The sequence below is a fragment of the Hypanus sabinus genome, chromosome 3 (genome assembly GCF_030144855.1).
Source record: "Hypanus sabinus isolate sHypSab1 chromosome 3, sHypSab1.hap1, whole genome shotgun sequence".
Classification (NCBI taxonomy): domain Eukaryota; kingdom Metazoa; phylum Chordata; class Chondrichthyes; order Myliobatiformes; family Dasyatidae; genus Hypanus; species Hypanus sabinus.
In genome coordinates this window covers 87,390,428-87,534,606 of record NC_082708.1, presented here as the reverse complement: position 1 = coordinate 87,534,606, position 144,179 = coordinate 87,390,428, and positions in this window count along the sequence as shown.

Sequence of the window (144,179 nt, the reverse complement as noted above, 5' to 3'; positions counted from 1 at the left end):
ATGAAATAAAGTCAAGAAAAATAAATACTAATTAAAGCAGCATCATTCCACATCTTGATTTTCTGCTCACATTACACCGAAGTTACACCTCAGTTCCATCTGTTTTACAAGAGAGGTATTTGGTTAAATTAATGAACTGAAACTCATTGATCCAACATCAGTGGCTGTACTAATGTATTTGTCGTGATGGAGTTTAAGCATTATATTTTTAGAAACTTACATCAACTTGACTTAAATACCTCTACTTACTTGTCCCATGTTGTCTTGTAAAATTTGAGATTAATTGTTTCATTAACATTGAAAGAACGCCATTAAAATGGCATTAACTATTATAGTTTGCTATTATTATTTGACATTTTTTCTTCTCAAAATAGAGTACATTGTTAAAAAATCACATCCTTAGAGATTCAGTTACTTCACATGCTTTTACACAGATATGTGACTGAGTGGGAGTGTAAAGTTGAAACTTGACCAACATTGTCATGCATACAATGTGAACAAAAATATTCTGGAAAAACTCAGCAGGCTATCGGTGTCCATAGAGTGAAAATATATCAGTGGACATTTTTAGTTGAGATCCTGCATTAGGACTGAAGAAGAAAGATTGCCAGTACAAAGCAGTGCAAGAGCAGGTGGTAGCTGATACGTGAAGCCTGATGAGGAGGAATGATGGATAGATGGATCTAAATGAAGGGAGGAGATGGAAAAAGTGACCAAAGACTGAAGGAAACCGGATAGACAATTGACTGCGTTTGAGGAGAACATCAGGGTTACCTTAGACTGGAAAGTTCAGTGTTCATTCCATTGGGCTGTAATTCCAAATGGATGATGCAACATTCTTCTTCCAAATGGCATTTTGCATTCATAGATCCATGCGGAAGTCAGTCATTCTGTGGGAGGGAAGGAAAGATAAGATGACATTCAACCAGAAACCTGAGATGCTATTATGATCAGAGCACAGGCGCTCCACAGAATGGTCATTTAGTTCATGTTGATGGTGAGGGAGAAGGTGAAGGAATAGCTGTTACATTGTACACAGAAAGCAATGGGTGGGAAGGGTAAGTTGACCAAGAAGACCATAAAAATGTATCTCCTCTGAGTAAAAGACAGTGACAGAGAAAGATTGCCCTGGTCATATGATCATACTGTAGCTGGTGGAATTAGTGGACAATTATGTACTTTATGTCGAGGGTGGGGTGGTAGATGAGGACTATAGAAACTCTCCAGTGGTTCTGACTGGGGAATGGAAGGAATTGGGGACTGAGAGAGCAGTTGTGCAAAAATAGAAGAAATGTACACTAAGGTTTCATCAACTGTGATACATAGAAAGTCTTATTTGCAAAACCAAGTGTATTTCAGAAGTCCTAGAGCAGAAGGGCTTGTCTTGATACCAGATGCAATAAAGAAGAAATTGAGGAAAAACGGTGGCACCCTTACAAGAGTCAGGGTGGGAGGAAGTGTTTTCAAGGTAGTTGTGGGAATTGTGGAATTTAATTAAGAAAGTCAGTAGCAAATCTATCTGCTGAGTGGAATCTCAGATCCAGAAAAGGAAAGGAAAAGTTCTTAGAGATAGAGCAGGAGAGCAAAATGGAAGGTGATGGTAAAAGAGTTGAAATGGATGAGCTTTACATGCAGCATCATCAATGACGAAGAGAAAGGTGAGGTGGGTGGTGGAAGGGCAGTGATAAAAGCATTAGAATAGCCTTGGAACTGGTTTCAGGGTTGTCAAGCTGAGGAGTGTTAGTGTGGACAAGCTCCCACTACCTAAAAGTGCTCCTCATGACATGTGCCTCTAATAGCCCCTGATAGCCAAGTCCAACTCTTGGCCTTCTCGCATGGCTTAGCCTCTAAGCCCGGTGGAAACGTTTCTACTGACTGGAGAAAGGGTAAAAGCGGGTCCTGGTACCTTAAAACCAGTGCTTCGGGTAGATGGAGTTCATCAGCCTGGGAAGACAGTCCATCTAAGAGAGGGAAAACTCAAACCTCCACTGCCTTGCGGCTATACCTACTCATGGGAAAGGTTTTGGAAGTAAATCCTGAGGACAAATCCGGAGCTGGAGTCCCTAAGGTAGTCGGACGTTGCTTTCAACCTCATTCTGGCAACTCCTGCAACGTCACTGGTGCCAAACTGTATCAGATCTTGCCCTTCCCTTGGACAACATCGGTGGCGTGGAGAGGGGAGACTTGCTGTTTGGGCAACTGCTGGTCTTCCATATAACCTTGCCAGGCCTGTGCCCTGGAGATAGAACTCACAAGACTTTCCAGGCACAGATCCATGGTCTTGGGAGACTAACGGATGCCATCCAGGCTTGGAATAAGGATTGTTCCACATTGTCAGCAAAAAGGCAAGCATAGCCAGGGCCATGACATCCTCCTTTGCTCTGCAAGAAGTGGGAGTGATTAATAAAGTTTCTGAGGATTAGGATCAGCACTTCTATTATTCAAAATAGGGCTGCAGGTTCTAAATTTTTGGAAGATAGTAAGCAGATTGTTTTTAGTAACATTAGAAGGAGAAAGAATGGGTAGAAAGAGAGGAATATTTCTGATCAGGTGAGACGAAGGTGGCAGCTAAAAGTCCATTATGCTTTTTGACTGTGTTATACAATGCTGATGGCAGTGCTATGGGACATGAATGCCACGATGGATTATACTAATAAAAAGAGATCCTATTGATGAGAGGTAGAAATGAACCAAATATAAAATAAACCAAACTGTCATATGGTCATCAATCTTTTTTGACACACAGGGAAACTCAAATATATGATAAACACAAAGTACACTGCAGATGCTGTGGTCAAATCAAGACGCACAAAAAAGCTGAATGAACTCAGCAGGTCGGGCAGCATCCGTTGAAAGAAGCATTCAACATTTCAGGTCGAGACCCTTCGTCAGGACTCAAGTCCTGCTTAGTCCTGACGAAGGGTCTCGAACCTAAACGTTGACTGCTTCTTTCAATGGATGCTGCCCAACCTCCTGAGTTCATCCAGCTTGTTTGTATGTTTCAAATATATGATATTTCCTATCCAAATCCTCCATGTGACTGCCAATACACGCAATCTCTATATGTATGCAGGCTAGTAGTTTCAAAAGTATAAGGCCAAACTACTGCCTTCACTATTGAATTTATTTGTGTAAAATTACAATGGCCCAGGGCAATTAATCACCTACTCATTAAATCTGCATCGGACTTTAAGAGAATTCAACCGAGTGGATGCTGAGAGGATGCTCCATTAGTGGTAATATCAAGAAATCAGGAACACAGTTTGAGAATAAAGGATTATTCATTTAAGATAAAGTGAAAGAGAGATTTATTCCAGAAATATTACAATTTTTTAAATTCTTTATACCCAAAGAATTACAGTGGACGGTTCATTGATTATGTTCTAGCAAATTCAAGTTGCCAATTTATTAACACCTGCTAATCTTTCTTATGTTCTAGATTTAAAATATTCAATACAAACTTAAGATAACTAAGGCAAACTTAATTTGTTTTTTCATGAGTCTAGACCATCTCAGTCATTCCTTTCCATGGAACTGAATTGTCACTTTTGTGCTGGACATATCCTAATATAGGTTGGATGGAGAAGTTCCCCAATGTGGGTACAAACAAATTGCAGGAAGGGTCCTGACGAAGGATCTCGGCCCGAAACATCGACAGTGCTTCTCCTTATAGATGCTACCTGGCCTGCTGTGTTCCACCAGCATTTTGTGTGTATTGTTTAAATTACAGGAAGTTTGAATTTGCTGCTGTACATCATAGGAAGCTCGGTTTCACTGCTGGACACTGTAGGAATTTCAGTTTCACTGCTGGACACTGTACGAATTTCAGATTCACTGCTGGACACTGTAGGAATTTTGGATTCACTGTTGGACACTGTAGGAATTTCAGATTCACTGCTGGACACTGTAGGAATTTTGGATTCACTGCTGGATACTGTAGGAATTTCAGATTCACTGCTGGACACTGTAGGAATTTTGGATTCACTGCTGGATACTGTAGGAATTTCAGATTCACTGCTGGACACTGTAGGAATTTTGGATTCACTGCTGGATACTGTACGAATTTCAGATTCACTGCTGGACACTGTAGGAATTTTGGATTCACTGCTGGACACTGTAGGAATTTCAGATTCACTGCTGGACACTGTAGGAATTTTGGATTCACTGCTGGACACTGTAGGAATTTTGGATTCACTGCTGGACACTGTAGGAATTTTGGATTCACTGCTGGACACTGTAGGAATTTTGGTTTCACTGTTTCCCATGAGGCGGTGTGGCACGGCAGCAGCGGCCTTTCAGACCTAGTGTTACTTTAATTTAATTTTCTATTTTAAGTTTGATACACAATTTTTGATTAGGGCACTGTGGTGAACTATATATAACTGTCTGGACACGCCCCCCCCCCCCCCCCCGCTGACTGCTCCTGTGGCTCCTCCCACTGACAGTGGCCCCTCCCACGGTCCCTGGTATAAAGGCGATTGGAGACACCGCCCCGGTCTCAGTCTCCAGGATGTTGTGTGGTGGTCAATTGTTGCTTGTTCTTTCTTCCAGCCAATATAAGCCTATATCTCACCTCACATCTCCGAGAGTTATTGATGGTGCATCAGGCACATGGATAACAGAGCGGCTATTTACCATCGCCAGATACTACTACAATACAGAGATGGCCCAAAAACAAACCTCCACAAAGATCTGCTGGCTGAATGGGCAGGGTTTCCGTGCCAGACTCAAAGCAAACCCTAGCCGGCCGGCTCTCCCGTCCATTCTGCTCTCCAATGTCCGCTCCCTGGACAATAAAATGGACTACATCCGACTCCAACGTAATACTCGGTGGGAGTACAGAGTTTGCTCCGCGTATGGCTTCACAGAGACATGGCTCACTGATGGGATTTCGGACGCTGCCATCCAGCCAGACGGGCTAGCTTTATTTCATTCGGACAGAGATGCAGCTGTCTCCGGTAAGGCTCGCGGTGGCGGTGTCTGTGTTTACATCGACACGGAATGGTGTAAGAACTCTGTGCTGGTTTCCAGACTCTGCTCATCCTTAGTGGAGTTTGTGGCAGTTCGATGCAGACCATTTTACTTGCCACAGGAATTCACCTCTGTCCTTATATTCGGTGTTTACATTCCTCCCAGCGCTAATGCTAAGGAGGCGCTCTGTGAACTGTACGGGGCTATTAGCGAACTGCAGAATGCACATCCTGATGGTCTGTTTATTGTCACCGGTGATTTTAACCACACGAACCTTCAGTCAGTGCTCCCCAAATTCCATCAGTATGTGGACTTTGTAACGAAGGGGGAGAACGCATTGGACCTGGTTTACACAAACATTCCCGACGCGTACCGGGCAGAGCCCCGCCCCCACCTCGGATACTCAGACCACATCTCTGTTATGCTAATCCCAGCATACAGACCGCTGGTCAGGCGCTCCAGACCAGTTCAGAAGCAGGTGAATACCTGGCCAGCAGGAACCATCTCTGCTCTTCAAGACTGCTTTGACCACACTGACTGACATATGTTCAGGGAGGCTGCAACCGATGGTGACTCTACCAACTTAGAGGAGTACACAGCATCAGTGACCAGATACATCAGCAGGTGCATTGATGATGTTACTCTGTCCAAGACCATCACTGTACATGCCAACCAGAAGTCATGGATGACCGCAGAGGTGCATGCACTGCTGTGGTCCTGCGACTCCACCTTCAGAGCAGGCGACAAGGCAGCTTTAACAACAGCAAGGGCCAAACTGTCCCGAGCCATCAGAGGGGCAAAGCGTGCACATGCCCAGCTAATCCACAGTTACTTCCAAGACAGCAGCGACACACGGCACATGTGGAAGGGCATCCAGGACATCACCAATTACAGGACAACATCACCTGACTGTGCAGGTGATGCCTCCCTCCCAAATGTGCTGAATAACTTCTATGCCCGGTTTGAGGCGGAAAATGACGTGCTCAGTCCACTGCTGTTCACTCTGCTGACCCACGACTGTGCTGCAACACACAGCTTGAACCATATCATCAAGTTCGCCGATGACACCACTGTGGTGGGTCTCATCAGCAAGAACAACGAGTCAGCTTACAGAGAGGAGGAGCAGTGGCTAATGGTCTGGTGCAGAGCCAACAACCTGTCTCTGAATGTGAGCAAAACAAAAGAGTTGGTTGTTGACTTCAGGAGGGCACGGAGTGACCACTCCCCGCTGAACATTGACGGCTCCTCGGTAAAGGTCGTAAACAGCACCAAATTTCTTGGTGTTCACCTGACGGAGAATCTCACCTGGCCCCTCAACGCCAGCTCCATAGCAAAGAAAGCCCAGCAGCGTCTCTACTTTTTGCGAAGGCTGAGCAGAGTCCATCTCCCACACCACAACCTCATCACGTTCTACAGGGGTTGTATTGAGAGCATCCTGAGCAACTGCATCACTGCCTGGTTCGGAAATTATACCATCTCGGATCGCAAGACCCTGCAGCAGATAGTGAGATCACCTGAGAAGATCATCGGGGTCTCTCTTCCCGCCATCACGGACATTTACACTACACACTGCATCCGCAAAGGAAACAGCATTATGAAGGACCTCATGCACCCGTCATACAATCTCTTCTCCCTCCTGCCATCTGGGAAAAGGCTCCGAAGCATTCGGGCTCTTACGACCAGACTATATAACAGTTTCTTCCCCCAAGCTATCAGACTCCTCAATACCCGAAGCCTGGACTGACACCTTGCCCTACTGTCCTGTTTATTATTTATTGTAATGTCTGCACTGTTTTTGTACACTTTATGTAGTCCAGTGTAGGTCTATCACCCGGTATAGCTTTCTCTGTGTTTTTTTTTAATTACGTAGTTCAGTGTAGTTTTTGTACTGTGTCATGTAAACCATGGTCCTGAAAAACTTTGTCTCATTTTTACTATGCAATGTACCAGCAGTTATGGTCAAAATGACAATAAAAGTTGACTTGACTTGACTTGACTTGACTTGGACACTGTAGGAATTTTGGTTTCATGGCTGGACACTGTAGGAAGTTTGGATTCACTGCTGGACACTGTAGAAATTTCAGATTCACTGCAGGACACTGTAGGAAGTTCAGATTCACTGCTGGACACTGCAGGAATTTTGGATTCACTGCTGGACACTGTAGGACGTTTGGATTCACCGCTGGACACTGTAGGAAGTTTGGATTCACTGCTGGACACTGTAGGAAGTTTGGATTCACTGCTGGACACTCCAGGATGTTTGAATTCACTGCTGGACACTCCAGGATGTTTGAAATCACTGCTGGACACTCCAGGATGTTTGAATTCACTGCTGAATACTGCAGGAAGTTCAGATTCACTGCTGGACACTCCAGGATGTTTGAATTCACTGCTGAATACTGCAGGAAGTTCAGATTCACTGCTGGACACTCCAGGATGTTTGAGTTCACTGCTGGACACTCCAGGATGTTTGAAATCATGGCTGGATATAGTAGGAATTTTGGATTCACTGCTGGACACTGTAGGAAGTTTGGATTCACTGCTAGATACTGTAGGAATTTTGCATTCACTGCTGGATACTGTAGGATGTTTGAATTCACTGCTGGATACTGTAAGAAGTTTGGATTCACTGCTGGACACTGCAGGAAGTTCAGATTCAATGCTGGACACTCCAGGATCTTTGAATTCACTGCTGGACATTCCAGGATGTTTGAAATCACTGCTGGATACAATAGGAATTTCGGATTCACTGCTGGACACTGTAGGAAGTTTGGATTCACTGCTGGATACTGTGGGAATTTTGCATTCCCTGCTGGACACTGTAGGAAGTTTGGATTCACTGCTGGATACTGTAGGAATTTTGCATTCACTGCTGGATACTGTAGGATGTTTGAATTCACTGCTGGATACTGTAAGAAGTTTGGATTCACTGCTGGACACTGCAGGAAGTTCAGATTCACTGCTGGATACTGTAGGAAGTTCAGATTCACTGCTGGACACTGTAGGAATTTTGGATTCACTGCTGGACACTCCAGGAAGTTTGGATTCACTGCTGGACACTCCAGGATGTTTGAATTCACTGATGGACACTGTAGGAATTTTGCATTTTGGACTCACTGCTGGACTCTGTAGGAAGTTTGGATTCACTGATGGACACTGTAGGAATTTTGCATTCACTGCTGGACACTGTGGGAATTTTGGATTCACTGCTGGATACTGTAGGAAGTTCAGATTCACTGCTGGACACTCCAGGAAGTTTAGATTCACTGCTGGACACTCCAGGATGTTTGAATTCACTGCTGGGCACTCCAGGATGTTTGAATTCACGTCTGGATACTGTAGGAATTTTGGAGTCACTGCTGGACACTCCAGGATGTTTGAGTTCACTGCTGGATACTGTAGGAAGTTCAGATTCACTGCTGGACACTGTAGGAATTTTGGATTCACTGCTGGATACTGTAGGAATTTTGGATTCACTGCTGGACACTGTAGTAAGTTTGGATTCACTGCTGGACACTCCAGGATGTTTGAATTCACTGCTGGATACTGTAGGAAGTTCAGATTCACTGCTGGACACTCCAGGATGTTTGAATTCACTGCTGGATACTGTAGGAATTTTGGATTCACTGCTGGATACTGTAGGAATTTTGGATTCACTGCTGGACACTGTAGTAAGTTTGGATTCACTGCTGGACACTCCAGGATGTTTGAATTCACTGCTGGATACTGTAGGAAGTTCAGATTCACTGCTGGACACTCCAGGAAGTTTGAATTCACTGCTGGATACTGTAGGAAGTTCAGATTCACTGCTGGACATTCCAGAAAGTTTGAATTCACTGCTGGACACTCCAGGAAGTTTGGATTCACTGCTGGGCACTCCAGGATGTTTGAATTCACTGCTGGATACTGTAGGAATTTTGGAGTCACTGCTGGACACTCCAGGAAGTTTAGATTCACTGCTGGACACTCCAGGATGTTTGAATTCACTGCTGGGCACTCCAGGATGTTTGAATTCACGTCTGGATACTGTAGGAATTTTGGAGTCACTGCTGGACACTCCAGGATGTTTGAGTTCACTGCTGGATACTGTAGGAAGTTCAGATTCACTGCTGGACACTGTAGGAATTTTGGATTCACTGCTGGATACTGTAGGAATTTTGGATTCACTGCTGGACACTGTAGTAAGTTTGGATTCACTGCTGGACACTCCAGGATGTTTGAATTCACTGCTGGATACTGTAGGAAGTTCAGATTCACTGCTGGACACTCCAGGATGTTTGAATTCACTGCTGGATACTGTAGGAATTTTGGATTCACTGCTGGATACTGTAGGAATTTTGGATTCACTGCTGGACACTGTAGTAAGTTTGGATTCACTGCTGGACACTCCAGGATGTTTGAATTCACTGCTGGATACTGTAGGAAGTTCAGATTCACTGCTGGACACTCCAGGAAGTTTGAATTCACTGCTGGATACTGTAGGAAGTTCAGATTCACTGCTGGACATTCCAGAAAGTTTGAATTCACTGCTGGACACTCCAGGAAGTTTGGATTCACTGCTGGGCACTCCAGGATGTTTGAATTCACTGCTGGATACTGTAGGAATTTTGGAGTCACTGCTGGACACTGTAGGAAGTTTGGATTCACTGCTGGACACTCCAGGAAGTTTGGATTCATTGCTGGACACTGTAGGAATAGCACTGTGGATCATGGCTTGGAAGAATAACAGCAACAAAATTTAGCAAGTTTAATTCTACCAGGTGTTGATGGAACTCTTAAATGTCCTGACGGTTACAGGAGAAATTACAGGCCATTAATCTAATCAGTCACTGGTTTGAAAAACATTCTCTTAACCTCAGTTCAGAATAAATCTTTATTTTTGCATCATACATAATTTGTGGCTTCAAAGGATGGAAACCCATGTAGCCTGACTACTCATTAAATTTAATTAGCAACTAACCAGGTGATAATGGTAAAATCTATGGGTTTTAAGAAATCAGCACAAAATTATATTTTAGTAAGTCATTCAGCTATTGAAAACCATTCTATGAATGGAAATTTTGTTACTTTGTAGTGATGGAGCAAGTATAGAGTGATTGTGCTTAAATCTAAAACCATTGTACTTTGTTCATATTGGAGCAAAATCCTCTAGAGGAGATAGCTTGACTTCACTTAACTTTGGAATTAATTTGGGCTTTTCTGACTGTATTTCACTTCACAGGATACATCATTACAAAGATGAATCTGTAGCAAGCTAGATTTCCCATCTCTCTTAGGAACATCTGAAGTAAAATCTGACAGTGAGTGTAAAGGCAATTTCAGAATCTGTGTAGATATTCAGAGAATATAACAAGCTTTAATAAACCTCTAAATGATTGTCATAGAACAATAAAAGCTTTGAGCCAGCTATGATTAGATAAAAATTGACTTGTGAGCACAGATATTTATTGACACGTAGTGATAGATAAAATTGAAAGAATTGCAATCTTGTAGTAGTCGATTAACAAGTAGGAATCAAAGGCATAACACTGTTAAAAATTATCTTGTTTTTAAATATGGTGAAAATGAGCAGCTGTGATAACTAACCAGTCCATTTGTATTTAACCCTGAGCTGCAAAATTCTTTCAATTGCCAAAGTATCCAATTATCACCTCAGTATCATTGTTCACATCCATCATTACTTTGTTGCCATTCCATGGAAATGCTCACCAATGGTGTGTGATCTCTCAGCTTTACCACCTTCTCCCTGATTTCCTTTTGAAACATAACACTATCCTTTCATTCTGACACTAGGGTGATGAAAGCAGGATGAACAAACTCCATTAAAATCAGAGACTTTTGACCAGTTGCTTAAAGTGCAGGAAATTGCTTGATTTGTTGGGTCCTCTAAACATCCAACATAGCAACAGGAAAAGTACTTCAGATATAAGTGATATTCACCAAAGGCTCTCAACAGATAATGAGTTATTCCTACTGGAGTAAGCTTTCACAGTGAGCTTAGCCTTAGCTTTTTTAAACATCAATTTGTCCTTTACCCTTCTCTATTCCCCAACTTCCTTATAACTGTGATACCACCCTTTAAACCAATTTCAGTGAGACCTATTCATTGAATGCTCAATCCATGGAGTGACCCAACTCGTTCTCTCCCCGACAGCCTTATGACCTTTCTCTAACATTCCCACTCATGGCTCAGTTGATCTATCCATACAGCAACCCACTTGACAATCAACACCAAACACTGATCATCCATTTCACCCACCTGACCATCAACACCAAACTCTGATCTCACTACTAATGCATCAACTTCTACCTGAGAAAATCAATTAGTCTGCCATCCAATACTAATGCTACCACTTGACTAACAATGACCCAGCAACAACCAAACCCCACCCAGACAACAAATCCAGACTTATATAGAATTGCCATGGCTCAAATGAGAGGTAAACTCATGGAAATTTATAAAATCATGAGGTATATGGATAGGGTAAACAGTCTTGTTGTTTTCCCCAGGATTGGGGAGTCCAAAACTAGAGGGCACAATTACAAGATGAGAAGGGAAAGATGTAAAAGAGACCTGAGAGGTAATTTCTTTAAACAGAGGGTAATAAGTATGTAGAATGAATGCCAGATGAAATGATTGAGTCAGGTACAGTTGCAAAATTCAGAAGGCATTTACATAGGTACATGGAGGGGAAACAATAGAGAGTTTATGCGCCTAATGTGGGCAACTGGGACTAGCAGTGAATGACATAAACCATTTGGATCAAAGGGCCTGTTTCCAAACTATGTTACTTTATGACTCAAACCAGCTCCTCCCCCACTACCACCACTCATCCTATACCAATGACACCTTCAGTCTCAGCTGTCACTAAATTCCCCAGCATCAGGTCATCAAGCAAATTGTTCAATGATGTGATGTGAAGAAAGTGCTCAGTATGGCTTTAGGGGTAATGATTAATTTCTAGAGAAGTATATTTCTCTTTCCTTTTCCAAAAGTTCAGTCCATTTTTACAATATATTGTAAAAATATATTGTCTCGTGTTTTAATGTTGACCACGGACTGTGGTGTTGATGTTGACCTCAGACTCTATTATCGGCAATGACCTCAGACTCTGGTGTTGGGATTGGCCTCAGCCTCTGGTGTATATTTCACAACTATTTTTATCATTTTACTACTTTTAGTTGGACTTGTCCCTGGGAATTGTTTTCCTGCAATAATAACCTTGAAAAAAAAGTTTTGTTTTCACATGACATAAATACAATTAGTCCACCAGACTGGTTTCAGATGTTGACTTGCCAAATAGAGGAATGTATCATGCTGGTGAATCTCTATTGAAGAGTTTGTTGGAATACAAACGTATCAACTCTCTCCACAAACAGGAAAAAGTCTGCAGATGCTGGAAGTCCAATTAATACACACAAAATGCTGGAGAAACTCAGCAGGGCAGGCAGCATCTATGGAAAATTAGTACAGTCATTGTTTCAGGCTGAGACCCTTTGGCAGGACTGCTGAAGGGTCTTGACCTGAACCATTGACTGTAATTCATGCTTCTGGCTTTGATTGGTCTCTGGAGGTGAAGGCTTTAACTCTTACACTGAGAGAAGCACTCAGTAGTTCAGTGCGTGTTGCTCTCAGCATAAGGGATAAGGCCTTCACCTCCAGAGACCAACCGGAGCTTAAGATATGGCACTATGATTTACACAGAACTATCAAGGTGGTAAAACGGCAACACAGGGACTAAATCCAGACACAACTTGGTGACAATGATACACGCAGCGTATGGCAAGGACTGCACACCATCGCGAACTTCAAGAGGAAACACAGCAGTGCGCCAACATTGCCGCCCCACTCCTGGATGAGCTAGATGTTTTTTTACGCTCGATTTGAGGTTGATTGGACTGGACTCCTAAGGAGAGCCATTGATGAGGCCTGCACTTTGGTCATCTCCGAGGCTGAGTTATGTAGAACATTCCAACATGTCGACAGTTGTAAAGCAGCGGGGCTGGACAGCATCCCAGAGCAGGTCCTCAAAGGGTGTGCAGAACAGCTGGCTGGTGTGTTTACGGACATTTTTAATCTCTCCCTCTCCCAGTGTGTAGTGCCCTCCTGTTTCAAATTGTCCATCATTGTCTCTGTACCTAAGAAAAGCAAGGTAGCATGCCTGAACGGTTGGCACCCTGTTGCACTCATCTCACTTATAAACAAATGTTTTGAGAGACTGGTTAAAGACTACATCTGCAGCATGCTACCACCCACACTGGACACCCTACAATTCACTTACCGACACAATTGATCAACAGATGATAGCATACCCACGGCTCTACACACCATCACCACTCAGCTGGAGAAGAGGCATGAATATGTCAGGATGCTGTTCTGGGCTATAGTTTAGCATTCAACAACATATTTCCCTCCAGACTTGACAGGAAGGTCAAAGACCTCGGCCTGCACCTCGCCTTGTGCAGCTGGATCCTGGACTTGTTATCAGATCACCAATAGGTGGTAAGGATTGGCTCCTTCACCTCTGTCAACACAGATGCCCCCTCAGGGTTGAGTCCTGAGCCCCCTCCTCCACTCCCTTTACACCCAGGGCTGTGCTGCCACTCACAGTTCCAATCTGCTGATCATATTTGCAGATGACATGAGACTGATCGGTCTTATTTCTAGCGGTGATGAGATGGCCTACAGAGGAGAGATTCACACCCTGACACAGTGGTGCCAAGATAACAACCTTTCTCTCAATGTCCAAAAAACAAAGGAGCTGATTGTGGATTACAGGAGGAACAGAAACAGGATCAGCCCAGTCAACATCAATGGGACTGCAGTTGAGAGGGTGAGCAGTTTCAAACTCCTCAGTATACACAGCACTGAAGATCTCACCTGAACTGCACACAAGCTATGTGGGAAAAAATACAGCAGTGTCTTTTCCACCTCAGGGAACTGAAGAAGTTCGGTATAGGCCCCCAAATCCTCAAGACCTTCTACATTGAAAGCCACTCCAGATTGGCCGTATCATCATCTTGATATGGGAATTGCACCAACCTTGATCAGTGGGCACTATAGAGAGTGGTACGGACAGCCCAGCACATCTGAGATTGTGAACTTCACTCCACTGAGTTCATTCATAGCAGCAGGTGTATAAAGAAGGGCTGGGAAACCCGTCACCCCAACCATAAACTGTTTTAGCTGCTTCCATCTGGCAAAGCACAGCGTTAAAGCCAGAACCAACAAGCTAAGAGACAGCTTCTTTCTACAAGTCATTAGATTTATAAATACACACGTTGGTACATTGTGGTAGAGTCATAATGCAAAGATTTTTATTCCCTCTCACTGTGGAATAGATGTAAGTTTTAAGTAATTTCAAAATCAAATTCAAATTGAATTTCTGCTGACAAGTTCCATCATACTCTCACTTTAACTCTTCTCTACCTGCTCGAAATTTCTCTACCTCTATCTTATGGTATTGCATTAATGGAGAAATTCATTATGTCCAGAATCTCCCATTGCCACATTGACTACACATCCTCTGTCTTAGCTTCTTCTGAGAACTGCACCCATTTCTCCCTGTTACTTTCATCATCCCACCCACTTCAGCATTCAACAGATCATCCGCGATCATTTTCATCATCTTCAACCTAATGCCACCATTAGCTATACCTTCCCCTCTGCTCCCCTCTCAGAAGTCTACGTGAACCATTCTCCCGATGGTGATCCATTCCCCTTCTTCGGCCATCTCTATATGCATCTCCTCTGGATGGAGAAGTCATCTCTTAGCTGCCACTGCCACTGCTACTTGTGCTAGTCGTTAACTCTGTGTTGCTATCAATCAGCAATGCCACTTTTGTTCTTCCTGCTACAACTAATCTTAAAGCACGTGAGGCTCAGAATCAAAATTGGGTTTAATATCACTGAATTGAAATATGTTATTTTGTGGCAGCAGTATATTGCAATATTTAATCTAAAAAAGATAAATTACAATAAGAAATATATAAAAATAAATTAAATAAGTAGTGCAAAAAAGAGGTAAAATACTGAGGAAGTGTTCATGGGTTCTTTGTCCATTCAAAAATCTTATGTGGGGAAATAGCTGTTCCTGAAACTTCATGTTCCTGTACTCCCTACTTGATGGTACCAATGAGAAGAGGGCATGTCCTGGGTGGTGGGCATCCTTACAGATATATAGAACACTACAGAACAGTACAGGCCCTTCAGCCCTCCACGTTGTGCTGACTCATATAATCCTTAAAAAAAACTAAACCCACACTGCTCCATAACCCTCCATTTTTCTTTCATCCACGTGCCTGTCCAAGAGGATTTTAAATACCCCTAATGTTTTAGCCTTCTCCACCATCCCTGGCAAGTCATTCCAGGCACTCACAACCCTCTGTATAAAAAACCTACCCCTGATGTCTCCTGTAAACTTCCCTCCCTTAATTTTGTACATATGTCCTCTGGTGTTTGCTATTGGTGCCCTGGGAAACAGGTACTGACTATCCACCCTATCTATGCCTCTCATAATCTTGTAGACCTCTATCAAGTCCCCTCTCATTCTTCTACGCTCCAAAGAGAAAAGTCCCAGCTCTGCTAACTTTGCTTCATATGACTTGTTCTCCAATCCAGGCAACATCCTGGTAAATCTCCTCTGCACCCTCTCCATAACTTCCACATCCTTCCTATAATGAGGTGACCAGAATTGAACACAATACTCTAAGTGCGGTCTCACCAGAGATTTGTAGAGTTGCAACATGACCTCTCTACTCTAGAACTCAATCCCCCTGTTAATGAAACCTAGCATCCCATAGGCCTTCTTAACTACCCTATTAATCTGTGCAGCAACCTTCAGGGATGTATGGTTTTGAACCCCAAGGTCCCTTTGTTCATCCACACTCTTAAGTAACTGACCGTTAATCCTGTACTGTCTTCTGGTTTGTCCTTCCAAAATACATCACCTCACACTTCTCTGGATTGAACTCCATCTGCCATTTTTCTGCCCAACTCTGCAGCCTGTCTATATCCTCTTGTAACCTTCAACCACCAATAGCTCCATCCACAACTCCTCCAATCTTCATGTCATCCGCAAACTTACTCACCCATCCTTCCACCTCTACATACAGGTTATTTATAAAAATCACAAATAGCAGGGGTCCCAGGACAGATCCCTGTGGCACTCCACTAGTCACCAACCTCCAGGCAGAATATTTTCCTTCCACAACTACCCTCTGCTTTCTTCCTTTAAGGCAGTTTTTTATCCAAACAGCCAAGGTTCCATGCCTCATGACTTTCTGGATGAGTCTCTCATGAGGGACCTTGTCAAATGCCTTGCTAAAGTCCATGTAGACCACATCCACTGCCCTACCCTCATCAATTTCTTTTGTTACCTCTTCAAAAAACTCAATCAGGCTCGTGAGGCACGATCTTTCCTTCACAAAGCCCTGTTGACTATCCATGAGTAGACTGTACTTCTCCAGATGCTCATAGATCCCATCCTTAAGAATCCTTTCCAGTAGTTTGCATACCACTGATGTAAGACTCAATGGTCTATAGTTCTCAGGTTTCTCCCTATTACCTTTTTAAAACAAGGGAACTAGATTTGTCATTCACCAGTCCTCCGGCACTTCCCCTGCAGCCAAAGAGGATTCAAAGATTATGGCTAATGCTCCTGTGATCTCTTCTCTCAATTCCCACAACAACCTGGGGTGTATCATATCCGGCCCTGGGGATTTATCAATCTTATTGTTTGTAAGAAGATCCAGCACTTCTTCTTCACTAATCTCCACATTGTCCAGCACACTGGCCCACTCTACTTCGACCTCATCCTGATCAAGATCCTTTTAACTCGTGAATACTGATGCAAAGTATTCATTTAGGACCTCCCCACCCTCTTCTGCCTCCAGGCACATGTTGCCTTCTTTATCCTTTAGCGGTCCCACCTTCATTCTCGTCACCCTCCTATTCTTCACATACACATGGAACACCTTGGAGTTCTCCTTAATCCTACATGCCAAGGCCTTATCATGCCCCCTTCAAGCTCTCCTAAGTTCTTTCTTAAGTTTCCAATTTACTCTCGCTAGTTCCTGTCTCATCCCTTCAAAGTTAGCCCTTCCCTAGTTAAGCACTTTATCATTTCATCTGATTTTATCGCTTTCTATAGCAATGCTGAAGCTAAGGGAGTTGTGGTCACTCTCACCAAAATGCTCCCCCACCAAGAGGTCTGTCACCTGACCAGGTTCATTACCCAGAACTAGATCCAGTATAGCCTCTCCTCTCATCTGCCGGTCCACATATTGTGTCAGGAATCCTTCTTGAACACACCTGACAAAGTCAGCCCCATCTATCTCCCTTGAACTCAGAAGATGCCAGTCAATATGAGTGAAGTTGAAATCACCCATAACTACTACCCTGTATTTCCTGCACCATTCTAAAATCTGCCTGCTTATCTGCTCCTTGTTGTCCAAAGGGCTATTTGGGGGCCTATAGACTATTCCCAGCACGGTGATTGATCCCTTGCTATTTCTGACTTCCACCCAGACTGACTCCGTGGACACTCCTTCTGCAGCATCCTCCTTTTTTATAGCCGTAATACTATCCCTGACCAGCATTGCCACTCCCCCACCTTTTCTACCTTCCATCCTATTCCTTTTAAACCACCTGAACCCCGGGACCTGCATCATCCAATCCTGCCCTTCCTCCATCCAAGTTTCAGTAACGGCCACAGCATCGTAGTTCCATGTACTAATCCATGCTCTACTAATCCTCCTTGTTCCTAATACTCCTAGCATTGAAATAGACACATTTCATCCCCTTTAACTGGCTACAATTATTTTCTGTCCCCTGCCTGTCCTTCTTCATCAATTCAGAACTCTTAGCATCATGCCCTTGTCCTTCTATCTTAATCCCTGCACTCACTTTCTGATTCCCACCCCCCTGCCAAACTAGTTTAAACCCTTCTCAACAGCTCTATCAAACCTGCCCGCCAGGATATTGGTCACCCTGGGATTCAAGTGCAACCTGTCCTTTTTGTACAGGTCACACCTGCCCCAAAAGAGGTCCCAATGACCCAGAAATCTGAATCCCTGTCCTCTGCTCCAATCCCTCAGCCATGCATTTATCCTCCACCTCATTCTATTCCTATACTCAGTGTCACGTGGCACAGGCAGTAATCCTGAGATTACTACTTTTGAGGTCCTGCTTTTCAACTTCCTTTCTAACTCCCTGTAGTCTTCTTTCAGGACCTCTTCCCTTTTCCTACCTATGTCATTGATACCAATATGTACCACAACCTTTGGTTGTTCTCCCTCCCACAGCAGGATATCTTGGACGCAATCTGAAACATCTCTGACCCTGGCACCTTGGAGGCAAACTACCATCTGAGTTTCTTTTCTGCGTCCTCAGAATCGCCTTTCTGAACCCCCGACTATAGATTCCCCTATCACTACTGCCTTCCTTTTCCTTTCCCTACCCCTCTGAGCCACAGGGCCAGACTCGGTGCCGGAGGCACGGTCACTGTCGCTTCCCCAGGTAGGCTGTGCCCTGCAACAGTGCTCAAACAGGAGTACTTATTGTTAAGTGGGACAGCCACAGGGGTACTCTCTAGTACCTCACTCTTCCACTTCCCTCTCTTGACTGTGACCCATTTCTCTGTCCCCCGTGTCCCCGGACTGACCAGCTGCTTGTAACTCCTCTCTATCATCTCCTCTCTCTTCCTGACCAGACGAAGGTCATCAAGCTACAGCTCCAGTTCCCTAACACGGTCCCTTAGGAGTTGCATCTCAATGCACCGGGTGCAGATTTGGCTGTCCGGGACACCGGGAGACTCCAAGACCTCCCACATCTGACAACAACCACAGAAAACTGGCCTCACACACATTCACTTCGTCAGGACAAAGGATCTCGGCCCAAAACGTCAACAACGCTTCTCCCTATAGATGCTGCCTGGCCTGCTGTGTTCTACCAGCATTTTGTGTGTGTTGTTGTTTGAATTTCCAGCATCTGCAGATTTCCTTGTGTTTGCTCTCACACACATACTACCTCCTTTTGTAGTCAACAACTGTCTCACCTCGTCCCGTTACCGCCGAAGCCTGTGGAACCAAACCTCTTTCACTCTGCTGCCCGCTGGATATGGCTGCCTTCTTTTTAAGCTGTTCGTGCTCAACTAGCGGACATTACGCGCTTGCGCAGTCTGGCCTCTCTCTTCCCCCAAGAACTCAAAATGTCTTCCTGCTGGAAATCTCGCTGCTGTCTTGTTCCGAATATATGTGTCTTTTTAAGGCATTGTCTTTTGAAGGTTTCCTGAGTGGTGGAGAGGCTGACGCCTATGTTTGCGCTGGCTGAATTTAAACTTTTATGAAGCTTTTTCTGATCCCATGCAGCGGATCCCCATATCATGTGGTGATGCAACCAGTTAGAATGCTCTCCACGGTACACCTGTAGAAATTTGCGAGAGTCTTTAGTGACATACCAAATCTTCTCAAGCTCTTAATGAAATATAGCTACTCTCAATATGTTTGGTCCAGGGTAGATTTTCAAAGATATCTACACCCAAGAACTTGAAACTGCTCACCCCTTCCATTGCTGATCCCTTGATGAGGACAGGCATGTGTTCCCTCAACTTACCCTTGTTGAAGTCCACAATTAATTCCTTGGTCTTACTGATGTGCAAGTTGTTGCTGTGAAACCACTAACCAGCTGCTCTATTTAGATCATATACGCCTCCTCGTCACCACCTGAAATTCTGCCAACAATAGTTGTGTCATTGGCATATTTATCCATGATATTGGAGCTGTGCCAAGCCTCACAGTCACAGGTGTAGAGAGAGTAAAGCAATGGGCTAAGCACAAATACTTGAGGTGCTCCTGTGTTGATTGTAAGCGAGGTGGAGATGTTATTTCTGATCCACAGAGACTGTGGTCTTCCAGTGAGGAAGCCAAGGATCCTGTTGCGGAGGAAGGTACAGAGGCCAAGGTTTTTGATTAGAACTGAGGGTGTTATTCTGCTTAGTAGTAGGTAAACAGTAGTCCGACATAAGTATTACTATTGTTCATGTGATCCAGGGCCAAGTGGAGAGCCAATGGGACTGCATCAACACACAAAATGCTGGAGGACCTCAGCAGGCCAGGCAACATCAATGGAAAAGAGTACAGTCGACCTTTTGGGCCAGGACACGATAGGCCAATTGCAGCAAGTCCAGGTCCTTGCTTAGTTGATTCTGGCTATGACCAATCTCTAAAAACATTTCATCATGGTAGAGGTGAGTGCCACTGGATGATGGCCTTGAGGCTTCTTGGGTACCGGTATGATTGTTGCCCTTTTGAAGCAGGTGGGAATCTTCGACTGTAGCAGTTAGAGATTGAAGACATTTTTGAACATACTCACCAGTTTGTGGAACTGGTTTTCAGTGCATTACCTGGTACTCCATCAGGGCTTGATGCCTTGTGAGGGTTCACCTTCTTGTAATACGTTCTGACATTGGCCTCCAAGACAGAGATCACAGGGTCACCAGATGCTGCAGGGATTTGCACAGGTATGGTTGAATTCTCCCTTAAAGTGTGCATAAGAGGCTTTGAGCTCATCTGGGAGTGAAGCATCACTGCCATTCATGATGTTAGGTTTTTCTTTGTAGGAAGTAATTGCCCGCAAACTCTGCCAGAGCTGAAGTGTGTACAATTCCATCTCTAACCTGAATTAGAGTTGTTTTCCCACTTTGAAGTTAGCCTTCTGTAGGTTATACCTGGACTTTTAGTATAGTTTTGGATCACCAGACTTGAATGCCACAGATCTAGCCCTCAGCAAACTACAAATCTCTTGGTTCATTTATGGCTTTTGACATGTTTATTTATAACTTTGCCTAGTTCAGCTCAAATGTTATCCACCTGAAATACCAAATAAGTTTCTTTGTCCACAAATGCTGCCTTGCTTGTTGATTACTTCCAGCAAGTTGCCTTCACCTTATCGATTTCCAGCATCTTCAGTTATGCTTTTGCCTTTCAAGATCCCTTGACTGATTTTGTCCCTTCTGCAATTGCAGCACTGTAAAAGAAGTATTCACAAGTAGCATTTGCAAACATGACCCAGACCGCATCAAAGGTCAAAATCAAATTTGGTTTGCTAGAGTTGTGCAATATCACACATAGTGACACTGCAGATGCATTAAGGACTGCTTTGTATCATACAGCAGAACCACACAGTGCTGGTGGCAGCCAGCAAGTGTTGCTATGCTCTGGTGCCAACATAGCCTGCTCACAACTCACTACGTTAGCCCATATGTCATTGGAAAGTGAGAGGAAATAGGGGCGCCTGGAGGTTAACCCATGCGATCAGATGGAAAAGGTACAAACACTTACCGATTGCGGCAGGAATTGAACCCCCACCATCAGTGCTGTAAAGCATTACATTATCTGCTATGCTACTGTACTGCATGGTGGGACTCATCAGCCTTGGACAACAGCCTGCCTAGGAGAAGGAAAACTCTGATTTTAAACCTCCGCTGCCTTACAGCCATACCCACCAATGGGAAAGGCTTCAGGAGTAAACCCCGAGGAAGAAATCCAGAGCCGGGATCCCTAAGGCAGTTTGATGTTGTTTACAACTTCACTCTGGAAACCTCTGCGACGACACTGGTGCCCTGCTGTATCAGCGCTTGCCCTACATCAGTGGCATGGAGAGGGGGAGCCCACTGTATGGGCAACTGCCAGTTCTTCAAATCTTCCCACCCAGATTTGAGCCCTAGAGAGGACACAGTCAGCTAGAGGCACAAACCCATGATCCCCTAGGATCGACGGCTGCCTACAACTACTATTACTGTGCTGCCCGCTGAATAGTAACCACTTGCACCAAAACCGGTCTTCAACAATTCAGTTCACTCCTTACTAATATTTAAAAGTGGGTCAGTCTGTAATGTTCGTTGAAGGCTATGGGTACCAACGTTGTCAATGGTGTCCAACTGAAACTTATGTTCTACAACTAGCCACATTTCTTTGCTATTCCAGTACACCTCCAGAATGAAATGGGAAGTTGTTCAGAATGGATTAGCCGGAAAGAGCAAGACAAGTTTAACTTGATTATTTGCTGCCAGATTGATCTTCAATATGATAGAAATATTGCATACATGTATGCATTAAGCCATCTTCATCTGTTTAGTTATGCACCGTTTGGATTCTCCTGGGCCTTCCCAGCTCCAAATCTTAATATCATTAGGATCTAAACCTAATCATAAAATGTTAGGTTTAGTGATTTGGCAGGAGTGATTAAACTTAACATCAAAACAGCATTTGACCAAGTGCTGCCTCTAAGAGCCCTTGTAAAATTGAAGTCAATGTGAGTAAAGATGAAAACAATCCATTGGCAGGCATCATGCCTGTAAGAAAAGGAAGTGGATGCATTTGTTGGGAGCTAACCTTCTTCGTCACAGGAAATTGATACAAAAGTTCTTTGGACCAGTGTTCAAAATTCAATCATTATTGGCTGACTTGTTAGAAAATCTGTTCTTGATCATTAGATTAGATGTGGGAATGTTCACTAAAGATTGCTTAGTTTTCACTTACAGCTCCAGCATCCTGAGATAATTAATCAATTCATGATAAATACACAAGACACATAGAAATTTCAGACTTTGGTTGATAGCGTCTACACATCACAGTCACCAGGAATATCTATCAAGGCAGCCTAGCAAACTTCCCATGATATTGTATGTTATTACCCCCAGAAACTTTCCAGCATCCTGGATGAGAGAGAGAGAGAGAGAGAGAGAGAGGGGGGGGAGAGAGAGAGGGGGGGGAGAGAGAGAGAGAGAGAGAGAGAGAGAGAGAGAGAGAGAGAGAGAGAGAGAGAGAGAGAGAGGGAGAGAGAGGGGAGAGAGAGAGGGAGAGAGAGGGAGAGAGAGAGGGAGAGAGAGGGAGAGAGAGAGAGAGAGGGAGAGAGAGGGAGAGAGAGAGAGAGAGAGAGAGAGAGAGAGAGAGAGAGAGAGAGAGAGAGAGAGAGAGAGACTGTGTGTGTATATGAAGCATTAACCAACTTAACAGGTCAGATATCTAGGAGCAAGTCATTCCCCATTCTCCATCATCTGTAATGCATAAAAATCACATGGATGAATGCTGCACTAATGCAATCAAGAATATCAAATCTACCCATCACAGAGTACAAAATCTGTCATGTTGAATATTCACTCCTTCAACCATTTCTACACTAGCACAGCAGAGTGTACCGTCTATTGTGAAAGCGTTGGCAGCTTGCCAAGGCTTTGTTCATAACATTGCTCAATTCCATGCCTTTTACCATCCTGCAGATTGTGGATGATTGACACATGAGAGCACCAAGTTACTTGGATTCTTATATCATTGCTGTGTTAAGATAAGGGAACTGACTCCATAAGAGCATTGTGAAATTACCTTCAGCATAAGAACAATTAAGGATGAGCTGTAAATGCTGATCTTGCCAATAATGATAAAATAGAAGGAAAATTAAAATATTTAACTCTATGTTGAACCATTTAATTAAGCTTTTAATTTCAGGCTGGCACCAGTTCAAGAAGGTAAAAGAGCTGTTTATAAAGAGCCATCCGATACAGGAGTAGCCATTTTATAGAACATAGAATAGTACAGCACATTACAGGCCCTTCGCCCCACAATGTTGTGCCAACCCTCAAACCCTGCCTCCCATATAACCCCCCAACTTAAATTCCTCCATATACCTGTCTAGTAGTCTCTTAAATTTCACTAGTGTATCTGCCTCCACCACTGACTCAGGCAGTGCATTCCACACACCAACCACTCTCTGAGTGAAAAACCTTCCTCTAATATCCCCCTTGAACTTCCCTCCCCTTACCTTAAAACCATGTCCTCTTGTACTGAGCAGTGGTGCCCTAGGGAAGAGGCGCTGGCTGTCCACTCTGTCTATTCCTCTTAATATCTTGTACACCTCTATCATGTCTCCTCTCATCCTCCTTCTCTCCAAAGACTAAAGACCTAGCTGCCTTAATCTCTGATCATAATGCATACTCTCTAAACCAGGCAGCATCCTGATAAATCTCCTCTGTACCCTTTCCAATGCTTCCACATTCTTTCTATACTGAGGTGACCGGAACTAGACACAGTACTCCAAGTGTTGCCTAACTGGAGTTTTATAGAGCTGCATCATTACATCGCGTCTCTTAAACTCTATCCCTCGACTTATGAAAGCTAACACCCCATAAGCTTTCTTAACTACCCTATCTACCTGTGAGGCAACTGTCAGGGATCTGTGAACATGTATCCCCAGATCCCTCTGCTCCTCCACACTACCAAGTATCCTGCCATTTACTTTGTACTCTGCCTTGGAGTTTGTCCTTCCAAAGTGTACCACCTCACACTTCTCCGGGTTGAACTCCATCTGCCACTTCTCAGCCCACTTCTGCATCCTATCAATGCCTGTCTGCAATCTTCGACAATCCTCTGCACTATCCACAACACCACCAACCTTTGTGTCGCCTGCAAACTTACCTACCCCCCTTCTACCCCCACATACAGGTCGTTAATAAAAATCACAAAAAGTAGAGGTCCCAGAACAGATCCTTGTGGGACACCACTAGTCACTACCCTCCAATCTTAATGTACTCCCTCCACCACGACCCTCTGCCTTCTGCAGGCAAGCCAATTCTGAATCCACCTGGCCACACTTCCCTGGATCCCATGCCTTCCGACTTTCTGAATAAGCCTACCCTGTGGAACATGATCACATCCACTGCACTACCCTCATCTATATGCCTGGTCACCTCCGCAAAGAACTCTATCAGTCTTGTTAGGCATGATCTGCTCTTCCAAAGCCATGCTGACTGTCCCTGATCAGACCATGATTCTCTAAATGCCCATAGATCCTATCTCTAAGAATCTTTTCCAACAGCTTTCCCACTACAGACATAAGGCTCACTGGTCTATTATTACCTGGACTATCCCTACTACCTTTTTTGAACAAGGGGACAACATTCGCCTTCCTCCAATCCTCCGGTACCATTCCCGTGGACAATGAGGACATAAAGATCCTAGCCAGAGGTTCAGCAATCTCTTCCCTTGCCTCGTGGAGCAGCCTGGGGAATATTCCATCAGGTCCCGGGGACTTATCCGTCCTAATGTATTTTAACAACTCCAACACCTCCTCTCCCTTAATATCAACATGCTCCAGAACATCAACCTCTCTCATATTGTCCTCACAGTCATCAAGTTCCCTCTCAGTAGTGAATACCAAAGAGAAGTATTCATTGAGAACCTCACTCACTTCCACAGCCTCCAGGCACATCTTCCCACTTTTATCTCTAATCGGTCCTACCTTCACTCCTGTCATCCTTTTGTTCTTCACATAATTGAAGAATGCCTTGGGGTTTCCCTTTACCCTACTCACCAAGGCCTTTTCATGCCCCCTTCTTGCTCTTCTCAGCCCCTTCTTAAGCTCCTTTCTAGCTACCCTATATTCCTCAATAGATGCATCCGATCTTTGCTTCCTAAACCTCATATATGCTGCCTTCTTCCACCTGACTAGATTTTCCACTTCACTTGTCACCCATGGTTCTTTCACCCTACCATTCTTTATCATCCTGCAAGAGATCCTTAAACATCGACCACATGTCCATCGTACATTTCCCTGCAAAAACATCATCCTAATTCACACCCGCAAATTCTAGCCTTACAGCCCAGGCATGGGCAAACTACGGCCATATGCGGCCCGTTAAGCTTTTTAATCCGGCCCGCAGAACTTGATGAAATTATATTAATAAACCTTGTTAACGTTTTTTCCCCGCAATTCTGGCGTTTTCCCAATAGATGACACACTCTATATACATTGACCTTTGTTGAGGTGCAGCATATTACTCCACTTTTGTGCTTTACTTTGTGACCTTGTGGCGACCCATTTCCTGGCACATCCGAACCGGCTCACAATTAGCCAGCGTTCTGGCTAAGGGAGATAGCCTGCGGGGATTTGCGAGCACAGAGCTCCGCATATTGGCGCGCTCTCACTGTTCTGTCATTGTGCGGGTCGTTGTTGAGTTTTGGCACAGGGGACAATTGAATAAGAAGGAGCAGGACAAGTAGACCTGCATCTCCTACCGTTTTTGAAATAAAGACAGTCAGGAGGAGAGTGATGATGATAATATCTTGAAGGATAACAGAATTTTCAGTGCTTTAAAATAATAACTGTTACTATTAAAAAAAAGCTGTATTTTATTCATTTAATTTTCAGTGTTTTAAAAGACATTTCAATAAATAGCTAAATACCATGGGACTTCAAAGACAGATATTTTGTTGTAATGCATTTGTTCATTTTCAATCGAAATTAAAGCACATGTTTTTCACATATCCCATGATATTTTATTTTCTCTTATGAGGTGTATTACCAAAACACTCGTCCATCTGCTCCTGGTCCGGCCCCCCTGTCAAATTTTAGAACCCTTTGTGGCCCTCAAGTCAAAAAGTTTGCCCACCCCTGTTATAGCCTCATAATTTGCCCTTCCCCAATTAAAAATTTTCCTGTCCTCTCTGATTCTCTCCTTTTCCATGATAATACTAAAGGTCAGGGAGCAATGATCACTGTCCCCCAGATGCTCACCCACTGACGGATCTGTGACCCGACCTGGTTCGTTACCTAATATTAGATCTAGTATGGCATTCCTCCTAGTCAGCCTGTCAACATACTGTAACAGGAATCCATCCTGGGCACACTTAACAAACTCTGCCCCATCGAAACCCGTAGAACTAATCAAGTGCCAATCAATATTAGGGAAGTTAAAGTCACCCATGATAACAACCCTGTTATTTTTGCACCTTTCCAAAATCTGCCTCCCAATCTGCTCCTCGGTATCTCTGCTGCTACCAGGGGGCCTATAGAATACCCCCAGTAGAGTAACTGCTCCCTTCCTGTTCCTGACTTCCACCCATACTGACTCAGAAGAGTCATTACCCACCCTTTCTGCAGCTGTAATAGTATCCCTGACCAGTAATGCCACACCTTCTCCCCTTTCCTCCCCCCTCTCTATCCCTTTTAAAGCACTGAAATCCAGGAATATTGAGAATCCATTCCTGTCTTAGTGCCAGCCAAGTCTCCGTAATGGCCAGTACATCATAATTCCATGTATGTATCCAAGCTCTCCGTTCATCACCTTTGTTCGTGATGCTTCTTGCATTCAAGTACACACACTTCAGCCTTTCTACCTTACTATCTTTATACCCTTTATTCTGCTGCTCTTTCCTCAAAGCCTCTCTATATGTTAGATCTGGCTTTACTCCATGAACTTCTTTCACTGCTCTATCGCTCCGGGTCCTATCCCCCTTGCAAATTAGTTTAAACCCTCCCGAACCATGCTAGCAAGCCTACCAGCAAGGATATTGCTCCCCCTCGAGTTCAGATGCAACCGATCCAATCTGTACAGGTCCCACCTTCCCCAGAAGAGATCCCAATGGTCCAAAAATCTAAAACCCTGCCCCCTGCACAAACTCCTCAGCCATGCATTCAAATGTCATCTCCTCCAATTCTTACCATCACTGTCACGTAGCACTGGCAGCAATCCTGAGAACGCCACCCTTGAGGTCCTGTTCTTCAGCCTTCTGCCTCGTTCCTGAAACTCACACTTTAGAAAGGTGGTGTTGTGAAAGTGGCTCTTTTGAGATTGAAGTGCTCTATTTGAGGTACAATACTTTATAGAGAAAGAGAGAGACTGAGCTTTAATAAGGAAATATATTTTACATTCCTCATGTTGAATTGATTTAAAGACAACATACAGAGCAGTTGTGGGGGTGGGAGTCAGGGTCCTTCATGACACTACCTGTGGAAATAGTGACTAGCTGGAGCTGGTCCTAACTGACTGCACAGAGTGTCTGGAGCTGCAGTTGGACTCACTGAGAACATCATAGACAAGACTTCAGTGAGGTGGTCACTCCATCAGTATAGACAACAAGCAGATGGGCCACAACTAGGAAAGGTAGATAGGGTATACATAGTGTGTTGGACTGGTCTGTGCCATTCCATACAACTATATATATATAATTTTGTATATTGTTGGGGTGATGGCTTTTTCAGGGGAGAACAGCAACAGCAGACAGGTCTGTAGCTTTGTTGCACAGCAGGGCAGAGTGGAGATGAGAACTATCGCGATTGGAGATTGGAAAGTTATGGCCACAGATAGGTGATTTTCTGGCAGCAAACAAGATTCCAGGATGATGTATTGCCTCTCAAGTGTCAGGGTCAAGGTAATTTCTGAGCAAGTTCAGACATGCTCAAGGGATAGTGTCAGTATCCAGAGGCTGCTTTACATATTGACTCTAACACCATGGGTAGAAATAGAAATGAGGTCCTGCAGGTAGATATACAGTTAGGCAATTGGTTGCAAACTGGATCTTTAGCACTGTAGTCACTGGATTACTCCTGGTGCTATGAGAGTGAGCATAGGAATGGAACAATAAGGCAGATGAATGTGTGGCTGAAGAGCTGATGCAGACAAGAGGGATTCAGTTGCTAAAACTATTGGGATTTCTTTTGGATCAGAGGTGACTTCTACATGAAGAACAGATTGCACCAGATCTGGATGGGGAGCAATAGCCTGGAGATTTCTTGGAGCAACAATGGGTTAAAACAGCTCTGACAGGAGGGTGGGATGCAAGGAGGCATCTTGGCGGTTCAAAGCAAGTATGAAGCAAATCCAACAGGCAGTAGAGTAATAAATTGGGCAGGTAGTGCAACTTCTGTAGCTTTTTTCAGTACTGGGGAGAGTAGTTGCCATACCAAGTGCTGATCCATCTGAATAGAATGCTTTCTATGGTGCATTAACAAAAAATAGTCAAGGGGATATTCTAAATTTATTTAGCCTCTTGAGGAAGAAGAGTTGCTGGTGAGCTTTCTTGGCATTCCATCTACATAGCTGGACCAGATCAGGTTATTGTGAAGTTCACTCCTAGATACTTGAGCTGCCAACTCTCTCAATTTCACATTGTAGGATGTGACTAAGAACACGTACTCTACCTTTTTTCCTGAAGTCAATGACTAGCTCTTTTGTTTGTTAACATTGAGGGAAAGGTTTGTGTCAAGACACCATGCCAATAGTCTCTATACTGTATCTCCTTCCTGTACTCTGACTTATCATTGTTTGAGATATAGCCCACAATGATGGTATCATCTGTAAAGATGTATATGGTGTCGGAAAAGAACCTGGCCATACAGTTGTCAATAGAATAGAATTGAATTGAATTAACTTCATTTCTTACATCCTTCAAATACATGAGGAGTAAAAATCTTTATGTTACATCTCTGTCTAAACGTGCAATGTGCAATTTATAGTAATTTGTAATAAATAGTACAAACAACAGATCAGTCAATCTAGCATAGAAATACAATTATATCAGCATGAATTAACAAGTCTGATGGCCTGGTGTAAGAAGCCGTCCCGGAGCGTGTCGGTCTGGGTTTTTATGCTGTGGTACCGTTTCCCAGATGGTAGCAGCTGGAACAATTTGTGGTTGGGTGACTCAGGTCCCCAATGATCCTTTGGGCCCTTTTTAAGAATCTGTCTCTGTAAATATCCTGAATAGTGGGAAGTTCACATCTACAGATGCGCTGGGCTGTCCACACCACTCTCTGCAGAATCTTGCGACTGAGGGAATTACAGTTTCCATACCAGGCAGTGGTGCAGCCAGTCAGTGGTGCTCTCAATTGTGCCCTGTAGGGTTAAGGATGCAGATTTGTAGTGTAAAGTGAGAAGTGAAAAAGATGGTTTCAGGATACAACAGGATGTCAATCAACTGGGGAAGGGGTCAAAAGAATGGCTGGTTGACTTGATTGGCCGAATAGCCTAATTCTGTTTATGTTTTATAGAAACCAAGTCAAACAAGAGTAAAACAATGCATTTTGGGAAGTTAAACCAGACCAGTGTATACAAAACAAAAGGCAGCGCCCTTGCTATAGAACAAGAAGCCCTGGAAGTACAAAGTTCCACGAAAATAGCGACATAGACAGAGAGAGTGGTAAAGAAGGAACATTGCATGCTTGCTTTTCTGGCTGAGGCACTGAGTATGGTCATGGCATGTTTGTACAAATTATGGGTAAAGCCAGAATGCTCAGTTCTGATGGTCATAGGATGTGCTTAAGCAAGAGAGGGTCCTGAAAATATTAACAAAATTATTGCCAGGAATGTAGGTCTACAAGGAGAGATTGGGTCAGTACACTGAGGGATGGATGACCTTATAGAGGTTTATAACATTGAGGGGCATAGGTGGATAGCTACAGTCTTTTTCTCAGGATAGGAAAACTAAAACCATTAGGTATAGGTTTCATATGAGATGGGAAGATTTAAAAGTGATCTGCGAGGCAAGTTTTCCTCACACAAGATGGTGTATGCCTGAACAAGCGACCAGAGGAGCAACTTACAATAACACATTTAAAAGACTGTTGCACAGGTGTACATAGAGGAAAAGAGCACTACGGTAGTGTAGCAATTAGGGTGATGCTATTACAGCTTGGGGTATTCTGGAGTTTAGGGCTCAATTCCTGTGCTGTCATGTAAGGAGACTGTACATCCTCCCAGTGGAATGTGTGGGTTTCCTATCATTGTCCAAAGACGTACCAGGTAGGCTAATTGGTCGTTGTAAATAGTCCCGTGATTAGGCTAGGATTAGTTGGGTTTGTCAGGGGTTGTGCAGCTGGAAGGGTCTACTCTGTGCTGTAAATAAAATACAATAAAAATAAAAATCTTAGAGTGACATTGCCAAATGTAGTCGAATAGGATTAAAACAGACAGGCATCTGGGCCAGCAAAGATGATTTGGGCTGAAGGACTGCATAGCTCCATGAATTAGTATTTGACATGTGCAATATGATTGTATAGATTACACATTTTTGTTGGGTGCATTTTTACAAATGATCATCTGGAGAATGTCCAGATTTTTAATATTGTGAATCCACAAAAATATTTGTAGATTTGTTATTTTTTGTGGAGAATTCTGAAAAGCTGACATATCTGTAAATGTTCTATGCAAAAGTTCTACTTTAGCAAAAAGCCTGTCCTTAAACGATTTGCTAAAAAACCCCACATTGTGTTCATTATTTTAGAGTGGGAAGATGGATGAAAGGTCAGCTTGTACAAATAGTGCCTGCTTGTCTAGATCTGTAACAAAACCCTCATTGAACAGTATATCAACCATTACTGAATGTCTACCTTCTGGCATTATCTCACATACCATCAGTGAGTGTTTGTTTCCTCACTCAAACACCTATTGCTGCTTATCACCCTTCCGTTGAGCAGAGCTGTGATTCAGTTGTCAGGCAAGAAATAAGCACTTTTATCTGAGGCATGCAGCAACATATGAGGCAATCAAAACAAGAATTCATCAACTTCTCTGTCACTAAAACGAAGTGAAGCAAAGCCATAGCACTTATATTAATGGGTCAGATGATTCAAGCAGCTCCTGTGTCGCTATGGTCACATACCGGGTATTATTGTGTTGGACAGTGCTGCGATTCTTGTTGCGACAAGATGGTAATAAATTCTTGAGGTAATCATGGAGCACGATATTGAATGTAAGCATGGTAAATCAAACTTTTCATTAGAACTGTCAAACGAATACTAATTCTAAATCTCATTAATATTTTTCCTTTATGCCTTTGACATTTTATATTCTAGGTGGATGGTGAAGCCTCAAGATTTCAGAGCTGCGGTCAATTCCACTCAATCGAAATAAATTTAAATCCCAAAAAAATTCAAGTTCATTATTTTACTGAAAGCTTTAAGACACAACATTAGCAGTTTGTTAGCTTATGCTCTATATTGAGAGAATGATAAATTATTTCCAAATTCTTTCTTTTTTGTCATTTTAATGATGGGCTATTGAATAAAACATATTCATTGACAGTTTGCATTGGCCTTTTGGGATGATTTTGTCATGCCCTTCAATTCTGCATGAATGAAAATTCTTTTTGGTACCCCATCTACCTCCGTAAACATTTGCTCAATCTGTCTTTGGCCGCTTCATAAAATGCCCCGTCAGTAAAATACACTGCAGGTATTTCTCTATCAACAGCACCTCCCAAATCCAGGACACATGACAAAATGAAGGACAAAGACAACATGAGGATGCAAATAAAACCTTGCTAGGTTGCTACTCTAAGTTATACACAAACCCAACTTCTCTTCATATTTATTTTTTTATTTATTTTGAAATACAATATAGTAACGGGACCCTTCAGCCAAAGAAGCCTGTGCTACCCAATTACATTCATGTGACCAATTCACCTACTAAGCCCTACATCATGGAATGTGGGAGGAAACTGGAGCAGCCGGAGAAAGCCCAGGCAGCTACGGAAAGAATATACAAGCTTCTTACAGGCAGCAGGGTGAATTGTGCATGGGTCACAAGTGCTGTGATGGAGTTACGCTTACCTCTATGCTACTTTGGCACAGCAAAGTTCTCACCAGTCCTTTATCTTTTGAGGCTTACATCATTTAAGAATATACACATGTTGGTGTGTGTCATTGGTGCCTTGAGAATGTATTCACACAAGATGACAGTTGTCAACTGAGGTGCAACTTATTTCTACCTTTTTAAGAGTAATGCAGTTTGGGCAGCAAATATCAGAAGAGATGAAAGGCCATAGACAAAGGCAAGATGAACTCTTGATTCCTTTTCTAGCAATACTGCCAGGTCTGCTGCATTTTCCACTACATCCTAACTTCTGTGCAGATTTCCAGTATTTCCATCTACAGGTTTATTTCTGTTTTTTTATTCCAGAAGTAGCATTTACTTATCTGACCAGCGCTACAAGGATGGCTGTAAGTGAAAATCCTTGCTTCTGTCTCTGGACTCATACAGTCTTGTCACATTTGGAGGAGATGTCCCCACTGATAACACTTTCTTGCCTCTGCCTCCAGATCCACAACTTTTAGAGGTAATGCCATTATAAGAGAGCTTAAAGCATTACCTTAAAGTAATGAACCTTCAGAAGGGGTATTGTTCCTTGTGCAAAGAGAACACTGCAGAGTCAATCTAAACTATGCTCATGTATCAAACCTGGCTCCTTCAAATTGAAGTGAACAGAGAGTGAGAGTTGATAATGTTAACTGTCAAAGAGCAAGTTGTTCCTCTTGCTCACAAGACAAGTAGTTTTTGTAGAGCTGACTTTCAAGACAAGTTTCTGAAGTTACATTTTGTTTCCAAAATATCTGACCTAAAGTAACTATTTGAGTTTTCCCTAAGCTAAATCAGAAATAAGAAAATGCATCAACTAACTTTGTTTTATCAATGAAGTAAAAAATACCTTGAGCTATTGACCATACTTTAAAAACTATTTTAAAAACATGGTTGTTTCTTTTCACCTAAAGAGGATGCAGTTTAAAAAATTAACTTTACATTGTTTTCAATGGACTAACTAGCCTTGATGGCCAGCACTATAAAAAGTCCTATCCAGGATCGTTAGTCATTAAAAATTCTTATGTATTTGATATTTGAGATGTATTTCAGTTATATTTGAGATGTATATCTCACCAGGACTCATATGCCAATTCAGCTCGCTAGCTGACTCTGCTAGCAATCGTGTGACTCAGCGGTGGAAGGCCACCTTTCAGAAACAATGCACGGCTAGGGTCAGTATGATTCAGGGTTCAACCAAACAGGAATGTCAGGCTCTTCTGATTACAGGAATTTCGATTTGAGTGAATGCTGTGTAAATGATGTCCATAAACAGTTATCTGTAGCCCAGAAATAACAGATCGTACAAGAGCATAATACTATAGTGGAAGTATATTTGCCAGATTTTCAACTGTAACAATTACAGAAAAAGAAAAGAAAAATAAAAGGACCCATTACAGTTAAGCCAGTCCAATGTGCACAAAACATTAGAGCCCATACTGGAGTAGTTGGGTGTGTGTTACTTTACTGTCGCACTGGACCACCTGCCACATTCCAAACTCCTCTCAAAAATCATCTTGAACACACTGGCTCTCCCTCTCGAGTATTGGCCCTTCCTCCTTGGAGCCATTTAACTGCACAAAGCACTTCTTGCAATGGGGACGGTCCTTCCTACATCATTCTGCAGCATGTTCCCTAGTGCCCCCCACCACAGATTCTTCCAAAGAAACCCCAAACCAGACTACTGTCCATCAGAAAACTCTTCCCCACTCATCTGTAGAAACTTCTCTCACATCTCTACAATCCTGATTGGTTGACAAATATTCCTAAATTGGACAACTTGGCTCCTTATCTCAGCTGAAGCCAAAACATTCTTTCCAGCACGGCACACTATTTTTACAGAAATCTGCTTAATATACACTACTTCACAGCATAGCAGTAGAAATCTTAACTAGGGCGTTGCATATATTGTTGATTAAGCATTCTTGTTCTTTTAAATAATGTAATCCATTACAGGTTATAAGTAAAAACACATTAATTACATTCGTCATCATACCACCACATGACACATGCGTACCTTAAATAAAGTAAAGACGAAGACAAAGCTACATTTTGGGCCCCGTGTGTTCCTTTGAATTAGTTTAATGCTTTGAATTACAAAACATAACTTTGGTGATAATGGCTATTGCCAGAAGTAAATGGCAAGTTAATTGAAATGGAATTAGACACTGGTTCAGTTGTTTCAGTCATTGCACAAAATTAGTTTGAGTGGCATTTCAAAGATACAAAACTGAAGCCTGCAGAGCCTACTAAGAACTGTTATTGTAGAAGAGATACCTCCTGTGGGGATAACATTTGTAACAGTGAAATACAACATCCAGTTAAACAGATTGAGATTGTATGTGTTAAAAGCAGAAGGACCAGTGCTATGCAGACATGATTGGCTGAAATAACTGCAATCTCATTGGAGATCCATCTACTATTAGCGTGCCATATTCACTACAATGAAGCCAACAGAAGTGAAATAAGAAAAGTACTGGATAATACCACCACTGTGTCCATGCAGAACATCATGAACCATTGCTCAACAGAGAACAAACATGTGTTGATGCCAGCTTTTGTGCCTCTAGTTGAAAAGCATATTGGACTAAGGAATGACCAGGCTACTCAGAGGAACCATGGAAGTGACAAAAATGAGACTTCACCAGTTTTCATAGACAACATATCTGAGGAAGCTTCTGATATGTTAAACAGGAAGTTATTTGCAAAATGTGACTTGGTTTTAAGTTCGAAGAAATTTCAAGAAGCTTCAGGAAAGTTTCAAGCATTCGCCTTTTGTGAGTGTAAGCAAACAGAATCTACTCTGTGTGCATTAAGGTTATAGTATGAATCTTAAGTGGGAGACAAAAAGCTTCTGTAAAAGTAGATGAAAAGTCTAAAGCCCAGCTGGATGAATGGAAACCCCAAAAAAAGGAGTCAAATTAGAGGACTCATCAGATGATGTTGTAGATGGGGAAACCAAGATGAGAGATCAGATTGTAAAGACAGCCATAAAAGGATTAATAAAAGAATACTCCAGTGAACTAAATGGACCTTCCCACGATCAAGATGTACAAACCAGAAGAAAAATTGAGGGAAGAGATGGAGAAAAATAAAAAGAAAGAGATCAAAGTAGATCCAGAGAAAGAAAAGGAGAAGAAATGTGTGCAGATTTGTCAGAAACAACACCTGCAACCACTACAGAAGAGGCTCTAGAACCTGAGTTTGTTTTCACAGCCACAAGTCTCACTTGCCAAACAGAGTGATTACCCTTGTTAAGAAAGACATTACCCCACAAGAGTAAGAAATCCTCCAGAGCAATTAAATCTTTAGACATGAATGGCACAATCTAAAATTTAATATACTGTGAATCTCAGTATGTAGGAGTTAAATTATAGAATATACTGTGTATGTAGCTGATGCACCATCAATAATTCTCTGAGACATGAGGTGAGATATGGCTTTTATTGACTGGAAGAAAGGACAAGCAGTAATTGACCACCATACTACATCCTGGAGACTGAGGGCAGGGCTCAGGCCATAATTGTCTTTATATAGGGGTCTGTGGGAGGAGCCACGGTCAGTGGGAGGAGACACAGGAGCAGTCAGCAGGGGGGCGTGTCCCGACAGGTATATGTAGTTCACCACAGTAGCTGAGATGCATTCTCAACTAGAGATTGGTCGGTACAACTTTATGGGCTTCACTGAGTTGTGGGTGTGCAAAGGCCATAGTTAGGAGCTTAACTTCAAAGGATATACTTTGTTTCGAAAGGTCAGGCAGGGAGGTATAGGCAGTGGTGTGGCTGTCGGTAAAAGATGGAATACATCTTTAGAAAGAGGTGACCTAGGATCAGAGAATGTTGAATCTTTGTGGGTGGAGTTAAGAAATTTCAAAGGTAAAAAGATACATAGTGGGAATCATATATAGGCCTACAAATAGCAACCAAGATGTGGGGTTGAGATTACAAAAGGAGCTGGAAAAAGCATGTAATAAGAGTAATGACACAATTGTAATGGGGGACTTCAATATGTAAGGGGATTGTGAAGATCAGGTTGATGTCAGATCGCTAAAGAGGGAATTTGTTGAATCCCTACAAGATAGCTTTTTAGAGCAGCTTGTGCTTGAGCTTACTCAGGGAAAGGCTATCTTAGATTGAGTGTTGTATAATAACCTAGCTCTTATTAAGGAGCTTAATGTAAAGGAATCCTTAGGAGTCAGTGATCATAATATGACTGAATTCATACTGCAATTTGAGAGGGAGAAGCACCAGTCACATGTATCTGTATCACGATGGAGTAAAGAGAGTTACAAAGGAATGAGAGAGGAGCTTGCCCAAGTGGATAGGAGGATACTGGTGGGATGATAGTAGAGCAGAGGTGGCTGAAATTTCTGGGAATAGTTCACAAGACACAGGATAGGTATATCCCACAGAGGGGGAAGTTCTCAAATGGCAGGAGTAGGCAAATGTGGCTGGCAACTGAAGTGAAAGTGTACAAGAGCCAAGGAAAGGCATATAAGGTACCAAAGTGAGTGGGAAGTTGGATGTGGGAAGCTTTTAAAATCCAACAAAAGGCAACTAAAAAGCTCTAAGGGAAAATATGAAATATGAAGGCAGATTAGCTAATATTATAAAGCAGGATACCAATTTTTTTTTCAGTTAATCAAAGAATAAAAGGGAGGTGAGAGTTGATATTGGACCACTGGAAAATGATGCTGGTGAAGGAGTAATGGGGACAAAGAAATGGCAGATAAACTTAATGGGTACTTTGCATCTGTTATCACTGTGGAAGACACTAACAATTTGTCAGAGGTCCACGAGTGTCAGGGAGCAGGAGTGAGTGCCATTGCTATTTAAAAGGAAAAAGTGCTAGGCAAACTCAAAGGTCTTAAGGTGGATAAGTCACCTAGGCCCGATGGACCACCTCCCAGAGTCCTGAGAGAGGTTGCTGAGGAGGTAACAGATGCATTGCTCATGATCTTTCAATAATCACTTGATTCTGGCATGCTACTGGAGGACTGGAAGATTGCAAATGTCAATCCACACCTTAAGAAGGAAGGAAGGCAAAAGAAAGGAAATTGTAAGCAAGTTAGCCTAAGCTCATTGGTTGGGAAGTGTTGGAGTCTATTGTTGTCAAAGTCAGCATTGTTTCTGGAAAGGGAAATCTTTCCTGACAAATCTGTTAGAGTTCTTCAAGAAAATAACAAGCAGGGTGGAGAAAGGAAAGACAGTGAATGTCATTTACTTGGATTTTCAGAAGACATCTGATAAGGTTCCACACATGAAGCTGCTTAACAAAATAAAGATCCTAAGGCGTTATAGGAAAGATACTGGCATGGATAAAGAAATGGCTGACAGGCAAGAGGCAGCAAGTGAGCCTTTTCTGATTAACTGCCAGTGACAAGTGGTGTTCCTCAGGGGTCAATTTTGGGACCGCTGCTTTTTACATTGTTTGTCAATGACTTAGATAATGGAATTTATGTCTTTGTGGCAAAGTTTGCGGATGATACGAAGATAGGTGGAGGGGTAGGTAGTGCTGAGGAAGCAATGTGATTGCAGCAGGACTTAGACAGATTGGAAGAATGGGCAAAAAAGTGGCAGATGGTATACAGTGTTCAGAAATGTATAGTGATGCATTTTGGTAAAAGGAATAATAGTATGGACTATTATCTAAATAAGGAGAAGGTTCAAATATCAGAGGTACAGAGAGACTTGAGAGACTTAAAAGTCCTTGTGCAAGACTTCCAGAAGATTAGTTTACAGGTTGAGTCTGTGGTAAAGATGGCAAATGCAATGTTGGCATTTATTTCAGGGGGAATAGAATATAAAAGCAAAGACATAATACCGAGCCTTTATAAGACACTAGTCAAGCTGCAATTGGATTATTGTCAGCAGTTTTGGCCTCCATATCTCAGAAGAGATGTGTTGTCATTGGGGGGAGTCCAGATGAGGTTTACGAGGATGATCCTGGGAATGAAGGGCTTAACATATGAGGAGTGTTTAGCAACTTTGGGCTTGTTGGAATTTAGAAGAATGTAGGGGGATCTCATTGAATCTTACCAAATGTTGAAAAGACTAGATAGGGTGGTTGGGAGAGAATATTTCCTCTGGTGGGGCTATCAAAATTGAGGGATAACCCTTTAGAACAGAGATAAGGAGGAATTTTTTAGCCAGAGATGAATAAGTTTGTGGAAGGCTCTGCCACAGACTGAGGTGAAGATCAAGTCCGTGCATATATTTAGGGATTAAGTTCTTTGTTACCTGATCAGTCAGGGCATCAGGGGATATGGTGAGAAGGCAGGTGTATGGGGTTGAGTGGGATCTGGGATCAGCCATAATGGAGTGGACTTGATGGGCTGAATGGCCTAATACTTCTCCTATGTCTTATGGTCTCATGGTCTTATTCTCCATGGAGTTGGTATTTATAACTCAGTATTTCAGTTATATTTGAGTAATCTTGTATATATGTTGTTAATTAAGCAGTCCTGTTCTTTTAAATAATTAATTGCAGGTAATATGTAACAATAATTGCTACGTCATCATCTCGCTTAAAGTAAAGATAAAATTACATTTATTTGAGACTCTTGTGTTCATTTCAACTATATCAGGCATATCTGTTCAATATCAATCATCTGATATATCAATTCACAGTAAGGAACATTAAAGTAAACCATAACAGCTGCCTGTTCCCATTTCATTTCCTTGCATCTGGTTGCTGTTGGGTGCAGATGACTTGGATCAAACTTTGGGACATGGGTAGAGCTTCAGAGCTGAATAACAGCCAAAGCTAGAACTCAAACCCTGGCCTCCCAGACTCTGGTCTGGTTGAAATAACAGACTTGATAAAAAAAAAACAAAAATTTCCATTACACCTCATTCTTCTTCTCACATGATTATCAGGACCTTCTAACTGGGCTTGATCTATTGAGTAGATGATGTGAATGTCCTTGGCCTTTAAAAGAAAAACATTCCTTCAATGATGCAGAAGGTTATTAGCAAGATTGTCAGAAAGGTCAATTCCTTTCATGTGTAGCCCTTGTCCTTTGGACCTCAAGGGAAATGAAGCTGCAAACTCATGAGCATTTACAGAAATGCCTGTTTTGTGGAAAATATATCACCGGACGAACTAAGAATTTCAGTACAATTAGGACAATTTAGCTTGTACTGCTGAGTCTCTCTAATGAGGATTGAAAATGGGAAAATTAGGCCCCAAACCTTGCACTCCATTAACTGAGTGCAAGAAGCAAATTATTTCAACCAGCAATGGGGACCTATACTTTTCCACCTGAAGAAGGTCAAATACCTCCAAGAGGATGTGGTTGACTCCTGCAGTGTTTGGTTTCAGGTACACTCCGTCTTCATTGCCTATTGATCTATTCTCTGTGGATTCATAATCAGCCCCACACCCCTCCTTAAAACTTCTTGGGAGGTTTGAACTGCTCTTAAAAAGTTTATATGCCACCAAACAATGGAAAAGTACACAGATGCTTTCTTATGTGCACTTCTCCCATGCTGATAGGATGTGAGCATCTGCACCCCCTTGGCCTATCCATTTCCATGTGCCATCTGCATTACACAGTCTTTTGCGGTTTAAATTCAGCATATTTACAGCTCAGTCTGATAATTCCTTGTTACAAGCATTGAAACATAAATCAACAGGTGTTTTTTCCCCCCCCTATTTAGGTAATTAAATCTTTAAATAGGCTTCTTGCATAGGAATGGCTAGAACATAGTAGGGAATAGTTATCTTTAATATGGTATGGTGTATCTTGGGTACGTAGGAGAGGATGTCTGTGGTATCTACTCTTTGAGTTATCTGATGGAAAGCTTACCCAATCCATCATAGATAACAAGGTCCGAGGATACATATACAAATCTTATCTGATCTTTTTGTCCCAGAAGGCACTGAATGCTATCATAAGGGTAGGTTATGAGATTTATTAGATCTTGTTTAAAAAAAAAGAAAGAGAGGAGCTTTTGATACAAAATCCAGTGAGGTAAAAATTCTCTTTCATGGGTGTAATCATGCAATGGAATAAATCAAACAAAAAATAATCTGAATAAATCAAACAAAAAAAAACACAGTGCCATTTGTCATTTAATGATGAACTGAAACTGTTGGTCTAGACCATACAATCTCTTGAGCCCGTTCTACTATCCAGTAAGTTCATAGTAGAACTGATATTCACCCCAATTTCATATTTCTGTCTGTTTGCCATAACCATGTTTGCACTATAGACCAAAAATCTTTGTCTTGCTCTTAAATATATAGGTGATTCCTCCATAGATCTGGAGTACAGAATTCCAAATATTTTTGACTGATTGAAAGAAGAAATTCCTCTTCATCAATGTTGAAAATAAGCAACCCCTTATTCTGAAAATGTACTCAGTGGCCACTATATTAGGTGCACCTGTACTCCTGCTCGATAATGAAAATTCCTAATCAGCTAATCATGTGGCAGCAACTCAATGCATAAAAACATGCAGATGAGGTCAAAAGATTCAGTTTTTGTTCAGATCAAATATCAGAATAGGGAAGAAATGTGATCTAATTGTGTTAAACTGTGGAATGATTGTTATTGCCAGACAGGGTGGTTCCAGTATCTCAGAAACTGCTGATCTCCTCGGATTTTCACACACAACAGTGTCTAGAGTTCACAGAGAATGGTGCAAAAAAACAAAATCATCCCATGAGCAATAGTTTTGTGGGGAAAATGCCATGTAAGTGAGTGAGGTCAGCAGTGAATGGACAGATTGGTTTAGGCTGACAGAAAGGAGGCAGTAACTCAAATAACCATGAGACATAGAGCAGAATTAGGCCACTCAGTCCATTGCATCTGCTCTGACATTTAATCATGGCTGATTTATTTTCCTTCTCAATGCCACTCTCCTGCCTTCCCCTGTAACCTTTGACACCTTTACTAATCAAGAACCTATCAACCTTCATAAGACCATAAGAGATTGGAGCAGAGTTCAACTATTCTGCCCATCAAATCTGCTCCACCCATCAGTCAAGGATGATTTATTATCCCTCTCAACCCTATACTTCTGCCTTATTCCTGAATCCTTTGACACCCTGGCTAATAAAGAACCCATCAACAACCACATTAAATATACCCAATAACTTGGCCTCTATGGCCATCTGTGGCAATGAATTCCATAGAGTCACCACCCTTTAGTTAAAGGAATTCTTCCTCATCTCCCTTCAAAAGGGGCATTCTTGTATTCTGAAGCTGTGCCCTCTGGTATTTGATTCACACACTATTGGAAATGTCCCCTCCACATCCACTCTATCTAGACCGTTCAATAGTTGACAGGTTTCAATAAGATTACCCTCATTCATCTAAACTCCAGTAAGTAAAGGCCTAGAGCTACAAAACATTACATTTACCCTTTTATTCCTGTGATTATTTCCGTAAACTTCCTCTGGACCCTCTCCAGTCCCACCAGCACATGGTTTCTTAGATAAGGGGCTCAAAACTACTTGCAATACTCCACGTGTGATCTGACAAATGCCTGCCCTGTACAATAGTTCTCCATGACTGAAAAGATTAAGGAGGGAGGGGGTGTAGAAAAATAGGAGACTTTTACAAAGTTTGTAGAATGGTGGAGAAGGATCACAAACTACCAATAGTGGATAAGATTTCAGTAAATCTGAATGTGTTTTATAATTATATTAAAAGCAAAGCATATTTGGGAAAGGGGCAATTGCTACTGGGAATGACAGAGACAATTGCGTGTAACCCACAGTTGCAGGTGAGGTACTCACAAAGGAAATGGTCTTTGCAGTTAGAATATTCAGTGAAGGGAAAGATTAAATTTAAGTGCAAGTCTCATAAATAAAAAGGAAGCACTTAGTGCCTTTGTGGGCTTAAAAGCATAACTAGCATAGATAAAGCAGTGGCTGATTGGCAGGAAGCTAGAAGCGGGAATAAAGGGACACTTCTCTGATTGGCTGCTGGTAACTATCGGTGTTCCGCAGGGGTCTGTGTTGGGACTGCCTTTTTTATGTTATATGTCAATGACTTGGATGATAGAACTGATGGCTTTGTGGCCAAGTTTTTGGATGAAATGAGGATAGGCGGAGGGGCAGTTAGTGTTGAGGAAGCAAGGAGTCTGCAGAAGGACTTTGACGGTGTATGAGCAGGCACAAAGGAGTGGCAGATGGAATATATTTTAGGGAAGTGTATGGTCATGCTCTTTGGTAGAAAGAATAAAGGCATCGACTATTTTCAAAATCAGGAACAAATTCAGAAATCAGAGCTGCAGAAGGATTTGGGAGTCCTCATTCAAGATTTCCTAAGGGTTAAATTACAATTTGAGTTTGCCGTAAGAATGGCACCTGGTTTCTTTTGAAAGGACTAGACTGTAAAAGCAAAGATGCAATGCTGAGGCTTTATAAGACATTGGTCAGACTGCTCTTGTGAACAGTTTTGGGTATCTTATCTAATCAAGGATTGCTGTCATTGGAGAGGATCCAGATGAGGTTCACTAGAATGATCCTGAGAATGAAAGGCCTAATATCTAAGGATCATTTGATCACTCTGGGCTTGTACTCACTGGAGTTTAACCCAGACAACCTGTTCACATTTATACCTTCACAGTATGGTCTGGGTCCATTTTGACATGGCCCAAGAATGCCCTCATAACAAGTGTCTTTACCAAATTTTGAACCACAGATCTATTTAGAATGTATAGATAGCCTATCTGACATTAATAAATGGGTGATTAATCCTTAATTAATGTTTCAAAGATCTAAAATCCAGTTCAACAGATACAGGTCAAATTTTACCCAGAACAATCTCAATGTACAAAAACTTGTAGCTCTATACAAAAGTATGAATTTTTAAAATATTTTCATTTTTGCGCATTTTGGGTCACTTCAGGAAAAGTCATCAAATTTTGGCTAAAAAAATGGCATTTAGAGTGTTTTTACTGCTGTCAAAGGTGAAAAAGGGTCAAATTTGACCCAATCAGCATGTAAGGGTTAAAAAAATGCGGGGGGATCTCATTGAAAACTATTGAACATTGAAAAGCTAGATAATGTGGCAAGGTTATTTCCTATAGTGAGAGAGCCTATGACTAGTGGCTACTGCCTCAGAATTGAAAGACGTCCCTTTAGAACAGCAATATGGAGAAGTTTCTTTAGCCAGAGGGTAGAGAATCTGTGAAATTCATTGCAACAGACAGTTGTGGAGGCTAAGTCATTGTGTCTATTTAAAGTGGGGGTTGATAGATCCTGATTAGTAAAAGTGTCAAAGATTACAGTGAGAAGGCAAGAGAATGGGGTTGAGAGAGTTAATATATCTGCTATGGATGGTGGAGCCAAATGACCAAATTCTGCTCCTATCTCTTATGGTCTTATGCTTTTTTAAAAAATATTTACAGGTGTGCACTGCTTAACATTTGGACAACATCTGATGGCATATACGTCCATAGTCCCGATTGGAGAACATGACTTAGCGGACGTAACCAATCTCATGTATCGCACATCTCTTGAGTGTAGTAGTGTTATATCTCTCTTTAATTTTCTTTCAAAAATAATACCATAAAGTGCAAATCTCTTACTATCTTTCTTGTGAGTTAGTCCTGACGAAGGGTCTCGGCCCGAAACGTCGACAGCACTTCTCCCTATAGATGCTGCCTGGCCTGCTGCATTCCACCAACATTTAGTGTGTGTTACCGTTATTGGAGTATTGTAGTATAAAAATATTATGGAGTATAAAACTTGTATCATTTGCTGTGTAACTAGTCAGTCTGCTATGCATGTACCCAATTTAGTAGAATGAAGTCTTAGGAATGTAGAAGACAATAGTATGTTAATGAGAGGTAGCTAAAGAAATGTTATCTGCTATGCATGTACCCAAGATGAAATGCTAGGAATATAGAAGACAATGGTGTGTTAATATATGTTAATGAAAGGTAGCTAAGAGATGTAGTCAGCTTTGAAGTTTGCTGTTTGCTATGCATGTACCCAATTTAGTAGGAGAATGAAATCTTAAGAATGTAGAAGATGGTGTGTTGGTGAGAGACAGCTGGGAGATGTGGATTGGAACATGATTAAGTCAATGGGACGTACCTGTGAAACTGGACCAGGATTTTGCTATAAAAAATGCTGTGTCCAAGGATCGGTGGGCAATCAGCGACTAGCTCACTGACTGTCTTGGCTTTGATTTGAAAATTAAAGTTTAACCCTTCTTGAAGAATCTTCTGCGTCTCCTGGTCATTTGTGAGGCACGAAAAACCACGACACCGTAAAGTGCATCATGGCTTCCAAATGTAGCAAAACCACTCCCAGTGATAGCAGCAGCAAGAGGCAAAGTATATAATATGGTGTTCACACAACATCCAAATCACATAACGTCCGATTTCACAGAATGCATCATGGACATTAAGCAACACTTTACCTATACTTGGAAAGGCAGGTACCAATCTGAGATAGTCAACATGTGCAGATCTGGTCTGACCAATATGATTGATTGATGAAGGCAATGTGGTAGAGGAGGGTTACATTGACTTCAGTAAGGCTTTTGGCGAGTCTAAAAAGTTAAGACCATGGGATCCAGGGCAAGCTGATCATTTGGATTATCAATTGGAGACAAAGGACAAGAGATTGAGGGCATAATTGGATGTTTAGGACCAATGGTCTTCCGGATCAGTTTCTGGGACCCTTGCTGTTTGCAACATGTGTGAATGCATAAATATGGATGTGGGAGAGTGTTGCCAGGAATGTATCAGTTCAGTTATGAGGAGAGACTAGAGAGGCAAGATCTGTTTTCTCAGGAGTTGAAGAGATAGTAGGCAATATGATTGTGGTATATAAAACTATGAGGGATATGGATAGGATAGAATGCAGCAAACTTTTCCTCCAATCATAGAGAGCTAAAACTAGAGGACAGAGATCTAAGTAAGGGGTTAAAAAATTTAGAGGGGATCTAAGGGGAAACTTTCTCACCCAGAGCATGGTGGGTACCTAGAACACACTGCCTGGGAGAGTGGTGGAAGCAGATTTGCTGAAAGCAATTAAGAAATATTTATATAATAATTTGAATTGCCTAGGTATTGAATAGAATGGGCCAAATGCTGGAAGCAGGGTTTATTGCAGATGGGCTTCTACTAGTGATGGGCCAAATGACTCTAATATATATCTATATAGTTCAAAACAAGGATGATGTGATTTAGCAAACTTTCTTATAATCAGTCTATAACTTGACTTAAATCTGGTCTTCTACTTCTCATGGTTACATGCAAGAAATTGATTTGTAACTTTGTTGTTGATACCCACAGTGAAGATTTTATTGCAATTATAAGAACAGTTCCACCTAGCATTCACTTCATCATCATTCTGATATGCTCCTCCTAATAGCAACAATATATATGGAACAGTATTATTGTTATTAACACTGTTAAGTAAACAGAGTCCAAGTGCAAATGATGGAACCAAAATTTTCTGAGTCCACATTATACAACATGAGATAGGTTGAAGAACATTGGTCTGTGTCCTTAGATATTGTTCTTCAGCAGTAACATACATGCCAAGAAACTGTTTCTAATGCTGAATAGCAACGCAATACATCATTGGCAAAAAAGCAGAACTTCTCATCCAATGAGTGAAAATAATTTGAACAGTACTTTGTTTAGAAGTTGATCAATTACTCCTTCAGTTAACTAAATGTTTAGGAATTAGGCATTGTGTGAAAACAGGAAGTTACATTCCCTTCTTCACTCATAGGCCAAGAAAAGCTTGAAGATCTTTTGATGAGCTCCATATCACCTTAGCAAAATGTTCAGTTGAAAGGCACTCCAAACAGGATCACCAGTTGTAGCAAGAATAACAATATAAAGGAATATAATAAACCTCAATAAATTCCAAAACAGTCTTAGAATCAACAAATACTTTGCAATCAAGGTAACAATGTAAAATCCAAGGAAACAATTCATAATCTACTTGAATTATTTTCTGAATTTGTTGAATTTAAACAATGCAGAGGCTGGTTATAGTACTAAATTACGCATGTGATTAATTTCTGTTTTAACAAAATGTTTAGGTGAAAGAGACTTTGAACACAATCTCCAATAACAGCAGGAATGAAAATATAACCATATACTCATAAGAAAGTCACAAATCTGAGGTAGCATTGTTATTACCAGGGGTGATTGATAAGTTTGTGGCCTAAGGTAGAAGGAGTCAATTTTTGAAAACCTAGCACATTTATTTTTCCTATGTTTACAGACTTAGTTTAGTGGTCAAGGAGCATATGGATCCCTTCTTTGTAGAAGTCGGCGTCTTGGATCTCCAGAAGTGGTCCACAGCATAGGGTGATTGATAAGTTTGTGGCCTAAGGTAGACGGAGATGTTATTAACAGACTTTCTGCATTTTCACTCAAAGAGTTGATCTGCACGTGCATGTAACGAGAGCTGTATAACTCATCTCCTTCTACCATAGGCCACAAACTTATCAATCATTCCTGCTGTGGACCACTTCTACAAAGAAGGGATCTATATGCTTATGACTGCTGGACTAAGTGTGTACATGTAGGCGGGGACTATGTTGAAAAAAATGAATTGCTCTTAACAAAGTTTGTGGAAGTTTGCACAGTTTGGTCCTTTCTGTATAAATCCGGCAGTGCAAGGAAAGTGCTTCTTCTTGGCACACAGGTAATGTAAAATCTTATATACCTGTTCATCACAAAATACATAAAGAATACATGCAATATTTTACCCTATTGGAGAAGAAGTAAGCCAAGTTGGTTCACAGTATATCAGAAATTAGTTTAATGTTGCATAAAGTTGACATCAGATTTCTCTTGTTATAGAAAAAGAATCTTTCATCCAAGTAAAGTTTGTTTTTGCTGAAATTTTAATAGAAATCATTGATGTTATTACATACTTGAAGTTTGAATCCCGTATAGAACTTGGACAGCACTGAAATTTATATTATCACTTCAAAGTATTTACTTCATAATTTGTATAGGTATGCCCATATTTTTTTTTATTTTCAATGAATATAATGAGGTGGTGTTCTTGAAATATCCTCACATTATCCAAACAATTTGACTGTTGCATTCAAATATACAGATAGTAATTAATCTTCCTTATCATCAATCATACAAAACATTTTACAAATAAGACTGAGATTGAGGAGGTTTCAGTATTGTTTGACAAAACTCAGAAATGAGAGTTCTAAGTCAAGGACTTGATGAGGTACAACCTTCAACTCATTCTCAATGTCAAATTAATCTGCCAATGCCTATCAAAGAATATACTTGTATATCAAAGTATGTACTTGTACTAATATTTTTGGATATATTTGTGATATGTAATTACCTAATTTTATAATTTCAAGACATCACAGAGGGCAAAAATTCTGGGAAAACTTTAAAAAATATTTGTTGATAATGTTTGATATCTTTTTTTACAATTACCAATTCATAACTTGCAAAACTGTCACAAAAATATTATATTAAAATGTGACATGATTCAAATTGGACCTTTGGCCTTTTATAATATTTAATGTGATTAAAATTATTAAGGATTATTAGTATGTTAATTATCTTCATTCATTTGGTATTTTCTATCAGTATTTTTTTAATGTGGTACAATTGGCAGTCTCATGGGCTTTCATAATGTGCACAGTAAAATGATGTTACGGCAGTGCAGCAAAGTAAATCAGCCTAATCCCATGGGATACTTTGGATAATAACAGAATGAATGCTGAAATTCCACAGAGTAGTTGAGGACAGAATCAATATTCAAAGGTGATTTAGTAATTATGAAGCATCAACTGCTATTCAAGTACTGAAAGTGACTCATCAAACATGTATTGATAATCCCAAACTCAATTTGAACATTGGATTCCTATTTTGCAACTGTTCCAATTGTTAACTGCATTTAAAATAATGAATAACAGCATTTCTTGTCTGACCTTTGTTTAAATACAAAATTAAATGTATAAAATAATCACTCATACAGTCTTGTTTCATTGATTATTATTAATAATGTATAAAATTATACATTATTAAAGAGGTTAAAGTGTGTGTGTCTCTCTCTCTGGAGAGAGAGAGAGAGAGAGAGAGAGAGAGAGAGGCGTAGGAACTTTTTGGATGAGAGTTTTACTGTGACAAGAAATAACTAATGCAAGGTCATTTGTGAGTCGATAATTTACAATGTTCTAAGTTAATATCTCATATTTCTGTTGTTCATCTTTACAACTGAAACTTTCTTTCGTTCCTTTCTTAACTCTTTAGAGAAATATCAAATGGCTAACTTACAGAATAGTGATAGGGTTGTAGAATGCTCAGCACAAAAGCAGACCCCTCAGCCCATCTAGTCCATACCAAACTGTAACTCTACCTAGAGCCATCAACCTGCACTTGGGCCATAGCCCTCCATACCAGTCCCATCCATGTACTTGGATTTTAACATCTCTTAAAATCAAACCTGCATCCATCACTTCAGCGGGCAGCTTGCTACACACAAGCATCATCCTCTAAGTGAAGATGTTGCCCTTAAATATTTCACCTTTCACCATTAATCTATGACCTCTAACTCTAGTCTGACCCCACTCAGTCGAAAAAGCTTCCTTGCATTTATTCTATACCCCTCATAACTTCGTATACATCCATCATATCTCCCTTTATGCTCTTACGTGCCAGGGAATAAAGCCCTATCCTATTCAACAATTCCCTATAACTTAGTTCCTCAAGTCCTGGCAACATCCTTGTAAATTTTCTCAGCACACTTTAAATCTTATTGATATATTTCGAATGAAGATTTGACTAGAACTGCACACAAAATTTCAAATGTAGCTTCAACAATGACTGATTCAACTTCAGAATAACATCCCAACTCTTGTACTCAATACTTTGATTTAAGAAGGCCATTGTGAGTGAACCTCTCTATGATTCAACCTACCTGCAATGCCACTGTCAATGAATTGTTAATCTGTACTCCCAGATCACTCTATTCTACTGGACTCCTCAGTACCTTACTATTCAAACCTACTACTTGGTTTGTCCCTCCAAAGTGTGACCCCTCACAATTGACTGTATCTGCCACTTTCATCCCATTTGTCCATCTGCTCAAAATCCCTCTACAAGCTTTGATAGCCTTCCTCACTGTCCACTATGCCCCCAATCTTACAAGTTTTCTGATCCAGTTTATCATGTTATCACCCAACTCATTAATATAGATGACAACCATCTATATGGTGGGGTGAAGGATAGGGCTGGTGGGCCCTAACAAGTTCAGTCAACCTAAGAGAGAAGGAAGCTTGATTGCAAATCTGCTGAGGCAGAAATTAACCTCAAACATGAGCTATTTGCACTACACAGAGAACCACTTTACCAGAAACAATACCGATAAATCTTTATGCATTTGGCCCTTTTCTCCCATGATCTAGACACATCAGCAACCCATATTTTGCCACATCTAATTACTAAAAAAAAAACAGAGTGACACCAAGCCATACACAGAATGAGCACCTAGTAATTGATTCAAAGTCCTATGGACTAGAAGCCTTATTAATCAAGGAAAGAATCAAACAGAGTGTAGATATAGGATGTGATGGTTACCAAACTTCAATGGAAGAACTAATAAATACCCGAAATGTCTCAGAAAAGTGCCAAAGTTTCAATTAGAATTCTACTTACTGTCAGTGAACTGTGTGGAAGAACACCCAGGAACAGATTAATGCTGTTTTCCCCGAGCAGAGTGCTGACAACTAGGATCACAGTGTTGCCATCACAGCAGACTGCTGCTATGTGAGAGCTGATTTTCGACGTTGCTACAGAATTGGATGTTTTGATACTATACGCATCAATAAGTAACTCAGAGAACAATTTGTATACCTGAATCTCATCAATCACCAACTTTTGAAGTGTTTGCACCTCAATAAATTAAACAAATTTTATCATTAGATTAGGACAAGAACCACTTTACCATGAGGCCCAATGCAAGTTCCATTCTGTGAGGCCACCAGAGAAGTCCAAAAGTTATTCTCAACCAACTTAGTCATAGCTTGACCTTAATGAGGTCACACCCTTCTTTTGTCAGTGCTGTCAATCGCTAATAACCTTATGACCTTGGGAATCTGTCCCCGGACCATTGTAGACTCTTGTAATGTGATCCTTTTCTCAGACTTACTCTGCAAGTCTGCCTCACACTTATAACAGCATAGTCCAGTACAGAGCCTTCCAGAGCCTCTGTCAGTTCAATTGGCTGACTGTACACACAAAATGGCTCTGATGGCTACTAAGGCTTGTTGATAGCCAAAGATGTCACTATAATTGATTGTTTATGAATTTGAAAACATTCTAATCATGGGAGTTTATAACAAAAAGCATTAAAACAGATTTTAAAAATTGAAATGGTAAGAAGTGATTGAGCATATTTCAGCTAACTGAATCAAAGCAGCTTCAGCGGCAGGTTGCTGTCAATGCAATGCTCCTCAGACAGGATGAAGAGATTATTACTCCCCCAACACCATTCGGCTCTACAATTCAACCACCAGGGGCAAGACATGTTAAGTGCCGGGGTTCGGAGTGAGCTTAAGTTACCACTCAATGCACTTTAGTAAACTATTTAAGAACTTTTTAAAAGCTATTTATTAATGCTTTTTGGGAGGGTGATTTTAGATGCATATCAAATTTATACTGAGTTAAATACTGTATGTAATTAGTTTTGCTACAATAAGTGTATGGGACACTGGAAAAATGTTGAATTTCCCGTTGGGGATGAATAAAGTATCTATCTATCTATCTATCTCTATCAAAGTAAAAAATACCCACTTGCCACTTACTCTACAGCCGTTTCCTCCCATTGACTCAGTAAAGGCACTTGCACACCACCGGATAGCTAGCAGCACAGGCTACAGCACAACAGCTTACCAATAGATGCTGCCCAGTTAAAACATTGCCAGAAGTAGATTACAGGACTCCACAAATAAATGCATGTGGATCCATTTGAGGTACTGACCACCAAACGGAATGATGCTATGTGCCTTTGATGCTGCTGCAACAGAGTATTTAATTGTGTGTACTTGCATACTTGTGCACATGACAATAAACTCAATTTTGGCATGACTTTGAAAGTTCTCTTCCCTTATTATTGGCTTTCACCAGATACAATTGGTACTCTCATAACAAATGAGACAATAGAATAGTGCAAGTATGTGTGTTCATCGGAGGTTTCGGTTCAAAAAATACATTTGACAGAATTCAGAACCAAATATAACTTTCACAATTATATAACTTTGAGAAGCACTTCACTGTTGGACTCTAGAATGAACAAAGAACGATACAGCACAATACAGGCCATTCAGCCCACAATGTTGTGCCGAACCTTAGACCCCCCCACCTTAAATTCCTCCATATACCTGTTTAGTAGTCTCTTAAACTTCACTAGTGTATCTGCCTCCACCACTGGAATAAAAATCACGAAAAGTAGAGGTCCCTGAACTGATCCTTGTGGGACACCATAAGTCACAAACTTCCAATCTGAATGTACTCCGTCCACTATGACCCTTTGCTTTCTGCAGGCAAGCCAATTCTGAATGGAACATTAAACAGAATTTCTATTACTTACTTTGATTTATCTAGAAGTATCTAACATTATTCCAGAAGGAAAGGGAATGTAGATCCATTTCCTGGGAGTTTGCTCAAACTCTAACCTTCAATACATCCCAGCAAAGCAGTTTCATCTGGGAAATCATTCTGCTAAGGAGATGACCCATAAATGTTTGGCACAATTAAGTGCTTATTGCACTGATTAGTTTGCATGCTGTGCCATTTGAGAGTGTTTTATTCTTGGGGCCCAGGTCAATGGACACATTTGGAAGAAAAGGGAAGTGGTCCAATATCAACTGCAGACCTTGGTCATGTGCTTCTGTTCAGCTCAAAGGTCAAGGACTGGAATCAGTCAAGCTCATGTTGAAAACCACTCAAGGAACAATTGGTCTTTGAGGACAGAGATGAAGACCAGGAGATGATATCAGGGTCCATGTCAGAAAGGAGATAGGTAAAGAAAAATGCCTGAGGATGAAATTTAGCTCTGGCAAGGATCAGCTCAGGGAACACCACTGTTATAACTTGACCGCTCTGAATAAACACAGAGATGAGCATAACTCACAACAAATGGTTCAACGTTTCAGGAAAGCACTCCAAAATTAGTATTGCCTGCAAAAGGGCATCATTCAACATCCATCTAATAATGTATTGTCAACACAAACACAATTCAGGACTACAAATAGAGAGTTAAATTTTTATATTCATTCAACCTAGAAATCAGCAAAATTGAATGTCCTTCTGGAAATTGTCAAATTCAGTAATGACAGGGCAGTTTACACCAGGCACAATGTATCATCTGGTCATTCTCCTCATCCTTTGTGGCACTTGTTCAAATCATCAAACCAGGATGGTGTGCAAATTGAGGAGATACTGGAGGCAATAATTTCCCAATACATTGACATTTTTGCCTTCCTTATTTGTAAGAATTAATGGAAGAACAGTAATGTTAAAACAACTGCAATGTTTACTGTTGTCACAATGCAGTAGTGGCAGCTAAGGTGGAAAATGAATACAGAAGCAAGCGCACATCTGGAGTTAAATTATATCGAATACAAGCACTATTGTTGAAATGACTGGTGATGAGAGAGAACATCATCATAATCCTGACATGAGCCTTTCAAGTTATGGAAATGCTCTTTGTTGATCAATAGGTGAGGTCCTTATTGACAATGCCTGTCCAATATCATATAGCCATTATGTTAAAATACCTAGACTAGTTATTTCTTGTTCAAAACAGGTATCATTAGTCACCTTTGTATTGTCAATGAGATCTCTCAGTTGTCAACTCAGTAGGGCCTGTTTGACGGGCTTGAGATCATTTTTTTTTTAGGAAGTTCACAAAGCTTAATAAAAAGAAGTCAGCTTTAAATGGAGCTGGCATTGTGGGAGCAGACATTGTATGAGTGGGCAGGGTTAGCATGGGGAACTTGAGGCTTTCGCTCAAGATGTTTTGGCGGGAAGAGGCGGAGACTAAAATAAGCTTCTTCCCTTCTTTCTTGCACAGTTAGAGCAGTGGGGATGACAGTCAAGACAGTGAGGTGCTCCTCTTGCAGAATGTAGGAAGGCAGGGAGACCCCCTGTGTCCTGGTAACTACATCTACAAGAAATACAGCCAGCTGCAGCTTTTTACAAACTGTTTTCAGGAACTGGAGCTTGAAACAGATGAACAACAGATCATTCAGAAAGCTGAAGGATTGTTTGACAGGAGATACAGAGAATAGTTACACTTAAGGTGTAGGATTTATGTAACAGGATGACCATCAGGAGGAGGAATTGGGAAAAGCATTCAGTGCATGGTACTCCTGTAGCTATTCCCCTCAATAACAATAACAGTCTTTTAGATATTGGTGCTGGGGTAAAGGGAACAGCATAGCTAAGGGAAACCATTGTGGTCAAATCTCTGGAAATGAGTGGCTCTATGACTCAGAAAGAAAGGAGAAAGAAGAGGTGTGTAGCAATGATAGTGGATTCATTGATTAAGGGGACAGACAGGAGATTCTGTGGACAAGAATAAGATTCCAGGATGATACGTTGTCTCCAAGGTGCCAGAGTCAGGTTTATCATGGATGGAAACTACTGCATTGTTAAAGAGCGGGGTGAGCAGTCAAAGGTTGCGGTTCATGTCGGTACCAATGACATGGGCAAGAAGGGTGATGAGGTAGTGCAGAGTGAGTTTAGAGAGTTAGGTGCTAAATTAAAGGAAAGGAATTACAGGTTGGTGATCTCAGAGCTTGTACCCAAGCCAGATACTAGAGAGGCCAGAAATAGTAAAATAATGTAGTTTACCATCTGGCTAAGGAGGATTTTGGATCACTGGATATTCTTCCAAGGATGGTGGGACTTATACCAATGGGATAGTTTGCACCCGAACAGAAAAGGGAACAAAACTTTTTTTTTTATTAGATTTTTTATACATTTTACAAATTTAAAAAACCCCAAATCAGAATGAGGAACATTAATACAGTGCAAAATTAAGCATACAATGACAATATGATACAAAGAAAGAGAATTTTTTTAAAAAAAGCAGCTAAATTGAAGACAAGTAAACTGAGTATCCTCCCCCAACCCCACAACACAATAAAAAAAACTCCAGACCAACCACAACACAATATAGAGAATATAAATCAGGACAATCAAACTCCCAGACTGTGAATACACTTAGCAACAGAGGATAATAATGCCTACTAGCAGAAAAAAAAGGAGCTGAAAGCAAGGGACCGAAAAAAAGAAAAAAAACCCTAGTCAAGAGGAAGGTTATGAAAGTACTCGATAAAAGGTCCCCAGACCTTATAGAACTTTAAATCCGAATTAAGAACTGAATAGTGGATCTTTTCGAGGTCCAAGCAGGTCATAATGTCGTTAAGCCATTGAGCATGAGTGGGCGGGGCAACTTCTCTCTATCTAAGGAGGATCAAGCATCTAGCCAGGAGAGAGGCAAAGGATAATATTCGGCATTTGGTCGGACTCAGACGTAAATCTGTCTCGCCCCTGAAACCGAACAAAGCAATTAAGGGGTTTGGTTCTAGGTGCTGATTCAGAATATACGATAACGTAGTGAAGACATCTTTCCAAAATTTCTCCAAGCTAGGACAGAACCAGTACATATGAATAAGAGAGGCCTCGCCCCTTTCGCATTTATCACAAAGCGGACTAATGTTAGGGTAGAATTGAGATAGTTTAGATTTAGACATATGAGCTCTATGAACAATCTTAAACTGTAAAAGGCAATGGCGAGCACAAAGAGAGGTTGAGTTAACCAATTTGAGAATCGAGTCCCAACTCTCATCAGATAAGGAGATATTTAAATCCATGCCATTTTAAGTTTATCCACAGGGGCCCGTCGTAAGGCTGCTAACTTATTTCGAATAGTTGATATTAAACCTTTACCTAGTGGATTAATGGAAAGAAATAAGTTCATAGCATTTTTCGCAGGCATTTCAGTAAAGTTAGGAATTAAAGGAACAATAAAGTGTCTAATTTGGAGATATCTAAAAAAATGAGCGTTGGGCAGATTGAACTTAACAGAGAGCTGCTGAAAAGAAGCGAAGTGATTATCAATGAAAAGATCTTCAAAATGCCTAATGCCCTTCCTATACCAAACCTGGAATGCTGAATCGTACGTAGTAGATAGAAAAAGGTGATTATGTACGACAGGGCTGGAAATGGAAAAACCATGGAAACCATAGCATTTCCTAAACTGAGCCCATATACACAAAGTGTGTCTAACAAGAGGATTAACTATTAATCTGGACAGACTACTAGGGAGTGCAGAGCCAAGAAGTGCAGAGATAGATAATTCTTTAGTGGAGCTCAACTCCATTGCCACACACTTAGGGCACTCGGGTTGGCCATGGAAAAAAAGATCAAAAGGTAGCACAACATATATTAGCTGCCCAATAATATAAATGAAAGTTAGGTAAAGCCATGCCACCCTCTTTTTTAGGTTTTTGGAGATAAGAGACAATAGACAATAGGTGCAGAAGTAGACCATTCGGCCCCTCGAGTCTGCACCGCCATTCTGAGGTCATGGCTGATCATTCACTATCAATACCCAGTCCCTGCCTTGTCCCCATATCCCTTGATTCCCCTATCCATCAGATATCTATCTAGCTCCTTCTTGAAAGCATCCAGAGAATTGGCCTCCACCGTCTTCTGAGGCAGTGCATTCCACACCCCCACAACTCTCTGGGAGAAGAAGCTCTTCCTCAACTCTGTTTTAAATAACTGACCTCTTATTCTCAATCCATGCCCTCTGGTACTGGACTCTCCCAACATCTGGAACATATTTCCTGCCTCAATCCTATTAAAATCCTTTAATTATCTTAAACGTTTCAATCAGATCCCCTCTCAATCTCCTCAATTCCAGTGTGTACAAACCCAATCTCTCCAATCTCTCTGTGTAAGACAGCCCTGCCATCCCAGGAATCAACCTAGTGAATCTACGCTGCACTTCCTCAATTGCCAGAATGTCCTTCCTTAAACCTGGAGACCAAAACTGTACACAATATTCCAGGTATGGTCTCACCAGGGCCCTGTACAAATGCAAAAGGACATCCTTGCTCTTGTACTCAATTCCCCTTGTAACAAAGGCCAACATTCCATTTGCCCTCTTCACTGCCTGTTGCACTTGCTTATTCACCTTCATTGACTGATGAACTAGGACTCCTAGGTCTCTTTGCATTTCTCCCTTACCTAACTCTACACCATTCAGACAATACTCCGCCCTCTTGTTCCTGCTTCCAAAGTGGATAACTTCACATTTATTCACATTGAATGACATCTGCCAAGTATCTGCCCACTCACCCAGCCTATCCAAGTCTCCCTGTATTCTCCTAACGTCCTCTTTGCATGTCACACTGCCACCCAGTTTAGTATCGTCAGCAAACTTGCTGATATAGTTTTCAATGCCCTCATCTAAATCGTCGACATAAATCATAAAGAGCTGTGGTCCCAATACAGAGCCCTGTGGTACCCCACTAGTCACCTCCAGCCAGTCCGAGAAACACCCATTCACTGCTACCCTTTGCTTTCTATCTGCCAACCAGTTTTCTATCCATGTTGAAACCCTGCCCCCAATGCCGTGAGCTCTGATTTTACTCACCAATCTCCTATGTGGCACCTTATCGAATGCCTTCTGAAAATCTAGGTACACTACATCCACTGGCTTACCCTCATCTAACATCCTTGTTACACCCTCAAAAAACTCCAACAGATTAGTCAAGCATGATTTGCCCTTAGTAAATCCATGCTGGCTCGGCCTAATCCTATTACTGCCATCAAGATATGCCACTATTTTGTCCTTAATAATGGACTCAAGCATCTTCCCCACGACTGACATTAGGCTAACAGGGTGATAGTTCTCTGTTTTCTCTTTCCCTCCCTTCTTGAAAAGTGGGATAACATTAGCCACTCTCCAATCTTCAGGAACTGATCCTGAATCTAAGGAACATTGGAAAATGATTACCAATGCATCCGCAATTTCCTGAACCACCTCTTTTAGAACCCTCGGATGCAGACCATCTGGACCCAGGGATTTATTAGCCTTCAGTCCTACCAGTCTACTCATCACAGTTTCTTTCCTAATGTCAATCTGTCTCAATTCCTCTGATATTTTATGACCCTGGCCCATCCATACATCTGGGAGATTGCTTGTGTCCTCCCTGGTGAAGACAGATCTAAAGTATGCATTAAATGCTGTTGCCATTTCCCTGTTTCCCATAACAATTTCTCCCAATTCATTCTTCAAGGGGCCAACATTGTTCTTAACTATCTTCTTTCTCTTCACATAGCTAAAAAAGCTTTTGCTATCCCCTTTTATATTCCTGGCTAGACAGAGCTCATACCTGATTTTTTCTCTCCATATTGCTTTTTTAGTTAAGATCTGCTGTTCCTTAAAACTTCCCCAATCATCTGTATTCCCACTCATCTTAGCCCTGTCATACTTCTTTTTCTTTAATGCTATACAATCTCTGACTTCCTTTGTCAACCACTGTGGCCCCTTCCCCCTCTTTGAATCCTTCCTTCTCATTGGAATGAACTGCTTTTGCATCTTTTGTATTATCCCCAAGAATATCTGCCACTGCTGATCCACTGTCTTTCCTGCCAAGGCATCCGCCCATTTAACTTTGGCCAGCTCTTCCCTCATGGCTCCGTAGTCTCCTTTATTTAATTGCAACACTGACACCTCTGATCTACCCTTATCCCTCTCAAATTGTAGATTAAAACTTATCATGTAATGATCACTACTTCCTAATGGCTCCTTTACTTCAAGATCACTTATCAATTCCTGTTCATTACACATCACCAAGTCCAAAATAGCCTCGTTCCTGGTTGGCTCAAGCACAAGCTGTTCCAAAAATACATCCCTTAGACACTCCACAAACTCCCTATCCTGGGGTCCAGCACCTACCTGATTCTCCCAGTTCACCTGCATGTTGAAATCTCCCATAACGACTGCATTACCTTTAGCACATGCCAATGTTAACTCCTTAATCAACTTGTACCCAATATCCACGCTACTGTTTGGGGGCCTGTACACAACACCCATTAGGGTCTTTTTACCCTTACTGTTCCTCAGCTCAATCCACACAGACTCTACTTCCCCTGTTCCCAAGTCACCTCTTGCTAAGGACTGAATCTCATTCCTCACCAACAGGGCCACCCCACCACTTCTTCTCATGTTTCTGTCTCTAAGATAGCACGTATACCCTGGTACACTCAATTCCCAGGCCTGATCCCCTTGCAGCCATGTCTCCGTTATCCCAACAATATCTTAGTTCCCCATTTTCATCTGAGCTTCAAGCTCATCTGTCTTATTTCTGACACTACGCGCATTCAAGTATAGAATTCTGAGCCCATTCCTCCTCTCTTTGCTTAAAACACTGTCTACTGTACCTAACCCAGCTCCTTGAACTTCCATCGGGCTAATTGCACCCTAAATTTTGATGACCTTCTCAAGATCACCCAAACCTTCTACACATTTAACCCCATGCTCCTTCTGACCAACCCTCTGGATCTGGATCCCTGCCCCCTGCACATCTAGTTTAAACCCCCCTGAGCAGCACTGGCAAACACTCCTGCAAGAATGTTAGTACCCCTCCGGTTCAGATGTAGACCGTCCCTTCGAAACAGATCCCAATGTCCCTGGAACAAAGACCAATTATCCAAAAACCTGAACCCTTCCTACCTGCACCATGCTCTCAGCCTCGTATTGATGTGCATAATCATTCTATTCTTCGCCTCACTCGCACGTGGCACAGGTAACAATCCCGAGATTGTCACCCTGGAGGTCCTGCCTTTCAGTTTCACTCCTAACTCCCTGAACTCTCTAAGCAGGACCCCCTCACTCACCTTACCTACATCGTTGGTCCCTACATGGACCGCTACATCTGGGTTCATGCCCTCGTTCTCAAGAATAGCCTGCACCCGATCTGAGATGTCCCGGACCCTGGCACCAGGGAGGCAACATACCATCCGAGACACCCGATCTGCCCCACAAAATCTCCTATCTGTCCCCCTGACTATAGAATCCCCTAAAACTATCGCTCTCTTCTCTTCCCTCCTCCCCTTTCTAGTTGAGGGTTCAACCTCTGTGTCAGAGGCAGGACCACTACAACTCATTCCTGGTAGGTCATCCCCATCAACAGTGTCCAGTACGGTATACTTATTGTTAATGGGAATGGCCGCAGGGGTGCTCTGCTCTCTCTGCCTGCTCCCTCTGCCTCTCTGGACCGTCACCCATCTGCCTACTTCTTGGTTTTTTGGTTTGACAACCTCCTGATAACTCCTATCTATCTCTGCCTCTGCCTCCCGAATGATCCGTAGTTCATCCAGCTCCCGCTCCAACTCCCTAACTCAGGCTGATAGGAGCTGCAGCTGGACGCACCTCTTGCAGGTGTGGTCATCATGGACAACTGTGTTGACCCTGACTTCCCACATACTGCATAAGGAGCACACCACTGCTCTGACTGTCTCCCCCATACCTGAACTGAATTAGTAGAATAAGTCTAAAAAGCACCTAGCGACCTTACCTTCTTCCCCTCAGCGAGTAATCACACAGGCTTACCGAAGTCCCCTTACGCCGAAGCCCACTTAGCCAAAGCCCAGGACTCTGCTTCCATGGACTCCGCTGCCCGCTCGACGCTGCCTGCTCGACGCGGCCCGCTCTGAAAAGAAGTCTTGCCTTTTAAAGTGCGCGCTCGACGCTGACGTCACTCGCGCCTGCGCAGTTCCCCCTCCTCCACAGGTATTGACCAGGTAGGCTTAAATCCTACCTACACGGTTGAATTCTCTGAGCTTCCAGCTGAATCACAAGCTGGAACTTGCTCCCGATTCAAATGACCACTCTGAAAAGAAGTCCTGCCTTTTAAAGTGTTCATTTGATGGATTTTACTAATTCTAGAGTGCTTATTCTTCCACAGATATGACAAAATAATAGAGTCTAAGGAGTCAAAAAAAGATTTAGGAATAAAAATTGGGATAGATTGAAATAAGTATAAAAATTTGGGGAGAACATACATTTTAACAACATTAATACAACCTACCAAAGACATAGATAGAGCTGCCCATTGTACCAGACTCTGTTTTATAGTATATGAAAGATTGGCAGTTTTCACGAAAGAGATCTTTAAACTTCCTTGTGACTGTAATTCCAAGATAAGTAAATTGATTATGGACTACTTTAAAAGGGAGATCACGAAATGTTAATTCTTGTGCTTCTTTACTAATTGGGAAAAGTTCACTCTTATGTAAATTAAGTTTATAGCCATAGATCTGGCTTAACTGGTCAAGAAGTGAAAACATTGGAGGTAAGGATGTAGATGGATTTGAGAGAAAGAGTAATAAGTCATCAGCATAAAGAGAAACTTTATGCTCAATACCCCCTCTCCAAATCCCGGTCAATTCAGGACAACTTAGAAATGCTATCGCCAAAGGTTCTATAGCCAAATCAAAGAGAAAGGGACTTAAGGGGCATCCCTGACGGGTGCCACGTTTGAGATTAAATACCTGGGATTTTTGAAAATTAGTTAAAACAGAAGCAGTAGGACACAGGTACAGCAATTTGATCCAAGAGATGAAGCTTTGACCGAGGTCAAATTTTTCTAAGACTGCAAAAAGGTAGTTCGATCAAATGCTTTATCCGCATCAAGGGAAATAACACATTCAGGAATCCCAGTTGGGGTGAATATAAAATGTTAAATAAACGCCAAATGTTGAAAAAAGGGAGATGGTTTTTAATGAAACCTGATTGGTCATCAGAGATAATAGAGGGAAAAACGGTTTCTAATCTATAAGCCAAAACTTTAGCTAAGATCTTTACATCAACATTGAGCAAAGAAATCGGCCTATACGAGGAACACTCTGTTGGGTCTTTACCCTTTTTTAATAGGAGAATAATAGATGCCTCATTAAAAGAGGGTGGCAGTTTGCCATAATTAAACGAGTCTGATAATACTGAAAGTAACTGAGGAGAAAGAAGTGAAGAGAATGATTTATAAAATTCTACAGGGAACCCATCAGGTCCAGGAGATTTCCCTGAGGACTGTGCAGAAATTTCAAAAGATATTTCTTCTGATGATATAGGCGCATTAAGTTTGGCTTTAAAATCAGATGAAAGTGAAGGAATATTCAGATTGTTTAAAAATTGATCAACAGAGATATTGTCATTCAAAGATTCAGAGGAATAAAGCCGGGAATAAAAATTTTTAAATGTATCATTAATTTCCAAATGATCCGATGTAAAGTCTCCGTTCTCCTTCTGGATCTTTGTAATATGTTGTTTAGCTTTGGAGCGCCTCAGCTGATTGGCTAGAAATTTACCAGACTTATCACCATGAACGTAAAAGCGACTCTTGCTTTCGAGAAGTTGGCGTTCGACAGGTTGAGTAGACAGAAGATTAAATTTAGTTTGGAGTTCTACACACTTCTTGTATAGTTCAGGGTTCTTAGTTTGAGCATACAGTTTATCCAATTCTTTAATTTGGTTAATGAGGTCTAATCAGTCTGCACAGGATCTTCTGTTGAGATTTGCTGTGTAAGATATTATTTGACCCCTCAGATATGCTTTCATGGCATCCCAGACAATCTGGGATGACATTTCAGGTGATGTATTAGTGTTAAAATAAAAGGTTATCTGATCCTTAATAAATTTTAGAAAATCATCATCCGATAATAAAGTTGAATCAAACCGCCAGTGTTTATTCCTCTGAGGGAGACCAGGAAAGTTTAAAGAGAGAGTAATTGGGGCATGGTCAGAAATCAATATACTCTGTTACTCACAAGAGTAGGCAAATGGAATAAGATGGTTATCGAGTAAGAAATAGTCAATTCTAGTGAAGGTATGGTGAACATGTGAAAAAAAAGAATAATCTCTCTCAGTAGGATGAAGGAAACGCCATATATCAGAGATACCAAAATTAGAGAGAAACGATTGGATAGCTAAGGCAGATTTAGTAGGTGATCTGGTAACAGAGGACGATCGATCCAGATTAGGATCTAACCAACAGTTGAAGTCACCACCCAGTATAAGAGAGTATGAGTTTAAGTCTGGTAATGAGGAAAAAAAAACAGGGAACAAAACTCTTGTGCGAAGGTTTGCCTCTGCTACTGTGAGCGAATTAAACTAGTGTTGCAAGGGGATGGGATCCAAAGTGCCAGCCTAGTGGAGTGCTTGCGGAGAAAGAGATGTAAATCTACATACAATGTCAATTGACAATGAGACGGCCTACAGACAGAATATGGAAGAGCTCGAGGACTGGTGCCAGGCAAATAGCCTCTTCCTCAATGTCAACAAGATAAAGGAGATGGCTATCAGCTTCAGAAAATTTGCTCCACTCACACCCTTCTTTACATCAGTGGAAACTGTGAGCAGATACTAACTTCTGGGAGTGCACACCTCACACAAACTCTGTTGGTCCCAGTGTAGTGTATTTCAGTAATATTCAAGTTATTTTCTAAATATATTGTTTGATTAAGTATTCTTTGTTTGTATACATAATTCATAAGTAAGAAGAATATGAATGGCATACATCATTCTACCACCACATCATATATGAACAACTTACTAAAGAAAAGAAGAAAGTAAAACTATTTAGACAATTATCCTGGACTCTGTATTTTTTTTTCAGCTAGTTTCTGGAATTACAAAACATAACACGACCTTTCTTTTTCAATCCTTTTATTAAATTTTTCAAAGACAAATACATAACGGTCATAATAATACAAAGGGAGTGGGATTACATTGCTGGCAATTAAGACATGAGTAAATACTATAGGTAACACCAATATAATTGACCTCCCAAACCCTTGATATAAACAAGATACAAAAAAAATGGAAAAAAACCCAAATTGAAAAATCAAAAATAAACTAAACTAAACTAAACTGAAACAAAACTAAACAAAGCTGGGCTATTCTATTATATCAAATAAAATCATTAATGTCATCAACTCCACTCTTCTACTCAAATTAATGAATGATATAAGGAATCAGAAAAGTTTAAATTACATTCTATGAAAGTATTGAATGTAAGGCCTTCAAGTTTCTTCAAATTTAACCAAGGGATCAAAGGTCCCACTTCTAATTTTTTTCTAAATTTGAACAGGATATGGTTTGGGAAAATCATTGAGATGTAGTTGAATGATTCATCTCTTTCCAATTCAATAATTAAATAACTAGCCATTAAAGTAGCAAGTGCAATCGGCCAAGCTGCAGAGAGCAGAAAACCATTGGTAAGCCAGAAATTGCAGTAATAGAGTGAGGTTGTAAATTAATGTGCAAAACTGTAGAGAATGTATTAAAAATATCTTTCCAAAAGAGGACAAGACTAAAACATATGTCAGAGAGGCCACCTCAGAGTGACATCTATCACAAATCGGACTTATATGAGAGTAAAAATGAGCTAATTTATCTTTAGACATATGAGCCCTATGTACCACTTTAAATTGAATCAACATATGTTTAGCACAAATAGAAGAAAAATTAACTAATTGAAAAATTTTCTCCCATTTCTCTATAGGTAAAGAAAGTTGAAGTTCCTTCTCCCATTCATTTTTAATTTTATCGGATATATCTGGCTGAATAAGAGACTAAAATTAAGATTAAAGTTAAAATTAAAATTAATTAAGAAACGACTAGATAGGTATATGGAGGAATTTAAGGTGGGGGGTTATATTGGAGGCAGGGTTTGAGGGTCGGCACAATGTGCTGTAATGTGCTGTACTATTTTATGTTCTATGAATATTCATAGTCATATCATAAATGATTGCTATTAAACCCATTTGATAATGTTTTAAGCCAAAACTTTATTTCCATGATATCAGTTGGATATGAAATTGGAAAGGTAGGTAACATCATATTCAAAAATAATCTCTGATCTGTAAGTATCTTAAAAAATGGGATCTGGGCAAATTATATTTATCAGACAACTGTTCAAAAGACATGAAACAGTTATACAAAAATAAATCACGAGAACATATTATACCCTTCATTTTCCAAACCCAAAATGGTTCTCATTTTTGGTTTGTACTGTAGGTATTTTTAGTATTTCCAGATTAACTATTCTGTTCCCTTTTGTGATTCTGCTTTTTTTTTGAAACTATTTAGTAGATGTTTTGGTGGTTTGACTTTTTTGTTGAACGGAGATACATTCACTCTCTTTTTTTACGTTTCAAATTGTCGTTCTGCTTTCTTCTTCCCATAAGACCTTATTTTCTTGCTGCATCATTTTCAATTGTTTATGCGTGGGTTCTCTTTTTTTGGCTTGTACTGTTATGTACCCCATAACTGGGTGTCTTACCAGCAAAGATAGAAGTATCCGTTGGAGTCTGGTACTATTTTCAAAACAGTGTTTATTAGTAAAATATACAAATCAATATTAACAATGCAAATATACAGATAATACACGTTAGCAATACTGAACCTAAAAGTGTGGGTATAATAATAATCAATAATAAACAAGCTCTATCATTGTCTAGGGGATAAGGAATTATCATGGGAAAGTATAAACTTCAGTTCAGTTCATGTAGGCTGAGGTAGTTGTTGGTTCTTTTGTTGTAATTGTTGGAGAGAAAGAGAGAGCGATCAAACAGTGACAGCCAGTCAAACCTTCCTTTACGTTCTTGATCTGTTGATGTATTGTTGTGGCCATTCAGATATGACCTCTCTGTCCTTTGGCTAGACCGTTCTTCTATGGTGGACTCATCACCCAGACAAGGATTGACAGACACACAAGCCCCCACCTGCCTTTCTATAAACACTGTGAGTCAAAATTGACTGATCCTTCTTTTGGTCTCTGATGCCCCACACTTTTCTCGTGGGTTCCAACACTTAAACAGTGCTCACTAGTGTCTCTCTTGGTGTGTCTCCTGGTGTGTCTCCCCAGACTTCACTTTTATCCCTACTCATGGGGTCTCAGGTGTCAATCAGTTTTGAATGGCTTAGTCCATCAAACCAGCCCACTCTGGCTGTCCACTGAGGAATTTTCATGAACAGAATAGTACCAAGTAAACAGTCCTCTCTGGAGCTGTGAGTCTTACAGGAGTCATAACAATGTCTTTCTCCCCTGGTGTTATCTCGCCCTTGTCTGAAGCAAATGTTCCAGTCCCACTATGTTTTGTTCCATCTCTTTCTCTCTCATTAACAGCCTGGCAACAGTAATGGTTTGTGATTCTGCCAGAGGAGGGGGACATGGGCAACCTTGCAGCCTTCTGCCCATCAGAGCTGTTCATCCTTCGTAACATTACTGTAGGTATTTTTAGTATCTCTATATTAACTTTTCTGTTCCCTTTTGGGATTCTGCTTTCTTTAGCTTTTGAAATTATTTAGTCGATGTTTTGGTGTTCGATTTCTTTTTTTTTTGAACGGAGTTACATTCGCTCTTTTTTTTTACGTTCTAAGATGTCGTCCTGCTTTCTTCTTCCCATAAGACCTTATTTTCTTGCTGCGTCATTTTCAACAGTTTAGGCATGAAATAATCAATGACACAAACTGGTGCTTTCTCCTTTTTCTGAACTACTTGTGTCTTAGTACTCTGCTTTATGATTTAAACTTTTTCTTTCAAAAAAATTTGCGGTAGTTTTTTTTCTTGCTACTTTTCGATAATTTTCTTTTTTTTTGGATTATGAGTAGCTTTTTTTAAAAAACTTTTATCTTTTGGGCTGCTATCAGGGGAGATGGCGTTAGAATTAGCTTTAGCTTATCTCTTGGCTTACCTCTGGCTTTTTTCTGGGTCTGGTTTCTGGGTGGAATTTCTTTCTTTTTAGATTGGATGAAAAAATTTGAAACTGGGCTAATTCGAAACTACTAAAATGTCTGATATGTCATAACCACCGGTTCCTCTTTGAACCTTTCATCCTCTTCCAAGTTCATGAGTTTGTATTCTGGTTAACCCTATATGTACCATATTACAGGTTTTACTATGATGGATAAGATTATTAATTTTGTTTCCATGGAATACAAATAGTTTAAACCATTTGATTAAATGGAAAAAAAATTTCAAGGTATTCCACAGAATGAATGCCCATATTATTTTTGCACAAGAAATTCATGTGTGGAAAGAGGATAATCAGGATTTTTTTAGCTTTTGGAAAAGATAACCGTACCATTCAAATTCCTAGGCTGAAGTGCAATAAGTTTCTATTTTTATAGATTCTTCTATTTCACTTGTTCACTATGAAACAATTCCAGATTTGAATGGTAGATTTCTGTTTATCACTGGCCTACTCTGTAATAAAAAAGTGGTTATGTTTAATGTTTATGCTCCGAATATTGACTACCCTGAATTTTTTAAACACTTATTCACATCCCTTCCCAATTTAAGTCACTATATGCTGATAGTGGGAGGAGATTTTAATTGTTGTTTAAATCCTTCAATGGATAGATCTAAGGCTAATCAGGCACATCTGAATAAATTGGCAACCTTTATTAATTCCTTTATGCTTGATTTTGGAATTTCAGTAATTTGGAGGTTTTTACATCCAAAGGAAAAAGAGTTTTCATTCTTTTCCCATGTTTATCATAGTTATTCTAGAACTGACTACTTTTTTATTGACTCTCATTTAATTCCCTCTGTTACTGACTGCAATTATGATTCCATTGTCATCTCTGACAATGCGCCTCTGAAACGCTCTATTAAACTAATGGGTACACCTTCTAGTTTTGGACAATGGTAATTCAATTCTCTATTACTACAAGACTCAGGCTTTGTGAATTTCATAAAGGAACAAATTGATTGTTTCTTTTCAACACATTCTACGGATGAAATTTCCATTGGGGTTTATGGGATCCTTCTAAAGCATATGTCCATGGGCAGATTATCTCATATTCTGCTGGAGTGAAAAAACAAATTAATAAAGAGATTTGTATGTTGGTTGATAAGATTAAAGCAATTGACAAGATGTACTCTATTGCTCCTAGTCAGGAGCTTTATAAAATAAGGGTCGAACTTCAAATGAAACATAGTTTACTTTTAACATCCTCAATTGAAAATCAATTAATTAAGTATAGGATCATTTTTATACTCATGGTGATAAATCTGGTAAACTATTGGCTAGTCAATTGAAACCTGCTTCAGTTAAACGTCAGATTATTAAAATTCGTAAACAACATGGAACTATAACGGTTGATCATGATGAGATAAACAAGTCTTTTCAAGAATTTTATACCTCTTTATATCAATCAGAATCTCCTGATGAGCCCACTATAATGCATGAATTCTTAAGGAAATTGAATGTTCTGAAATTATCACCTAATGAACGTTTAGTATTAGATGCTCCTATTATGGAACAAGAAATAAAAGATGCTATTTCTTCGATGAATTCAGGTAAAGCACCTGGCCCAGATGGTTACCCAGTAGAATTTTTTAAATCCTTCTCTACAATACTTTCTCCCTAGCTATGTAAAATCTTCAAGGATGCATTATTTATAGGTAAATTACCATAATCTTTTTATGGCGCCTCTATTTCCTTAACTCTTAAAAAAAGATAAAGATCTTACTGAATGCACATCATATAGGCCTATGTCCTTATTGAATGTAGATTCTAAGATCTTTTTGAAAATAGTGGCAACCAGATTGGAGAAAGTATTGCCTCAAATTATTTCGGTTGATCAGACTGGATTTATTAAAAACCTCTATTTGTCCTTTAATATTAGGAGATTAAAGAATATTGTTTATATTCCCTCATCTAGAACTCCAGAATGTGTCATCTCATTGGATGCCAAGAAAGCATTCGATAGAGTTAAATGGTCATACTTATTTAGTACGCTTGAGAAATTTAATTTTAGTCCACAATTTATATCGTGGGTTAAATTCAGATATTATGCCCCTACAGCTTTGGTACTTACCAATAATATAAGATGCAGATTCAGATTCAGATTCGGTTTATTGTCATTTAAAAACCACAAACGCAATGCAGTTAAAAAAATGAGACAACGTTCCTCCAGAATGATATCAACAAAGCACATGTCAAAATAGTCTACACCAGAAAATCCACATAATGTTTGGCAATCCCCAATCCAGAGTCCGGAGGGGCTGCTGCGTATTAATATCATGCTACCATCTTAGCGCGTTTCCCAGAAAGGAGCTCCAAATCCACCAGACATAACAAGACCAAAAACTAAAGCTACAAGACCTGCATAAACCCACATAGTTACAACAGTGCAAGCAATACCATAATTTGATAAAAAACAGACCATGTGCATGATAAAAATAGTCCAAAGATGTTAAAAGACTATAAGTTCAAAAGAAACCACCACACAGTTTCAACAAGTCCTCAGGCTCCCGATAGAATTGTCATCTCAAGCCAGCAGCAGAAGGGAATACCCCGGCTATGCACTTCCACAGCCCTGCCCGACTCACCCTTGCAGATGCCGCACACAATGAAAGCTCCTTCAAACCCAGCCTCACAGACACAGCACATACTGAAAGCGACCTGACTGCAGCGGACACTGAATCTGTCAAACCTCCGATCCTCCGACCATCTCCTCTGGCACAGCTTCTCTGAGCACAATTATCTGCTGAGCGTATTAAGATGCCCCCACCAACGACCACTGGCAACGCGACCCCGAGGACTGGGGCATGTTCTTCTCAGCAGAGACCCAGACCTCACAGCAGCAGCAGCAACGTAGATGGCCTTCCTGGAGATTTCCAGATGTTCCTCTGTGCTCCGTGCTCCCACGTCTGTTTTTCATTAGATTAGGATTGCGCACAGAACCCCACTTAACAAATAGCATATCAGCTCTGGAGTGCCGCTGCAAGCTGCGTCGCGCCGCCATGTGAACTTGAGGTTGATCTCCTTTTTTTCAGTTGTTTTGTGGCAAAGGCAAGGTTGTCCTCTTAGCCCATTGTTATTTGATATTGCCCTGGAACCTTTAGCTATTACTATTCGTGACTCACCTTCTATATTTGGCACTTCTTGCAGGAATGTGATACACAAATTATCATTATACACAGATGATTTGTTATTATAAATTTTGAATCCTGAGAAATCCATTCCTGCTGTTATATCCTTACTCACTCAGTTTAGTAACTTTTCTGATTACAAACTGAATCTTAATAAGAGTGAACTTTTTCCTTTAAATATGCAAGTTCCAATTTATAGATGTTTACCATTCAGATTGGTTACAGATTATTTTACTTATCTAGGTGTTAAGATTACTAAAAAAAAATAAGGATTTATTTAGTGTCAATTTTTTTACCTTTAATAGACCAGGTCAAACAATCGCTTATTAAATGGTCCTTACTGTTTATATCGCTGATTGGTCAAATTAATGCTATTAAAATTATTATTTTACCTGAATTTTTATATTTTTTTCAAGCGGTACCAATCTTTATTCCTAAATCCTTTTTTGATACTATTGACTCTAAAATTTTGTTGTATATATGGCAGAATAAAAATCCTAGGCTAAGTAAAAAAATACTTGCAGAAATCCAAAAAGAATGGTGGCTTGGCACTGCCGAATTTAAGATTTTATTATTAGGTAATTAATATTTGATATTTAATATTTTAGACACAAGATGTGGATATTAATGTCAGTCCACAATGGGTTAATCTTGAATGTAATTCTGCATAAGGATTTTCACTGGCTTCCATCTTAGGGACCTCATTTCCCTTGGTTCTTTCTAAATTGAATAAACCAATGGTTAATCCAATAATTAAACATACATTACGAATATGGTTTCAGTTTTGTAATTTTTTTTGGCTTGAATAAATTTATTTTATTAAGTCCTATTATATCCAATTTTTTTCTTTCAACCCTCGTCATGGTCATAACACTACTGATGAGGGAGTTTTAAAATGAAGCTGAGACGACTACCTACCTCTTAAGGCACAATACATTCTTCTTCAAAAGGGAATAGAGGGAGAAGATTGAGTTAAAATAAGAACAGCACATTTATCTCTGGAAAGGGAGAGTGATGTTTAAGTTTAAAAAACACACAGTATATTTTCTTTGGAAGGGGGCGAGACATTCAAGTTAAAAGTAAAAGGCAGAAAATAAACAAAATTAACAAGTACCATTTAAGGCCATGGGTTTATAAACATTGAGGACTAAATGACAAAAATAAATTTTAGAAAACAGAAATACCTGGCTACATCAGAAAGACAGACAAATTTGATTGCTTAACAGATATCTGGATGATGTATACTAAACAAATTGAGCAGTATTTTGAAGAAAATGAAAGAGCCGATGAAAAACGAGTGCCAGTGATGCTGTGTGCATTGGGTGGAAAAGCATAGAGTTGGCTGAGAAGGTTAAGTGCTCCGACCAAACCAGCCAAAATTAGCTTTGCAGGAAAACTTGGAACAAAAACAGGTCATCATACAGATTGTTCTAGTGATTGGCATGTATGATGTTGTAGGCTTCACTGAATCACAGTGGAAAGAAGATTATAGTTGGGAGTTTAATGTTCAAGGATACACATTATATTGAAAAGACAAGCAGGTAGGCAGAGGTGATGGTGTGGCTCTGTTGGTAACAAATGAAATCAAATTGTTAGAGATGATATAGGATTGGATGATATTGAATCAATGTGGGTTCAGCAAAAAGGGAAATGCGAAATATTACTGAATTGGAATGACTTGGAATATTGCACTTCCTGCTGTTTCTAATCACACTGTCTTTATACATGTCTTTGAGACCAGTTATCGACCTGTTATCTTTCCAGCTGTAATACATTGTCAGAAGTATATGGTTATGCACTTTGATCAAAGATATAAAAGTATAGACTACTCTCTAAATGAAGAGGATATTTTAAAAAATCTGAGATGCAAAAGGACTTGGGAGTTCTCATGCAGGATTCCCTAAAGGTTAATTTGTAGGTTGTGTTGGTGGTGAGGATTGTGAGTATTCATTTAAGAGGAATGGAATATTAAAGCAAGGATGTAATGTTGAGGCTTTATAAAGCACTGATTTATATAATACTCACTTGAAGTATAGTCGAAGAAAGGATGTGCTAACATTGGATATAGTTCAAAAGTGGCTTATGAAAATGATTCCGGGATTGGATCGCTTGTCAAATGAGGAATGTTTGATGGCTCTTGGCCTCTACTCAGTGGAATTCAGAAGAATGAGGTTGACCTAATTGAAACCTATTGAATATAGAAAGTGGATGTGGAGAGGATGTTTCCTATGATGGGAAGTCTAAAACCAGAGGACACCACCTCAGAATAGATAAGGAGGAATTTCTTTATCCAGTGAGTGGTAAATCTGTGGAATTAATTGTCACAGGCAGCTGTGGAGGCCAAGTCATTGGGTATATTTAAGGCAGAGGTTGATTGATTTTAGTCAGGGCACGAAGTGATTCAGGGTGAAGGTAGGAGATTGGGACTGAGAGGAAAAATGGATCGGACGTGATGAAATGTGTCAAATGCCCTAATTCTGCTCCTATATCTGATGGACCTATGGGCTAAAACTGATGTTGATGGCAGAACAATTTAGATTTCATAAGCGGAAACAAAAAAAAGGGAAGTCCATTTCAGATATGGCAGAATTGAAGATGTTGTCTGAACATTGTCAGTTCAGTGATGGGCTTACTGATGTACTGACAGATCACCTAGTTTCTGGAACCTTACAAGAAAGCATTTAAAAACAGCACCGAAGTGAAGCAAAACTCAGATTTAAAAGGACAGTTGAAATCACCGTATCAATGGATGCAATTGGCAGAGATGTAATAGAGTTGCAGTTAGGAATGAAAATGAGCAACGACAAAACAGAAACCCGCAAGGCCAAACCAACTGTGTTACCATTGTGGCAGGGGTTCACTTACACCAGACCAATGCACGCTTAAAAACAAAACTTGCAGAATAAGCAACAAGGTAGGACACATACAAAGATCATGTCAGACAGATAAATATAAATGGAATGCACAGGAAAGAGTAAAAGATAAAAAGTCAATTTGCAGTTTCAAAAAGAGTGCTAATCTGCAGACTGTTGAGAAAAATCTGATAATGATGAGAGTGACACAGGACAGGGTAGTCTTGAGATTGGCTGTAAGAAAACTAACAAAAGCAATATGGCTTACATGAGAAGTGAATGGCAAATTAATTAAATAAAATTGGACACTGGCTCATCTGTTTCAATTATTACACAAAATAATTTTGATTGGCAAACTGAACTAAAGCCTGCAGATATCCAACTAAGAACTTACAATGGAAAAAAATAACTCCTGTGGGTATGACATTTCTAACAGTGAAATACAACAACCAACCAGGCACATTGAGCTTTTATGTGGTAAAAACAGGAGGGCTGTGATTGGCTGAGGTAACTATAACTTGTTTGGAAGTCCATCCACCATTTGCATGTCGTATTCCCTGGATGATGCCACAGCAGTAATTCATGGATAGCATTGAAAACACAAACATATCAAGGGTAAAACAGTGTTGAATAAAACATGCCAAACCCAAATTTTATGTTGCCCTTGTGGTTCCTTCTACCATTCTTGATAAATTATCCAGTGAGCTAGATCTCAAGGAGGATGCAGGAATTCTTTCAAAGGTTGAGTGCACGCTATGGGCAATACAGTAGTCCCAGCAGCCAAGACAGATGGGTTTGTCAAGACTTTTGGTGATTTTATTGTCACAATACTGGAAGTAGATCAATACCCTCTGCCTGGGCTAGGGGATATCTTTGCAAACCTTTCTGGGGAGAAACACTTCTGCAAAGTGGAATTAACTGAGGAACACCAACAGATGAAGGTGGAAGAAGAGTCCAAAGTGTTTTCAGCTTAAACACTCTCAAAGTACTTTATTGTTATAATAGGCTTATTTTTGGAGTAGCATCTGCAACTGCACTCTGGCAGAAAGCTATGGATTAGATGTTGCTAGGCTGCCCAGGGGTTCAGTGTTATTTGGATGATATCATTGCTACTGGTGTGATTGAAGATGAATATCTTCAAAATCTCAAGACAGTGTTAAAAATATTTGAAGATTATGGACCCAGAATCTTCTAATATTTTTAACACTGTCCTGAGATTTTGAAGATGTTTCTTGTCTTTTTCCTTTTAAAATGGCTGGAGGTGACTAGTGGGGTACAACAGGGCTCTGTATTGGGACCACAGCTCTTTACGATTTATGTCAATGATTTAGATGAGGGCATTGAAAACTATATCAGCAAGTTTGCTGACGATACTAAACTGGGTGGCAGTGTGACATGCGAAGAGGAGGTTAGGGGAATACAGGGAGATTTGGATAGGCTGGGTGAGTGGGCAGATACTTGGCAGATGTCATTCAATGTGAATAAATGTGAAGTTATCCACTTTGGAAGCTGGAACAAGAGGGCAGAGTATTGTCTGAACGGTGTCGAGTTAGGTAAGGGAGAAATGCAAAGAGACCTAGGAGTCCTAGTTCACCAGTCAATGAAGGTGAATGAGGAAGTGCAACAGGCAGTGAAGAGGGCAAATGGAATGTTGGCCTTTGTTACAAGGGGAATTGAATACAAGAGCAAGGATGTTCTTTTGCATTTGTACAGGGCCCTGGTGAGACCACACCTGGAATATTGTGTACAGTTTTGGTCTCCAGGTTTAAGGAAGGACATTCTGGCAATTGAGGAAGTGCAGCGTAGATTCACTAGATTGATTCCTGGGATGGCAGGGCTGTCTTACGCAGAGAGATTGGAGAGATTGGGCTTGTACACGCTGGAATTGAGGAGATTGAGAGGGGATCTGATTGAAACGTTTAAGATAATTAAAGGATTTGATAGGATTGAGGCAGGAAATATGTTCCAGATGTTGGGAGAGTCCAGTACCAGAGGGCATGGATTGAGAATAAGAGTTCAGTTATTTAAAACAGAGTTGAGGAAGAGCTTCTTCTCCCAGAGAGTTGTGGAGGTGTGGAATGCACTGCCTCGGAAGACGGTGGAGGCCAATTCTCTGGATGCTTTCAAGAAGGAGCTGGATAGATATCTGATGGATAGGGGAATCAAGGGATATGGGGACAAGGCAGGGACTGGGTATTGATAGTGAATGATCAGCCATGATCTCAGAATGGCGGTGCAGACTCGAGGGGCCGAATGGTCTACTTCTGCACCTATTGTCTATTGTCTATTGTCTAAATCTTTTTATTAGTTTTCAAACAAACATAAGAAGAAAAACATCGAGTACAGAGTGCTAGAGAGTACATAATTGATTGGCTAGAATACAAATACAAACAATCAATAATCCACATATAATAGCCTCCCAAACTCATAGTAGATTACAAAAAATTGAAAAATAAGAACCCCTCCCCAAAAAAAAACTAACCTAACCAACATGGGCTATTGTATCATATCAAGTGTACACAGTAGTGTCAATAACTCCACATCTCTAACCAAATAATTAAAGATGATAAGAGAAAGGTTTGGGAAAGGTCAGTTTAACTCACATGAAAATGTTGGATAAGTGGTCTCCAGGTTTCTTCAAATTTGACCAAGGGGTCAAAAATGACACTTCTAATTTTTTTCTAAACTCGAACAAGAAGTAGTTAGGGAGAAGATGTTCCTTGTCAACCTCACCAGTAGCAAAGATGTCATGTAGCAAGTGTGAATTATTTAAACCAAGCACCACTTACTGTGATTACACAATTGATGCACAAGGATTACACGAGTGCACTAAGAAGATTCAAGCAGAGGTGGATGCCCCACAGCCAAAGGTCATGTCACAGTTGTTGTCCTTTTCAGGATTTGTCAATTACTGTAGCAGGTTCCTACCAAACCTGCTTATCATGACCCACCCTTTGAACTCAATACTGCGGTTCAGGAAAAAAGGACAAAGCCATGTGAGGTAGCTTTTGAGAAGACAAAGGAAATGTTGATGTCACACACTACAATCCATATTGTCCACTGAAACTCACGTTATGGTACAGGTGTAGTCATGTCATAAATTATAGGTAATGAAAGTAAATGCCTTTGCAACACATACCCTTACCACTATAGAATAAAAATATACATAGATTGAAAGAGACTCTCCTGTGCCTTTCATCACTTTATGGACAATGTATTCATAGTTTGAGTGCAGCTGTTTTATATGTTAATAGTCTGAGCACAGTTGTAGATCATGGACTCTGACAGGACCTCAGCCACCTTGAAAAGTAGAAAGAAGCATGAAAAGAAAAGGATTAAACTGCTTCACGGAGACTCTGGAAGAAACTACCCTGGTCCGCAAAAACCTCTGCGCTATCTTTAGCTCCCCTCACTCTGTTTAGAAACAGTTATTATCCCTCAACAATCAGGCTTTTGAACCAGACAGGAAAACGTCATTTAATTTCACACTCCCCATCACTTAATTGCCCAACAACCTATGGGTTCACTTTCAAGGACTCTTCATCTTATGCTTTTGATTTTTATTGCAAAGTTATTTATTATTATTATTTATAAAGATACGTTTCTTTTTCTCAGCTGAAGCTTTTAAAACCTGAGGTGCGGACATAGCTAAGCAGGCTCATTTCCCAATTGCTAGGAGCTTTCAGACTACTCTAGTGGGGTTCAATATGTGGCTTTCTGAAGATTTATATAGATTTGGTTGTATCAATGTAGATATTACTATCAGGATAATGTATACCTTGTTCATTTTTCATAGTCTTTCAATTTGCTCTTATAAGTTAACATATTTCTGGTGTTTGTCATGTTAATTTCTGTAAGTTATGTGTGTTTGTAATAGCTAGTAAGTAAGCTGCTCTTGCTTGCTAATATAATATCTGGATGGTTTTTATGGATTGTCCTATCTGTAATAATGGATTGGTCATAATATAATTTGTGATATTCTGACTCCAAATCTGGATCAGGCTGGATTAGAGAGTAAGGTATGATTACTTTTATGAGTTTATAGGAAGATTTTGGTGAATGATGTTTGCCATTTGATTGTGCCTGTGTAAGTAATCGGTTTGTGTTAAGCTGGTACAGGATCCTGTAACATTTTGGACCATTTCTGGTTTTCCTTGGGATTTTCTTCATTTATCATCTCAAATTTGTTGATCTTTTATTTTGTATTTTTAATATTTTTTGTGTTAATCACCTAGTCCTGTATCACCATAAGGAACCCTCCTGTTTCTGGGAAGAAGTTTCCAACTCCGATCCATGTGTTTGATGCTTCCTTGTCAATATCCAGTCTGCTCAGATTGTGAGGATGTCTTTGATAGAGAGTCTTGCTCTTCCAATGGTTAAATTTTTCTTCAAAAGTGATAATGTCTTAATTTTTCTGGGTTGTGCTCTCATTTAAGTTTAGTGGTGTGTACTTCTTACCAAAATTGCATATGTTCACATGGAGTGCTGAATCCTGTTTTTGTTGATGAAAATATTTCCTCAGAAGTTTTATCTAACTGTTGTGTAGATTTTTAATATCTGTTACTTCTTTTCCCCCTTCTGTTCTAGGTAGTGTTAGTCTAAGCACATTTGAGTGTACATAATGTTTTCTGAAATTTGTCATTTCAGTTCTTATTTTTCTTTGTAAATTTTCCAGATCAAATTTGGACCAAGATATATGCCAAAAGAATATGCTAATATAGGTATAATGAAAGTGTTATTAGTCTTTGTTATATTTTTACTTTTGAGCTTTGTTTGGCAGATTTTCTTAAGATTTGAAGCAAATTCTGTCAAAAGTTTCCTTTATTGAAATATGATTTATTTTCTTTGCTTTTTGATGTCCCAGAAACCAATATGTTTCATATTCATTCATTGGTTGTATTGTATCCTGCTTTTCTGTTTTGTATTCTATTAGCGCTATTGCATCTTTCTTTATGTTTAATGATCTGCACTTAGCTAGTCCAAAGTTCATGTTTATATTCTTCAAATATAATTCTACTCTTTAAATTAATTGCTTTTGCTTTACTGATGAAGGAGCATATAATTTCAAATCATCCATGTATAGAAGATCTGTTAAAGTATAGCTCATTTTTTTGTTTCTGCTTTGATATCCAATTTTCATCTGATCCAGTAAATTAGAGAGCAGTTTTAAAGCTAAGCAGTGCCATGGTGGACAGAGATTTGCCTTGAAAAATGCCTCAGGTTATTTTATTAATGGTGGTTGGTCTTTTTCAGTTGTTAATAGAAAAGGTGATTATAGTACACTCGTACTTCATCAGATGTGAAGGAATTTCACAAGTATTGGTATAGTTTATACATATTAAGGATTTCTATTAACCATGAATGTGGGACAGAATCAAATGATTTTAGGCAGTCAATATAGCAACATGAAAAATTTTTGCGTTTCCACGGGGTTTGATTTAGAATTACTGAATTTTTAATTAGTTGCTCTTTACATCCACTCATACCCTTATGGCAACTTTTCTTCTCTTGTGTAAGTATATTGTAGCTATCTAAGTGAGGGGTGATTAGATACGTGATGTTAAAATGTTATATATAGTTTTCAAAAGAATAACATTTTGATATTTTGATTGATCTTTTGTGATTTCCCCTTTGGGCAAAAGATATGTTTTACCTTCTGTCAAATTTCAGACACTTTTTCAGAATTTTTAAGAAAATTGTTGATATGCATTAATAAAGTAAATTGTTTAAGCCAATAATTATGAATATTATCACTTCTAGTACTTTTCCAGTTGTAGGTATATTTTATAACCACTTTCAGCATATCTATTGTAACTGCAGGTATTTGCATTTCTTCAGTCATGTGTGTACATTCTTTTTCCTCCTTAATTGAGCCTGCTTTTTGATTATGTGTCACCCTGTTTGACCAAAAGTTAATTGTCTCTGTGTTGGTTGGTAATTCTGTGCTAGGGTTGGAGACAATTTGGTGCATGGAATTTTGTTTCAATGTCCTGTTTAATCTTTTATCATTGTTCCTGACCTGAGAATTCTTATTTCTTCTTCTGGGGCATTTCATGGATTTGTTTAGTTTGGTTCTGTACGCACCATATTTTTGTTTTAGTGAAACTATAAACTCTACAGATTTTGTTAGGCTGATTGTATCTTGTACGGACCTTATATTTCCTTAGTACTTCCTTGCTTGTGTTATCCATTTTATACTCCATTAGGTGTGTTATTTCTGCTCTTAAGGTTCCAATTTTGTTTTTTAATCTCTTCTGCTATGTTGTTGTTCTCATTTCGTTGCTCAGTTTTGAGTTTCTATTAATGAGTTACACAATTTTGGAGCCGTGCACTAATGTCAATGCTACACAGTATGTTCTTGTGTATCGTTCTTCAAATGTTTCAAGTTTTCCTAAATGTTGTGATAATATATATTATTGAAAGTTGTGACAATTTTTGCAAATTTTGATGACATATTTTGTTTTGGTATATAGGGTCTTCCAATACCCATATATTCTGTTAGTGTGGTGTTAGGTATTCAGATAATTTTATCTGTAAGCTCATCGGTATTCTGCGGAGGTTCTGGATTTGTGTTGCTGCTGTTAATGTCTGATTGTGAAGCAGTTGAAATAATTGTATTTCATCAGTGCTTCAGTGGGTGGCATCTTCATTATTTTCTTACTTAGTATCATCATGGTCTTTAGGTTGGTTTCTTTCCAGCTCTTGTGCAACTTCATGTTTTGTTTGGTTTAACATATCTACAGGGATTAAGATATTTTTTATTATTACCCCTTGTTGATCTGTTCATTGTGCATTTACCTGCATGGAGACATATTGCATTATAAACTACTGATGAAGTTTGTCTCTGTATGCTGCCATGTCAGTCTCAAGTTTCGTTACTTGATTTTATACACACTTTATGAATGTGTTTACTCTTAATGACCATTTCATGCATGTCTTCTCTTAATTGCTTGAGTGGTCTCATTTGTAAGTGGACTGTTCCCCTGAGAAACACCTGCAGCAGTCTCAGCCTGTGGTGTTGGTGGACAAATTTGAATGCTGGTTGTATACTTCTCAGATTTCCCTGTGCCCGCTAACCTAATCAGCAGTGCATCACTAGCAGTTTGCTTATTGTCATGCCCAGCGATAGCTCCGGGCATGAACTGGCCATTCCCAGGCAGCGGCCATATCACTCTATTCCGTACACATCTCTCTATGTTTAAAGTGAAAGGGTATTTCTTTTTATGCTTACAGCTAGGTTTTAGTTTCAGTTACTCCTAACATGGAGAACTGGTGCTAACCAGAGCACCACCCAGTCTGGGTACTGACGAGTCTGGATTTGTTTCTGGACGGGGGGTGGGCATGGATGATTTTACACTGATAGATATCCTCTTCCTGCATCTTATGTCTCTGAATCCCAGACATTCATGCAGATCCTGAAAACGAGTCCCAGTTGCTCACCATACAAGTGTATGTGGCTGAGCGGCACTGTGCGACAAATTCATCAAACTCTGTCTCCTGTTGCTAGAGGCCGGTGCTGTCGTCTCTTCCTGTCTGAGGTGGTGCTGCTAATGGTTCCCCCTGGTTCCGGTGCTGCTACTGGCTATCCTGGTTCCAGTCTCTTTTTTTTCTCTTTGTTTTTGCATTTACACAGCTTGATGCTTTACTTTTTGCACCTTGGTTGTTGTCTGTCCTGAAGGCCAAGACTCTTCTTCAGGTCAGGAAGCAGGACAACAAAATATAGAACGATTATCAATCCATCTCTAAAAATCCTGAGTTTAACTCAAAATCAGGAGGAAATTTAAAAACTGACGTTCACATTTTCCATTGGAATCTGAACGCAGAAGGAGTTGCCTCTTCAAACATGAAGAATAGTTTTAACACCCATATTCAATCAATTCACATGCATTTTAATATTTAAATTAAGATCCAATGCACTCTGTGCCAGAGGGATTTAGGCCTGTTTGAAAAGGTGCACTGAAAAAGTCTCCCTTCTTAATTGTCTTGTCTCCATTTTCACATTTCGTAGCAACAGGACCAAGCCTGCCAGCAAAAAAAAAATCCTTATCTGCATATTTCCCATGTTAATAATTCATTATTGCAGTAAGCCAATCCATGTAAACAATCTGCTGTTCCTTTACTTGGTTAAGCGGAGGTGCATTGAGCAAATGACACAAGGAAACATTTTAATGAGATATAGACGCAAGGGAAAAGGATTGAATTTCATATTCAAATTGACCCATGTTGGAACACTTTGGGATAATCCACCAGGGATATAAAATTTTCTTTTCTGTGAAAAATACAAGGGAAACCTGACTTTCTTTGCTAATAAGTAACGAAACATGGGAATGCACATAATTGGACTGAGTGACTCCTAAGGGAAGCATTGTGCTTGTGGTAATGAACAAATATAAGCCAATCATGACACTTTTTTAATGATCCTCTGACATTTTCCAAGTAGCTAGCCTGCTACTTAAGCAATAAAATTTCTTAAACTCCATTAATTCAAGTGTAGAGTGTACAATTGTGGTAGAGAGTAGCTCAGAGGCAAGTTGGAAAATATAATTTTAGGCTGATAGGACAATAGGCCTGCCTAAGTAAAGAGCAAAGTAAAAATTTTCAATATAAGAAATTATCCTACATGCATAGGATTGGCAATATTTATAGCTATGTCATAAAATTGCCTCTATGTGACAGCTCAGAACATACAGTATGAACAGATAATAATAGTTTTTTGTTATAAATATGGACAACAACTTAATATCAAATAAAATATTAAATGTGATAGTGGCTCCAGAAATCTAAACAAAAAATGCTGGAAATACTCAGCAAGTCAGGCAGCATCCATGGAGAGAGAAACTGAGTTCAACATTTCCTTTCATCAGAATAAGGAGCAGGCAAATATGTTTACTTTTCAGATAAACCTGTTTCTTGATGCAGAGTAGAAAACATCTGGAATGCCCTACCTGAGAGAATGGTTGAATCTTAATTGTAGACAGAATTTACCTGAAGTCTAGATGGACACTTGAATCACTTTGGCTCAGAGGGCTATGCGACCAGGGCTGAGTGATGTTTGCTTGCTGTACATTTCTGTAATTCTATCATTCTACTTATGAAGATGCAGGAAATGGTAAAGGATGGGGGATGGACTAAATGAAGAAAACAAAGGATAGGTCTGTGATAGGGGAGACCAACAAAGATTGAATTATGCAGACAGTGGTTGTGTTGACTGACAGAGTAAGTGATGAAGCCTTATTAATCACAGTTTATTAATCTAGAAGAAATGTGAAAGAAAGATGAATGAATGCAGAGGGAGATAAAATGAAAAGGTAACAGCTACACTGAGCTACAAAACATGGCACTTGCTGGAAATCTAAAATATGGAGAATGCCAGAAATACTCAGCAGGTCAGGGAATCCCTGAATCAAAGGAGAACAGAATCAGGGATTCTGAAAGACATTCCATTTGAACTGGTCAATCATTTATTGGTAGTTTTCATATTTTAAATGCCAGCTATACACATGGAGTAAACACCCAGCATTTCGTCAGATCTACGTGAAGCTATTGGAATAGCAGCAGAAAGCCATTTTAATGGGTTTGAATATTTTTTATATTTCAAATTAACTTATTGGGAGGAAGTTACTTTGAAGAAGTTCTGAGCCAGTGGTTCTCAACAAACAGTTTTTATTAAAATCGAAGTAGCAAACAACAGCTGTCATTTTGTACATTGGTGTTAGGCTGCAGGATTGGAGATTGCCACATTGGTTTAGTAGTTAGTGCAATGCTATTATAACTCCTGGAATTCTGGAATTTGAAGTTCAAATCTGACGCAGTACTGCAGGGAGTCTCTGTATGTCCTCCCTGTGGAATACGTATGTTTTCCTTGCGTGCTCTAGTTTCCTCCCACTCCAAAGATCTACCAGCTGGGTTAATTGGTCATTATAAATTGTCCTGTAATTAGGTTAGGGTTAATTGGTGTTGTGAGGCTCCTGTGGCTCAAAGGGATGGAAGGGCCTGCTCTGGGCTGTATTGCTAAAATAAATAAAAATAATTGGTAGCTAATACTGCGTAAATATATTCATTGCCAGTTAGGTTGCTCTTCACAGCCACTGAATATATTGGGGACGTGGGATTAACCATTTATTAGTAATATAGAAGACTAATCATAGAGCCATAGAAAAGTACAGCTGAGAAACAGACCTTTTGGCCCATCCAAACCATGGTGGACTATTTAAACTACCTAGATCTATCCACCTGCACCTGGACCAGAGCCCTTTGTACCCTCCCGTCCATGTAGCTATCCAAACTTCTCTTGAACATTGAAATCAAAATCGCCTCCAACACTTGCTCTGGCAGCTTGTTCCACACATTCACCACTCTCCGAATGAAGAATTTATCCCTTATGTTCCCCTTAAACATTTCACCTTTCACCATTAACCTATGACCTCAGGTTGTAGCCTCTCTCAACCTCAGTAGAAAAAGTCTACTTGCATTTACTCTATCTATACCCCTCATAATTTTGTATATCTTTATCAAATCTTTCCTAAGTTTTCTACATTCTAGGCAATAAAGTTCTAACCTATTCAATCATTCCTTATAACTTAAGTTCTCCAGTCCCAGCAACATCCTTGTAAATTTTCTATGTAGTCTTTCAATCTTATTTACATATTTCCTGTATGTACGGTAGGTGACCATAACTTCACACATATTCCAAATTAGGCCTGAACAATATCTTATACAGCATCAACATAACATCCCATTTCCTATACTCAATTCTTTGATAATGAAGGCCAAAGTGCCAAAAGCTTGCTTAATGACCCTACCTACCTGTGATGTTGCTTTCAATGAATTATGGACCCGCATTTCTGATCTCTTTGTTCTACCACAGTCCTTGGTATCCTATGCTCACCATATAAGGCCTACCCTAGATGGTCTTCCTGAAGTGCAAACCTCAAACCTCACGAGATTTCCCAAGTCCCGTTGCATCTCAGAACTTTGAATTCTCTCCCCATTTAAATAATAGTCTCCCCATTTATTTCTTCTACCAAAGTGCATGACCATACACTTTCCAACATTGTAATTCATTTGCCACTTCTTTGTCCATTCCCTCAATCTATCCAAGTCTCTCTGCAGTCTCTCTGTTTCCTCAGCACTACTGGTCCCACCACTGATCCTTGTATCATCAGCAAACTTAGCCAGAAAGCCATCTATTCCATAATCCAAATCGTTGATATACAATGTAAAAAGAAGGCCCCAACACGGACTCCTGCGGAAAACCACTGGTAACCGGCAGCCAACCAGAATGGGATCCCTTTATTCCCACTCTCTGTTTCATGCCAATCAATCAACGCACTATCCATGTATGTAACTTTCCTGTAATTCCATGGGCTTGTACCTTGTTTAGCAGCCTCATGTTACGGCATCTTGTCAAAGGCCTTCTGAAAATCCAAATACACAACATCCACTACATCTCCCTTGACTAGCCTACTTGTAATTTCTTCAAAAAGTTGCACTAAGTTTGTCAGGCAGGATTTTCCTTTAAGGAAACCATGCTGAGTTCTGCCTATCCATAACCTCATCCTTGACAATCGACTCCCAACAACTTCCCAAACACCGATGTCAAGCTAAAAGGTCTATAATTTCCTTTTTGCTTCCTTGCCCCCTTCTTAAATAGAGGAGTGACATTTGCAATCTTCCAGTCCTCCGGAACCAGGCCAGAATCTATCGACTTTTGAAAGATCATTGCTCCCTCCGCAATCTCCACAGCTACTTCCTTCAGAACATGAGGGTCCATTCCATCTGGTACAGTAGATTTATCCACACTTAGACTATTCAGCTTCCTGAGTACTTCCTCTGTTGTAATTGTGACTGCGCATTTTTCTCTTCCCTGACACCCTTGGATGTCCAGTATATTGCTGAAGTCTTCCTCAGTGAAGACTGATGCAAAATACTTGTTCAGTTCCTCCGCCATCTCCTTATTTCCTATTACAATTTCTCCAGCATCATTTTCTATCGGTCCTATATCTATTCTCACCTGTCTTTTATATATACTTTATATACTTGAAAAAGCTTTTAGTATCCTCTTTGATATTATTTGCTAGCTTCCTTTCATAGTTCATCTTTTTGCTCTTAATGACCTTCTTAGTTTCCTTTTGTAAGCTTTTAAAAACTTATCAATCCTCTATCTTCCCACTAAGTTTTGCTTCCTTGTATGCCCTCAACTTTGCTTTTACTTTGGCTTTGACTTTTCTTTTCAGCCACAGTTGCATCCTTTTTCCATTTGAAAATTTATTTTTCTTTGGAATATATCTGTCTTGCACCTTCCTCACTTCTCACATAAACTCCAGCCACTGCTGTTCTGCCGTCCTCCCTGATAGTGTCCCTTTCTAGTCAACCTTGGACAGTTCCTCTCTCATGCCACTGTAATTTCCTTTACTCCACTGAAATACCAACACATCGGATTGCAGCTTCTCTTTCTCAAACTTCACAATGAACTCAATCATGTTATGATCACTGCCTCCTAAGGGTTCCTTCACTTCCATCTCTCTAATCACCTCTGGTTCATTACACAATACCCAACCCAGTACAGCTGATCCCCTAGTGGGCTCAACAACAAGCTGTTCTAAAAAGCCACCTTGTAGACATTCTACAAATTCTCTCTCTTGAGATCCAGTGCAAACCTGATTTTCTCAATCCACTCGTGTGTTAAAATCCCCTACAATTATTATAACACTGCCCTTCTGGCAAGCCTTTTCTATTTCCTGTTTGTAGTCCACATCACTGCAGCTATTTGGAGGCCTGTAGATCACTGCCATCAAGGTTCTTTTACCCCTGTGATTTCTTAGCTCAACCCATAAGTCTATGTAGACAACATCCACTACCTTGCCTTCATCAACTTTCCTGGAAACATCCTCAAAAATCTCCATAAGATTGGTTGAATACAACCTACCACACACAAAGCCATATTGATGATCTCTTATCAATCCCTGTCTATCCAAATGCTCATATATCTGTTCCTTAGGCTCACCAGCCTATAATTTCCTGGTTTAGTTTAGATCCTTTCTTAAGCAGCAGAACAACATTAACTACCCTCCAAACCTCCAGTACCTCACCTGTCACTAAGGATGATATAATTACCTCTACTACAGCCCCTGCAATTTCTGCACTTATCTCACACAGGGTCCGAGGGAACACTTTGTCAAGCCCTGGGGACCTGTCCACCCTGATTTGCCTCAAGACAGCAAACACCTCCTGCTCTTGAATCTGTATAGAGTCCAGGATTTTACTGCTGCTTTGCCTTACTTCTATAGACTTTGTGTTCATTTTCCAAGTAAATACAGATGCAAAAATATATATTTAAGATCTTCCCCATCATTTTTGGCTCCATTATTGTTCTGGTCTTGCAGAAAACCTGTCCTGTTCCTTGCCATATCTGCAGAATCCCTTAGGATTCTCCTTCACCCTGTCCACCGGAGCAACTTCGTGCCTTCTTTTAGCCCTCTTAATATCTTTCTTAAGCATTCTCTTGCATTTCATATACTCCTCAAGTATCTCATTTGTTCCTGCCTGTCTGTACCTGCTATGTGCTTCCTTCTTTTTCTTAACCAGGGCTTCAATATCTCTCAAACTCAAGGTTTACTAAACATGTTAACCTTGCCTTTTATTCTAACAGGCTCCGTACTCTTAAAATGTCACTTTTGATGGCTTTCCACTGACCAAGTATAACTTTGCCAGAAAACCAGCCTGACCTAATCCACACTTGCCAGATCCTTTCTGCTACCAATAAAATTGGCCTTTCTCCAATTTAGAATCTCATTCCAAAGATCAGACCCATCCTTTTCCATAATTACATTGAATCTAATAGCATTATGATAGCAATAGATGCGAAATGTTCTCCTTCACAAACTTCTGCCATCTGTCCTGTCTCTTTCCCTGACAGGAGATCTAGTACTGTGCACTCTCTCATTGGGATTTTTACTGTATATACTGATGAAGGAAACTTTCCTGAACATATTTGACAACCTCTATCCCATGTAGTCCTTTTACAGTATGGGAGTCCCGGTCGAAAGTATGTTGTCATCGTCGTTAGGTTGCATTTGGAATTTCCAGTTGGCGGACAATTTCCCTCCATGCTGCTCTGTCCCAAAACTTGCCCACAACATCCCTAGTCTTGTCCAGCTTGGTCCAATCCTTGTTGTTATCCAGCCACGTTGTTCTTTGCCTTCCTCTTCCTTTCTATCTTCCTATCTTCCTGTCAACATTTGTTGATAGCACCACACTTGTAGAAAGTTAAAATCTCCTACTATTCTTGCACTATGGTTCCTACCCCCTTCATAATTTTAAACTCCTTATGTATAAAGCTTGTGTGTGGCTGGAGGAGTATTGATGTACAAAGCAACTTGAAGTGTAAGGCTAATGCTTCTGAAAGTGACAGTATAAATGAATACAAAGGTAAAGAACACATACATACAGCATACTTGCTTTAATTGGTCACAGTGTTGAGTATACAAGTCGGAAGTCATGTTGCTATAACATAAAACTTTGGATAGACAATAGACAATAGACAATAGGTGCAGAAGTAGACCATTCGGCCCCTCGAGTCTGCACCACCATTCTGAGATCATGGCTGATCATTCACTATCAATACCCAGTCCCTGCCTTGTCCCCATATCCCTTGATTCCCCTATCCATCAGATATCTGTCTAGTTCCTTCTTGAAAGCATCCAGAGAATTGGCCTCCACCGTCTTCCGAGGCAGCACATTCCACACCTCCACAACTCTCTGGGAGAAGAAGTTTTTCTTCAACTCTGTTTTAAATAACTGACCTCTTATTCTCAATCCATGCCCTCTGGTACTGGACTCTCCCAACATCTGGAACATATTTCCTGCCTCAATCCTATCAAATCCTTTAATTATCTTTAACGTTTCAATCAGATCCCCTCTCAATCTCCTCAATTCCAGTGTGTACAAGCCCGATCTCTCCAATCTCTCTGCGTAAGACAGCCCTGCCATCCCAGGGATCAACCTAGTGAATCTACGCTGCACTTCCTCAATTGCCAGAATGTCCTTCCTTAAACCTGGAGACCAAAACTGTACACAATATTCCAGGTGTGGTCTCACCAGGGCCCTGTACAAATGCAAAAGGACATCCTTGCTCTTGTATTCAATTCCCCTTGTAACAAAGGCCAACATTCCATTTGCCCTCTTCACTGCCTGTTGCACTTGCTCATTCACCTTCATTGACTGGTGAACTAGGACTCCTAGGTCTCTTTGCATTTCTCCCTTACCTAACTCTACACCGTTCAGACAATACTCTGCCCTCTTGGTCCTGCTTCCAAAGTGGCTAACTTCACATTTATTCACATTGAATGACATCTGCCAAGTATCTGCCCACTCACCCAGCCTATCCAAATCTCCCTGTATTCCCCTAACCTCCTCTTCGCATGTCACACTGCCACCCAGTTTAGTATCGTCAGCAAACTTGCTGATATAGTTTTCAATGCCCTCATCTAAATCGTTGACATAAATCGTAAAGAGCTGTGGTCCCAATACAGAGCCCTGTGGTACCCCACTAGTCACCTCCAGCCAGTCCGAGAAACACCCATTCACTGCTACCCTTTGCTTTCTATCTGCCAACCAGTTTTCTATCCATGTTGAAACCCTGCCCCCAATGCCGTGAGCTCTGATTTTACTCACCAATCTCCTATGTGGCACCTTATCGAATGCCTTCTGAAAATCTAGGTACACTACATCCACTGGCTTACCCTCATCTAACATCCTTGTTACACCCTCAAAAAACTCCAACAGATTAGTCAAGCATGATTTGCCCTTAGTAAATTCATGCTGGCTCGGCCTAATCCTATTACTGCCATCAAGATATGCCACTATTTTGTCCTTAATAATGGACTCAAGCATCTTCCCCACGACTGACATTAGGCTAACAGGGCGATAGCTCTCCGTTTTCTCCTTCCCTCCCTTCTTGAGAAGTGGGATAACATTAGCCACTCTCCAATCTTCAGGATAGCCTGCATTTTGAGTACCATCGCCATATTAGAGGAGGAATGTGCGAGCTAAGGAGAGGTAACAGAAGATGTTCACTAGGAGTAGAGATTATTAGCCATAAGAAAAGAAAAGTTGCAATGCAGCATAGATAAATGCCTTCTGCCCAAACAATCCACGCTGATATGGTTCGACATGTCCAGTGGTTAGAAAAGCTTCGATTGTTTCCTTTGGTGCGTTCAAAGATGAGTGACCTGACAGAAAAATATATTTGGAAGTATAAAGGATATTTATAGGCAAATTATTTACACAGTGTGTTAGGTACCTGGACTGCATTACCAAAGCAGGTGATGGAAGCAGATATGATAGCAATGTTTAATATGAGCCAGAAGGGGATGGAGGGATATAGACTATGTGTTGGAAGATGGCATTAGTTTAAATTAGCATCACAGTTGGCACACACATAAGGATCAAGAGGCCTGATTCTTTCATGAACTGGTCTATGTTTTATGCTCATTTAAGTATTTTGTCTAATGTTTTAAATGGAGTTAATTGCCATTACCACTTCAGTCTGAAATACAAAGATCAGAGAAAAATATCCAGAATTAATGTCCCTAAATGTATTATGGATCAAGAAGTAAACAAAGTAATGTATAGATCTATTTCTTATAGTAATGAATGCTTCCCCAGCACTACATATTGATCTACTGTCTGCATATACACTGTTATCTATGCACGCGCATTGCTGTCTCCCACATCCCTGCTTTTATTTAATATATATATAGTTGTCTACAAACAAAACAAATTGGCAGCAAGTATGAACCTGAATTCCAGAAAATATCACAAACTGCACCGAGAGTTACAGCATGATTATGGGATGAAACAGTGCGAGTTAAGCAGCATGAGAAAGTTGTTATGGACATTAACAGAGCAACGCGTGAGCATCAGTGAATGATGCACTGAATTTAAAGTGGAAATAACGTGATGGCTTCAGTTGGGAAAGTTGATGAATTTGATACTGCTAATAAAGGCTGAGAGTCATGAATCAAGAGAGTTGAACTGTATTGTAAAGCAAACAATATGAAAGAGCAAAAGAAAGTGACTACATTTCTTAGCTTCGCAAGGAAATCCTGACGAAGGGTCTTGGCCCAAAACGTCGACTGTACATTTCTTGACATAATGAGCCCAAGAATACACAGTCTCTTACACAAACTAGTAACCTCTGAAAAGTCACCAAGCAAGACTTTTGACAGAATTTCCACAATTTTACAAAATCACTTGAGTATTAAACCATTGGTAATAGCTGAGAGATTTAGATTTTACTAAAGGAATCAGTCAAAAGGTGAAAGCACTTCTGAATACATTACAGCACTGTGAAAAATTTCCCTGTCTTGTAACTTTAGAGATGGACTTTCTGATGTAATAAGGGATATGCCTGTATGTGGCAAACAATGTCAAAGTACTCAAAAGAGGCTATTATCTAAAAGAGACCTAGCCTTAGAACATGCATTGAGCATTGCAATATCATTAAAGACTGCAGCAAAGAATGCAGCAGAACTACAGAAAATGAGGTTCAAATGTGAAATGCACAAAATGTCCCTAAATGGTGCAAAAAGCCAAAGATGTCATCAATATGACAAATCCTTCCATGATGCAAATGACCGTTGGTTCAAAGAAAAATTCTGTAGAAAGTGTCACAGACAAGGTCTCATAGAGAGACTGTGTAAGGCAGACAAAAAATACAAGCAAATGAAAAGTCTTAAACACAAAACTAAGCAAATGCATAAAGTTACCGAATGTAAAACAGAATCAGACAACACAGAGTCTGACAAAAGTTAATTATCATGCCTAAAACTGCCTAGTGTAACTGAAGCAAATCACAAAGTTATCTGAATCACAATGTATGTGTCTGGTGCAAAACTGGAAATGGAGCTGGATACAGGGTAAGCTTTGTCCATACCAGAAACTGATGACAACAAACTGTTATCTCCTGTCTACCACCACCAACCTCATAGTTCTCACACCCAGCGCCTCCCGTTTCTACCTGCTTCCCAAGATCCACAAACCCACTTGTCCAAATAGAGCCATTGTTCCAGCTTGTTCCTGCCTTCAAACAAAAGGTGTAGCCATGGGCATTAGCATGGGTTGCAGCAATGCATGCCTGTTCATTGGCTATGTGAAGCAATCTATGTTCTAAGACTATACTGGTGACTATCTTGCACTTTTCCTATACTACATGGATGACTGAATTGGTGCTGCTTCCTGTACCCATGCTGAACTCATTGAGTTCATCCATTTTGCCTCCAACTTCCACTCTGCCCTCAAATTCACTTGGTCCATTTCTGATCTCTTCCCACCCTGTTACTTCTAAAACACCATCCATTTCTCTCAATTCCTCCATCTCCACTGCATCTGCTCTAGGATGAGGCTTTTCATTCTAGAATGAAGGAGATGTCCTTTTTCAAAGAAAGAGGCTTCCATTCCTCCACCACAACACTGCCTTCAACCGCATCTCTTCCATTTCATGCATGTCTGCTCTTACCCCATCTTCCCACCACTCTATCAGGGATAGGGTTCCCCTTGTCCACCCCACCAGCCTCCATGCCCAGGATATAATTCTTTGAAAATTCTGCCACTTCCAACAGGAGCCCACCACTAGGCACATTTTTCCCTCTGCCCTACTTTCTGCTTTCTGCAGGGATCGCTCCATATGCAACTCCCTTGTGCATTCATCCTTCCCCACTGATCTCCCTCTTGGCTCTTATCCTTGCAAGTGGAACAAGTGTTATACCTGCCCTTACACCTCCTATTTCACTACCATTCAGGGCCCTAAACAGTCCTTCCAGGTGAGGTGACATTTTGCCTGTGAGTCTGTTGGGGTCATATTCCGTTTCCAGTGCTCCCGGTGTGGCCTCCTGTATATCGATGAGACCCAATGTAGATTGAGAGACTGCTTTGCAGAGCACCTACATTCCATCCACCAGAAAAAGTGGGATTCACTAGTGACCACCCATTTTAATTCTACTTCCCATTCCCATTCCATTATGTCTATCCATGGCCTCCTCCACTAGAGTCAGGTTGGAGAAACAACACCTTATATTCCATTGCAGTAGCCTCCAACTGATGGTATGAACATCAATTTCTCGAACATCCAGTAATGCTCCCACTTCCTAATCTTCTTCACCATTTCTCATCCCCTTTTTCCTCTCTCACCTTATCTCCTTGCCCACCCATCGACTCCCTCTGCTCCTCCTCCCCCCTTTTCTTTCTTTCATGACCTACTGTCTTTTTCACCTATGCTTCCAAGCTCTTTACTTCATCCTCCCTCCTCCAGGTTTCACCTATCAAATGTGTTTCTCTCTCCCGTATCCCCACCTTTTAAATCTGCACCTCATCTTTTTCTCCAGTCCTGCCCAAAACATCAACAGTACTTTTTTCCATAGATGCTGCCTGGCCTGCTGAACTTCTCCGGCATTTTTGTGTGTGTTGCTTGGATTTTCAGCATCTGCAGATTTTCTCTTGTTTCAGACTGTTATCTAAAATACCATTAGAAAGACCTCAGAGATGCTAAAGACTTACACAGACAAAAAAGTGCCTCCCAAAGGTAAACTGAAAGTAAATGTGTTGTTTGGAGGCAAAACAATGTTACCTTGATGACATCATTTTGACTGGCAAGAATGATGACGAGCAACTCCAGAACCTTGGTAAAGTGCTTACTAGTCTGAGTGAGTATGGTCTGCGTGCAAAGAAAGAGAAATGTGAGCTTTTCATGAAGAAAAGCTCATATTGTGGATATGTCACTGATAAGTAGGGCTTACAGAAGTGACAAGAGAAGACTGAATCAATACTGCAGGCACCTAAACCCAAAAATGTGTAGCAACTCAGGTCATACTTGGGCCTTGTAAACTACTACCGTCGGTTTCTCCCAAACATTGCTACAGTGCTGCACCCATTGAATGCAGTGGTGCAGACAGGAGCAAAGTGGGAATGGTCAGAAAGATGTTCAATACATTCAATAAGTACAGTTAATATCAGAGAAATGTATTCAATATACATCCAGATATTATTTTTTTTCACAACCATCCACAAAAACAGAGGAGTGCCCAAAGAATGAATGACAGTTAAATGCTAGAACCTTAAAGTCTCACCCAGCTCCCCCTTCCCATGCACAAGCAATGCAACGACCCACCCCCACCAGCAAAAAAACATTGCCGCCCTCCACCAAGCACTCAAGCATGCAGCAAAGCATCAATAAAGACACAGACTTGCAGTTCCCCAAAGACTACTCATTCACCTGGTAATTCGACATACCACAGGCTCTCTCTCTTCCTAATAGGGGAAAAAGAAATGTTCCCATTTCACAGCAAGAGGGGAGAAATAACAAACAACTCACTGAGTTATGATGTCAAAAATCTGTTGTGTTGCTTTTTCTGAGCTCTGCACACAGAGAGCCGGCTACAGGGCTCAGGTCTCCGGACATACAGCCCACAGCAGCTAACCCACTGCTCCTAATGTTCTGTGTTCTCCCATGACGTTTCAGTCAAGGGCACTGGCCCTGAATCAGTCCATTTCTAGAGCCATGAAAATCTGGCATCGTGAATGCCCGCTACTTTTCTAGGCCGTGTTCTGGGGATATCAAAAATGGCTGGTCATGAGGCCTGAGAGCGGGTCCCATTTTGCAAAGAACCAAGGTCAGCGTGTAACTCCAGGTCTAGGTCTTCAAAAGAACCTTAAAAAAGTACAAAAGATATCAAAGATAGAAATAGAGCTGTTCCCAAAGATGCAAGCAAAGGAGTTGTTGTTTAGCACCATCTTGACTTTGCATTCAAGCAAACAAAGGGACTAATAACAACTGATGAACTTCTCACCCACTATGGCCCATCCCTGCCCATCAGATGAGTGTACGACGCATCTCCTTATGGTGTTGGAGCCATTGTGTCAATTATTATGAAAGATGGACCTGGACGCCGATTACATTTGCTTCAGGATCTCTGACAAGCACAGAACGCAATTATGCACAGATCAGCTGAGGAGCCCTTAGTCTAGTATGGGGAATAAAGAAGTTCCACCATTACCTCTATGGACAAATGATAAGCAATGAATGCAACGATAATCCCAGTGCCAAAGAAAAGCAAGGTGGCATGCCTGAATGAATATCGACCTGTGACTCTGACATCAATTGCTACGAAGTGCTTTGAGTAATTGGTTATAGCACACATCAACCATAATCTATCAGTCAACCTTGACGCTTTGCAATTTGCCTTCCGGAGCAACAGGTCAACAGCAAAGGCCATCTCTCTGGCACTACATTCCTCCTTAGAACACCTGGAGAATAAAGACGCATATGTAAGGCTCCTTTTCATTGACTACAGCTCTCCCTTCATTCCAAATAAACTGATTCCTAAGCTCTGGAACCTGGGTCTTAGCACTCAGATCTGCAGCGGGATCTTCAACTTCCTCACAGACAGGACCCAGTCTATAGAAATAGGGGACAAGCTCTCCTCTACAATCACTCTGAGCACTGGTGCCCCACAAGGCTGTGTACTCAGCCCCCTGCTGTATTCACTGTACACCCATGATTGTGTAGCCAAGTTTCCATTGAACTCAATATATAAGTTTGCTGATGACACCACAATTGTAGGTCGTATCTTGGGTAATGATGAGTTTGAGTACGGAGAGGAAATTAAGAACTTGGTGGCATGGTGCGAAGACAATAACCTATACCTCAACGTCAGCAACGCGAAGGAATTGGTTGTTGACTTCAGAAGGAGTAGCGGACCACACAACCCCATCTACATCGGTGGTGCGCAGGTGGAACAGGTCAAAAGCGTTAAGTTCCTCAGGGTGAATATCACAAATGACTTGACTTGGTCTAACCAAGCAGAGTCCACTGCCAAGAAAGCCCACCAGCACCTTTACTTCCTGAGAAAGCTGAAGAGATTTGGCCTGTCCCCCAAAACCCTCACTAATTTTTATAGGTGCACCGTAGAAAGCATTCTTCTAGGGTGCATCACAACCTGGTATGGAAGTTGTCCTGTCCAAGACCGGAAGAAGCTGCAGAAGATCGTGAACATAGCCCAGCACATCACACAAACCAATCTTCCATCCTTGGACTCATTTTACACCGCACGGTGTCGGAGCAGTGCTGCCAGGATAATCAAGGACATGACCCACCTAGCCAACACACTTTTTGTCCCTCTTCCCTCCAAGAGAAAGTTCAGGAGCTTGAAGATTTGTACAGTCAGATTTGTGAACAGCTTCTTTCCAACTGTGATAAGACTGCTGAATGGATCCTGACCCGGACCTGGGCTTTACTTTCCAAATATCTGGACCTGACTTGCACTACCTTAGTTTCCCTTTTCTATTTTCTAATTACGATTTATAATTTAAATTTTTATTATATTTACTTTGATTTTTACTGCAGAGAGCGCGAAGCACAGAATCAAGTATCACTGTGATGTTTGTACGCTCTAGTATCAATTGCTTGGTGATAATAAAAGCAAAGTAAAGTAAGCTAGTGACAAATCACCAGCCCTGTGTCCCTGTCCAAGGAAGGGAAATCCAGTGATGACTGCTGTCCGGTTAGAATGTTGGTCACTATTCTTAGGAGCCCACTCTTATGACATCAAGTTCAAGGATATCGAACAGCATAGTAATACCAATGATGTGAAACATCTTCCATCCTTGTTAACTGAAGAAGAAAAGTCTCCGTACTGTGACCCAGAGGAAGTATTCCCCACTGTATTGATGGACCAGTTGCCAGTAACAAATTCCGAAATACAAAAGGGAACAAGGTATGATCCTATATTGTCAAAAGTCTATGAAATCACCATGCAAGGATGGCCTGATCATGGTAACCTAATGTTTCCAGGTTTCGCAGTGAGATGACAACTGTCGGTGTGTCAAAAAATGCTGATGTTTGGATCTCGTGCTGTGGTTCTCTCTAAACTGCGCACCAGGGTGTTAGAAAATCTGCATGAAGGACACCTGGGTACAATCGAAATGAAAAGTCTCACCCGGAGCTACATATGGTGGACGGAATAGATTAACGGTTTGAAGATTGGCCAACAGCTGTTCAGGATGCCAAGAAGTTCAAAATGCAGCCACACAGGAAGTGACTGTCATCACCATGGCAAAGAGAGCATCTTGACTTTGCTGGGTCATTCATGGACCCCATGTTCCTGATTGCTGTGGATGCTCATTAGAAATGGCCAGAGGTTATACTAATGAAGTCAGCCACATCAGCAAAGACTGTCACACTCTGAGGACTATTTTCACCAGAAACAGATTACCAGGCAAATTATGAGTGACAACAGACCTCAATACGCATCAGAAGAATTCTGACTGTTCATGAAGAAAAATGGCTTCAGACATTTTAAGTCAGTTCCTCACCACCCAGCAATGAATGGGTTAGCTGAAAGGTTTATCCAAACCTTTAAGAAGTCCATTAACGAGATGGAAAAGGAGGACATTTCTCTACAGAACAAGGTAGACAACTTCCTTTTTGTGTATCGGAACTCTATTCATGCAAATCAAATGTATTAATGGTAAGTCTCTTAGTGGTGTGGAGGATCAGAGGGATCTTGGGGTCCAAGCCAATGGGACACTTAAAGCTGCTACGCAGGTTGACTCTGCGGTTTAATCAAACATGGGATTGAGTTTAGGAGCTGCGAGGTAATGTTGCAGCTGTATAGGACCCTGGTCAGATCCCACTCGAAGTACTGTGCTCTGTTCTGGTCGCCTCACTATAGGAAGCATATAGAAATCATAGAACGGGTGCAGAGTAGGTTTACAGGATGTTTCCTGGATTGAAGAGCATGCCTTATGAGAATAGGTTGAGTGAATTTGGCCTTTTTTCCTTGGAGCAACAGAGGATGAGAGGTGACCTGATAGAGGTGTATAAGATGCTGAGAGGCATTGATCGTGTGGATAGTCAGAAACTTTTTTCCAGGGCTGAAATGGCTAACATGAGAGTGCGCATTTTAAGGTGCTTGGAAGTAGGTACAGAGGAGATGTCAGAGGTAAGTTTTTTTATGCAGAGAGTGGTGAGTGTGTGGAACGGGCTGCCAGTGACAGTGGTGGAGGCAGATACAATAGGGTCTTTTAAGAGACTCCTGAACAGGTACATGGAGCTTAGAAAAATAGAGGGCTATGGGTAACCCTAAGTAATTTCTAAAGTAAGGCATGTTCAGCACAGCTTTGTGGGCTGAAGGGCCTCTATTGTGCTGAAGCTTTTCTATGTTTCTATGTAAACACCTGCAATGTTGTTCATGAGCAGGAATCTGAGATCTCACATAGACCTCCTGAAACCAGACCTCTGGAGAGAAGTACAGAATAAACAGTTGTCAAGTGAAGCAGCAAGGAGATTTGAGATTGGACAGGAAATCCTAGCACATGATTATCAAGAAGACAAGTGGACACTCAATAGGATAGCTACAAGGACTGTACCACTGATGAACACAGTGGATGTAGGATATCAGACATGAAGATGTCATGTGGACCAGATACTGGATGCTCAGCTGAGAACACACCTGAGTCAACTGTGTCCAACAAGACCGACACATTACAGTCACTGGACTCACCTCTCAGTGATGATCACGTCACCATCTGCAACGTGACATGAGTAACCGTGAACGTTGTCACCTACCATACCTGATGCCACTTCATTGGTCCAGAGGTGCTACAAGAATGTTATTGTTAACAAGACACCTGCCAAACCTGATGCCACTCCACAGGTCCATAGGCACTATCTTGAAAGAAACAGAGCGCCACCCAAAGAACTGAAATTTTAGAATTGTGAAGTTAGTTATGGATTGATATTGTGAAAGCATGTTTATTTGGAATATGGGTTTATGAAAGGGAAATTGAATGTTTGGTACATATACAGTTTTATGTTGTATTAATTTAAAGGGGAGGAAGTGTATTGTATGGATCTATTTCTTTTCGAGCAATGCCCCCCCCCCCTTAGCACTACATATTGATCTGTTGTCTGCATGTACATTGCTGTGTCCTGCATCTGTGCTTTTATTTAATATATACTTGGTTGTACACAGATACAACAAAAACAGAAAGTAAAATAGAACCTTGGCGGTTATTAACTCTATTTTTGATCTCTCTCTACCTTTGCAAATTAGAGTACAGTGCTTAGATTATGAACTTACAATTGGTCTATTTCACCAAGAATGCTAATTCTTTCAAAAAGAGTGGAACAATTTATTGGCAATATGTATGACCAATTTATCATGTTTTTACTGTTTAATGCTTACAGTCTGCCATTCGTACCATCAACAGCTTTATAATTGGGACATTATTTGATCTGATTTTCCTGTGCATGAGAGGACAACCATATTGAAAATGTACATGTACAGTTAAGACCTGTGCCATAAGTATCAATATTTCCAGATGAAGAATGATACAAACAGCCAAATAATTAACAATTTAATAAATGAATGAGAGTATAACCTGTATGGTTAATCAATAAAGTTTCTCTCCTAACTTTCAGGCCTATTAATTGATAATTGGCACCATGGTTGGCACCAAAGGGCACCATGGTTCACCAAGGTAGTATAGCAGTTAGCATGACACTATTACAGCTTTGGCCATCAGAATTCAGAGTTCAGTTCAGTGTTCTGTAAGGATTTTCAATGTCCTTCTCGTGGAATGTGTGGATTTCCTCTGGGTGTTCCAGTTTCCCTCCACAGTCCAAAGAATACTGGATAGTAGGTTATTTGGTCATTTAAATTTCCCATGATTAGGCTAGAGTTAAATCGGTGGGTTGTTGGTGTCACTGCTTGAAAGGCCAGAAGGAACTATTATGCACTTTATAGTTAAATAAATACATATAAGCATACCAATTTTACAATTACTTCCTTTATTCTTCGAAATATCTGGCAGATTCAACTCTTCGAGCAGCCAGAGACATCTTGCCAGTTCATCCCCCATCTCTCCCAAGAACCCTGATGTACCAATATGCAAATTCTTGTAAGAAACTCATTTAAATGCTGTTTTTAATTTTTAAGAAAACATTTATTGTAGAGCAAAACAATTATGTTTTTATTGGAGTCTTGATTTATTGCAAAATAGGATTATGGTATTAGTAATGTCTTCATTAAACTCTTGTAATTTATGTCCTGCTGATTCGGAACTGCAAACTGCAAACTAATTCTCTTAGTGGTTCCAATTGGACTGAATCTGCACAGCTATCACTTGATTGACATATAATGGAAGTATTAGGCATTTATCATAAGCACGTTTCAAATATAGGAGCTATTTGCAGAAAAACCAACACTGAATAATTTAGCCAAATAATTTGTCCTTGTCGTACAGTGCTGCGCAGTTAGGCTGACAGAAGGAACAGTACTGACCCCAACTTATCAGTGTTCAAGGTTACAAGGTAGCTCTGCTGCAGAGGTGTCAGATGATGACTTTCACGGAGCTAGCTATTGAAGAAGATGGATGGAGATGTAAATACTATCTGGCTGATGCACTAAGAAGTCTGCAGTCAAAGCAGAGAGCATAGTGAAGTCTAGCAGACTGCCTAGTGCTTTACCTCATCCTTTCTAATGTGGCAGCTCCATCTGTGCACCTCTGGAACCAAAATCAAAATACAACTGGAGATGCAGGCAAACTGAAATAAAAACAGAAATTCTGGAAATGTTTAACAAACCAGTGTATGTGGAATCTGCTTCTACCAGTGTTTCTGAACTACTGAGTATTTCTGTTTTATTTTGTAGAAGCAAGAAAATGCAGATGCTGGAATCTGGAACCACAAACAAGCTACTGGAGGAACCATAATGCATTGTTTCAACCTGTAACAAATAATTACCAAACTTACTCAAACTTTTAATGAAATGTAGCTGCTGTCAAGCCTTTTTCGTAACTGGATCAATATGTTGGACCCAGGATAGACCTTCAGAGATATTGACCCCCAGGAATTTAAAACAGCCCACCTTTTCTACTGCGGACCCCTCAATGAGGATTGGGGTGTGTTCCATTAATTTCTTCTTCCTAAAGTTCACATTCAATTCCTTGGTCTTACTGCCATTGAGTGCAATGCTGTTGTTGTGACACCACACAACCAGCCAATCTATCTCACTCCTGTTAACCTCCTTGTTACCATTTGAGACTCTGCGAACAGCAGTTACGTCATGAGCGTGGGTAGAGAAGAGCAGTATGCTGAAAATGCAACTTTCAGGTGTGTCTGTGTTTATTTTCAGTGAGGAGATGTTATTTCTGTTCCACACTGACTGGTTTTCCAATGAGGAAGTCAAGGATCCAGCTCAGAGGAAATACAGACGCCTAAGTTCTGAAAAAAATTCAAAACATGTAGAAATTAATTAACAACAAGGAGGATTTACCCATGATCTGATCCATTAATTAATTATTGACTTAAATATTTCTGTTGGGGTAACTTTGATGCCATTGAGTCCATGCTTGGGCTTGAATGAAGAGCTTCAAAATAACTAGTACCAAATATGTAAAAATCAAATCTGTCCTACATCTGCCAGCAGCTGTTTACAGCTGTTACATGCTGATGCTGTAACACATATATTTAGGAAGGGGTTTATGAAATTGTGGTGCTAACTATCTCAGAGAGAATGTTGGTATAGAGAGTTGCTGAACACATGCAAATCTCTTTGGACAATCTCTTAGGTGCCATATAAATAAGGGCAGTTTGTCAGTGCTAGAGGACAGTATTCCAATATTTCTATATAATACATTTAGAGCTATTGACTTGGAATGAATTATCATACGTTGCCATCTTTTTAAAGTGATGAAGCAACTACTTTCATTGCAGTATATTGTGCAAAGCAACAAACATATCAACTTCAAAGTAGCTCATTGCCTGTAAGTCATTTATGGGATCCACATTAAGGTGAATGTGAATTCAAGTCTTTCTTTATAAAAGCAAATATATTAAATGACAACAAAACTATTTTTGTTCCTGTGCCTCAAGATACATTGAGTGCTTGCCAAATCAACAGCTGCGAATAGAGTGGTAAAACTAGTGACAATTAAGTCATCTTCTTTAGCACAGAACCTATTCTTTAATGGTATATTTGGACTAATAGCATCAATGAGTCATGCCTCATATTGCCTTAGGATGCTTTGAAGCTGTTCTATTTGGCAAATTGTAATGCTAATTATTTTCAATAAAGTAAATTTACTTGCCTTCAGTTGAAATTCCAGAGAAGCATTTATGTTACAGGATTTTAGTCATTTACCTGAGCTGATTATTGACTTCAGGAGGAGGAAACCGGAGCTCCATGAGCTAGTACTCATTGGAGGATCAGAGGGAGAGAGGGTCAGTAACTTCAAATTCCTCAATTTTATCATTTCAGAGGACCTGTCTTGGGCCCAGCACATAAGTGCAATTACGAAGAAATAATGGTAGTGATGCACCATCAATAACTCACACTGAGACGTAAGGCGAGATATCGGCTTTTATTGACTGGAAGAAGGAACCAGGAGTGAGTGTCCATCATACAATGTCCTGGAGACTGAGGCCGAGCGTCAGGCCTCAGATCGCCTTTATACAGGGGCCTGTGGGAGGAGCCACAGGAGCAGTCAGCAGGGGGCGTGTCCAGACAGGCACATAGTTCACCACATTCACCCCCCCCCCCCTTTGTTTGAAAGAGTCCCCATGTGGCGAAGTTTCTTACAAGTCAAGTCTATCAGGTGGTCGAAACTGACACTGCGATCTACGTAGCACCGGCTGTGATCGCATGGATGCCGGCGACATTGGTGATTGCACAGGGGACGGAGGTTGCGCTTGTTCCTGCCCACTAGGCGCCGGTGATCCCTCACACATGTGCGAGGCGCCTGGTATAAATGCGTACGAAACGCCCGGTATACAAGTGTCGTGAGGAGTCTGTGTAGGGCCTGGTGAGCACGGTGTCACCTCTGGTGCAGGGTTCATAGTTACCGGAGAGCCTTCAGGGTAGTGGTCTGCTGCACCTGCGGGTGCCAGGTCGCGGATGGAGACCGTGTCCTCCCGCCCATCAGGTAAGACCACGTAAGCATACTGGGGGTTCGCATGTAGAAGGTGAACCCTCTCTACCAGCGGGGAGTATTTATTGCTCCTCACATGTTTCCGGAGCAGCACTGGCCCCGGGGACGTCAGCCAAACTGGTAGGGTGGTCCCAGTGACAGACTTCCTGGGAAAAGAGAATAGGCGTTCGTGAGGGGTGGCATTGGTGGACGTACATAACAGAGAGCGGATAGAGTGCAGTGCCTCAGGGAGGACCTCCTGCCATCGAGAGACCGGCAACCCTTTTGACTTAAGGGCTAAAAGTGTGGCCTTCCACACTGTGGCATTCTCCTGCTCCACCTGGCCATTACCCCGGGGATTATAACTCGTGGTCCGACTGGTAGCAATGCCCCTAGCTAGCAAGTACTGGCGCAACTCCTCACTCATAAAGGAGGACCCTCTATCGCTGTGGATATAGCAGGGATACCCGAACAGAGTGAAGAGCTGGCGCAGGGCTTTTATGACGGACGTGGCAGTGGTGTCGGGGCAGGGGATGGCAAAGGGGAACTGTGAGTACTCGTCGATAACACTGAGAAAATAGACATTGCGGTCAGTGGAGGGAAGGGGGCCCTTAAAGTCAACACTCAGTCATTCAAAAGGGCGGGTGGCCTTGACAAGTTGTGCCGTGTCAGGACGGTAGAAGTGCGGTTTGCACTCAGCGCAAATTTGGCAGTCCCTGGTCATCGTCCTGATGTCCTCCAGGGAGTATGGCAGGTTCCGAGCTTTCACAAAATGGTAAAATCGGGTGACCCCCGGATGGCAAAGTTGTGCATGAAGGGTGTACAGCTGGTCGAGCTGTGTGCTAGCACATGTTCCCCGGGATAGGGCATCAGGGGGCTCATTGAGTCTCAGGATATCATAGGTGTAGGTGGAGAGTTCTATTCTCCACCGCAAAATCTTATCATTTTTGATTTTGCCCCGCTGTTGGTTGCTGAACAGGAACGCAACCGAGCGCTGGTCGGTCAGCAAGGTGAACCTTTTGCCAGCAAGATAGTGCCTCCAGTGCCTAACAGCCTCCACTATGGCCTGGGATTCTTTCTCCACTGCGGAGTGCCGAATTTCGGAGCCTTGGAGGGTGCGAGAAAAGAATGCTACTGGTCTGCCTTCCTGATTGAGGGTAGCAGCCAGAGCAAAATCGGAGGCATCACACTCCACTTGGAAGGGAGCGGTCTCGTCCACGGCATGCATCGTAGCTTTGGCAATGTCCTCTTTAATGCAGCTGAAGGCCGCGCGGGCCTCAGCCGAGAGGGGAAACGAGGTAGACTTGACCAGGGGGCGTGCCTTGTCTGCGTAATGGGGGACCCATTGGGCGTAATAGGAAAAAAAACCCAGGCACCGTCTGAGGGCCTTGAGAGTGGTGGGAAGAGGGAGTTCTAACAGGGGGTGCATACGTTCGGGATCAGGGCCAATAACCCCGTTTTCCACGATATACCCAAGTATAGCAAGGCGGGTGGTTCCAAACACACACTTGTCCCTGTTATAAGTAAGGTTCAGAGCTGCGGCCACTTGGAGAAATCGTTGGAGGTTGGCGTCGTGATCTGGCCTGTCGTGACCACAGATGGTGATGTTATCCAGATAGGGAAATGTGGCCTGCAGTTGGTACTGGTCCACCATCCGGTCCATTTCCCTCTGGAAGACAGAGACACCATTCGTGACACCGAAAGGGACGCGCAGGAAGTGATAGAGCCTGCCGCCCGCCTCGAAGGCGGTGTAGGGGCGGTCCTCTGGTCAGATGGGGAGCTGGTGATAAGCGGATTTCAGATCTATTGTCGAGTACACCTTGTACTGAGCAATCTGGTTGACCATATCCGTGATGCGGGGTAGGGGGTACGCGTCAAGCTGCGTAAACCTATTGATGGTTTGACTATAGTCCACCACCATCCTATTTTTCTGCCCAGTCCGAACAACAACCACCTGGGCCCTCCAAGGGCTTGTGCTCGGCTCAATGATCCCCTCCCTGAGCAGCCGCTGCACCTCCGACTGAATGAAGACCCAGTCCCCCGCGCTGTACCTCCTGCTTTTAGTTGCCACAGGCTTACAGTCAGGGGTCAGGTTGGCGAACAGCGGTGGGGGAGGGACCTTGAGAGTGGAGAGGCTGCAAGTGGTGTCGGTAGCGCAGCTGTCGGCCTGGTTCTGGATGGGATGTGTGTGCCCGTGTGTGTGTGTGTGGTCAGTAGCGGGGTATGTGAAGAAGTCCCACAAAACTGAGGATTCCTGACAGTGAGTGGTGGGAGGGGCCCGTCGTATACCATAGTCACACTTTCGAGGTGGCTCTGGACGTCCAGCCCCAATAGCACAGGTGCGCACAGATTAGGCATGACCAGTAGCTCAAAGTCCCGATATTCTGTGCCTTGCACCACCAATGTCGCTACACAACCCGCCCGGATGTCTGTGGACTGCGACCCAGAAGCCAAATGGAACCTCCGACTTACTGGCCGCGTTGCGAGTCCGCAGCGTTGCACTGTGTCCGGGTGAATAAAACTCTCAGTGCTGCCTGTGTCAAACAGGCATCTAGTCCTGTGCCCCTCCACCCAGATGTCCATCATGGACCTTGCAAGCTGGTGTGGGGCGCTTTGGTCGAGAGTTACAGTGGCCAGAGTTGAATCGCCGTCGGGGTACCCGGTAAGCATCGGAGGGCCAGGGGCGGGGCATGCTGACGTCGACAAAGATGGCCGCTTACATCCGGGGTACCCGGTCAGCATCCGAGGGTCGGGGGCGGGGCATGCTGACGCCGACAAAGATGGCTGCTCACATCCGGGGTACCCGGTAAGCATCGGAGGGTCGGGGGTGGGGCGTGCTGACGCCGACAAAGATGGCCGCCCACATCCGGGCATGCAAGATGGCGGCCCCCACCTTTCACCCGCAGCGCTGCACTCCGCTCGAGGTTGAGACTTACAGACCTTGGCGAAGTGGCCCCGCTTTCCGCAGCTAGAGCAGGTCACTTCTCGCGCTGGACAGCGTTTTCGAGAGTGTTTTTTATGGCCGCAGAAATAACAAAGCATGGGCTTCTGACGGGCCACAGCCGTGGTCAGGGTCGGGGAGCTCGTGGAATCGCGACTGGCAGCGGCGTTGGCGAATTCGCTCCCGGGAGCCGCCGGTGGCGGGGTCTGAGGTGTCCACGGAACCGGCGGGGAATCACGCGACTGGACAGCGTCAGCATTATGCAAAGCAGCTTCTAGAGCGTTGGCCGTCTCTATCGCCAAGCGTAAGGTAAGGTCGGCATTTTCCAGCAGTCGCTGGCGCATGTACACTGACCTCAGTCCCGTCACAAAGGCGTCTCGCACCAGCAGCTCCGCATGCTGTTCTGCCGTGAGCGTCTTGCAGTCACAAGGTCGGACGAGTGTCTGTAGTGCTCGGAGAAACTCAGCGCACGATTCGCCAGGCCACTGTCGCCGGGTAGCTAAACGATGTCTTGCGTAGACGGTGTTCACCGGCCGCAGGTACTGTCTTTTGAGGGCGTCCAGTGCCCCATCGTAGGTCGGCAGGTCCCGGATAATGAAATAAACTTTGGGGGTGACCCTCGAGAGTAGGATTCTGTGCATAACGGCGGGTTCAGTTGCACGAACCTCCTCCAAGTACGATTGGAAGCATGCAAGCCAGTGTTCAAAAGCGAGAGCTGCGTCAGGGTCTTGAGGGTCCAAATCCAACCTTTCCGGACGCAAAACGGTTTCCATGTTTTAAAACTTCCAGTCAATAAAATTGATGCACCATCAATAACTCACACTGAGACGTAAGGCGAGATATCGGCTTTTATTGACTGGAAGAAGGAACCAGGAGTGAGTGTCCATCATACTATGTCCTGGAGACTGAGGCCAAGCATCAGGCCTCAGATCGCCTTTATACAGGGGCCTGCGGGAGGAGCCACAGGAGCAGTCAGCAGGGGGCGTGTCCAGACAGGCACATAGTTCACCACAGGTAGCATCTCTACTTCCCTAGAAGTTTGCAAAAATTTGGCATGACAACTAAAACTTTGGCAAAATTCTGTACATTAGTTATGTGGTGGAGAGTATTTTGACTGGCTGCTTCACAGCCTGGTATGGAAACATCAAAGCTCTTAAGTGCAAAAAACACTTAAGGATATACCCAGTCCATCACAGAGCCACCCCTCCACAGAGCACATCTAAACGAAGCACTGTCACAGGAAAGCAGCATCTGTCATCAGGGAACCCCACCACCCAGGACATGTTCTCTTCTTGCTGCTGCCCTCCATAAGAAGGTACTAGAGCCACAGGGCTCGCAGCACCAGGTTCAGGAACAGTTATTACCCCTCAAACATCAGGCTACTTAACCACATGGGATAACTTCACCCAACTTCAATCGCCTCAACACTGAACTGTTCCCATGTCATATGGACTCACTTTCAATGACTCTTCACCTCGTTCTCAATAATTATTGCTTATTTATTTATTATCGTTGTTCTTGATTTTTTTCTTTTTGTATTTGTGCTAATTGTGGTCTGTTACGCCTGTGCTCCCCCCCCTCCTTTTTGAGAATCACAAGATCGCTATTAAGTCAGGTCAGGAGACCTAGGAAATGAGAGAAAGACATGCAGAATCCACAAAGAGTTTGGAATGTGTCCTGGCCTCTGAAAGGCGGAACCATTGATAACGGCAATTGTCTCTTGGAGAAGGAATTGTGTATTGAGCGCTGTGCCCTCAAGGAATCAGGCAACGTGGGCTGGTTGGGGGATGGCATCCTCCCCAACCTGATTGACATCTGAGACCCCGTGAGTGGGGATAAAAGAGGGTCTGTGGGAACAGCCCTTCAGACGCACCAGAAGAAACGCTCGAAATCCTGTAACAGCGTAATAGCAAAAGCCGGTGGAAAGCCACATGCGTACTTTTCCATTTGCCTCGGAATTGGTGGTCCTTGCCACAGGAGAACGGCTTTAGCTAACAACAAAGGGGAAATCAGCCCCCCAACGACTCTCGAAGGATTGACATCATAAAAAGAATGGGCAAGTTAAACCTCCGTCTCTCTCTCCAACCAAAAGCTGCAGCTTGAATGAACTTGAGTGACTTTTAAATTTTCATCAGACAATACATTATCCCCCAGACAACGATAGAGCTATTTCTTATTAATTATTATTATACCCGCGCTTTTAGATTTAGTATTGATGACGTATATTATCTGTAAGTTTGCATTGATATTATTTTTGTGTATTTTTATCAATAAATACTGTTAAAAATAGTACCATCAGACTTCAACAGACCTCTCTATCTTTGCTGGTAAGTGACCCAGTTGCGGGGTATGTAACAGGTCTTTTACACAGAAATTACCTACGTGTTGGTGTGGTCTTTCATTGATTGCATTATAGTAATTAAATTTATTGAAGAAATAAATCTCATGGTTGTATATGGTGACATATATGTACTTTGATAATAATGTGGTGAGCGTTCGGTCCGTAATGTCAGATGAGAAGAGCTTGTTTATCACAACTGCTGGTTTTATTGCGACAAGCGCAATAACAGACAGAGATCCATCACTCAGTAAGAACCAACCTGGTGACATGCAGGTGGGAGAGGTGATTCTTACGCACCCCAGTTACAGCCAGGGTGACCCACAAACTCACAAGTGAACAACCGTATGACCTGAGCTAAAAGGTAACAATAATTGAACTTGAACATCTCTCTCTAATTCCACAAGTGTATTTGAAACAAGAACGGTAAGTAACACCGCAGTTTGGAGTGCAGTCAGTGAGCTGTCAGCCACACCCCCAGAATGCCACATTGCTCCCACCTGAGGAGTCAGCCATCCTTGACAACCCCAGGGAACCCTGTAGTTTCTAGGCCTGTCCCTACTGTCTGTCTTGATCAAATAGGTACATTAGTAATGTCCAGTCTTCTGGTACCTCATCTGTAGCTAACAGAGATATAAAAACCTGCATTAGAGCCCCAGCGATATCCTCTCTAGCCTTTTTTATTATTCTGGCACACATTCCATCAGGCATGAGGAATTCAATCATCTTAATGTATGCCAATATTTCTAACAATTTCTGCCTCTCAAGGATATCAGCATACTACACCCTTAACTCTCCAAACTCCACATCGCTCACTGTGGTAAATTCGGCTGAGAAGTATTTATTTTGGATCTTGCTGATGTCCCCTAGTTCCACACAGGGACTACTGCTTTGATCCCTGAGGGATACCTACTCTTTCTTTAGCTACCATCTTGCTTCTATTATACTTAAAATTTTTAAACATTCTCTCTAATTCCACCTGCCAAAGCAATTTCATGGATTCTCTTTGCTCTCCTAATTTATTCCATAAGTTCACTCCTACATCCCCTATAAATCTTAAAATACTTGCTTGATGCAATGGAAGGGTCTCCTTCTGCACGGTATGACTCTGACTCTAACCTTCTCTTCTCCCAAGCAGTCAGATATGAAAGTTGGGAATTATGAAGCAGCGTATAAACATTTACATTGTGCTGTCTAACTGAATATGAATTTTCTGGGATATGTTTCGTGGAAGCAGAAAAATACTTCCCCAAACTTAGCAGGAAAAACACAACTTAGTTTGTCACCATGGAATTCCTGTTATTGAGTTAGTATGACCTTGCACTGGGGGGGGTGGAGGTTTGGTCCTTTCAAATGCTTATTGTGACCATATGATACATATGGAACATCAATGACAATTTTGGCTGAAATATGTCAAACTTCTAAGTATACTTATTATCAAATTATGCAACCTTGAGATTCGTCTCCTAACAGGTAGCCACAACACAAAGAAACCAATAGAACCCTTTAAAAAAAGACCATCAAGCACCCGCCGTGCAGAGTGGAAGAAACAAATCATGCAAACAATAAATGCAAGCAAATAGTATTCTGAACTGAAATCCAGCGTTTGAAGAGTTTGTCCCTTCATCCTTAGTTCAGCGCAAGGCAGAGCACTGAGCCAAACTGACATTTCCCTTGCCTTGGGATACAACCTGACCCCCCCCACCCCCGACCTTTTCAATCTGGCCAATGCCTAAATCATCGTCAGTTCAGTTGCTTCAATACACTCCAGGGCCTGCAGCCCACCATCATGATTTGGCTTGCACCCGACCTTTCCGATTTAGCTTGATGCCTAATCGTCCACAAACATTAAGTTCTGTCACTTCAGTACGCTTTGGGGCCTGGGACCCCACCACCTCGATTTGGCCTGTACCCAAACTTTCTAATTCAACCTGGTGCTTAAATTGATTGAACATTGGGTCTTCCTTGGTCTCAATGGTGGACCTGTTGCCTCATCTCGCCTCAGATCTGCCACATCAAATTGCTTCCGTGCAAACGGCAGTTACAGTTCTTGCTTCTGATGATCATTTGCCAGAAAAAGAGTGATTAACAAAGTCCTGTGCTTTTGACATAAGGAAATGCAAAGTAAGTTCCTCATATTTTTTGTGTTGTGAGCTAGATGAAAACACTGACCTTTTCCCATGTTTTCCTTCCCAGTTATGGCCTTATAGCTATTTCAGAGAAGTAAATATATATAAGGGGGAGCTCATTCTCAGATACATGCCTACTTCTGGAGCTTGCAAACTGGGCTGTTGGGAAAATTGTTGAAATAAGAAGCCTTTAAGAAGGTGAGTGACTGTGGCCCATACTGAGTAGGTTCATGTGGAAAATTTAATGATTGACAATTTTGAGGGCCAAGATCTGAGTCATTTCTCCTCATGCTGCCTTAGTAAAATTGATGTCACCCTCTTCTCTTGCTGATTGCGTACCTTCTGAAGATCCCCTCATGTTACTGCTCTCAGAAACAGGTGGATTGGTTTATTATTGTTACATGCACTGAGGTATCATGAACAACATGTCTTATATACTGCCCATACAGATCAATTCTTTGCAAGGTAAAACAGTAACGGAATACAGAACAATGTGTTACCGTACAGAGACAGTGTGGTGCAGGTAGAAGGGTCATCATGATGTAGCTGGTGAGGTCAGGAGGCCATCTTATTATACTGGGTAAGTATTTGATAGCTTTCACAAACAGGAGAAAATCTGCAGATACTGGAAATCAAAGAAATACACAAAAGATGTTGGAGGAACTCAGCAGGGCAGACAGCATCTATGGAAAAGAGTAAATTGTTGACATTTCTAATGCAGGGTCTTGGCCCGAAACTTTGACTGTTTACTCTTTTCCATAGACACTGCCTGACCTGCTGAGTTCCTCCAGTATTTTGTGTGTCTTTATTTGATAGTCTTATTACACTACAATAGAAGCAGTGCATGGGCCTGCTGGTAAGTGCTTTCATATTTTTGTATCTGCTGCCTGATGGATTGGGGAGAAGAGAAAATGTTTGAAGTGTATGGGATTTTTGATAATACTGCCTGTCTTACTGAGGCAATGACAAGTGTAGACTTTCTGCATGGAAGAGAGGCTGGTTTCTGTGATGTCCTCTGTGTCCAGAACTCTCTGCATGTCTTTGAAGTCACGGGGAGACCAATTGCTGCACCACACCATGATGCATCTGGACAGGGTGTTTTCCATGGTGCAGAAATAAAAATCAGAATCAGAATCAGGTTTAATATCACCTGCATATTTCATAAAATTTATTAACTTTGAGGCAGCAGTACAATGCAATACATGATAGATATAGAAAAAAAACTGAATTACAGTGTGTGTGTGTGTGTGTAGATATATTATATATATATATATAACATAGTTAATATAAAATAGTTAAAATAAGTGGCGATGTAGTGTTTGTGGTTTGTTTCAATGTCCATTTAGAAATCATATGGCAGAGGGGAAGAAGCTGCTCCTGCCTCTCTGAGGCTGTGTCTTCGGGCTTCTGTTCCTCCTTCTTGATGGAGAAGAGGGCATGTCCTGGGTGGTGGGGGTCCTTAATGATGGGCGCTGCCTTTCTGAGGCACCGTTCCTTGAGAATGCCCCCCCATGATACATCTACAGTTTTTTAGTGTTCTAGGTGAAGAATCAAATCTCTTCAAACTCCTAATGAAATATAACTGCCATTTTGCCTTCCTCATAGCTACATCGTTATGTTGGTACTAAATAAGATCTTTGAAGATATTTGAACACTCAGGAACTTGAAATTACTCACTCTCCCCACTTCTGATCCTTCAATGAGGATTGATTTGTGTTCTCTCTTCTTACACTTTCTGAAATCCACAATCAGCTTTTTTGTCTTACTGACACTGAGTGCAATGTTATTGCTGTGATACCACCCAACTATCTGGGATCTCCTGTATGCCCTCTCATGTTGAAGATAAAATGAAACATGCCAAATTTCTTTAGCCCACTGAGCAGGGAGATGTGTTGCTGAGCTTTCCTGACAGTGGCATTGGACCAGGAAGGGATGTTCACTTCAAAGTACATGAAACACTCAACCCTCTCGACCTCAACACTGTAAAAGGAAAAAAAATGTTCACCACCCCCTCCCTGAAATCAATGATGAACTCTTTTGCTTTTTGATATTTAGGGAAATGTTGTCATAATGACATGATGTCAATAATCCCTCTGTCTCTTTCCTATACTCCAACTCATTACTATTTGAAAAATGGCCTACTACAGTGATATTGTGTGCAAAGTTGCATTTGGTGGAAGAACAAAATCTAGCTATGCAGTCGTAAGTGAATAGCGAGTATTGTAGGGGGCTGTGGACATAGTCTTCTAGTGTTGAAAATAATTGTGGAGTAGAGGTTCTAATCACAAAAAAAGAGAAAATCTGCAGAGGCTGGAAATCCAAGCAACACACACAAAGTGTTGGAGGAACTCAGCAGGTTAGGCAGCATCTATGGGAAAACGATGCTTCAGGCCAAGACCCCTTTGGCAAGTCCTATCACCTTGTGTTTTTCTTTCACTCCCACCCCTCACCTTTTAAATCTACTCCTCATCTTTTTATTTCCATTCCTGCCAAAGGGTCTCAGTTTGGAATGTCACCTGTACTTTTTTCCACAGATGCTACCTGTTCTGCTAAGTTCCTCCAGCATTTTGTGTGTATTGCATAGAGTAGAGGGTGCCGCTTATCCTTACTGGGTGCAATCTTTTGGTCAGAAAGTCAAGGATCCAGTTGCAATGGAAGTGTGGGGTCCTAGGTTTAGGAGTTTGAAAATGAGGTAGACAGAAGACAGAGTATTAATATTCTCACAAGATCAGCTCTGGCCTACATTCAGATATCATGATCAAAGTTAATTAGCACTGACCTCGGTGGTGCTCTCAAATAGTATCATTGTGCTTTTTTTGATAGGTGTGTCTATGTATGTGAGGCATTGTGGATCATGACAATTGCTTGTCAAATTCAAAACAGCTGCAGCAGTTAACAACACGTTATCATAACCATCAGGCTCTTGAACAAAGGGGATAGCTACACTCACTTGCCCATCCATTGTAATGTTCCCATGACCAGTTATCTCACTTTAATGACTCTTTATCTTGTTATCTTATGTTTTCGTTTTTTTTTCGCTATTTATTTATATTTGCATTTGCACAGTTTGTTGTCTTCTGCACTCTGGTTGTTCTTTCATTGATCCTGATATAATTACTGTTCTATATATCTGCTGAGTATGCCCACAGGAAAATGAATGTTGATGTTTATGGTGAACAGCTTGCATATGGTGACATATAAAAAACTTGATAATAAAATTTACTTTCAGCTTTGAGTTATAGAGCAGATGATATAGATGGCTTAGAGATGGAAAATCATTAGGAAGCAATCAGCCCTATTAATGGTCTAGAATGTTCTGTGGATGAAGTGAGGGCCAGGGGAGGGAGGTCCCACATCAGGGGAGATTGGCCACCTTCCTGACCAGCCACAAAATCCTGACCTCTGGAGGAGATGCCCTATGCAGCATATTTACCATGATTTTATCTGATATCTCAAAATGGGAACTACAGCATTGAAGACTCTTTGGCAGTTATACTACCTCTAGCTTCAAGACCCATATGCAGAAATAACCCCAGACTCAGTAATCCAAACCCACCCCACACACTCTTCCCCTCTCGCATCCATATATATTTCACACATCCCATCCCCAAATGCTTTCATACTCTCAGACACTCCATCACAACTAAAGTATCCACCTTCACCAATGCAACTTAATTGGTACATATTAACGCACATTCTCACACATCCATCAACACAGAATGGTATTCAGTTGTACCAACCAACACTAATATCCCCACCTATACTAACTCAAATTTATCCCAACTCATCACACACAAATAAATACCAATAGATACACATGTCATAGGTACTCCAGGTGAAGAAGCCACCAATATGATAGTCTGTAGGACATAGCAGGTGGTCTTCTCATGGCTCTCACAGCTTGATATGGATAATGATCCAAAGGTGTTTTGGGGAAGATGTGTGCAAATGCACAGCAATCTGGTTTGCACAAGGTCTGGCCTACCTGAACAAGTGCAAAACAATGACAAGGAACTTGTGTGGAGAGCTGAGTGGAGGTTGGAGAACATCATTTCCAATCTGGGGATGGGGGGAGGGGTAACACACTTCTCCGCAAAAGCCTTGAAATAAACCTCATTGGAGAGGTTGATCTAGTAAAGTTGTTTGGTATTAAACATCGTATCCCCTATAACTCTGTGTCATATGGCTAAGGCATCCATGAAGGAATGCACTTCAAAAGGAAAAGCTCCAGCTTAAGGTTACATACACACACATGCATATGTGCTCTCCACGTCCACGTCCACTCTATCTAGGCCTTTCAATATTCAGTAGAATTTAATGAATTCTCCCCTCGTTCTTCTAAACACTAGTGCAATCAAACTTCTCTTAATTTAACAATTCCTTTACCTGAATCATTCTCATGAACCTCCTCTGGACCCTCTTCGATGTCAGCATATCCATTTTTCGAGGTGGAACCTTAAACTGCTCACTATACTCCAGATATAACCTTTACATCCTTGCTTTTGTGTTCTCATCCTCTCGAAATGACTGTTAACATTCAATTATCTTCCTTACTACCAACTCAAACTGAAAGTTAATTTTGAGGAAATCCTGCACTTGGACACCAAGATCACTTTGCACCTCTGATTCTGCTATAGAAACATAGAGAACCTACAGCACAATACAGGCCCTTTGGCCCACAAAGCTGTGCCGAACATTTCCTTACCTTAGAAATTACCTAGGGTTACCCATAGTCCTCTATTTTTCTAAGCTCCATGTACCTGTCCAAGAGTCTCTTAAAAGACCCTGTAGTATCTGCCTCTACCACCATTGCCAGCAGCCCATTCCACACACTCACCACTCTCTGTGTAAAAAATCTACCCTGACATCTCCTCTGTACTTTCTTCCAAGCACCTTAAAACTGTGCCCTCTCGTGTTAACCATTTCAGCCCTGAGAAAAAGCTGCTGACTATCCACACAATCAATGCCTCTCATCATCTTATACACCACTATCAGGTCACCTCTCATCTTCCTTCACTCCAAGGAAAAAAGGCCAAGTTCACTCAACCTATTCTCATAAGGCATGCTCCTCCAATCCAGGCAACATCCTTGTAAATCTCTTCTGCATCCTTTCTGTGGTCACATCCTTCCTGTAGTGAGGCGACCAGATTTGAGCACAGTACTCCAAGTGGGGTCTGACCAGGATCATATAGCTGCAACATTACCTCTCGGCTCTTAGAGTTAATCCCACTATTGATAAAGGCCAATGCACCATATGCTTTCTCAACCACAGAGTCAACCTATAAGAGGGTCTTTGCAGCCCTTGCAATGCAAGTGACTCAGCTCGTAAAGCTGTACACCACTTGTTTCACTGGTCAGAGCAATATTGGAGAATGGCAAAGAGAAAGCCATTGTTAAAAAACTCACATGAAATATTGCTCGGGCTTGCCAGAAGGCATGTGGAAGATTCTGATGTCAGATAGCAGAATGTTCTATGGTTTGATGATACCAAAATTAGGCTTTTTGGCCATCAGACTAAATGCTATGTTTGGTATAAGCCAAACACCGTACATCATCAAAAACACACCATTATTAAACCATGGTGGATGCATCATGCCGTGGGGATGCTTTGCTGCAGCAGGCCCCGGAAGGCTTGTGAAGGTGGAGGGAAAAATTAATGCAGCAAAATACTGGAGGAAGACTTAATGCTGTTTGCAAGAGAACTGTGAATTGGAAGAAGATTTGTTTTTCAGCAAGACATGACCCCAAGCATAAAGCCAAAGCTACACGGGAGTGGCATAAAAACAATAAAGGTAATGCCCCAGTGTAACTAAGTCAGAGTCCAGATCTCAATCCAATTAAAATTTTGTGGCTGGCCTCAAAAAGGGATGTTCATTCATGATCCCCATGCAATCTGACACAGCTTGAGCAGTTTTGTAAAGAAGAATGGGGAAAAGCTGATAGAGACCTATCCGCACAGACTCAAGGCTGTAATTGCAGCCAAAGTTGCATCTACTAAATACTGACATGCAGGGGGTGAGTACATATGCAATCAATTATTTTTAATAATTGTGGGGCGGAGTTTCAAGATGGCGACGTAGACATCTGCCTTTTAGGCGGTCTTCATCTTTTCAACTATAATCACCCTTTAATCAAACTTTTTCGTACTTAATCATATGGGTTGTTACTTACGATTTACTTTTTTTTTCTAAAACAATATTTGATCTAATCTTTCTAAACTTAAAATGGCTACAGCTAAGAAATCATCTAAAGACCCTTTATCTCTCGATGCAATTTCTAATCTTCTGGATACTAAACTTGCAAGTTTGCAAAGTAAATTGGAAAGTAAAGCGGCAAATTTGGAAAGCAAACTGGAAAGGTTGGAAAATAAACTTACCACGAAAATGTCTGAACTTGAAGGAGTTGTTAGATCGCTTGATACCAAGCTTCAATTGCATCAGATATTCAACGGCATGAAGACGAGATCGTGACTCTTGAGAAGTTAATTTGTGAAAAAATACGTACAATTGAAACGTTGGAGAAGAAGGTACTGTCGACTGCTAGAACAGTTGATCAGCATAAGTTTAAAATTACCGATCTTGAAAACCGATCTCGCAGACAGAATTTGCGAATCATCGGGCTTCCCGAAAAAGTTGAGTCCGGTGACTTAACTGAATTTTTCTCTAACTTATTATGGGAAGTTTTTGGTGATGAAGCTTTGCAGGCTAAACCTATTATTGATTGTGCCCACAGAGTTGCGAGATTTTCGGCTACGGGTGACAAGCCACGAGCTGTGATTGTTCACCTCCATTATCCTCGGGAGAAAGAGCTTTTAATCCGATTAGCTCGTCAGAAAGGTATGATTTCTCACAGAAACTTTAAGTTTCGTATTGTTGAAGATTGTTCATTTGATGTAATGAAAGCGAGAATCGCTTTTAAACCGGTGATGGCAGAGATTCATTCGATTGGACTTAAACAAGCTTTAAGATATCCAGCGAATCTTAGAATTACGTTGAATGATAACAGTCAGCGCTTCTTTAATACTCCGGAAGAAGCTAAGAAATTCGTCGAAGAATATCGATCTTCTAGTATAAGTTGAACTAGGTGTTATGTTGAAGAATTTTTGGAGAGAAGATGCCATTTCGTTCTAGGTTTTAACCTATGAAGCTGCGTTGTAGCTTCTTACTTTGGGCTATAGATCTGTTTTTTATTATTATTATCATGGTTTATAGATGTTTTTTTAATTTTTCTATAATGTCTTTTTTCTTATTTTTTCTCTGTATTGGATATACACGTTTATATTTTGTGATAATGACTTATTTTTTTTAAGATGTTGTTTCTTCTTCCCATAAGACCTTGCTTTCCATAAGCATTTATTTGTTTGCTTGTTCTTGGAAATGGGACGAATGTTTTGGATTTTTTGGACTTTTTTTATATTGTAGTGACTATTGAATCCTTTTTTAATCCTATTTTGATGACTTTTTTATTAAATTTTTTAATAGATTGAACTTACATTTATATTTTGTAATATGGTTTTTTTCAAAATGTCATTTCTTCTTCCCATAAGTCTTTGCTTTTGAAACGTCATTTTTCTTGTATTTGAATATGGAATCCTTTTTTTAAAGGTATATTACACTTTTTCAAACTTTAATGTTTATCCTTTTTTATTAACGATCTTTTGCTTTACTATATTACGTTTTTTTCATTTTGATTGATATATATATATATATTTTATTTTGCAACCCTGTACTTTAATCTGGGTGTTATATAGTTTCTTTTTATATTTTCATGGAGTTGCCATCTTGAAATGGGGGTAATATTAGTATTAGTTTATGCGCCTGCTGTTTGGCTTTTTTTCGAGGGGTTGGGGGAGGGGGTAGGGATCTTTTTTCAGGCTTTTGCTTTTTATATTTTTGCTTTTTTTGGGCCGACTTTAAATTATTAATATTGGTGAGGTGTCATGTTCTTCGGTTGCTCCTGTATCATTATTCCTTCTTCCTGAATTATGGGTTATGTGTCTTTTTAACCTTTTATGATATATACAATTAATATTGGCATGATGGACAAGTCTATTAATTTTATTTCTTGGAATACTAATGGATTAAATCATCCGATTAAACATAAAAAAATATTTAAAGTATTCCATAGACTAAATGCTAATATTATCTTTGTACAGGAGACCCATATTAGGAAGGAGGAGAATCAACGCTTTTTTAGGTTCTGGTAGGGTCAACAATTTCACTCGAATTATACCGCCAAAATTAGGGGTGTGTCTATTTTTATAGACCCCTCAATTTCGTTTATACATCATGAAATTATATCTGATCCACAGGGCAGATTCTTGTTGATTACTGGTTCACTTTTTAATCGAAAAGTGGCTTTAGTTAATATTTATGCTCCAAACTTTGACTGCCCTGAATTTTTTAAACATTTATTTACTTCCCTTCCTAATCTAAATGAATATATGTTGATAATGGGTGGAGATTTCAATTGTTGTTTGAACCCTTTGATGGATAGATCTAAACCTATTCGAATTCTTCTGAATAGATCAGCTTTACTTATTAATTCTTTTATGGTCGATTCGGGAATTACTGAAATATGGCGGTTTTTGAACCCTAAAGATAAAGAATTTTCGTTTTTTTCATAGGTATATCATAGTTATTCTAGAATTGATTATTTCCTTATTGATCATTGTTTATTAACAGATGTTACTGATTGTAAATACGATTCTATTGCCATTTCGGATCATGCACCTTTGAAGTTATCTATCAAGATTTCGGACTCTTCCATTAATACTAGATCTTGGAGACTCAATGCTACTTTACTTCAAGATCCAGAATTTATTACCTTTATAAAACAGCAAATTGACTTATTTTTTTCAACAAACTATACCGAAGAAATTGACAGAGGAATACTTTGGGATTCTTTTAAGGCTTTTATTCGTGGTATTCCGCTGGTAAAAGAAAACAAAGATATTTAGATATAGCTTTATTAGTGGATAAAATTAAAGAAATTGATAAGATTTACTCCATGACTCCTACCAAAGAACTTTATAAGAAGAGAGTTGAGCTTCAAATGGAATATAGCTTATTATAATCTTCTTCAATTGAGAATCAATTAATTAAGACCAGGGCTCAATTTTATATTCATATGACCGAACTGGTAAATTGTTAGCTAACCAATTAAAAGCTATTTCGACTAAGCGACAAATTATTAAAATTCGTAAACAAGATGGTAATTTGACTACTGATCATAAAGAAATCAATCATGCTTTCCAAGATTTTTATAAATCTTTATATCAATTATTTTTAATAATTGTATTAAATTTAGACCAATTGTTAGAAATTTGTTTTCATTTTGTCATGAAACAGCCATTTCTGTTGATCAGTTTCGAAAAAGACAAATTAAATACACTGAGATTCAACATTGTAAAACAATGAAACATGAAAACTTTCGGGGGGTGAATAATTTTTATTGGTACTATACTTTGAACTTCGAAATGATGTTAACATTGCAACTGCTGAAACGCTTGATGTAAAAGTGAAAATATCCTTCACCCAAAGCACTGTGATTTTGGATAATTGGAGTATATATAAGCTATTCACATTGTACATAATATACATCAGCAATGTTCAAAACCTAAGATATCTGCTTTTGCTTTGAGTCACCACTACTTCATCCATTCAAAGCAGCAGGAGGGTCTACTGTCAACAAGGCTCTTTTCAAAGTGAACGAGGCTACATTACATTATTATTATACTCTTTTTGCATTAGACCAGGTGGGGAATACAGATTTGAAAGCAGAACTGCAGTGAATTCATTAATCCTAATGTAATTATCCAGATATAATCTGTTTCCTAAGGATCCTTACTCAGCCACAATATCCATTTGATTGGTGGGAAGAATGTAATTATTGCTGAGAATGGCTCTTAAATTAGATCAATAGATCAATATGTTCATCATGCTGTTAGCTGGAACCAATGGAAGTAATTGTTCTAAAGAGATTTTATAACAGCGCTTATATTGAGAAAGCTGTGATGTTTGCTCCTGAGTAGAAAGATTTCTATAATTGATTGAACAGGTAAATTGATGAAAATTGTTAGCAGGACCTTATGAAGCAAAGGGCCCCTATCAATTAAAGTCCCCATTAGTCACAGCTGCTATGTTTTATTATTATTTACACTCCAAAGGTATTATAACATAAACCTTTCCACCAAGGCATTTTATCAGTAATGAGCTTTGAAGTCTGTAAGTCATGGTTGTAAAATACACAGATAGAATTACTTGTGGCATTCATGAAGGTTTTACCAGTGACAGTCATCTGACTCATGGTGCATGTATACCAAGGGCTTTGGAATAAATTGCATCACCTTGCCTCCATCCTTTCATGAAGGCAAATTTCTTTTGTATGTAATAATGTGCAGATCCTGTTTTATTTCTGCGTTTACTCTGCAGACTTTAATATACCTGGATGTGTTTTCTGGAGTTTGCATTGGTAAACTTCATTGTCAACTCCATTGGAATTTCTGACCTTAAGCTGCCTGTGACATTTGGCCTGAAGTTTTCATTCATGTCAATGATCAATCTATTCAAAGTTTGCATTTCACCTCTTAGAAATTTGCTGCTATGTGTTGGTCAGGGTGTGACATGCAACAAAAATCAGCAATAATAAGAATAAATAACAATTATAAAGAATGAAGAATTATACTGTATATAAAGAAAAAAGTTAATGAAGTTAAAAGTTAATCGATGGATATAGAAAAATATGCATCAATGAATATATATCACCATGTATTTACAATTTTAACAGCATTATAAAAAGTCATTTAAATTATCTATGCAGTGATGGGGATGAAATGGCAGTGTGGTGGGGTTGAGGGTTGCAGATGGCTGACTAGGATGGTATTCTTACAAAGACACTCAATGTCAGTACTGTATACAGTAAGTGATTTTTTTCATTTGAACATAACAGAGTCATCATTGGTGATTGTGGCTATTATGGAACGTGTAGAAATAGCATCCAATGAGATCTGCTACTGCCTACTTGACTTTCCAATGTAATATGGATGGAATTCTAAATGGCATTTCACCGAACAGCTGTTTAATGGAGATTTTTTTTGTGATTATTGGACACAAATTTTATGCAGAGACTACTAAAAGATCAAGTACACTTGGAGTGTAACCATTTAGTATGTAGCTGATGCTGAAAACTCCTACTAGGTGTGCTACTGCATGTTCCCATCAAAAGTACTCACTCCATTTATGTAGCGGTGAATCGAAACATGGAAATGGTTTCAGTCATGTTTCAGTTTTGTTAAAATCTGTTTCCATTAAATACTACTGACAAAAAGAGTAGAAATCTGCATCTACAGTATTTGAGGGTGCAGAGTTTAGTTGTGGTAATCTAAGCAGTGGTTTTAAGCAGCAGCTGTTTTGAAAGCTAACGAAAGCAAAGATTTGGAAGTTTGAACCTAGTTATTTTTCATTGACACATGAGAATTCAGGAGCCTGAAATGAATTTTGGATAAAGTTGTCCCTCATTTGATTTTAATACTATCAATTTTTGGGTGAAACTAAGAAGACCAAAGGTATTACTTCTGTACAATGCTGCAAGATATTCCATTCAAGTTGAACACTGTTAGAGTGATCGGTATTGCCCTTTTATGTTTATTATTCTGCACATCCTTTATTTGCTCTTTATGGATCATATGGTGGGATGTGTTCTAATGTGAACTGACATGTATGTTTGGGCTGCACAGGTTTGGATGAAACAAGACATTTCACGTTCAGAATTCATGCTATCTGAAATGACAAGGCATCTGTCTTGGTTAATGCAGGAGTCTGTTTCTAAAATCATTCAAACACGTGTTATAATGTGTAACACAGAAGAACTATTTCTGTAGTTAAAAGGTTTTATGTTTTTATAACCAATTAAGGATGTGTTTTGTCAGTTAATGGAGACACTAACCCCAAGTGTCAGATTCAGCTCTTTTATTACAGTTCTCTGTCTTTTTTCCCTTGTGATGTCTAAGTAATGTGCTTAAATGAACAACTCCAGAGTGCCTGGATCACAGGAATAAGAAACAGCAGTGGAAGTAAAACATTGCTGACCTATAACAAAATGGAGGCTGATTCCCCACAAGGATTCTTTTCACATTTTGAGAGAAATGAATAACTCGTGATTTATTAATTGTCAAAATTGGATCATTGCTGTCTGAATAAAGTCATTATTACCATATTCAAATGTTCCTGCTTTAGGTGCAAGCCCATTTTGCTAGAACCTAATGGCAACTACATGGTGATGCAAAAGGAGATTCCAGGATTCAAACTAGTCAATACATCCATCCTAAATGCAAGCTTTATTAGTTGTTACAATGGGTTCTGAAAGATCTAATGGGTCTATTGTTTTTCACCAGTGCTCATATGTTTGGATATGTCTGTCATCAGTTTTGCTGTTGCAAGGTTTCATTCATTATGGACACAGTTTAGCATTCAGGAGTTAAGGGCTTCCATGTTATAAATAAAGGTGAGTATTCAAGGAGTCCTGATCTCCCTTCTCATGAGGATCTGCATGAGCTCTGCTTCATGCTGAATTCCATTACCCGCAATGAATGCCTGGAAAACAGGCAACAATTCGGGGTTGCAAGAGCAAGGCTTCAGGCTGTAACAACAACATTTACAGGCATATTCTGACATTGGGAGTTACAGTTAAGAAGAATAGTAGCCCATTTATATCAGGTAGTAACAACTTCAATAGAAATAAAAATCTAAAACATTTTACAGTAAATTTGTTACTGATTCACTATCAGTTGCTTTTACATTATGTCACAGATTTAAAACCTGTGCTGACTTACTTTCACTGTAAGGTGACGTGATGTATAAATTGTTGTAGGAGTAAACACGTGGTTAAATTTGAAACACTGATGAAGTCCCGGAAGACACAAGCATAAAACCAAGTCCTAAGTAAAACTCCTTTCATCACAGACTTCGGAAATAACATCCCAGGTTTAAGACTGTCTTTAAAAAGATGGGTTGATGATGAGTAATCAACATCCTTTCACAGCTGAGTCGATTTTCCCTCTCCTTGAAGTAAAAAGGTATGAAATAAACAGACAGGAGGAAATTGACTTTGTACACGTTAGGTTATGACTAATTCAATCATACTTCCATCTCGAAAGAATGACATAAATTTGCAGGTGAAAATAAATGATTCTTATGGGTGTTACGATGCCAAATGTAAGGAGGATTACTGTAGATGCTATTTTGAATTTATTTTTTTAAAATATGCATATGTTCTGGTGAAATATTATAACACATCTTGAAATTACAATTTGGCTCACCAGGTTACTTGTTTCATCTGTTTTATTTTTGGCTTTACTTGCAAATGACTAGACTTGACTTGAAATAGGAGAAGATAAATATTTCAGTATCAAAATAAGGCAAATATAATAAGAAGAGATACAAGCAGTCCCAAAATTTATACTGTCTAACACTGCTAACTCAGTAAAATATGCAAGGGGGTTTAGTAAAATCAATTATCAAAAGTAATGAAATATTAGGACAAAAAGCCAAATGTAATATCAAACAACCTTACACAGGAGGAGAGAGAAGTAAAGCAGAGAAATTTGGTGCATGGTCGAGAGTGGTAGAATGATTTAAATCAAGGATACCAATGCATAATGACAACCGCATAAACACCTAGACAATAACCACATCCCTCTGTGAATACATGCCAGTTGTGATACATGCTTAGCACTTACATAGTGCCCAACGAATGAGCTCATGATTGGAAAAGAGATTAAAGCACAAAGATCTTTCTGCCATCACTAGCACTTGGTTATGTCTGCAAATATCGGTGGATTGTAGTCAGGATGCAGACATCAAAAGACAGACTGAGATTGCCTCAGCTGCCTTTGAGAAAAAGCAAGATTCAGTATGGGTGGCTAAATCATAAGGATTGTATCTGAGTGTGAAATGAGGGCAAACTTGATAAGAAAAATACACTATCAGCTGAGATAAACTGATTGAGAGGAACACAAGGTGAATCTTGGCTGCTAAGTGTCATGAATGATTATAGAAGAACCTACTTTGGAAAAGAAACAATGAAGGGTAAGATCATTTGTCGATGAAAACATGTCCGAAAATATACTGAGAGGGCCAGTGTATACCACTGGAGAATGCATTTTATTTGATTATTCTCACACAAGGCTTTGTACACATTATCAGTGTGATACATACTTTTTCCATTTTTCTCAGATTGACTGTGCAAGTCCAGGTGGTAGTTGCTATATGCCATCAAATATTCAACTAACACTCCTAACGTTACACCTGCCAAGCAGCCTTTAATGATGCTTGGTCTAAGTTACAGGTCAGTTTACTGGAGCACTGAAACAGTTGCTACATACCAGTTGGTCCATGCCTACCAAACTTCATTTCCAAGTTAGTCCAATTTGTCCAAACATGCCCCAAATCACTCTAAACCAGGTGGGTTTTTTTGTGCCGTGGACACAGACCATTAACCGAGCTTGGTAACCCCTGTTCTAGACCGATTCTGTATGTGTTGGACCATACCACATGCTTCATCAGCCAATTCAATATGATATATTCATTTCAACATAAACAGAAAGCTAAACTGCAGTTGGTTCTGGAAGCAAAGGTTTTGTGCTGAATTCTTTGGAAGAGTGGGAAGGAAGATTCAAGAGCTGATGGCCTGCTCTCTGAAAGACATGGGAATGGACAGCCTGCTGAAGGTCTAATGTTTAACTACAGAGCTTCACTGATGCAATGCAGTGGTGATAGTGACAGATCTTTGGGAGCTTTAAGGACTTGCATAGGTTTGACTACATGCTACATGTTTGTAATCAGTGTTATCGACCCTGTTTGGCAGTGATCTGTGTAGTGTGGAAGAGTAATCAAAGAATAATCTTTATGACTCCAATATCTCACAACTAACAGCAGTGTTGTGAATACCAGCGTAACAAGATCAATCATATTGGCCAGTTAATTCTTAGAAGTACACTCAAGTACATCATTCTTTGAAGGAATAATAAACACATACAAAATATTGCATAAATTTATGTATAAAGTTAACATTAATATGCATTTATAGATTCAATTACTATTAATTCACTTGGTTACTTAGCCCCTTCCTTCACTAAACAGTTCTCTGCAAACAGCATTTGATGACTCTGTAGCAGCTCCTCCAAATACTAGTAATCCTTATGGATCATTTTGTCAGATGGGCCTCCTACTCTTCTCACATCCTGTTGAGTAATTGGTACTTCAAAGTAAATGCTTTCATAACAGTGAATATGTTATACTGCATAATCACGAAACACTGGTGTCATTATGCACTAGACTAAACAGAGAGCTCAATAATCCTTACCAATAACTATAGTAGTTACAATTACATATTGTATTTAGTCCATCTCTAGACAGGGTCCATACAGCTGTCTTCTTTCCCATTGTTACCTTTGAAGTCACAAAGTCATTTCTTCTGCTCTTCCATTTTCAAAATGTCACAAGTCCATTCTGCCATTTCTACTTACTCTGGCTAGCTTCCTTAAGGTTGTTATAGATGGGGGTGGTAATGGGGACAAGTTCCCACTATCTACAAAATGCACCCAAAGGTGTATGCCTCAAATAGCCTCTGACAAGCAAGTCCAACTCCTGGCCTTCACATGTGGCTTAGCCTCTAAGCCCAGCAGAACTATTTCTACTGTCAGGATAAGGGGTAAAGACCTTAAAACCAGTCACTTTGGCAGATGGAGCCCATCAACAGTGGTTGGCAGCTCATCTAGAAGGAAATCTCAGATCTGAAACCTTCACTGCCTTACTGCCATACACACTCATGGGGAGGTTTTGGGAATAAACTCAAGGGAAAAAAATCTGGTGCAGAGCCAACAACCTGTCTCTTAATATGAACAAAACAAAAGAGATGGTTGTTGACTTCAGGAGGGCATGGAGCAACCACTCCCCGCTGAACATCAATGGCTCCTCGGTAGAGATCTTAAGGAGCACCAAGTTTCTTAGTGATCACCTGACGGAGAATCTCACCTGGTCCCTCAACACCAGCTCCATGGTAAAGAAAGCCCAGCAGCGTCTCTACTTTCTGTGAAGGCTGAGGAAAGACCATCTCCCACCCCCCATCCTCATCACATTCTACAGGGGTTGTATTGAGAGCATCTTGAGCAGCTGCATCACTGCCTGGTTCAGAAATTGCACCATCTCGGATCGCAAGACCCTATAGCTGAGGTCAGCTGGGAAGATCATCGGGGTCTCTCTTCCCTCCGTCACGGACATTTACACTACACGCTGCATCCGCAAAGGAAACAGCATTATGAAAGACCCCATGCACCCCTCATACAATCTCTTCTCCCTCCTGCCATCTGGGAAAAGGCTCCAAAGCATTCGGGCTCTCACGACCAGACTATGTAACAGTTTCTTCCCCCAAGCTATCAGACTCCTCAAAACCCGAAGCCTGGACTGACACCTTGCCCTATTGTCCTGTTTATTATTTATTGTAATGCCTGCACTGTTTTTGTGCACTTTATACTGTCCTGTGTAGGTTTGTAGTCTAGTATAGCTTTCTCTGTGTTTGCATGTTTGTTTTTTTTTTACATAGTTCAGTCTAGTTTTTGTACTATGTCATGTAACACTATGGTCCTGAAAAACATTGTCTCATTTTGACTATGTCTGTGCCAACAGTTATGGTCGAAATGACAATAAAAGTTATTTGACTTGACTTGACCAAGGTAGTCCGATTCTGAGTTTAATGTTGACTGGCAACTCCTCCATTGCTTCTGGTACCAAACTGTTCCTTTGGGTTCATCAGATACATTGAGAAAGGGAGCTTAGTCTCCTTATTCTACTGCCCAGGCTTGCATATCTGAACAGTTGGGATGCAATATCCATGGTCAACTCATGACAGAGACCTCAGATGTACTTGTGACATCCTTCTTAAGTTCTTTGGAGCTTAGGAACTATCTTATTGCACCCTTTCTTAAAGTATCCAGTCATGCTGTGCTTGATTTGGTCTACTTAGCAAATGTATAAGTAGCAAAATCCTTTTAGGCATCACAGTTCTTGATCCTATTGCATGACTTTTCTTTGAATTTCTTTGCATTCAGCATCTGGGGGGTTTCAAGCAAACTTCTAACACCTTTCCAGAACTTTCTTGTAGCTTATTGATTAGTGCTCTTCCACCCTCAATTTCATATATCTTGTCAGATGACTAACTGTCAAAGCTCTTGTATAATAGTGCAAGTCATTGACAGCCACAGCAATATTTAATCTGCCTTCATGGAGAGTGCTCGTTATATCCATTGTAATTTCATTCCTGGTTACGTTTTCTATTAATAGACCAGGTGGTAGAATAGTCATAATCAACCTGCCATTTTTCATAAATCTTTTACTGAAAGTCTGAAAGTGTTTGCTACCTGAGGACTTCCAGATATTTACAAAATCCATCTGACACAGTGGACTGCTGAGGGTGGCCCATGTTTCTCAAAGGGTTATAACACTGAGATACAAAGAGGTTCATTAACAGTTAGATCTCCCCTTCGTACAATGCATAAACACTTAAACACAGTCCTGCAGCTATTCCTATATTACTATTGCCTGCACATTGACTGTAACAATGCCAATTACAGATCTTGAAAATGTTTTATCTCTCCAAGCCAAATGTTCTTCAGGTTTTCCACGCTGTTCGTTAATAGACAATAGACAATAGGTGCAGAAGTAGACCATTCGGCTCTTCGAGCCTGCACTGCCATTTTGAGATAATGGCTGATCAACTACTATCAACACCCGGTTCCTGACTTGTCCCCATATCCCTTGATTCCCCTATCCATAAGATACCCATCTAGCTCCTTCTTGAAAGCATCCACAGAATTGGCCTCCACTACCTTCCGAGGCAGTGCATTCCAGACCCCCACAACTCTCTGGGAGAAGAAGTTTTTCCTTAACTCTGTCCTAAATGACCTACCCCTAATTCTCAAACCATGCCCTCTGGTACTGGACTCTCCCAGCATCTGGAACATATTTCCTGCCTCTATCTTGTCCAATCCCTTAATAATCTTATATGTTTCAATCAGATCCCCTCTCAATCTCCTTAATTCCAGCGTGTACAAGCCCAGTGTCTCTAACCTCTCTGTGTAAGACAGTCCAAACATCCCAGAAATTAACCTCGTGAATCTACGCTGCACTTCCTCTATAGCCAGGATGTCCTTTCTTAACCCTGGAGACCAAAACTGTACACAATACTCCAGGTGTGGTCTCACCAGGGCCCTGTACAAATGCAAGAGGATTTCCTTGTTCTTGTACTCAATTCCCTTTGTAATAACATTCCATTACATTCCATTAGCCTTCTTCACTGCCTGCTGCACTTGCTCATTCACCTTCAGTGACTGATGAACAAGGACTCCGAGATCTCTCTGTATTTCTCCCTTACCTAACTCTACACTGTTCAGATAATAATCTGCCTTCCTGTTCTTACTCCCAAAGAGGATACCCTCACACTTATTCACATTAAACACCATCTGCCAAGTATCTGCCCACTAACCCAGCCTATCCAAGTCACCCTGAATTCTCCTAACATACTCTACATATGTCACACTGCCACCCAGCGTAGTATCATCAGCAAACTTACTGATGTTATTCTCAATGCCTTCATCTAAATCATTGATGTAAATCGTAAACAGCTGTGGTCCCCAATACAGAGCCCTGTGGCACCCCACTAGTCACCACCTGCCATTCCGAGAAACACCCATTCACCGCTCCCCTTTGCTTTCTATCTGCCAACCAGTTTTCTATCCATGTCAATGTCTTCTCCCCGATGCCCTGAGCTTTGATTTTACCCACCAATCTCCGATGTGGGACCTTATCAAATGCCTTCTGAAAATCGAGGTACACAACATCCACTGGATCTCCCCCTGTCTAACTTCCTGGTTACATCCTCGAAAAAATCCAACAGATTAGTCAAGCATGACTTACCCTTGGTAAATCCATGCTGGCTCGGCCCAATCCTATCACTGCTATCTAGATATGCCACTATTTCATCCTTAATAATGGACTCTAGCATCTTCCCCACCACCGATGTCAGGCTGATGTCACCACCGATGTCAATCCTCAGGAACTGATCCTGAACCTAAGGAACATTGGAAAAAGATTACCAATGCATCCGCAATTTCCAGGGCCACCTCCTTTAGTACCCTAGGATGCAGACCATCTGGACCTGGGGATTTGTCAGCCTTCAGTCCCATCAGTCTTCTGATCACCGCTTCCTTCTGAATGTCAATCTGTTTCATTTCCTCTGTTACCCTATGTCCTTGGCCCATCCATACATCTGGAAGATTGCTTGTGTCTTCCTTAGTGAAAACAGATCTAAAGTACTCATTAAATTCTTCTGCCATTTCTCTGTTTCCCATAACAATTTCACCCAATTCATTCTTCAAGGGCCCAACATTGTTCTTAACTATCTTCTTTCTCTTCACATACCTAAAAAAGATTTGCTAACTTCCTTTATATTCCTGGCTAGCTTGCGTTCGTACCTTTTTTTCTCCCCATATTGTCTTTTTAGTTAAGTTCTGTTGTTCCTTAAAAACTTTCCATTCATCTGTCCTCCCATTCACCTTAGCTCTGTCATATTTCCTTTTTTTTTAATGCTATGCAATCTCTGTCTTCCTTTGTCAACCACTGTGGCCCCTTCCCCACTTTGAATCCTTCCTTCTCTGGGGGATGAACTGATTTTGCACCTTGTGCATTATTCCGAAGAATACCTGCCATCGCTGTTCCACTGTCTTTTCTGCTAGGCTATCCATCCAGTCAACATTGGCCAGCTCCTCCCTCATGGCTCCATAGTCTCCCCTGTTCATCTGCAACACTGACACCTCTGAGCTGCCCTTATCCTTCTCAAATTGCAGATAAAAGGTTATCATATTATGATCACTACCTCCTAATGGCTCCTTTCCTGCGAGATCGCTTATCAAATCCTGTTCATTACATAACACTAAATCCAGAATAGTCTTGTCCCTGGGCGGCTCTCGTACAAGCTGTTCCAAGAATGCATCCCATAGACACTCTACAAACTCCCTATCCTGTGGTCCAGCACCAACCTGATTCTCCCAGTTCACCTGCATGTTGAAATCCCCCATAACTACTGCGACATTACCTTTGCCACATGCCAATGTTAACTCCCTATTCAACTTGCACCCAATATCCATGCTACTGTTTGGTGGCCTGTAGACAATGAAGAATGTAGGACAATGAAGGTAATGAAGATTAATCTGTTGCATGTAGGACAAGCAGACTTATCAATATCTCATGCTTGTCCAGCTACAGCACCCTCTTTGTCCCTATATGGTCAGCTTTCTCAGTTCTGGGCCTTCATACAGGAACGGTAACACACTGATATGCCCAGGAACTTTACTGCTTCTTCCATATGAAAGGTCAAATACTATCTATGAAGCTTGTTGTATGCAATATGTCCACTCTTACTATTGCCACTGCTCCACTTGGAAAATACTGTGCTCTATTTATCACTACTCTGAATCAATGCTCTGCAGCTCCCTTAATCAACAACATCCCAGCACCCTCACCAGTGTCAGCATCTTACCACTTGTTGCACTGGGGCTTTACGAATGAAATAAATAGAGTTAGACATTTCAACTCTCATCAGCGGCATCAAGTACAACCATTTGTCGAAGCCATGATGCATTCAGATTGTAAAGGCTCAACGTACATTACTGCAGGGCAGTTGTGCCATTAAAAAATAATTGTGCATTAATTACAAATTTAATTGCACTGCTAAACAATCAAAAGCACTTTACCTTTGACTTCTTAATGAAAACTAATTTACCTTTTACTTAAAGGACTAATGGAAAGCACTTTAGCTGTTGAATAGTTCCTGAAAGAAACCATGAGGCATGAGGTAACAAGGTCCCGAGGGATTTGCAGCTGGCTACCAGCATGCAATGGAGCATCAGCAGCTGGGATTCCAAGGATGCATGGCAGTAAGATATTGTGATAAAGCAGGGCAATTGGGATGTCTGAAACTCTTAGGTGCTACTATCTCAGAGTAAACATAGAAACATAGAAAATAGGTACTGGAGTAGGCCATTCGGCCCTTCGAGCCTGTACCGCCATTCAGTATGATCATCGCTGATCATCCAACTCAAAACACTGTACCTGCTTTCTCTCCATACCCCCGATCCCTTTAGCCACTTAACTTCCTCTTAAATATAGCCAATGAACTGGCCTCAACTGTTTCCTGTGGCAGAGAATTCCACAGATTCACCACTCTCTGTGTGAAGAAAATTTTCCTCATCTCAGTCCTAAAAGGCTTCCCCTTTATCCTTAAACTGTGACCCCCTCATTCTGGACTTCCCCAACATTGGAAACAACCTTCTTGCATCTAGCTTGTCCAATCCCTTTAGAATTGTATGCATTTCAATAAGATCCCCCTCAATCTTCTAAATTCCAGTGAGTATAAGCCCAGTCGATCCAGTCTTTCTTCATATGAATGTCCTGCCATCCCAGGAATCAATCCGGTGAACCTTCTCTGTACTCCCTCTATGGCAAGAATGTCTTTCCTCAGATTAGGGGACCAAAACTGCACACAATACTCTAGGTGCGGTCTCACCAAGGCCTTGTACAACTGCAGTAAAACCTCCCTGCTCCTGTACTCAAATCCCCTTGCTATGAATGCCAACATACCATTTGCCTTTTAACTCCATTTTGAGTATTGTTGGGGCAGACAACCTTGCTGGGAGAAGCAACAGTGGCCGTGCCTCTGGCACTGAGTCTGGCCCTGTGGCTCAGAAGGGTAGGGAAATAAAGAGGATGGCCACAGTAATACAGTGCTCTATAGTTAGGGGGACAGATAGGCAAATCTGTGGACACAAAAAAGAAACACGGATGGTGGTTTGCCTCCCCAGTGCTTGGTTCTGCAATGTTCCCGAATACATCCACAATATCCTGAAAAGGGAGGGAGAGCAGCCAGATGTTGTGGTACATATTGGTTCCCACAACATAGACTAAAGAAGGGAGGATATCCTGAAAACAGGATACAGGGAGTTAGGATGGGAGCTGAGAAGCAGGACCTCCAAGGTAGTAATCTCCGGTTTGCTGCCTGAGCCTTGTGACTGTGAAGATAGGAATAGAATGAGGTGGCAGGTAAACGTGCTGCTGAACAATTGGAGCAGGGGACATGAATTCAGGGTTCTGGATCACTAGGACCTCTTCTGGGACAGGTGGAACCTGTACAAAAGGGATCTGAGGAAGAGCAGTATTATGCGGACAGGTTTACTAGGCTGTGGCAGGGGATGAGAACCAGTAAGATAGAGTTGAGGATGAGCCAGCTGGTTTAAATGTAGATGATGGATATAACATGAATGTGAGGAAGGACAAGCCAATGATTGGGTACAAATGCAGACAGAGCAAAGAGTTAAATTGTACCATAGAGGCAGAATTCAATAGTGTGAATCATGCAGGACTGAAGGTGCTGTTAACTGCATTATTGGACGAAAGTGGATGAACTCATAGCACTTTCTCCTTCGTAATAGCAATGACACTCATTCCTGCTCCCTGACACGCACAGACCTCTGGAGGTCTGATGCAAAGTACCTATTAAGTTTATCTGCCATTTCTTTGTCCACCATTACTACCTTACCAGCATCATTTTCCAGAGATTCAATATCAACTTGCACCTCCCTTTCACTCTTTAAATGACTGAAAAAACTTTTCGTATCCTGCTTTATATTATTGGCTAGTTTGCCCTCATATTACATCATTTCTCTTCTTGTATCTTTTTAAATTGCCTTTAGTTGGATTTTAAAAGCTTGCCAATCATCCAGCTTTCCACTCACTTTCACTACCTCTATATGCGCTTTCCTTGGCTTGGCTGTTATGCAGTCCTTAACTTCCCTTGTCAGCCATGGTTGCCTATCTTTGCCATTTGAGAACTTCTTCTGTGGGACATATCTAACCTGCATCTTGTGTATTATTCCCAGAAACCTCAGCCATCTCTACTATGCTGTCATCCCTGCCAAAACCCTCCTGCAAACCACCTGGACAAGCTCTTCTCTCATGCATCTGCAATTCCCTTTATTGCATTGTGATACAGATACGTGTGAGTTATGCTTCTCTCTCTCAAATTGCTGTATGAATTCAATCAAATTATGATCGCTGTCTCATTGGGGTTCCTTTACATTAAGCTTCCTAGTAAGATCTGAGTTATTAGATAACACCCAATCTAAGATAGCTTTTCCCCTAGTAGATTCAAGCACAAGCTGCTCTAAAAAGCTATCTCATTGGCATTCAACAAATTCCCTCCTTGCAATCCGACACCTGATATTACCAATTACCTTGCATATTGAAATCCCCAATTACAATTGTGTCATTACCCTTATTACATGCCCTTTCCAGCTCAACCCCAAATTTTGGTGACTATTTGGAAGCCCATGTATGATTCTCATGCTAGTTTGTTGACCCTTGCAGTTTCTTAACTCCACTCAGAAAGGTTCAGCATTATCTGACATGTCACCTTTTTCTAAAGATATCCTATGATTCCATCTCTTACCAACAGAGCCACACCACAACCTATGCCTTACTGTCTGTCTAGGATTCTGCAGAGATTTGGCATGATATCAAAATCTCCGACAAGCTTCTATAGATGTGTAGTTGTAAGTGTATTAACTGGCTGCATTATGGCCTGGTATGAGAATACCAATGCCTTTGAGCAGAAAATCCTACAAAAGATAATGGATTCACCCCAATACATAAAGCCCTCCCAACCATTGAACGCATTGACATTGTTACGAACCCAGTAACTGGGTCATTTACCAGCAAAGATAGGGAGGTCCATTGAAGCCTGATGATACGATTTTTAACAGTATTTATTAGTAAAACTACACAAAAATAATATCAATGCAAATATACAGATAATATACATCATCAATACCAAATCTAAAGTGTGGGTATATTAATAATCAATAAGAAATAAGCTCTATCGTTGTCTAGGGGATAAATGTATTGTCCGATGGAAATATAAAAGTCACTCAGTTCATGCAGGCTGCAGCCTTTGGTTGGAGTCGAGAGAGATTTTTAGAAACTTGCCGGCTTTTCCTTTTATGATTTCGATCTGTTGAGAATTCCGTTGGTGTGGCCGTTCACTTGTGGCCTCTCCTTTAGCTAAAGCCGTTCTTCTGTGGCGAGCCCACCAATCCCAGGCAAGGGAAAAGGACACACGCGAGCCCCCCAACGGCTGTCGCTATTAAACGCTGTCACGGGATTTCTAGCATTTCTCCTGGTGCGTCTAAAGGGGTTGTTCCCCAGACCCTCTTTAATCCTTACTTACGGAGTCTCAGATGTCAATCAGGTTGGGATGATGCAATCCCTCAACCAGCCCACTCTGGTCATCCCCTGAGGGCTTCAATGAATAGTACAGTACTCAATACACAATTCTGTCTCCAAGAGAATGGCCATTATCCGTGGCTTTGTCTTGCTGAGGCCAGGCCACATTCCAAAACCTTGAGGATTCTCTCTCATTTCCTGGGTCTCAGACCCGAATTAATAGCGATCTTGCGATTCTCAAAAAGGAGGGGGCGACATTGTACCCTTCGGCCCCTCAGAGTTGTGGCACATTTGTAACACCCTTTCCTTCTAAGATTTTTACCTTTGGTAAAAATGAATTAATACAGACTCTTACAGGATTTTAGAATCTAACACAATACAAAAGAGTTTTTTTTTCACTACAGAGTAATACAGTTATACATTCAATTCAGCATCTAAACAGTTAGCGATTACATTGTCACTTCCTTTAATATCTTAACATCTTGTACCTTAATAAATTCTTGTAGCATCAGACTCCAATTTAATAACTACCTATTTTTATTCCTTTTCTTCAGCAAACAAAAACGAAAGAGTTGTGATCTTAGCTTAGTGTATATTACAAAAATTCATGCAAATACTAATATTTATGTTACTTTCAAACTTAATAGTCTGTCTTCCATGGGGATGTCCTTATTATTCACATGTTTTGTTGAAATCCCTTAAAACCGGATCCAGTTAGTTAAAACAGCATCCCGTCAACCCTCGCCCCTTTTCCAGTTAACTCCCACGCGGTTAACTTGTATAACAGTGTTGAATAGGCTTTCACATGCTCCTTTCATAGGAGTTATTTTATCAACAATGTGTTCCAAACTTAGACCATTTTCTGAATTTTCACATAATTCTTTAATTTTAAGCAAGTTGCTAGTTTTCTCTTCAGGACCTTTCAGGCTATTAGTTTTCAGTTTAAACTCTTTGTTCAAACAGCATTTCAAATTCTGCCTTTTCACAGCACACTCTTGAATAGCAATAGCGTGTGGGGCACCTTTACATTCCAACTCAACCTGTAATTGATTCGCAGACATCACGTTACCAAGCCATTGTCTCTGTAGCCTGGTGGCTGCTTCTGACATCAATCCAGACTTTAAATTTTCTTCATTCAATCTGGGAACTACACTTTTCCCTTTTCCTTCAATAATAATATTCACCTCACCACCTTTTATCACCTCATTAACTTTTAACACACCTTCGAACACAAACAACTGGGAGTTCTTACTTCGCACTATTACCAAGGGTAATGCTTTCTTCACTGAACCAAATCCATCTGACCCACAAGGACTGCATTTCTTTTCAATTGAATCAAATACCTCAGACTTTTCCTGAGTTTCATCACTAGGTTCAGTACCATGTGCATCCGCATCTTGAACACACTCAAACTGGACATTTGCCTCTTCCAGGCTTTCTATACCCGTACCTTTTTCAAATTCTAAATTCCCCTGATCCTCCCATCTACTCTCTGGGCAACTCCCTTCCAGAGTAAACTCAACCCCGCGGGCTGAAACAACCTCATCTGCCAACCCAGCAGACTTCTTCAAAGTAATGGCATCCTTTTCATCTAGGACTGCCCTCATTTCATTATCGGGAACACCTTTAGAATTTTCAACTTCTTCAAACAGTTCTGCCAAACCAGACAGATCATCCATGTCCAACCCTGGACCTTTTAACAGCCTTATCTGTTTCTCATCTTTACTTCGTGCCTCTATAAATTTCCTCCTGGCTAAGGGCAGGACTAGCTCCTCTCCTTTACTCTCTTTCACTTTCCTATTCTCCGTTTTAGCACCCGCTAAACCCTTTTGGTACAGGGTCAGTAAAAATGTCTCGGCCAAATCGATACTGGCCAGATTTAAACTGGTCTCGTTGTTAGCTGCCTTTCTCGACATGCTGCGAGTGGTCGCGCATGCGGGATAGATCTTGAAACCTAGGGGCGGAACCTCAACACTTACAGGCTGGCTCGTCAGCTTCATTGCTGACCAAACCTTACCACTGGCTAAATCGTTACCAAGAAGGACGTCCACGACAGTTCTCGGGAATTCTGATCGCACCCCTATTTCAACTGGTCCAGATACCAGCTCACAATTTATAATGATCCTATGCAAGGGCACCGTTTCTGTCCCTTTTCCTATGCATCTCAAAGCCACCTCTGCAGTCTTGCAACCAAAATCCAGTACCTTACTGCTAATCAATGACAGTTCAGTTCCCATGTCTCTCCAGATCCGCACTGGAACTGGTGTGTCTCCCTCTCTCACAGACACGGTTCCTTCTGAAATACATGTCTCAGACCCTTCTCGTACTCTGTCTACCTGGGGCTTTCTCGTCGCCTACTGATCACCACAGCACATCCTATAGGGACTGCTGCTTTCCATTTTACTGTCTCCTTCCTCAGAGCAAGGCACTTAGATGCAATTAAAACAGGTCAACCCAGGACCTCTCCTGCCATCTTGCCTCTCCTCCTCAAGTTTACCACTAGCTCCCGGCGGGACCTCTGCCTCAGCCGGCGGGCTTTCTTTACCAGTCCCATGGTCTCTCTGGAAACTTTTATTCGAGGAAAACTTTGTCTTGTGAGTTAGGGCATATTCATCTGTGAACCTAGCAAATTCGGAGATGGACTTATTCGGCTTCTCATTCAAATATATCTGGATGTCATCCGAAACACAACCTTTAAATTCCTCAATCAGAATTAACTCCGAGATGCCAAAAATCTTCTTCTACTATTTCTGCTGCACACCAATGATCCAAGAGCACACCCTTCTCATAGGCAAACTCGGTGTACGTCTGATTCCACCCTTTCTTTAAATTTCTGAACTTTTGTCTATAGGCCTCAGGTACCAATTTGTAGGTCTGAAGAATGGCCTCCTTTACTTTCTCATAATTCTCAGACTCCTCCTCTTCCATGGACAACGGCGCATATGCCCGTAGTGCCTTCCCTTTTAACACACTTTGTAACAACACCACCCACTGCTCTTTGGGCCACTTCTGACTCAATGCCACCTTTTCAAAATGCAAGAAATAACTATCAACATCCATCTCCTCGAACGGAGGTACTAACCTAAACTCCCGGCTAGCATTAAACCGCTCCTCTCGGTCTGACCCTTGAGCTCTTCGCTCTTGCCTTAACTTCTCCATGTCCAAGTCATGTTGCCTCTGTTTCTCTGCCTCCCTTTGGTTCTCAGTTCTTTCCCTCTCTTTCTCGGCCCTTTCTTTCTCCTTTTCGGCTCTCTCCTTCTCTTTTTCAGCTGCTTCCAGCTGTTTTAACTGAATTTCATGCTCCCTTTGTTTCTCAGCTCTGTCCTGCTCTTTTTCCTTTACAGCTGCTTCCAGCTGCTTTAACTTAATTTCATGTTCCAACCTTAATTTCTCCCACTCTAACTGAGCCGTCCCACTGGCTGGTACATTTTCAGGGATATTTTCCAATACCTTAGCAAAAAAACACATTCTTCACAATATAATATTGAGTTATGGCGCTCCGCACCTCCTGCTTTTTCATCGACAACCTCACCTCTGCGAGATTTAGTCCTTTCGCAATATTTATCAAGTCCGACTTTGTGGCCGCCTCTAGCACCTCCAGAGTCGGGTTTTCTATAAATTCATCCACGTCCATCTTTGCTGGTTTCCCGTCTGGCTACCTGCGCAACCAGATCCAAGTTTGGACTTAAAGCCCGATTCACTGGCCCTCCAATTTGGTACCAAATCCTGAGATGAGATCCCTACTTTGTTATGAACCCTGTAAGTGGGTCACTTACCAGCCAAGATAGAGGTCCGTTGAAGCCTGATGATACGATTTTTAACAGTATTTATTAGTAAAAATACACAAAAATAATATCAATGCAAACATACAGATAATATACGTCATCAATACCAAATCTAAAAGTGCGGGTATAACAATAATCAATAAGAAATAAGCTCCATCGTTGTCTAGGGGATAATGTATTGTCTGATGGACATATAAAAGTCACAGTTCATTCAGGCTGCAGCCTTTGGTTGGAGTCAAGAGAGAGATTTTTAGAAACTTGCTGGCTTTTCCTTTTATGATTTCAATCCTTCGAGAGTTCCGTTGGTGTGGCCGTTCACTTGTGGCCTCTCCTTTAGCTAAAGCCATTCTTCTGTGGTGAGCCCGCCAGTTCCCAGGCAAGGGAAAAGGACGCACACGAGCCCCCCAACGGCTGTTGCTATTAAACGCTGTCACAGGATTTCTAGCATTTCTCCTGGTGCGTCTAAAGGGGTTGTTCCCCAGACCCTCTTTTATCCTTACTCATGGGGTCTCAGATGTCAATCAGGTTGGGATGATGCAATCCCTCAACCAGCCCACTCTGGTCGTCCCCTGAGGGCTTCAATGAATAGTACAGTACTCAATACACAATTCCGTCTCCAAGAGATAATGGCCGTTATCCGTGGCTTTGTCTTGCTGAGGCCAGGCCACATTCCAAAACCTTGAGGATTCTCTCTCATTTCCTGGGTCCCAGACCCAAATTAATAGCGATCTTGCAATTCTCAAAAAGGAGGGGCGACGTTGTACCCTTTGGCCCCTCAGAGCTGTGGCACATTCGTAACAACATGAGATACTGTTGTATGAAAGCAGCATCCATCATCAAGGATCCTCACCACTCAGGCCATGCTCTTTTCTCACTGCTGACTTCAGGTAGAAGGTACAAGTGCCTCAGGACTTGCACCACCAGATTCAAGAATAGTTACTACCACTCAACCATCAGACTCTTGAACAAAGTGAATAACTATATTCATATGTTGAGATGTTCTGAGAACAATTTCACTTAATGACTTTTTATCTTATTTCATGCACTCGTTACTTTTTGCTATTTACTTATATTTGTAATTGCATAGTTTGCTGTCTTCTGTACTCTACTTGTTTCATTGATCCTGTTTACAGCTACTATCCTACAGATTTGCTGGAAGAAGAATCTCAGCGTTGTATGTGGTAACATATACTATATATACTCTGACAATAAAATTTATTTTGAACTTTGAACCTGATTAGCTGTAGTCCAAGTATTTGTACAGGGTGAAAATGATCTGTGGAAGGAACTGCATGAAACACTCTTTTTGTTTGAGAGTATCACTTAAATAATAAAGGGATTGTTTAACACTGGTGTTAAATATGTGGGTCACCAAAAAAAATAATTGGCTGCCATGCCAGACAGTGATTGTCCAGAGTGAATTATCACAATAAATATGTAACACCCTGGGAAAGGTCCCACTGTTAATGTAATGGTCTTTCTATAGAAGCAGAGTTTGGGTTACGGTTAGAGAATGGGTGCTTTGGAATGTCAGCTGTCCATTGTATGAAAAATGTCAGTGTATTTTTCGTGTTGTGTGACTGACTGGTGTGAGCTGGGTCTTTTGTTTGGCAAGAGATAAAGGGGGTAGATGCCACGGAGAAGAGATTGTAGGACTCAACCTGGAGCAGGAGCATGATTCAATGAAGTCCGGGAAGATTGAAGGAGGATCGGCGAAGGGGAAACGGTGAGCTCCAATTTGTTCACATCAGACTGTTACATTAAAATGGGCTCTTCTCTTTTTGCTTTTTCTTTACTAACCCTTTAGTCAAATTAAGAATTATAAAGCTAAATTGTTTAATTCTATGCAGAATTCTGTTATTTCGTGGTACTTATTTGTAACAGGCATCCACACAAACAGGGGGCTTCAGGGTTTTGCACCTCAATCTCACACGTTTGGCGGGACTAGTGACTTATGCAGCTGACGGAACTGAAGTTTTTCAAATTGATACAGGAAATGACCATATTGGAATTTAGCTCATGAAGACTAAGACATCAGAAAGAGACTGAGATGACAGATATCAGAGAGATGATATAATAACTTGTATTTAAGTTTTAAAAAGAATATCTTTGAATTATAGGTTGGGTGAAGCTGGAAACCCATTAAGGAATTAAAACATCCAGTGCTGTATGGATCATACATCCCCTTTACACAAATGAAAGTGATTATACTTGGAGTGAAACATAATAACAGCCATTTCCAGTTATTTTTCATGTTTTTAGACAGTTCACAGCAAGGACTGAATTGTGCAGTTGTCTCGTTTCCAGCTACAGGCACACAATTTCATTCCACAAATAACACTACTCCTCACTTGTCAGGTGAAGTTCAGTAACATTTTACAAACATAGTACTTGAAGCAGTACAGAGCATTTATTCTTCATTCATATGTCTGTCTCTTAAATGTCCTTACTGTATCTGCCTCTACCACCACAGTATGTTTCTTGCATTTAATATACTCTTTAAAATACCTAGCTCTGACATCCCCTATCATATTTTCCTCCAACCACCGTCTACTCTGTCTATACCTCTTACCGACTTATACATCTCTGTCAAGTCACCTCTCATCTTCCTTCTCTCCAAACAGAAAAACCTGAGCTTACTCAACCCATTCTCATAAGACTTGCTCTCTATTTCAAACAGCATCTTGGTAAGTCCTCTCTGAACCTTCTACATGCTTCCTATAATGAGATGACCAGAACAGAATTCAACACTTCAAGTGTGGTCTAACCAGAGTTTTATAGGGCTGCAACATTATCTCACTGCTCTTGAACTCAATCCCCTGATTAATGAGGGCTAAAATATCAGAAACTTTTCTAACCCCATCTCCTCATCACTGACAATCAAAACCAATGCACCTCAGGGATGTGTGCTTAGCCCACTGCTCTGCTCTCTCTACACACACAACTGTGTTGCCAGGCACAGCTCAAAGACCATTTAAAAATTTACTGATGACAATTATTGTTGGCAGAATTTCAGATGTTGAAGAGGAATATAGGAGTGAGATATATCAGCTGGCTGAGTGGTATCATAGCAAAAACCTTGCATTCAATGTTGGTAAGACCAAGAAATTGATTGTGGAAGTCGAGGGAACACACACCAGTCCTTATTGAGTGATCAGAAATGGAAAGGGTGAACAGTTTAAAGTTCCTGGGTGTCAACATCTCTGAGGATCTATCCTAGACCCAACATATTGATGCATTTGCAAAGACAGCATTTATAGTTAATTAGGAACTTGAGGAGAAATTAAGTGTCACTGAAAACACTTGCCAACTTCTACTCCCCAAATCATCTAAACAAAACCTAAGAACTAGGCCTCAAAAGAAAACATACTTCAAAATTGGTCAGAACTAAGCCAAGTAACCAAGCCTTACAATACTGACTGAATGTATAAAATTTAGAGCATTGAGAATAGGACTGTTCCCTGTTAATTTAATCCAGACAGGGACCAGTACACACTCAAATACAAAAGAGATCACCAAAAACTACATGAAGTAGGGAATTCATGTCTTCGTTGAACTCATTTACAATTGGATACATACCCTACTACAGATCGCCCAAGTTAGACCAACTCAAGGGGCACTGCACCCATCCCGCAGGTAGATGTATAGTGATATATTCCTGCAGATCAACAACTCCCCTAGCAGACTAGGCTAAAACTACAGCCAGGCCCCCCCTCTCTCTCTCTCTCTCTCTCAACAGGACTCCTCCTCCCTCAACCCTACCCCTACCTCTAACCCTAATGTCCACTTCCCCACAAGCCCTGGCCAGACTACCGCCCCATTCCTCACCCCACCAGATACCCCTCTCGCTCCCCACTAGGTCTCCTCCAGCTTCTCAAGTCCATCCTCCAAACCTATCTCTATCCCTAACCCCACACCTCCATCAAAATCTGACCCACATCCCCCTACATGAACATTATTCCTGCTATGTCTCCCTCTCCCCGCCAGGTCCCCCTCCCACTTCACATCATGTCCCCCCTCCCGCTCCCCGCCAGGTCCCCCTCCCACTTCTCAACTCCATCCCTAATCTTGCCCTTATCTTTAATCCCACACCCCCATCAAAACCTGGCCCACATCCCCCATACTGGAGCACTATCCCTGCCACGTCTCCCTCTCCCCAGCAGGTCCCAATCCCACTTACCACCAGGTCTCCCTTCCATTCCACAGCATGTCTCCTCCGGCATCTCACCTCCATCTCCCAACCCTGCACTTACCCATAACCCTAACCGCCAATTCTCCACAAACCCTGGCCTACATTCTCCAAACCTGAGCTCTCTCCCCTCTTGGTCCCCGCCAGGCCTCCCTACCTTTGCCAGGCCCTGAACTCCATTCCCAACCCTACGCCTGTGCCTAACTGGCCCACACACCTGTGACAAGCATTCTAACTAGTTGCATCACTGTCTGGTATGGGGGCACGGGTGGGGGGGGGGGGGGTGTCACTGCACAGGATCAGAAAAAGCTGCCAAAAGTTGTAAACTCAGCCGTCCATCACGAGCACTAGCTTCCTAAGTGTAGAGGATAGTTTCAAAAGGTGATACCTCAAAAAGGTGGCATCTATTATTAAGGAATGCCCGCTTCTCATTGCTACCATCAAGGAAGGGATACAGAAGTCTGAAAACACAGACTCAAAGTTCTGCTTCTTCCCTCCCCCCCCCACCATCAGATTTCAAAATGGACAACGAACCCATGATTTTTCCTCTTTTACACTACTTATTTAATTTACTTTTTATATAAACTTTTTGTAATTTATAGTTTTATTGAAAAATACAGCTGCCTCAAAACAACAAATTTCACAACACAAGCCAGTGATATTGAACCTGATTCTAACTATCCTATCAACTTGCATGGCAATTTTGAGGGATCTCTCTATTCCTTTGGAATTCTCTAAGAATCCTGCCATTAACCTTGTACTCTGCCTTCCAAGTTCAACCCTCCAAAGCGCACCATTTCACACTTTTCCTGATGGAAATCTTCCCAGCCGTCCTCTGCATCCTGTCAACACCCTGCAGTAATGTATGACAGCCTTCTTCATTATCTTCAACACCTTCATGTCGCCAGCAAACTTACTAGCCTGGGGTGACATGGTAGCGTAATGGTTAACACAATGGCTTACGGGTGACCGGGTTCAGTTCCTGCCACTGCCCATGAGGAGTTTATGCATTCTCCCTGTGACCAACTGGATTTTCTCCAGATTCTAGTTTCCTCCCACAGTCCAAAGACACAGTGATCGGTAGGTGAATTGTTCATTGTAAATTGTCCTGTAATTAAGCTAGCATTGAATCTGCACAATGCTGGGCTGCATGGTTTGAAGGGCTGAAGGGCCTACACTGCACTATTTCTTAATGAATAAATAAATTAATAACCATTTCTACATCCAAGTCATTCATAAAGATCACTAAGAGCAGGTGTTGCAGAACAGGTTCCTGTGGAACACCACTAATAGCTCTCCAAGTAGAATACATTCCATCTACTACCACCCTTTGCTTTCTCTGGGCTAGTGCATTCTGAATCCACAAAGACAAGTTTCCTTGGATCCCATTCCTCCTGACTTTATGAATGAGCCTTGGCCTGGGAAAACTTGTGGAAAACCTTACCAAAATCCATACACACTACATCCACCTTGAGGAACTCAGTCAGGCTCATGAGGCAGTACCTACCCCCGACAAAGCCATGCTGACTTTCTACAAGTGCTTGTAAATCCTGTCTCTAAGCATTCACTCCAATAGTTTGTGAAAACTGATGCAAAATTCACTGGTCTATAATACCTAGGACTAAATTTATCACCTTTCTTAAACAAAGAAAGAACATTTGCCACCCTCCAATCTTCTGCTACTAAACCCCTCTTAAGTTTATTTCAGGCTACCTTCTAACTCTCAAGTACACTGTTTGATGATTGCTTCTTAACCCTTAAGTACTGTATGTGTCCTTCATCCTTTTGACTAGATGTTCCAAATCTGTTGTAGGGCCATGCACACCCCTACCATCATTTCCCTACCCCAGTGGGACAAACAACCTCCACATTTCTTTTGTGATAGACACATAAAAAGGTACCAATCAGTATTAGGGAAGTTGAAGTCACCCATGACAACAATCCTGTTATTGTTTAACCTTTCTGCCAATTTGCTCCCCAGTATCTCTATTGCTATTGGGTCAGGGGTGGGGGGGTCTAAAGACTGGAATATTCAGCTACATTCCTACCCCTTTGAAAGCCTAGTCTCGGTAATGGCCACCACATTATAGTTCTATGTACTAATCCAAGTCTCAGTACATTACTCTTGTTCCTAATACCACTCATAATAAATTAGACACATTTAACTCATGGATTTATGCCCTTTCCACAGCCTCTCCTTCCTCACAGTCAGTCTATCTACACATTATATCTACCTTTACAACGATTTCTCCATTCCCTGACCTATTACTCTGCTTCCCACCTCCCTGCAACCTAGTTTAAACTTTCACCAACAGCTCTAGCTGGACTGGGCACAAGGACCTATTCACTATCTCTATCTACATCATTGGTATCAATATGTACCACAACTTCTGGCTGGCTTCTCCTCCCCCTTAAAGATGCTCTGAACCAAATCTAAGAGATCCCTGACCATGACACTTGGGAGACATATAATCATTCAGGAGTCTTTTTCACATCCACATCATCTCCTGTCTCAATATTGAATCCCCTGTCATAATTGTTCTTCTCTTCTCCCCTCTTACTTTGAGCCACAGTTCTAGACTCAGTGCCAGAAACCTGGTTGCTATGGTTTTAGGCACCCACCACAAAGCAGTATACACGTTTTGAGGGGAACAGCCACAGGGGTATTCTGCATTGTCTGCCTATTCCCTTTCCCTTGCTGACAGTCATCCAGCTACCTGCAGCTTAGATGCAACTGCCTCATTCTCCCAAATGAACTGTAGATCATCTAACTCCAACTCCAGTTCCCTAACATGGTCTGCAAGGAACTGGAGCCATATGCACTACTCACAGATGTAGCCATCAGTAGCACTGGAGGTGTTCCAGACTTCCCACATAGGACACAGAACATAGAAATCTAAAGCACATTACAGACCTTTTGACTCACAATATTGTGCCAAATATGTAACAAAAACTGCCTAGAATTTCTCCACTGCATAGCCCACTATTTTTCTAAGCTTCATGTACCAATTTAAGAGTGTTTTAAAAGACCCTATTGCATCCACCTCTACCACCTTTGCTGGCAGTGCATTCCACACACCCACCACACTGTGTGAAAAACTTGCCTCTAATGTCTCTACCTACTTCCAAGAAACACAAAACTATGCTCTCTGGTGTTAGCCATTTCAGCTCTGGGAAAAAACCTCTGGCTATGCACATGATCAATGCCTTTCATCTTCTTATACAATTCTATCAGGTACCTCTCATCCTTCGTTGCTCCAAGGAGAAAAGGTCGTTCACTCAAACTATTCTCATAAGGCTCGCTCTCCAAACCAGGCAACATACTTG